This window comes from Microtus pennsylvanicus, chromosome 15 (genome assembly GCF_037038515.1).
Source record: "Microtus pennsylvanicus isolate mMicPen1 chromosome 15, mMicPen1.hap1, whole genome shotgun sequence".
NCBI classification, from domain to species: Eukaryota; Metazoa; Chordata; class Mammalia; order Rodentia; family Cricetidae; genus Microtus; species Microtus pennsylvanicus.
Genome location: NC_134593.1, coordinates 1,019,907 through 1,161,789, shown reverse-complemented (window position 1 = coordinate 1,161,789; position 141,883 = coordinate 1,019,907). Strand labels below are relative to the sequence as shown.

The 141,883-nt window shown below is 46.7% G+C and overlaps 5 protein-coding genes and 1 non-coding gene across 15 annotated transcripts in view; 1 reads left to right on the top strand and 5 right to left on the bottom strand.

Moving 5' to 3' along the window:
- Ttc5 (tetratricopeptide repeat domain 5) overlaps nucleotides 1-12,973 on the bottom strand; it is an 18,666-nt gene extending 5,693 nt beyond the window's left edge. The window contains exons 1-6 of one of the 2 annotated variants that reach the window (XM_075949463.1): nucleotides 12,872-12,973; nucleotides 8,257-8,389; nucleotides 4,528-4,739; nucleotides 4,158-4,308; nucleotides 2,163-2,254; nucleotides 307-363 (exon numbers count right to left, since the gene is read on the bottom strand). In XM_075949463.1, coding sequence (XP_075805578.1) covers nucleotides 307-363; nucleotides 2,163-2,254; nucleotides 4,158-4,308; nucleotides 4,528-4,739; nucleotides 8,257-8,389; nucleotides 12,872-12,937 — 711 coding nt within the window. In that variant the 5' untranslated portion in view covers nucleotides 12,938-12,973. Of the gene's footprint in view, nucleotides 1-306; nucleotides 364-2,162; nucleotides 2,255-4,157; nucleotides 4,309-4,527; nucleotides 4,740-8,256; nucleotides 8,390-12,871 lie in introns of those variants that run through there. The other variant, XM_075949464.1, reaches the window with a different exon arrangement.
- A 3,807-nt stretch (nucleotides 12,974-16,780) lies between these two features.
- On the bottom strand, nucleotides 16,781-37,839 carry Ccnb1ip1 (cyclin B1 interacting protein 1). 3 transcript variants are annotated; one of them, XM_075949679.1, is made up of 8 exons: nucleotides 37,821-37,839; nucleotides 33,579-33,803; nucleotides 31,125-31,222; nucleotides 30,959-31,026; nucleotides 30,186-30,292; nucleotides 23,955-24,276; nucleotides 20,564-20,897; nucleotides 16,781-17,506 (listed from the first exon to the last, which is right to left on the bottom strand). In XM_075949679.1, exons 5-8 carry the CDS (start codon nucleotides 30,224-30,226, stop codon nucleotides 17,307-17,309), a joined length of 897 nt encoding a protein of 298 aa, XP_075805794.1. In that variant the 5' UTR covers nucleotides 30,227-30,292; nucleotides 30,959-31,026; nucleotides 31,125-31,222; nucleotides 33,579-33,803; nucleotides 37,821-37,839; the 3' UTR covers nucleotides 16,781-17,306. The 3 variants fall into 3 exon arrangements, 2 of the variants coding, with proteins under 2 accessions (XP_075805794.1, XP_075805793.1); XM_075949678.1 differs by lacking the exon at nucleotides 37,821-37,839 and adding an exon at nucleotides 37,490-37,751; XR_012907948.1 differs by lacking the exons at nucleotides 16,781-17,506; nucleotides 20,564-20,897; nucleotides 23,955-24,276; nucleotides 37,821-37,839 and adding exons at nucleotides 26,014-29,095; nucleotides 37,490-37,732.
- Nucleotides 30,746-30,822, bottom strand: LOC142836241 (small nucleolar RNA SNORD126). The gene has a single exon (XR_012908032.1). It is a non-coding gene; the product is annotated as a small nucleolar RNA SNORD126 (small nucleolar RNA).
- Nucleotides 37,840-42,412: 4,573 nt separating the features above from the next.
- Nucleotides 42,413-55,258, top strand: Parp2 (poly(ADP-ribose) polymerase 2). Of its 3 annotated transcripts, none has more exons than XM_075949335.1 (16): nucleotides 42,413-42,534; nucleotides 44,468-44,614; nucleotides 44,873-44,943; nucleotides 45,750-45,800; nucleotides 48,424-48,520; nucleotides 48,848-48,923; nucleotides 49,464-49,566; nucleotides 50,396-50,555; nucleotides 50,765-50,903; nucleotides 53,145-53,208; nucleotides 53,283-53,417; nucleotides 53,590-53,717; nucleotides 53,858-53,957; nucleotides 54,478-54,576; nucleotides 54,766-54,890; nucleotides 55,007-55,258. In XM_075949335.1, exons 1-16 carry the CDS (start codon nucleotides 42,495-42,497, stop codon nucleotides 55,164-55,166), a joined length of 1,695 nt encoding a protein of 564 aa, XP_075805450.1. In that variant the 5' UTR covers nucleotides 42,413-42,494; the 3' UTR covers nucleotides 55,167-55,258. The 3 variants fall into 3 exon arrangements, with proteins under 3 accessions (XP_075805450.1, XP_075805448.1, XP_075805449.1); XM_075949333.1 differs by having other exon boundaries at nucleotides 42,478-42,585; XM_075949334.1 differs by having other exon boundaries at nucleotides 42,480-42,585; nucleotides 44,873-44,934.
- A 3,888-nt stretch (nucleotides 55,259-59,146) lies between these two features.
- Tep1 (telomerase associated protein 1) lies at nucleotides 59,147-105,923 on the bottom strand. Of its 3 annotated transcripts, none has more exons than XM_075950284.1 (55): nucleotides 105,688-105,923; nucleotides 103,570-104,160; nucleotides 102,352-102,537; nucleotides 101,683-101,817; nucleotides 97,004-97,165; nucleotides 96,184-96,345; nucleotides 95,807-95,884; nucleotides 94,675-94,799; nucleotides 94,364-94,521; nucleotides 93,526-93,635; nucleotides 92,377-92,467; nucleotides 92,085-92,268; nucleotides 90,036-90,204; nucleotides 89,398-89,556; nucleotides 88,496-88,573; nucleotides 87,337-87,467; nucleotides 86,829-86,888; nucleotides 82,665-82,823; nucleotides 81,896-82,072; nucleotides 81,560-81,680; nucleotides 80,616-80,740; nucleotides 80,254-80,367; nucleotides 80,045-80,162; nucleotides 79,717-79,911; nucleotides 79,444-79,619; nucleotides 79,211-79,367; nucleotides 78,933-79,112; nucleotides 78,428-78,520; nucleotides 77,407-77,539; nucleotides 77,139-77,289; nucleotides 76,799-76,932; nucleotides 76,586-76,674; nucleotides 76,223-76,337; nucleotides 75,075-75,315; nucleotides 74,750-74,864; nucleotides 73,799-73,923; nucleotides 73,610-73,709; nucleotides 73,266-73,421; nucleotides 72,938-73,150; nucleotides 72,591-72,744; nucleotides 72,267-72,479; nucleotides 71,668-71,828; nucleotides 71,328-71,441; nucleotides 69,934-70,041; nucleotides 67,355-67,487; nucleotides 67,099-67,175; nucleotides 66,889-67,018; nucleotides 65,874-66,010; nucleotides 65,601-65,725; nucleotides 62,095-62,238; nucleotides 61,866-61,962; nucleotides 60,023-60,122; nucleotides 59,719-59,918; nucleotides 59,490-59,594; nucleotides 59,147-59,384 (listed from the first exon to the last, which is right to left on the bottom strand). In XM_075950284.1, exons 2-55 carry the CDS (start codon nucleotides 104,134-104,136, stop codon nucleotides 59,217-59,219), a joined length of 7,908 nt encoding a protein of 2,635 aa, XP_075806399.1. In that variant the 5' UTR covers nucleotides 104,137-104,160; nucleotides 105,688-105,923; the 3' UTR covers nucleotides 59,147-59,216. The 3 variants fall into 3 exon arrangements, with proteins under 3 accessions (XP_075806399.1, XP_075806398.1, XP_075806400.1); XM_075950283.1 differs by having other exon boundaries at nucleotides 105,779-105,889; XM_075950285.1 differs by lacking the exon at nucleotides 102,352-102,537 and having other exon boundaries at nucleotides 105,779-105,870.
- A 16,204-nt stretch (nucleotides 105,924-122,127) lies between these two features.
- Nucleotides 122,128-131,590, bottom strand: Klhl33 (kelch like family member 33). 3 transcript variants are annotated; one of them, XM_075949765.1, is made up of 5 exons: nucleotides 131,466-131,590; nucleotides 130,551-131,111; nucleotides 125,648-126,572; nucleotides 125,370-125,537; nucleotides 122,128-125,172 (listed from the first exon to the last, which is right to left on the bottom strand). In XM_075949765.1, the coding sequence occupies exons 1-5, from the start codon at nucleotides 131,473-131,475 to the stop codon at nucleotides 124,620-124,622; spliced, it is 2,217 nt and encodes a 738-aa protein (XP_075805880.1). In that variant the 5' UTR covers nucleotides 131,476-131,590; the 3' UTR covers nucleotides 122,128-124,619. The 3 variants fall into 3 exon arrangements, with proteins under 3 accessions (XP_075805880.1, XP_075805882.1, XP_075805883.1); XM_075949767.1 differs by having other exon boundaries at nucleotides 130,551-131,093; XM_075949768.1 differs by lacking the exon at nucleotides 131,466-131,590 and having other exon boundaries at nucleotides 130,933-131,455.
- Nucleotides 131,591-141,883: the final 10,293 nt, after the last annotated feature.

Here is a 141,883-nt window from a genome sequence, read left to right as displayed (position 1 = left end):
TCAGCTAGCTCTTCCTAAGCAGAATCGGGCTGTCCTCTCATGGCTTGTGCCCAGCTTTGTCTCTGTGTAACTCAGCCAGTTACCTCAGAAGCTAAGGCTCGGCTGTCTTTTTTGAAGACATTTTATTTTATAAGTGTTTTGCCTTTGTGTGTGTGTGTGTGCCATGGGGATGCTCGGGTTCCCTAGAACTGAATTAGAGCCGCACAAGGCTAGGCACCAAACCAGGTCCTCTGTCAGAGCCTCCCGGCCATCTCTGCGGGCCCTGTGTGTCCTTTGTACTTGATGAGCCCCACCCCCAGGTCTTACCGTTGCCCTGTTGAGATGAAGGTCGGGATTGCTAGATGCTTTCCTGTCAACCTTCTCCTGCAACGGGATAAAAAGATCAATGACATCCTGACTCAATTTTCAGGACGCCCGAGCTTAACACGTTGCAGACTTCATCTCAGAAGAGACCTGAGGTTCTTCCGAGCCGAAATGCTATCTGCACCCATGTTGCCGCTCAGCTCATCGGTAGGTAACTAAGCGTATGGAGCACCACTCCCTCTTGAAGCCTCAGAGATACAAAGCTGACTGACTGTGTACAACTTTAAAATATGGTCATACTAACCCACACAATATTACAAAAATAGATAAAAGATAAAAATATGAACGAATTCTGAGTTTTCAGAATTAAGTCGTAACACAGGTACAAACGAGGAAAGGCTAAGGCATGACTTATAAGGCAGTCATGGTGCTGTCCAGCTCCTTCAAGGGACACAGTAAGTCACTTCTGACTCTGAAGGAAGGACTCAGCTCTGACCCGCAGAGAAACGCGGGAGAAACCACAGTGCTGATGTTTCTAACTATGTTCACTACCTAGGCACAGCATAAGCAAGTCAACACGAACTAAGACCACGCAAACAGCTGCTTCAAAGATGTTTTAAATGCAGAAGACGAAGTTAAGAATCAAAAACAACTATGTGCCGGGCAGTGGAGGCACACACCTTTATTCTTAGCTCTCGGGAGGCAACAGCAGGTGGATCTCTGAGAGTCTGAGGCCACCCTGATCTACAGAGAGAGTTCCAGGACAGCCAGGGCTACACAGAGAACCCCTAACTAGAAAAACTAAACAAAAACGATACAGCAGAGGACAAACACAGAATTTTGAAGGCATGTTCTTAAAAATGTAAACATTCACAAAACTTTATAATTAGCGTAGAAGGCCGGACGTCTATAACACCGGCCCCTACAAGGCAGAGACAGGGGATCTTAAGTTTGAGGACAGTCAGGGTTTCACATTGAGACCCAGTTTATAAAATAATAAATGCACAGTTTGGGGTAAACCTCTGGGCAGTCTCTGCATCACGGGTCTGAACTCACAATAGCTGCTTTCTTTCTCTCCAGAAGGGGCAGAGAGCTGAGGAAGGTCAACAGCCGCTGTGTAAAGAACCTGAACGCAAAGGATGGGATGAATAGGAAGGCTACATAAACAGCATTTTGAAAGTAAGAGTGAGCCTTCTAACAGGGAAGAAAGGGCACTCTAAGCCTCAGGGAGCCAACCCCCAAGAGAGTGTCCTCAGCATAAGCACAGTTTAGAACACAGAGCATGTGTGAGCTGCACTGTGTGGCTCCCTGCAAACATGAAGCCTAACCTCGGGAGACCCGGAGCCACTACCTAATCTTGAAGCCTAACCTCGGGAGACCCGGAGCCACTACCTAATCTTCAGAGCTTCCCTTCCCTTTAACATTACGCAAGCAGGGCTGGAGAGATGGCTCAGTGGTTAAGAGCACTGGTTGCTCCTCCAGAGGTCCTGAGTTCAATTCCCAGCAACCACATGGTGGCTCACAACCATCTGTAATGAGATCTGGTGCCCTCCTCTGGCGTGCGGGCATACATGGAGGAAGAATGTTGTATACATAATAAATAAATAAATCTTTAAAAAAAAAACATTACGCAAGCATTATTCTACTAAGCTTTTTGCCCTACTAAGAAGAGATGAGCATGCCAGGACAGGCTCCATGCTTCCACTACGGGTGCCTGTAAGAAACCGAGGAAACTCAAGGCCCCATCCCTAACATCTAAAGTCCCCATGCAGACACGTGAACTGTGAGCCATCTCTGCCAGCACTACTCCTGATTCAGTCGCTGCCTCTGCATCCACCCTGGGGATCCCAAGTACTTACTGCTTGAGCATAGGCACTGAGGGCTTGCTGGGAGATCTTAGGGTTCTGGCCAGTATTGAAATAAAGAGAAAGGTATGCGTTCCCCAGGATATCTGCAAGAGCAACAGCAGTGCACCATCTCAGAGCCCAGTCCAAGATGCGACCAGCAGCTCTCAGGAGTCTGCATGTTTAAAGTGTTTGTTAGCATACATTATTGCATCTAATAATCCATACACACATAGAATATGTTTTAATTGTACGTATGTACTTCATTATCCCTCTCCTGTCCCACGTCCACGTCCACAGATCCCCCTTCTTCCCTATCAACACCTCTCCTTCAATCTGCTTATTTTAACCTGCTGGGGTATGGGAACCTTACCAGTGGTCACAACACAGAAGAAAATGTCTCTCCTTCTGCCAACAACCATTAACTACTATACATCCTCAGGGAGGGGTAGGGTCTTGTAAGGTTTTGTGCTTCCAAACTTTTCTTTAAAAAACATTCACTTACTTTTACTGTCTGTGCATGTGAGTTTTGCCTGTGTGTATGTCAATGCAGCACACCACGCAATACGTGGAGGTCAGAAGAGGACATCAGATCCTGTGCAACCGGACTTACAGATAGTTGTGAGTTGTAAAACAGGTGCTGGGAATTGAACTTGGATCCTTTGAAAGACCAACCAGTGCTCTTAACCACTAAGCCATGTCACCAGCCATTTTCCCCCTAAGTCAGGAAGTCATCAATGTGGCCCTGGCTGGCCTCAAACTAGCAAAGATCCACCTGCCTCTACCTCCTGAGCACGGAGACTCAGAAGTCTGTTTCTGAAAAGCCTTACCTCTCACCCAAACCAGGTATTACACTGTATTGATTAGTTCAAATTCCACTGAGATAAACTGAAACTTGAACTCCCAATGATTTTACAAAAGCCCTGTGTGCTAGTTTTAGTGGGGGAAAGGGTGGTGCTTATGTTGATTTTTGTTTGTTTGGTTTGGAGGGAATCACTTGACACAAGCTAGGGTCATCTGAGAAGAGGGGGATTCTTAATAATTCATCTTCAATAAGATGCCTCCATCCAATTGAACTGCAGGTATGTCCACAGTCCATTTTCTTGATTAATGATTGATGTGGGAAGTGTGCCAGCCGACTGTGGGCAGCACCACACCTGGACAGGTAGGTGCTTAACCGTGACACTGGAAAGCAAACCAGTAAGCAGCCTTCCTACTTCAATTCCTGTCTCCAGGTTCCTGCCTCGAGTTCCTGCCTGGCCTCCCTTTACAGTGGACGGTGATAAGCTGAAATAAATCCTTTTCTCCCCAGGTAGCTTTTGGTCACGTTTACTGCAGCAACAGAAGGTAAACAAGGACACCTGCACTGCTTAAAGGGAAATGTAAGTCTCCAAGAGCTCCAACAGCTGCTCATCAAAACAAGGGGCTGCAGGTCACCTCGGCAGTGAGGAGTGCAAGCAGCACATAGGGCCAGAGGTTAGATCCCAGCCAGGCATCCATCAAACATCGGGGACTCAATGCATATGTTGTATTGCATTGTATTGATATGTTGTATCTAGGGATACAACAGCATCTTCTGGTCTCCACGTGTGCATGGACGTGCACACACACACATGCACACACACAAAGTTTAAAAAAAAAAAAAAAAAAGAAGGGCTGGAGAGATGGCTCAGTGGTTAAGAGCATTGCCTGCTCTTCCAAAGGTCCTGAGTCCAATTCCCAGCAACCACATGGTGGCTCACAACCATCTGTAATGAGGTCTGGTGCCCTCTTCTGGCCTGCAGGCATACACACAGACAGAATATTGTACACATAATAAATAAATAAATATTTAAAATAAATAAATAAATAAATAATAAAAAAAAAAAGAAACAAGCTTAGGGCTTCACAGCTGGCTTCCCAATGATTTTAGTACATAGCCACGGCTGAGAACCACTACTGTATTCTAGTACGCAGCCATGGCTCAGAACCGCTACTGTACAAGCCTGGATGTCTTTTCCTAACACTCACACCAGGAGTGGCCATCAAGAACATCCATCTGCACAGCCAACTTGGCCTGCCGGACGCTGTCCATGACATGACGAGAATGCTCATCTCCGGAGTCGGTCTGCAGCTGCCGAAGCACCATTGACAAGTTCTGCAGGGAGACTTTGTTCTTGCACTGCAAATGGAGAGACACGCACTCAACTGCCCTGATTCTCCCTCCCCTTTCCAGGTCCACACTGACCTCAGTTTTCTCCTCTGATCCCCATCCGTCCTCCCTTCTGGTTCTATTCTCCTAGCTCAGATTCATTTCTAATCTGCTATTCTTCCTGGAGAGAAATTCAAAGAACCAAAGGAATCCCCTACTTCCCAACTGTATGGGGAACTGGCAGCTCACGTGGGTGAGGGCTCCTGAGAAGCAGGTGTGGGCAGCGGCGACATCCCCTTTCTTCCACTGCACCTCACCCAGCTGGTTCCAGGCTTCCACCAGCTCAGGCTCCAGCTTCACAGCCTTTGACAGAAGCACCTCAGCCTGAGGGCTGTACTCAGGAGTCACATTCAAGGCCTTCCCCTTCAGCATTAGAGCCTGGGCCTCACCCTGGACAGGACCTAGGAAGAAGGGGTAAAGATCAGGCGGTGAAAAACCAGGGAGTGTTTTTCCTTCACAGATACATGGCTGGAGACACCACCTAGCCTTAGTGCAGACCAACTTTGCTCCTTCCTGGGAATTCTCTTGCCTTCCAGCTCATTCCCATTCCTCTGTGTCAGCCACCAATACCTAGAAAGACCCCCAGTGGGAGATTTTCACTACCTTCCAGTACCATCTCTGCCCTCCCTGCAGGTGCCCCTCCTCCCACCCGACTCCACCTCTGTGTGCAGGCCCAGGGCTCACCCAGCCACTTCACCCTTCTCTCCAGGGATACTCCTCCTCTTACTCTTCAGGAGCTCCTCCTCTTATCAAACTTCCAACTCCCTGGGGACTCTTGGTGCAGACCCTATCCCTTAGCTTGCTCCCCCTGACCAAATCTACAAATAATAGGAAACCTAGATCAAAGGCACAGAAAATATTTTCAATAAAACCATACAAGAAAATTTCCCCTAACTAAAGGAAGTGTCTACCATAGTACAAGAAACATACAGAAGACTAAATAAACTGCACCAGAGAAGAAATCCTCCACACCACATACGTGCTGGCTTGAATGTAATCGGCCCCTGTAATCTCATAGGGAGTGGCACTATTAGGAGGTGTGGCTTTGTTGGAATAGGTCTAGCCTTGTTCGAGGAAATGTGTCACTGTGGAAGTGGCTTTGAGGTCTCATATATGCTCAAGCCACGCCCAGTGAATCAGACCACTTCCTGTTGTCTAACAAGATATAAGAACACCATGTCTGTCTGTATCTGCCTGTTTCCCACCAAAACAACAATGGACTAAACCTCTGAACTGTGAGTGAGCCACCACAATCAAAATGGTTTCCTTTATACAGTTGCCATGGTCATGCTGTCTCTTCACAGCAACAGAAACCCTAACTAAAACACATAATTATCAAAGCATTAAATATACAGAATAAAAAAAAATATCAAAACCACGAGGAAAAAGGAAAAAGTAATATACAAAGGCAGGCCCACTAGAATAAAGCCTGACTTCTAAATGGAGTCTCCAAAAATCCAGAAGGACCTGGGAGGATATTCTACAAACTCTAAAAGACCAGAGATGCCCATCCAGACTACTATCCTTAACAAAACTATCAATCACAATACAAGAAAGAAAAACATTCCATATTAAAATAAAATCTAAGCCGTATCTACCTACCATTCCAGTTCTACTGAGGCACTAAAAGAAAAAACATTACTCTGTAGAGTGTTCTAACTATACCCCAAAAATTAAAAGGAATAAATAATTTCAGAACAGCAAATCAAAAGAGGAAAACCCACACCATAACAACAAAATACAGGAATCAAAAAGCATTGCTCATTGATGACTCTCATACCAATTCCCTACTAAAAAGACAAAAACTAACAGACTGGACTAGAAAACAGGCTCCACCCTTCTCCTGCATCGCAGAAGCACACCTTACCATCAAAGAAGACATCACTCAGGAAAAAAGGATGGGAAAATGATATTCCAAGTAAATGGATCCCAAAAGCAAGCAAGTATAACCATTTTAGTGTCTGACAAAATAGACTTCAAACCAGACTAATCAGACCAGATGGAGAGGGACACTACACACTCATCAGAGGAAAAGTCCACCAGGAAGACGTTGCAATCCTAAACACATACGCACCAAACATAAGGGCCACAAAAGAACACTATCACAGCTAAAATTACATAGTGACCTGCACACAGTGATAGCGGGTAAATTCAATACCCTACTCTTTTCAAGAGACAGGCCATCTAGACAAAAAAATAAATAAAGAAATTCTGGAGTTAAATAATGTCATAAATCAAATGGACCTAGCAGATAATTACAGAACACTCCACCCAAACATTAAAGAATATACCTTCTTCTCAGCACCTCATGGAACTGTCTCCAAAACTTACCACATACTCGGACACAAAGCAAATCTCAATGTATGTAAGAAAACTGAAATAACACCCTGCACCCTATATCTGACCACCACGGACTAATGCTGGATAAACAACAGAAAGTATGCAAACTCATGGACACTGAACAAATTCACTACTTAGTGAAAGTGGGTCCAGAGAGAATGAAGAGGGAATCAAAGTCTTTAAGAGCTGAACGAACATGAAAACAAGTGTACTCAAGCTTGTGGGACACAATGAAGGCAGTTCTAAGAGGCGTGCTATAGTACTAAATGCCTATAAAAAACAGAAAGATTTCAGGTTAGAAACAACAAACCTGAAAGCTCTAGAACAAAAAGAAGAAATAACACCCAAAATGAGCAGATAGCAAAAAATAATCAAACTCAGGACTGAAATAAACAAAACAGAAACAAAAACATAAATAAATAAATTACAAAGAATCAATGAAAATAATAGTTGGTTCCTTGAAAAAAAAATCAGTAAGACTGATTAACCATTAGCCAAATTAACTAAAAGACAGAAAGAGAAGATCCAAATTAATAAAATTATAGATAAAAAGTGGACAATACAGCTGGGCAGTGGTGGCGCATACCTTTAATCCCAACACCTGGGAGGCAGAGGCAGGTGGATCTCTGTGAGTTCGAGACCAGCTGGCTACAAAAGCTAGTTCCAGAGCAAGCTCCAATGTTACAGAGAAACCCTGTCTTGAAAAAACAAAATATAAAAGAAAAAAAAGAAAAAAGAAAAGTGGACGTCACAACAGACACCAAGGAAATCCAGATAATCATAAGGACATACTTTAAAACTCTATACTCCATCAAACTGGAAAAGCAAAAGGAAATGGATGAATTTCTTAATTTATACGACCTACTAAAGTTAAATGAATATCAGAATAGCAATTTAAACAGAGCAAGGGAATTTCCTAGATAAATAGAAGCAGTAATTAAAAGTCCTCGGCAAGCCGGGTGGTGGGCGCCTATAATCCCAGCAGTTGAGAGGCAGAGGCAAGCAGATCTCTGTGAGTCCAAGGCCAGCCTGGTCTACAGAGTTCCAGGACAGCCAAAGCTGTTACACAGAGAAACCCTGTCTCAGGAGAAAAGGAAAAAAAGTCCTCAGGAAACAAAACTTCAGAGCTGAGTTTAGGAAACAGGCAGCAGGGACTGCGTGCCATGGGAAGGGTGAGACTTCAGCCAATCAAAAGTCAGAATCTTCAAGAACACCTGAGCGTCCAGGTGTGGTGGCACACACCTGTAATCCCAGCCCTGGGAGGCAGAGGCAGTAGACTTAAAAGTGATTTCAAGGCCAGCCTGGTCTAAATTCAAATTCTAAGACAACCAGGGCAACATAGTAAGACCTTGTCTCAAAGAAAAAAGAAAAAAAAAATAGAGGCAGAAGAATCAGGTAAGCATATTAAGATTATTACAAAAGGTATATTCTTATATGCCATTTGCTATAATCAAACCTTTGCAGTGGAAGAGCACTATCCCACACAGGAACATGGCAGCACTCTGGTCTAACCTACAGCCCCACACAGGACACCACACTGTGAAGGGCAGGGGGCTGGATGCTCCCTGGCGCTCATACCCAGTACTTCCTCCATCTGCTGCAGGGTCTTCTCCATCTCATCCTGCACATCCTGCTGCTTCCGTCCCGCATCCTCAACACTGTGTGTCTCAAAGTAGCTGTCTCGAAATGAGTAGAGTCTATCCACCAGTTCCTGGAAAACAGAAAAAAGACAAAACAGAATCGTTAAAAAGAAAGATTTTACATCAACTGCACAGCCTCTGGCCTAGCCTCTTATCTCACACGAGGCACAGCACAACCAGAAGGTCCCCAGTCCTATCGAACGCTACAGATCAGGAGGAAGGGCCAGGACTGCAGGATCTCATGGTCACAAACTGTCCCACACTGGTCCCTCAGCACTACATGTGTACCGATCTCACAACTCACATCCCAGAAGGGAGAGACACCTGGAGACCTGAAATAAACCAAAACCAACGTCATTCTAGCTTATTCTGGTCCCCAAAACTTTGCAATTTAGCATTAAAGCTGGGCTTCTGAGTAGGAGAGAAGGCCTCGTGGGTAAAGGCAAGTGTCTGCTGCCAAGTCTGACGACCTGAGCTCAGCTCCCAGAACCCACATGGTAAAGGGAGACAGCCAGCTTCTGCAAGCTGTCCTCTGACCTCTACACATGTGTCCTGGCATGCATCCCAATACATAATTTTTTTAAATTTATATTATAATTTCTGGATATGAGTGTTTTGATGTTGGATTTCCCTCTATGTGCTGTGATTACCATTAATAAATAAAGAACTGCTTTGGACCTATAGCAGGGCAGAACCTAGCTAGGCAGGGAAAACTAAACTGAAAGCTGGGAAAAGTAAGGCAGAGACAGAGAGAAGCCATGTTAGCCCCGCCAGAGCCAGAAAGAATTTTACCCGTTAAGCCACGGCCAGGTGGCAATACACAGATTACTAGAAATGGATTGAATTAAGATATAAGTGTTAGCCAATAAGAAGCTAGAACTAATGGGCCAAGCAGTGATTTAATTAATATAGTTTATGTGTGATTATTCCGGTTCTGAGCAGCTGGGAACAAACTAAGGGCCTTCTCTCTACCGTGTTTGCCCTGCAGGCATGTATGTGGACCACAGGTGCGTGCAGGCATGCATGTGGACCACAGGTGCGTGCAGGCATGCATGTGGACCACAGGTGCGTGCAGGCATGCATGTGGACCACAGGTGCGTGCAGGCGTGTATGTGGACCACAGGTGCGTGCAGGCGTGTATGTGGACCACAGGTGCGTGCAGGCGTGTATGTGGACCACAGGTGCGTGCAGGCGTGTATGTGGACCACAGGTGCATGCAGGCATGTATATGGATCACAGTTGTGTCTGGTGCCTAAGGAGGTGGGAGCCTCCATGCGGGTGCTAGGAATTGAACCTGGGTCCTTTCCAAAAACAGTAAGTCCTCTTAACCATTGAGCCAATTCTCCAGGCCCCATAAAAAAAAATTTTTATAATTGTTTTAAATCTCAGTCATGGAGGTGCACTCCAATACAGACAGGGCTACAGTTTCAAAAAACAAAGCTGGGAGAGTGTGGTTTCAAAAGGAATGGCCACCACAGGCTCAGACTGGAAAGCCTGGTCACCATGTGAAAGGATTAGGAGGTGTGGCCTTGTTGGGGGAAGTGTGTCTTTGGGGGTGGGCTCTTAGGTTTCAAGATGCAGAAATCTCAGCTACTCCTCCAGCACCATGTCTACCTGAGTGCCCATGCTCCCTGCGAGGATGATAAAGAACTAAACCTCTGAAACTGTAAGCCAGCCCCAATTAAGTGCTCTCCTTTATAAGAGTTGCAGTGGTGATGGTGTCTTCTTCACAGCAATAAAACACTAAGGGGGGGGGAGGTGGTTCCAATAAAATATACTTTTAAGCACTGTTTACTCGTGGCTATAGATAGCACACATAAGGCTCTCTGGGTCTCATCCCCAGAAACACATACACACACACACAAACACACACACACACACGCACGCATGCACGCACGCACTTACACGAAAGAAACGAAAAAAAAACACTCCCCAAATAAAACTGCACTTGTTTAACAATACCGATTATCCATTATTTTTTCACAGGCTGATATATGAAGATGCATGGCCTTGCTTCCCACCACAACCAACTTGAACTTGATGACCTTGGAGAGTTTGTGGAGATTTTGTTTATTTGGGGCGTCCTTCTTGCATTTTCTCGTTGAGTAAACGTAAACGCGTCTAAGTCCTCCTGTCATGCCAGAAAACTGTTTCACTATTCTTTCCTGAAGGCAAATAGCAGAAGGCCCACACAGTCCAACACACAGTCCAATCCCATTTAATTATGTCAGCTATCACCCTGAGGTCACCCTCCTGGCTTTATTATCAGTCTAGACTAAACCAGCTTCCTTAAGGGACCAACTACTGCAAGAACTCCTCAGCTGGTCAGTATGCTTCTACTCCCCCAAAACTCGCGAGGAATTCACCACTGCAGACAATAAAATCTCTCCTCCAGTACCTCGAGACAGCACCAAACTCCACCTCTCACTCTCCTTGCCACCGGCTCCTCAGGCCACGGACTGTCCTCCAGCCCCTGAAGCCTTCGCTACCCTGCATCTGGATCCTTTCCTCAGTCTCCTCAGTGACTCTTTCCTCAGCATCACGGGATAGGAGCTTACCCTCCAAGTTCTCAGAAAGACTTTCCCTAATTATCTGTCCCGTTTGCTTTCCGTTTGTATGATAAAAAGAAAAAAAAAAAGGAAAGACTAAAACCAACTTGGGGAGGAAAGGAAAGCTTGTAAATTATCATGACCCTTCAGGGGAAGCCGCAGCAGCAAATCAAGGCTGAGCCCTGGAGGCAGGAACTGAAGGAGAGACCCTGGAGGCGAGCTGCTTTCCAGACCCAGTGCAGGACCAGTCCCTGAAGCAGGCACTGCCCACAGGGGGCTGGTCCCTCCCACTTCAATCATGAACCCCCACAGCCTTGCCTACAGGCCAAATGAGACGTTTCCTCAACTGAGGCTCCCCCTTCCCAGGTGATCCAGCTCATGTCTGATTGACAAAAAAGAATGAACCAGCACCCTACCTAAACCACAGCAGGGCTCCCTCCTCCCCCACAGTCACTCCTAGTTCCCTTCAAGGTGCCTAGCATTTTAAATTATATGACCTATTCATTCATTCCTACTGGCATCACCACTGTGGGTTCCACAAGGGAAGGGTGTAAGCATTAGAACAGGGCTGGATCACAAGAGGCTCTCATTAAATAGGGCGATTAAACTAATTAACATAGCACCGTGGTACTAACGAATCCATATCTGCTGTGTGTAATTCAAGTGACACCTTCTTTCTACAGTGCTTTTAAACCCAGGAAACACAAGTCCTGCAGAGACTGATCTGAACACATATATAAAGCCAGAATTTTCAACAAGTCCTAGAGTAAAAATGGTCAAATGGTCTCTGGAATACAAGTTTTGGAATTTTTTTTTAACAGAGTTCTAAGCAAAAGTCACAACCAACTGTCACGCAATGAGCATGGCTGCAAATTCAGAATGAGGTCTCACTGTCTATTTTTTAGTTGATTTGGTTTTTCGGGACTGAGTAGCTTTCTGTGATGGCAACAGCAATATAAATAAGTTGTTACACACAAGTAACATGTGAAAAGAGGAAGTGATTCATAGCCACTCCAAACAGCCTCAAGAAACACTATTTGGCATAACACTTTGTTTGTGTTTTGTTTTGTTTTTCTGTACCACCAAATGTACTTAGTGTGTATAAAATCTCTCTGAGGATAGGATCAAGAATCTGGTTTCTAGCCAGGCATTGGTGGTGCATACCTTTAATCCCAGCACTCAGGAAGCAGATGCAGAGGCAGGCAGATCTCAGGCAATTCTAGGCTAGCCTTGTCTATAGTGAATTCCAGGACTGCCCAGGATACCCACAGAAACCTGTCTCGGGGAGAAAAAATCTGATTTCTGCCAATCACACTAAGGAATAAGGTCAATCAAGTCCATGCTGAGTGTTATTTTAACACACCCAAGAAACACAGACACCTGATCAATGCTTTAAAAGTTGTTAGAAATAGCCCAGCATGGTGGCTCACGGAAGCCTGGCCTACAAAGCCAGTTCCAGAAGAAAACAGTTCCAGTTACAAAAACAGAAAGACCCTGTCTCAAAAGGAACAAACAAACTGTTAAAAGTATTTAAGGATAGTTATAGTTTAAATTTCAGGATGTCTTAGAGCACAAACTGAGTTTCTAAGATTTAAGGAAAATGCTGATCATTAAAACAAAAGTAAAGACAGAAACTTGACGAAAAGTCCTTTCAGCTTTTCTATAACAGCCACCTGGGGAGGGGGTGGGGTTAGGAGATTAACAGAGTAAATCCTAAAGCTAACACCAGGGCGTCCGCTCGGCAGTGCATCACCGAGTGCTGCCAAGTCCACAGCAGAAAGATGCTAAAGAAATGGCCGCTGTGGAGACCAAAACAACTCCGTTAACCGTCAGGCGACCCGCCACTCCATTTACACGCAACTTGTGACCGAGGAATCCCGAGTGGGCGGACTTCCTCCGGCTCCCAGCGAGCAGCCCACGGGGAGCCCTGCTCACCGCCGCCTGCTCTGACCGCGGCGCTCCCCCTTCCAGAGCAACCAGGAAAGTTTTAACTCACAGCCTCACCTGCAGTTTCTGCAAGACGTGCTTCTTCTCTTCCTCCTCTTCATCAGCCATCATTCCAGCCACCATCGGCTTCTCCTCCCCCAACTTTATAACCACAGAGACCCAGCCATTCTCGCGATGAAACCAACAGCGACATCTAGGGCTGTGGAGGCCCACCTGTCCCCGGAGACGAGGCTGCTGCCAACTTAACCCAAAATTGTGCTGCTCCAAGACGTCCTAGACGTTTTGTTTTGCTTCATTTTTGTTGTTTGTTGTTGGTAATGGTTGTTATTGTTGTCGTTATTGTTTAGTGGTGGGGTTTTTTTGTCTGTCCGTCCATCCGTCCGTCTTGTCTGTCTGAAGCCGGATCTCACCACACGCATCAGACTGCCCTCATTGTGGTTATGTGGTCCAGGCTGGCTTGGACAGCCCGATTCTTTGGCCTCAGCCTCCCAGCTGGGATAACAAGCACATACTGACTCTGTAATCACTTTGTTTCATAAACTTCCTTGCCAAATTCCGAAATCAAAATGTTCTTAGATTAATTATAATCAAATTTTTGTTTCGTGCATTCTTGCCCTTGCTTCTATCGCTCTTGAAAACCGAGAGCGGTTGTGAAAGCACACGTTTTGGGTGGTATTTTGGAAGGGAAGGTACTACACGGCTAACTTGTCTAAATATTACCCAACTTTGAAGATTTCTGCACGTGTAATTTTTAGCATGTTTAATGCATTATCCTAATAATTCTACTACATTTGGGATGGCAGGCCACCATAATGTTCTCATATTCATTATTTCCTAAAGGGAACATAAGATACAGTCTGACGAGAGAAACGGGTGGGCCAAGAAAACTCTTTTCACTGTATTTTCCATTTTTTATTAAAATTTTATTTAAAATGTTTATTCAAAAATAAACATTTTAAATCATCTGCCTTTTTGAGACAGGGTCTCAGGTATCTCAAACTGGCCTGGAACTTGCTCTGTAGCCAAAAATGACCTTGAATTCCCGATCTTCCAGCCTCTATTTCCCAAGTGTTGGGACTGTAGCCATTCATTACTATACCTGACATTTATTTTAATTTTTAAGACAAGATCTACCTATAAAGGCTCAGCTGGTCTAGTAGTCTATGTAGACCAGGGTGGCCTCAAACTCATGGAAACCCCCCGTCTCTGCCTTCTAAGTACTGGGATTACAGACATGCATCACCACATCCAGCTGCAATGAAAAAAAAATTAATCATTTGCTAAAAGACAATCTCTGCAAAGAGGTATTAGACACTTCCAACAGTAATTGCCTCCAAAGAGGCTAAGCAGCAGAAACAAAGAAGGGATAATCTCCCTCTCCTTTTTTCCAACTTTTTAAAGGAAAAAAAAAAGCCTACTAAGGGATGGTAGAAATGGCTCAGTGGTTAAGAGCACTCACTGGCTGTTCTTCTAGAGGACCCTGGTTCAATTCCCAGCATTCAAATTGCTCCTCACACCTATCTGTAACTCCAGTTCTAAGGTATCTGACACCTCACATAGACATACATGCAGACAGAACACCAATGCACAGAAAATAAGAAATACATCATAAAAATAAAAGCCTACCATGCAAATTAAACTCTTGAACAATTTTAAAGAAACAATATTCCTGAAAGTTTACATTTTTAGTTTTCAATTATACCCTACTTGTATTTCAAAATGCTCAAGATACCCCTTTCCAGCAAAATTGAAAACATCATAGGAAAAAAATTCCTATTTTATACTATAATCTGTAAGATATATTTCATTAGCTATAAAATATGGATTTTTACTCTTGGTCCTGGTATTAAGTGCCCCAAGGAGGTAGGCACTGCCATCCGAGAGGCATCATCTTCATCTTTCCATAGTCCCTGTGCAGAAAGGCTGCTGGGGAACGCGAGTGGCAAGCCCCACGCTGTTCCATGCGAGTGGACAGGCTGCTGGGGAACGCGAGTGGCAAGCCCCACGCTGTTCCATGCGAGTGGACAGGCTGCTGGGGGAACGCGAGTGGCAAGCCCCACGCTGTTCCATACGAGGGGACAGGTTGCTGTGGCTGTGCTGGTGTCTCAGCCCTGTCCCCAGAGGCACTGGCTGACTGACGACTACTACACATCAGCCAGGGGCTGCACAGCCACCCTGGACAACTTTGCCAAGGCCACCTTTGGTGCCATCTCCAAGACCTGACCTCTGGAAAAAGATTGTGTTCACCAAGTCTCCTTATCAGGAATTTACTGAGCATCTTGTGAAAGTCCACACCAGTTTCTGTTCAGAGGACCAAGACTCCAGCTGTGGCTATCATATAGGGCTTTTATACAAGAAAAATAAAAGTGCATTAAATCTGGAAAAATGGATTTTTAAATTTTATTTCTAAATTATGTATATGTGTTCTGTGTCTGCACGTAGGTATGTGCCCATGAGTATAGGTACCTTCAGAGAGCAGGAGAGGGGATCAGACCCCTTGGACCTGGAGTTATAAGCAGTTACAAACTGTCTAATATGGGGACAAGGAATTGAACTACACATCTCTCAAGCTGGATATGCTTAATCTTTTTTCACTATACACCATTTTTACTTTGAGATTTAGTAAAATAAAGTTTTAAGCCAGGTGGTGGTGGAATGGTGACACATGCCTTTGATCCCAGCCCTCCAGAAGTAGAGGCAGGCAGATCTCTGTGAGTTTGATGATAGACTGATGTACAGACTGAGTTCTAGGAAAGTCAAGGCTACACAAAGAAATCTAGCCTCAAACACACACACACACACACACACACACACACACACACTGGTCTATTGTTCTAAGGAAGCATGTAATCTCAGGACTTGGGAAGTAGAAGCAGGACAATCTGTTCACAAAACAGGCTAGCCTACCAAGAGACTGAGAAGAACCAAAGACAGTAAACTCCATTGTGTAAAGCAATAGTATTTTCTACGGTGACTAAACATGAAAACTCCTCAAGCGACTTCAATGTGATTCTTACTACCTCAACAGCAATCTGACTTAGCACTTAGGATAATTCTGTAATTCATCCCAGGAAAAGTGTTGGAAATTATGTTAACTACTATATCATAACTCTTAAGGTCGGTAGCACTGGCATGGGAATGGCTTCTGAGAAATGCTGTTTCAAGTTTGCCTTCACAAATCAAACCTTCACCTAATCTGTGATCAAGTTCACACTTTGAGGTCACTTATAACCATGCACCCACTCTAGCTACACTCTACATCCACCCTGTACAGAATTGACTGACCTAAGAAAACACTGTGATCCATCTTACAGTACTCTGGACTCCAGCATAACTCCAAACACTGTAATCTATGTTACTATCTCTGGACTTGAGCATAACTCCAAACACTGTAATCTATGTTACTATACTCTGGACTCCAGCATAACTCCAAACACTGTAATCTATGTTACTATACTCTGGACTCCAGCATAACTCCAAACACTCTGATCCATCTTACTGTACTCTGGACTTCCAGCATAACTCCAAGCTCAGCAGAACTGGCAATTTTGATGCTGTTCTTACTCAGCAGAACCAGAAAAACCATTTTCTCCCTTAGGAGATTCACATAAAAGATTAAGACAAAAGCTCCTGATTGTAGCCCTGGCTGTCCTGGAACTTGCTCTGTAGACCAGGCTGACCTAGAACTCATAGATCTACCTGCCTCTGCCTCCCGAGAGCTGGGATTAAAGATGTGCGCCACCACAGCCAGCTCCTCATTCCTTTATATTACCACATTTGCTGTGCAGTTCAGCAAAGACAACCTTTGTTCAACATTTTAGATTAGGTGATTAGAACAGTCGAGATCAAGTCTTTGAATTCTTGTGCACATGCCCACACAGAGACACACAAAATTACAAATAAATATAAATCTCACTAAAAAGGAAATGCATTCCCAAATAAACATGTCGACAACTGTTAAAAAGGCTAAGAAGCAGCTTTATTTTTAAAACAAATACTAATTAAATCAGCAAATAACTGTTATCAAGGTAAATTCTTTTTAAATAGAAACTGAACACATATGTATCAAATTGCACGTTCATTCACTGGCATAAACACACTTCCAAAACAAGCTAACACATGACTGTGTATAATACAAGCAAATAGCAAGACACCACTTTCCAAGACCATCATTTTTACATAAATATACTGGTAAGTAGGAAAAATCAATGCACACACTTAACATATGCGTACTAGAATACAAGGCACCCTTAAATACAACACTGGCGCTCACACAAGTGTAAGCAAGCTTGGTCTGATAGGGATTTATGACAGTCAGGGTTACGCCTGTGTGAGCAGAGATGAACTAGAGATGAAGTTCACGGAATAAATGGATGAAACCAAACCAGAAGGCACACACCCACAGCTAGCCAGCTCCCCTAAGGTGAACTCAGGAATGCCAGTCACTTCAGTATGCAAACAGGTGGACGACTGGAACATGACCTGAGCTAGACTAGACTCTCTTGGCTTTAAAGGCCCTGCTGCAGGCCTGCTGCTCTGCTTCCTGGTTCTGAGAAGCAAAACTAAAGAAACTGTTAGTGGGTTCCGGGGCTGCGGGAGAATCCACAAAAAATGGTCTGAACTGAACATCTTCATCTCCACCACCTCGGCTTCCAACTGGTGTGCGGTCCAAAGGAAACTTTGAGCTGTTCACTAGGGGAGAGAATTAGGGAAGATGTAAGAATATTTCCTAATATATCTTTAGGTACAAAATATTAGCCACTGAATAAATATCTAACACAATTTAACTCCTATGAGATGGATAAAATAATTATCTTAAACTCATCTCCTGTGATAAGATAAATAAGACCTAACCTAAGAGCAAAGACTATGTCACTCAGCTCTTCCCTACCACAGAATACATGATAGCTTCTGTGAAAAGCAAACAGATTGAATAAACATCTGGCTAATCCTACCAGACCCTTCCTTGGCTTTAACAGACTTCATTGAAGAGGAAAAAGCTGATTGTATCCACCTAAAAATAAGAGAGATCAAAAGCTAAGTACAGGGCTAGAGAGAAGCTCAGTGGTTAGGAGCAGTGCTGGTCCTGCAGCAGACCCAGGTTTGGTTCCTACCACTCACATCGTGGGTCACAACCATCCAGTTCCATGGGATCCAACACCCTCTTGTGGCTTCCATAATCAGTACACAAGTGGTACACATACTTACACAGGCAACACATATACATAAAAAAGGAATCTTTTTTAAAATATACAAAAAGAATAAAGAAACACATACAAGGACAAGAAAACTATGTACAACAGCCATTTGGAATGACTAAATTATTGTGGAATAATCTTTTTGTACACTGTGAAGATGTGTCTTTGCCAAGGCACCTTCTGATTGGCTAGTCAAGAAGAGGTTAGGCGGGACTTCTGGGCAGAGAGAAAGGAAGAGGAGATGAATCTAGGCTGGGGTGGGGAGTGGAGACCCAGAAGTACAAGATGTACAATATGGAAGGGAGGTAAAAAGCCATGAGGCAAAACATAGATTAATATAACTGGGTTAATTTAAATTATAAGAGTTAGTGGGTTAAACCTAAGCTATAGCCGAGCTTTCATAATTAATCACGAGTCTCCGTGTCATTACTGAGGAGCTGGCATACAGAGAAAGACTCACTACACAAAACTGTCGTTTATAAATAAAGAAGCTAAGCAGAAAAAACTCATTTTCAGACTGATCTCACTCGAGTACTGAAACTAGTTTGTAGACCAGCTGGTCTCAAACTCACAGAAATCTACTTGGCTCAGCCTCCTGAGTCCTGGGTCTAAAGGTGCATAACCGCAGTGCCAGGCAGGAACTCAGTCCCGGGTCTGAAGGTGCACAACCGCAGTGCCAGGCAGGAACTGAGTCCCAGGTCTAACGGTGCACAACCGCAGTGCCAGGCAGGAACTCAGTCCCAGGTCTAACGGTGCACAACCGCAGTGCCAGGCAGGAACTCAGTCCCAGGTCTAACGGTGCACAACCGCAGTGCCAGGCAGGAACTCAGTCCCAGGTCTAACGGTGCACAACCGCAGTGCCAGGCAGGAACTCAGTCCCAGGTCTAACGGTGCACAACCGCAGTGCCAGGCAGGAACTCAGTCCCAGGTCTAACGGTGCACAACCGCAGTGCCAGGCAGGAACTCAGTCCCGGGTCTGAAGGTGCACAACCGCAGTGCCAGGCAGGAACTGAGTCCCAGGTCTAACGGTGCACAACCGCAGTGCCAGGCAGGAACTCAGTCCCGGGTCTGAAGGTGCACAACCACAGTGCCAGGCAGGAACTGAGTCCCAGGTCTAACGGTGCACAACCGCAGTGCCAGGCAGGAACTCAGTCCCAGGTCTAACGGTGCACAACCGCAGTGCCAGGCAGGAACTCAGTCCCAGGTCTAACGGTGCACAACCGCAGTGCCAGGCAGGAACTGAGTCCTGGGTCTGAAGGTGTACAACCGCAGTGCCAGGCAGGAACATTCCTTATTTATTTGCTCTTTGCCAGACAGGGTCCCACTATGTAACTTTGGCTGTCCTGGAACTCAGAGATCCATCTGCCTTTGCCTCCCATGGGCTGGACTAAAGGTTTGCACCACTAGACCTGGCCACGTGACATTTTGTTTGTGTGTTCTTATCACCTCATCCCCATTCTAGAACATCATTTTCTCTCACTGAACATAATTAACGTCAAAATCTGAGTACTCGGAAAAGTCTACCACCAGAGACTTCAATGTTTGTATGCCAATTTATACAATTATATTAATACTGAGGAAAAACTACTGGATTCTATTGCTATCAAGGCAAGAAGTGGGAATGAGTCACCCACCTATCGAAAAAGATCCTGAGTCAGCCTAGATTTTAAATTGCCTACTTGAACAATAGTCGCATCCTCACTACTTAGAATCATGCCCATGAGTCAGGCACAGGAAATATATTCGGTAATTACATGGTGACTGAATAAGCAATTAAATGATCAAAGGGCAGAAACAACAACTGTGCAGTCTGGACCACGAAGACGGTTCAGTGAGTAAGGGCACTTGCTACCTAGCCTGACAACCTGAGTTCAATCCCCAGGACCCACTTGGTGCACAGAGATTCATGCCGTTGTCCTCTGACCTGTCCATGCGCATTGTGGTACGTATACAGTGCCCCACAGACCACACACACACACACACACACACACACGCACAGACACACACACACAAAGTAAATAAATGTAATGAAATAGAAACACATTTTGGCATGTGAGAGAAACTAAAACATGGCCTTATTGGTTAATGACAGAGCTGGTTAAAGGAATCACATGAAAACACGAAACAGCAGTGCTTAGCGCCCCCCAAAGGAAAGTTATAGCTCATATTAATTACTACCACCAAATAGCTAGCAATGCACAACTCGAACATTTGTTTTACAGAGATTAATTAATTCTGCTCAAACTGACAATAATTTAAACTGGACATGGTAGCACACTGCTTTAATCCCAGGATTCGAGAGCCAGAGGCAGGCAGATCTGTGAGTTTGAGGACAGTGATCCACACAGTGAATTCCAGAACATTCAGAGTTGTGTAGAGACCTTGTCTCAAGTTTTAAAAAAAATAGATAATTTAAAAGTATGCAAATACAACTGAGAGCAACAATGTGCAGAGTAAGCAAGGAATCCACAGCTCACCACGGCTCACCACCCTCAAAGTGTGCAAAATCATAGTTTAAAAACTAGGTGTTGGGTATCAAATCCCTTCTTACCTAATGGAAAGCCAAAGACACCGGACTGTGTGATCGTAGCTTGTTCCTGGGAACCCTCTTGGCTAGCAATAGTGATATTTCGTAGCCTAAGGCTATCATAAAGGCCTTGGAGCTTTTGATACTGGCGATTGCGCTCCATAAGTTTTTCAGAGATATCACTAAACTTTTTCTTGTATTCTTCTAGAACTTTCTTCATGGAGGTGACCTCTCCTTTCATAGAGGTCAATTCTACATCCTTGCTCTGTATTTGCTGAGTATATATCTTTTCCATCTGCTTCAGATGGCCCTCAGCCTTGCTGAAATTATACTCCTGATAGAGACGTTCCTGGTGCACCTGCGAATGAAGGAGAAGCAGCACAGCGTCACAGACTTTAACCCATTCGAGCTCAGGTGGAAAAGATGCTTACACTGGGATACGATTTTTACAATATTTAAAGCCAGGTTAGAAACATAATCATGCTGGGCAGTGTGGTACACATTTTAATCCCAGTACTTGGAGGCAGAGGCAGGCGGATCTCTGTGGGTTTGAGGCCAGCCTGGTATACAGAGTGAATCAGTATAGTCAGAACTACACAGAGAAACCCTATCACAAAAAAACAAACAACAAACAAAAAACCCACAATCACAACATACAGCGAGGTGATTTCAGAAAATGGGCTACTCAGAAAACCATATCAAAATAAGTATGCCTTATCTGCGAATAACATATATCCTGAAAGTTCTAAAGAAATGTAACAGAAGTTAGGTGTGAAGGTTTATGCATGTAGTAGTCACAGACGTAGGAACTGTGCAGAAGGATCAGTTCAAGGTAAGCCACCTCAGCTATGGTAAGTTCAAGGCCATCTGGGCAACGGGAGCCAAAGCCAAGAAAAAAATACATGTCTACATGATACATGCACACATATGAAGTCCAATTTCCAAATAATCCAGACATAAAAATAAGACCCCCTATATCCTTGTAGGAAATATTCTTGTTTCCTAGAATGTATACACGTGTAACCCATGTTGGGCAGAACCATTAACTAGAACATAGCAAACAAAACAGTAGGTTACTTCTCTAGTACATAAGACTGCAAAGTCTATCTTCCTTGGAGATACCCTTCCTTGCTGACTGGAAAAAGCAGTCATGATGGGAAAACCTAGAATGGGTACAATTGCAAAATACTGAGGCCCCACAAGATTAAGTCAGAATGAATCAGACCTGAATACAAACTGCAAACCAACATGTAGGCAATAACACAAGGGACAGCGGGCAGGCGGTGGTGATGCACGCCTTTAATCCCAGCACTCGGGAGGCAGAGGCAGGTGGATCTCTGTGAGTTTGAGGCCAGCCTGGGCTACAAGAACTAGTTCCAGGACAGGCTCCAAAGCTACAGAGAAACCTTGTCTTGAAAAAACAAAACAAAACAACAACAACAACAAAAAAAACCACCACAAGGGAGATCCAGACACTTTGAAGCTGGCCATAACATTTACATTATCTATGTTTCTGTTGCCTGAATGTGTGAGTGATGTGGGATTCCCCTCTTTATGCTGTGAATACCACTGGTTAATAAAGAAGCTGCTTTGGGCCCATTGCAGCGCAGAACAGGGCAAGGTGGGAATTCCAAGCAGATAGAAGAGGAGAGAGTAGATGGAGTTAAAGAGACAAGATGCCAGAACTTTACCTGTAAGCCACAGTTATGTGGCGATACACAGTTTAATAGAAATGAATTCATTTAAGATGTAAGAGCAACCTAGGAATATACAGTCATTGGCCAAGCAGTGTTGCGATTAATATAAAATCACACAATTTTATTATATATTTATACATTTATAATTATATATTTATAATATATAAATCACACAATTTCTGTGTGATTAGTTCGGGTCTGGGCGGCTGAGAAAGGAACAAGCAGTCTCTGCCTACATATGTGCACCAGTCAGAAGAGCTAGAGCTACGCATGGCTGGGAGACGCTGTGAGCTACTGTGTGCGCGCCAGGAATCAAACCCAGGTCCTCCACGAAAACCACAAGTCCTCTTCACCAGTCAGCCATTTTTCCAGCCCCACCAATGACTTCTAGACAACACCAAAAAAGAAACTGGTAAGATGTTAATAAAATAAAAATCTGTACTCCATGAAAGGCACTGTTGTAAGAAAAAGACGAATTACAGACTGGGAGAACACATTTGTAAAAGATCTGAAAAACAGCTGCCACCCAAAATAAGAAAAATCGTTTGAATGGCAATAACAACAAAACCACTATATAAATGGGCAAAGTCAGGGTATAGTAGCTTATGCCTTTAATTCCAATGCTCAGAAGCACACTCTGTGTGCTTGAAGCCAGCCTAGCCGACACAGGTAATTCCAGACCAGCTACGGTTACATGAGACCTGTCCCAAAATTAAAACAAAAGCCTAAGAGTCCTCAGTTCAACATCAAGACTGCATATGAAGGTGAGACCCAGTTGCCACAACTTGTTATCTGACCTATGGATCCAAAGCATGCACGCACAATAATAAATGTAAAAATAGGCAGAAAATGAGCATGGGTTCCTGTCACGTTTCAAGAAAATGGAAAGTGATTCCACTCTACCTCATTAAAATGGTCAAAATGATAACCTGTCATTTTGGGCAGGAATGCAAAGTAGTAGTGCAGGCACTTTGGAAAACAGTTGGCAGTTTCCTACAAAAACAGGGTCACCGCTGAAGAAGTGCTTGGCTAGCATATGCAAGACCCTGGTTTGATCGTTAGCATACAAAAATGTTCTCGCCTGGGGGTGGTGGTGCATGCCTTTAATCCCAGCACTCAGGAGGCACAAGCAGGTGGATCTCTGTGAATTCAAGGCCAGCCTGGTCTACAGAGTAAGTTCCAGGACAGGCTCCAAAGCTACACGGAGAAACCCTGTCTTGAAAGACCAAAAAAAAAAAAAAAAAAAAAAAAAAATCTCAAGCTAGAGTTGAACAAATGTGTAGGTAACTGACACACAGTATAGACAATAAAACCAAAGTATGAGTATAGACAGTTTACTCGCAAAATATAAAAACAAAAATATCTACTTAGCACATGATAAATACTTGCAATAAAAATTAGGTGAGACTATTTAAACAAAGTTCTCTGTACATTCATGTGTTTATAAGAAATATAAATATAACAGTGAAGGACATTTTAAGGGAATCCCTCAGAAGGAAGTAGGGATTTAGCACAATGGTAAAGCACTTACCTTTTAAGCACAAAACCTTAGGTTCGGCACCACCCCACACCAAGAGAACAAAGATCATACATAGGCCTCAGATTATACTTCAGTGTACGTGTGTGTGTGCACATGGAGACAGACGTCTGCCATCAGGCGTCTCCCCTCACGTGAGAGCCCCACTCTCCGCCCAGTCTCCCAGCCCCTGAGCTCTAACCTGGTACGTCCAGAAGGCCAGTGCTCGGGAGCTGATGTCCAGCACAACCTCTGGTCGAAGCCCCGCCAGCACCATCGCTTTATACTCCTCTGACGGACTGAGTTCTGTGCGGACAATGTCTAGCTTTCCAGAAAGGGTGCTGTTGCAGGCAGGGCAGAGAGCTGGTGAACGACTGAACTCACCGCTGCCGTGCTCGTCACAGAAGATGTGAGAGCATGCAGTAACCCAAGCATAGCCAGAGAGCTTGAGTCGACATTTTCGATAATTGCAAAGCAACATGTCTTCGTACAAAGACATGGTAATAGTCTCCAGAAGAAGAATCCTAGCAAGGGATAAATGAAAAATGTCAAATTGTAATGAATATGAAATTTTTTATATGTACTTTTATTTTGACCAAAATGGACATTTTTGTATTTATTAAAATGATATTAGCTGGGTGGTTGTGGCACATGCCTTTAATCCCAGCACTTGGGAGGCAGAAGCAGGTGGATCTCTATGAGTTCAAGGCCAGCCTGGTCTACAGAGCAAGTTCCAGGATAGCCAGAGCTACACTGAGAAATCCTGTCTCGAAAAACCAAAAAAAAAAAAAAAAAATTATATTGATCTCAGCCTCAATATTGTGCTTTCCTTATACAAAGGCTGAGAATTCAGTTATACACAGATAATTCCAACTCTTACCAACACCAAGAATACGATGAACATGGCAAATGCTTAGAAACATCACAAATAAATAAAAACGAAATTGCCCGTTGTGTCATTTCCAACACCAGAACAGAAGCACTCTGCTTGTAAGGCAGTACTTGAGGTAGGAGCAGGCCGATCTCACAGCGAGTCCCAGGACAGTCAGAGCTGGTACTTCATGCTTGGCAAATACGAGGCTGCACATGACTGCAATAAAAACTTTAACTGACACTCTTAGGGTTTTTTGTACATCTTGATTTCTCATATTCCTTAACAGAACTGCCTAGATTTTAAAAGACTAGCTGCCTGATAAAATTATATAAAAACTAAGCTAATTCATCTAAGATGAAGCCTGAAAATCTACATTAAAATGTTTGCTTACTAAAATAAAAAACAAAAGTTTGTTAATTTTATTATCAGTTAAATAATATATCTATCAGTATTGCTATAGTTTAACACATTTGCGGGTAATTCTTACTTTTCAGTATAGGGAGTAATTGCATTAGTAAGTCGTGTTTTACATAAAAGCGGTGATGTTTCCTTAGCGGTGATAGCCACACCTGTAATTCCTGCGCTCAGGAGGCTGAAGTAGCGCATACATTGTTCGAGGCCAGCCTGGGCTACAAGCAAGCTCCTGATTCAAAGGCAAAACGTATTCTCCACGCTGGGATGCCTCGCCCAGCCTGGATTCAGGGGTAGGAGCTTGGCCCTACCTCTGCTCGATGTGCCAGGCTTTGTTGCCGCCATGGGAGGCCTGCCCCTCTCTGAACCGAGGAGCGCGATGGGGGGGGGGGGGGGGGGGTGTGGTTGGTATGCAAAATAAATTTTAAAAAATTAATTTAAACAATCTCCCCCAAAACAAAACAAACAATCCTACGTCGCCTTAAAGCCGGGTAACGTCGGTGCCGTCTGTCCCGCCTGTGTGCCTGCCCCGGGCGGCCCAGGGTCGTTCTCGGGTCCTCGGGTGGGGAGCCCGGCTTCGGAGGGACAAACAGACGCCTGAGCTCCCAGACACCTGTCCTTCGTTCAGAGCAGACCCGCACAGCTCTCAGTTCCCACAGAGAAACGACGGACAATACCTGCTGCACGGAGAACTAAAGGGCCGCCTTCCTCGGTGAGACACGCGGGATGTAGAGGCCACGCTGTCAGGGCGCATGCGTGGCGACCGCAGGGCCTGCTGGGTAGCGCGAGAGGGCTGCTGGGAAGCGCGAGGCGGGCACGAGGCAGGCACCAGGCAGGGTGCTGGGAGGCACGAGGCAGGCATGAGGGGGCAGACCGGTCGATGCTGAGGATGGCCGGCTGCTCTAGCCAGCAGTAACTGCTGAGGCGGCCCTCCGGCCCCAGGAGTCATAACCAGATGTCTTTGCTGGTAGTATTCAAATAGTTAAGCGGGTTATTTTGTTTGTTTTCAAGATTTATGTGATTTATATACGCATCTGCATGTACCTCTGCACACCAGAAGAGGACACAGAAGCCGGTGGAATTGGCTGTGAGCCACCACGAGATGCTGGGAACTGAACTCGGGACCTCTGGAAGAGGAGCAGTCAGTGCTTTTAACTGCAGAGACATCTCTCCAGCTCCTAAATACTGCTGTCACTTTGCCCTTCGGAGGTTACCTGGGTGGTTTCTGTGTCTGTCAATACTTTTTTCTAACTGAAAGTTAATAAAGCTGGGAAGAGGGACAGAAGGTAGCTAGGATGAAAACCACACCTTTTTCTCGCAGCCACCTTCTCAGAAGAGAAGACCCTGTTGAACTAATTATATCTACACAATGGACTCCAACCAGTGGATTTTTTAAGTTAGGAAAGCCCGGCCTTAGCTTGGCTTGTTTCTGGCCAGCTTTTCTTATGTTAACACATCTACCTTTTTCTGCTGGGCTCTTACGTTTCTTTATTTCTGTATACCTTTCTTTACTTTTTTCTCCGCAGCTTGCCACACTCTGAGTAGCTGGCTGACTGGCCCCTGACGTCCTCCTCTCCTTGTTCTGTTGTTGCTCTTCTCTTTCCTCCCAAGATTTCTCCTTCTATTTACCCTCTCTGCCTGCCAGCCCTGCTTATCCTTCTCCTGCTTCGTTATTGGCCATTCAGGTATTAGACCATCAGGTATTTTAGACAGGCACAGTAATTAACACAGCTTCAGAGTTAAACAAATGAAGCGTAAACAAAAGCAACATTCCCCAATAGGAGTGTGTGCTGGAGATACAGAACCTGGTTTTTATACATGTTAGGAAAATAACTAGGCTACAGCCATTAAACCTTACCCCATCAATTAAAGAAATAGCTCAACAATTGTTCCCCCTAGCAACTTAACCCTACTGGAACAAATTAGTCAGGGGAAACTGGAGAAGTAAAGAAAAGTAAATGTTAAGTTTGTGGGAAGAAATAAAAGGTGAGAAGGTAGCAGCCTCAAACTACAGTGGGCTTCACTCAATGAAACATGGCATCTCTAGTTCCAGCAGCCAGTCAGCGACCGGGATGCAGATTAAATGCTTCAAGATGCTGAAGGAAAGGACAGAGACTGGACAAGTGGAGCTGTTTCCCTTAAACAAGCTGGTTCTGATATTGAGGTCCTGTAATCTTATTTACTCACTGAGTGTCTGGGGTGGGGGTCAGCTTTACTACTGTACTGGAAGCTTCCTGCTTCCTGGAATTCAGTTTAGGGCCTTAGCTTGGGGACAGGGTTCCTTTAAAGAGGGTCGCGGGTAAACCATACACTACCTACCATGTTTAAGGTAACTGAGCCTTTCGAGTGTCTGCTTTTAACTGCTCCAAGCATAGAGTACAGATAAAGTACAATCTCACTTAAATCTCAGAGTACAAACACCCAGGTTTCGACAATATTTTGTGAACTTACTTCTGAGTCACTCTTATCAAACCTTTCTCGGACATGCTTCCAGTAATACATGTGTTCCCTTTACTTCTCCAACAGGCACGTACTAAAGCACACAGCTTTATCTATTCTTAGTAGACGTTGGTCCTAGGCTTTTATAATTAAAAATACTACTGACCTAAGCTAAGCCTCTGTGTAAGTCTCCTTAACTGGACATGTAAAAAAATTACTATAGAATATGAAGCTGTGTTAACATAAAATTAGTAAACTATATGCTGACCCATAAATCCCCTGACAAAGAAGAGCTCAGCAGCATGTAGCGCTATCAAGGTTTGCTTTGTGCTCTTTTCAAATGATATGCAAGTTGATTCTGTGGCACTGTTCTGCCGAGCCAGCTTTCATCTCTGAGTATGCTCTACCTTGAGTGTGAAGAGTTTACCTGCTTTGAAACTTATTTATCGACTGGGCCAGATGGTGGCAGCACATCCCTTTAATCCCAGCACCTGGGAGGCAGAGGCAAGCAGATCTGAGTTGTAGGCCAGCTTGGTCTACAGAGCAAGGACTACATAGAAAACCCCATCTCTGAAAGAAGGAAAGAGAATTGGACAAAGAAGTTCAGTGTTTAAGAGCACTAGGACCTGGGCTCGATTTCCAGCATTCAGGTGGTCACTCACTACTGCCTGTTAGCTCCTGCACAGTTACCCTGATACCCTCTCTCCTGGCCTCCACCAGGAATGTAACCATACATCCAAGCCACACACACAAATTAAATTTAAAAAAAAAAGGAATTTATTTGGAAAACAAATCATTTAAATCCCAGGATCAATCACTACAGTCCCATGGAATAAGTACTACTGTGGACAGCCAGCCCATCCTCATGAAGCCCCGAGAAGACAAGCCAGTTTTATAGACAGACTCAGGCTCTCAGCAGTGGGGAAAAAAGCTGGCCTGCAACCATATTATGAAGAATTTAGAATACTCTGCTAAGTCAGGGATCAGGCACATGGAACAAATCACCTTACAAAATGATGACAGATAAGTTTACTGACAAACCAAGATTAATCCACTAAGAAAATATTACTTAATTATATAGGGATACACAATGTATCATTCCACACTGTGCCTAATTTTAGAATTTAGTAGTGGCAATCCTGAGTAGGCCATTTGGCAGGAACAGAATTTATTTTAGCTGTGTGTGGGGGTCTTTTGCCTCCTCAGTTGTTTAGGAAAAGCACAGGCCCCCACGTATACAAAGAAACATGGAATATCAAGTTGCAGTAAGACTAAGCATCTCCCCTTGTATTAAGGCAGGACAACGTGACCCAGTATGAGTAGGGTCCTAAAAGCCAGAGACAGGCCCTGCTCCCACCCAACTGTCCCATGTATACAGAGGGCCTAACTCAATCCCATGCAGGTTCTCTGGTTGTCAGTTCAGTCTCTGTGAGCCCCTATGAGCCAGCTTAGTCAATTCTGTGGGTTTTCCTGACATGCTTGACCCCTCTGGCTCCTACAATCCTTTTCTTCAGCAGGATTTCCCACACTCAGTCTAATGTATGTCTGTGGGTCTCTGCATCTGTTTCCATCAGTTGCTGGAGGAAGCCTCTCTGATGACAGCTGGGTCAGACACCAATCTGTAAGTATAGCAGACTATTAGGCATCTCCAGTTGTGTTTGGCTCTATCCTAGGTTTCTGGACCATTCAGCCGGCGGCAGGGTGGGCTCTCATGGCTCTCAGTCACTAGTCACTAGTCACTAGTCAAAGGTTGATGATGTCCCAGTCCCTCCACCAGGAGTCTTGCCTGGTCAGAGCTGGACAGTTCAGGCTACAGCTGGAGTCATTACTTTTAGATTCCTGAGAACCCCTTACACTGGACTTCTACCTGACCCTGACATGACCCCCATTCCTTTCCAGTTGGCTTTCAGTCCTCTCCCTCCTCTCTCTACACCCCCATCTGAACCCCCACATTCCCATCCCACCTCACCGCCAGTCCACCCTCAGTGAGATCTAGGTGTCCCCTTTGAGCCCCCCCCCCCCTTGTTACTTAGCCTCTCTGGGACTGTAGATTCTAGCCTGGTTATCCTTTACTTTATAGCTAATACCTACTTGTCATATACCATTATCATCTAAGATATAACACCAGGAAACGTGCTGTTAAGTGACAGAGCACACGCTTAAACCCAGTCCAGCTAGACGCCTGCTATGCACCACTCTTCCACCTCAGGATCTTTTGACTTTGTTTAAAACTAAAATTCAAGCAGCTGACCACAAATTACAAAGCAGTGTTTTTAGACTTTGTGTATGTCAAAATCTGTCTCAGGCTGGAGAGGTGGTTCAGAGGTTAAAAGTGCTGGCTATGGGGGCTGGAGAGATGGCTCAGTGGTTGAGAGCACTGCCTGCTCATCCAGAGGTCCTGAGTTCAATTCCCAGCAACCACATGGTGGCTCACAACCATCTGTATTAAGATCTAGCACCCTCTCCTGACTGACAGGCATTCATGCAGACAGAACATTGTATACATAATAAATCTTAAAAAAAAAAAAAAGTGTGCTGGCTACTCTTTCAAAGTTCATGAATTCAATTCCCAGAATCCACATCGTGGCTCACAACCATCTATAATGAGATCAGGTGCCCTCTTCTGGCCTGCAGGCAGAATACACGAAGGCAGAACACTGTACATAATAAATAAATCTTTAAGAAAAAAATCTCAGTCTCAATCCTTACCATAAAAGAATGTAGACGCTCATCATCTGTTGTACATCCATGACTTACAGCATGAAGGAGACCAGATTAGAGTTATCTCTGAATTTCTTGAATCCTGCCTTTAGTTTCTGGGGGGATAAAAAAGCAGGGGGCGGGGGAAATAGTGTTCATAAGTTGTGTGTTCTTCTGAATGACGGGGAGACTAGAGAGCTACATGACGTCTCTTGAGGTGCACGGCTGCTCTTCCCAGCAGCACACAGTGGCTCACAGCTGTCTGGGGATCCAATGCCCCTTTCTGGCCTTGGGCACTGTCCATGGTACACAGGCACACAGGAAGGCAAAGCACCAGTATACACAGAATAAATATTTGAAGTGAAACTGTCAAACTCATTAGCTAACAGAATCACACCAGCTCGCAGTGCTTTTTCTGTAGTGATTCAAGTAGGATCAACTACATTTATCTCACATGATTACAAAGATCAAAACACAAAATGTTGATAGTATAAATCCTTTAAATTATGAATTCCCTGGGAGGGAAGGGCTGAAGCCAAGTAAGAAATCTGTAGCTGGATTCATTTACGTGTTTGCTCAGCACATGTGTATAATCAGTGTGATCAGCTGAAACACGGACTTGACATGTACTTCATCACGGCAAACTGAATGACTGAGGGAGGGCAAACTGTTGATGCTGCTCAAGCCAGGGAATCCTCAAAGGCCTTTGCAACTAATCTTCAGCCTCTAATAACATTGCATCCCTTATCTTTCAAGGTAAATATAATTATTATAATATTTACCTGTTATCAAATGAATCTAGCTGTAATCTTGGAATCCACGCTGAAATCAGAACTACTTAGCATCATCCCTGGAAAATAAAGATACACAGAGGTTACACATTACACTCACATAAAGCATACCAACACACTCCATGTGCCAAGTCACGAGGACTGAGTAACTGCTCACCTTTACCTGGCCCGCTGTTCAGTGCAACGGAAGGCCATGTGCAGCACACACCTGCCATCATAGCAAGTGGACAGTTAGCTTAGGCCACAAAGAAGGACCTGCAAAATATAAAATTTTCAACAAAACCATAAGCCAACAATAAATTGGGGGAGGACCTCTACACAAAGTCAGGATTTTAAGAATTAAGATGGGGTTAGAGAGATGCTGTTAGAGCACTTGCTGACCTCCCGAAAGCCCTGAGCTCTGCTCCCAATGCTCACAGAAGTCTCACCAGCTCCAGTGAGACACACTCATAGTATGGCAGAGTAAGGAGGCTTTAACTTCCTCTGCCATAAGTAAGAGCTTTCTTGTAATGGAAATAAAGTTCATTACCACAAATAACCTCCAACCTTCCGATCCTTCACCTAATTATGAACTAAAATTTTCCACATTGCTAGCAATTAACATTAAAATCGTTGTTAGATTAGTGGCAGGCACAAAAAGTGCTAGGGTGCAGAGCAAGAAAAGGGGAAAAACATACTAGGTGTGGGTTGCCCAGCATTCTGAGGCTGAGGGACGTTTCTGGATTCCAGATCAGTCTACCCAAACGAAAAGAATCCTTTATCAAGTAAGGCTTCTGAACAAGATATGTCTTGGGTAGGTATTAAAATTGTGGGAGATGGAGAGATAGCTCAGAGGTTAAGAACACTGACTGCTCTTCCTAGAGGTCCTGAGTTCAATTCCCAGCAACCACATGGTGGCTTACAACCATCTACAATGAGATCTGGTGCTCTCTTCTGGCCTGCAGGCATATACAGAGGCAGAACACTGTGTACATGATAAATATTTTTTAAAAATTGCATGTGCAGGAGCTGGAGAGATGGCTCAGAAGTTAGAGCACTGGGTTCAGTTCCCAGCACCCACGTGGCAGCTCACTGCTTGTAACTCCAGGGATCTGACACCTTCACACCAATGCACATAAAAATAGTTATTTAAAAAAGAAAATTGCATGTGTAACTAAACACACACTGCAAGACCACTTAATTAAAATTAAGTTTCTGCTCAGGGCTGTAATCCCAACACTTTACTTGGGAGGCAGAGGCAGGAGAATGAAGTTCCAGGCCAGCCTATCTCAAAGACCCTATCTCAAACCTGTTCATCCAAGCAGTAACAGTTGATTGTTCAGTAATTCTGTATTGCAATCCTGAACATGCAATATAGAACATTTACATCACTGCAGAAAACTCCACTGGAAATCAGGACCCAAGGGTTCATCTGACTAATAAGCTGATAAATTGACAGAAAAAAAAGGGGTTCTCCCTTTAAAACTCCTACTGTAAGTACAACCAAATGTGGTGGCAAACACCTGTGACCAACACATAGGGGGCGAATCAGGAATCCAACCTGGCTACATAATCTGAAAAAAAATTCCACAATCCCATCTTTACACAGAAGTCTCTGCCTCCGCTAATTCCAGAAGGTATAACAATTCCAACTGAACTCCATGCTGTCCACTTTCACATGGAATAGCTACACGGAGGCTTCAGACTGCGAAAATGGCACACTGGTTCTGTGGGCAAGGAAGGCAGTGGTTTAGACACACATGTGTCCCTCCCATCACATAAAAATGAGATAAGTGAATTCAGGAAGACACAACACTGTTTCTACAGTTTGAACAATGCCTATTGCCTCCAAATGCTTTTAAGTACCTTTAAATGCTTTTCACACTGTTTGAAAGGAACAATCACTATCTCTTAAACACCAATCCAAGGTCTTTCCTGGTGTTAAATATCTGCCTTCCACAGTATATGGTTTCTCTCATGCATGCGTGTGCACACATGTCAAAACACATTATCTCCTAAAAATTTTATAAATATGCCATGACCAATGACTGTTGGGTGTCATGGAGCTTTTCTTAATCCCACCACTCGGGAGGCAGAGGCAGGCAAGTCTGAGTTTTAGGCCAGCCTGGTCTACATGCTAATGAAAGGGTATCATATTATCTTAGTTAGGGTTTCTATTGCTACAAATAGAAACCAAGCTATTGTGACAAAATACCATGACCAAAAACCAAGTTAGAAAGTTTATTTGGTCTGCGCTGGAAGTCAGACCAGAAACTCAAGCAGGGCCAAAACCTGAGGCAGGAGCTGAAGCAGAGGCCATGGAGGGGTACTGCTTACTGGCTTGCTCAGCCTGCTTTGGGAACCCAGAACCACAGTCCAAGGATGGCAACACCCACAATAGGCTGGGCCCTCCTCCACCCTACAGCTGGAACTCGTGGAGGCATTTCTTCAGCTGGGGCTCCTTCCTCCTATGACTCTAGCTTGTGTCAAGTTGACACACAAAACCAGCCAGTATGGGTATGAACCTATAATACCAGCCTGAGGTCAGCAAGTTTAAAACAAGCTTGGATAATCTAGATTCTGTTTCAAACAACTGTTTACAGAGCTAGAAAGAATTGCAGCTCAGTCATACCCAGTGCCATAGGAAGGGGACAGGGGAGCAGCAGACATGCAATGCAGAAAATCCGGGTCAAACGGGCACCTGCCTTTATAATCCCATCAGCCTTGAAACCTTCCTCCGGAGAATGTCCAAATCTAAGGCCACTTTCTAGATAGTCTGGGGCGTCCACAGGACGTCTGAGCCGACACACGGAGTGCTCCAGCCCCAGCTCTTTCCTGGAGGTATTTCATCTTCAACCTGAAACCAGAGGACAGAAGAAAGTAAACACGGAGTTCCAGTTCCTACCCACTGCCAGCCGCTGGGCACAAGAAAACGTGCTTTAGAGTTCGAGACCAGCCTGGTCTACAGAGCTAGTTCCAGGACAGGCTCCAAAGCCACAGAGAAACCCTGTCTCGAAAAGCCAAAAAAAAAAGAAAAAGAAAACGTGCTTTACCAGGGACAGAATACAAAAGAGCACATATGACCAGCTAGGCAGCCCATAGCTGGAACTCCCCCTGCTGCTAACTTGCTATTTTCCCTTCTATCACAGTTTCCCACCTTAGGGTTTACAATCTACTTTCTATAGATTACCTCATTTTCCAAGTACTTTTTAAAAATATGCAAGGTTTAGAGAAAGCAAGGTAAGCTTGATGGTTAAGGAAACAAATTGTTGCTCTTGCCCCAGCTTTATTAAGGTCTAATCGACAAACAAACAGCATAGTTGAATGGCCAAGTGTTTTGATCAGAGGCAACCGTCACCACCACCCTCTGTGGAGGAAGATGTGGTGAGCAACTTAAATCCAGACATGCTGAACTTCCCCCACTGGGTCTAAGTTCGACAGTTTAGGCTCACACACAAGTAAGATCAAGAACTGTCCTTCAGGGCTGGAGAGATGGCTCAGTGGTTAAGAGCACCGCCTGCTCTTCCGAAGGTCCTGAGTTCAATTCCCAGCAACCACACGGTGGATCACAACCATCTGTAACGAGATCTGTGCCCTCTTCTGGCTTGCAAGCAGAGTACTGAGAATACTGTATACATAATAAATAAATAAATCTTAAAAAAAATACAAAATATCTTAAAAAAAAAAGAACTGTCCTTCAGTGTGTGGTTCATTTCCCTTAGAAAACATCTCCCTGGTTTCAAGGCTGAGTAGTATTCCAATGTATGTACCACCTTAATCTGCAAATTAAAACAGTATTTTAGCCATTGCTAATGAGGCTTCAATGAACATGGGAATAGTTTTCTATGTTTGTACATTCCATAATATGTTTTTGTTGTGTGTGTTTTTTTTCTTTAGATAATGGTATCGAGGAGCCCATAGTAGCCTTAAACTCACTTGGGAGCCAATGGTGATCTTAAACTTTTCATAGAATTTTGTTTGTTTTAAGACAAGTCTAGCTTTTCTTAGGCCATGTTGGCCTTAGAGACCAGAAAAGGCTGTGATCAGGAGTGTCACCACTCAAGACAAATCTTATAAGAATCAGACACTGTGCAAATGGAGACAAACCCTAGATAGGCAAGCATTCTAGAAGCTGACCTACGTACCCTGCCCAGACAGTGGGTTCTGAAGGCAGACAGATTACATTTAATCAAGCTATTAAGACAAAGCTGCCTCAACTAAGCATTTCTTTAAAGATCAACGAGGTGACACATACTTTACACTGCAGCTGCGTGGAGATAAATGTTTGATGTGGCTCTGTCACTTGTAAAGATCAACACACTAATAACAGATATTCTCCACGAAAAAAGCCATTGTTCACAGGAACTCTGACGTCAGAAAGAAGACCCTCTAGCTTTAAGATCTTGTCTTTTAGAATTAAGGGACCCAAATTTGCACCTCTATTTCTGCTATCACCTACTTAACACAAACACATCTCTCCGTGCTGGGATGGCAGGCTTTTGTGGATTTAAATTTAGGCTTGGTCCTCTTACCCACTAAACCTGCTTTCTAATCCCCAATGTCCTCCCTTCTTCTGTTTCTGAGATAGGATCTCACCATTTAAGCCCTGGGATATCCTAGAAAAATGCCCAAAGTCGTCTTCCTTATGTGGTTAGTCTACTTTTCCTACCTTAAGTCCTAAAATATGACTAACACCAGAATTATCAATTCTCCAGTAACTACGAAAGCATGCCCCTTCTGCCCCTGCGACCATGCAAGAAGCACATGGTTATTGAGTCCCTTCCCAACATTAATGTGCTCACAAGATAACCTATCACCACCCTACTTAGCCTGAACTCAGGCTAAGTAAGGATTGTCAGCATGGTCTTTACCTATGGCATAAAACTCATTACTGCTAGCCAGGACTGGCTCCAAGGCAGCACCATGCACAAAATAGAAACAGGAAGCACTATAATATCTGTATCTAGATATCATAGAAATCTTTTAATACTTATTTGCATGAATGGTTTGTCTGCATGCACATACGTGCACCATGTGTTCCTGGTCTCCAGATCCCCTGGAACTGGCTCGCTGATAGTTGAGACATGGTATAGAGGCTGGGAACTGAATGCAGGTCCTCTTTCTGCACGTGCTCCTAACTGCTGAGTCGTCTCACCAGACCTCAGACATCTAGAACCCTCTCAAACAGAATACACTAAAGCCCAACTCTAATGCCACACACACCAACTGACTTAGTGACTCATTTGGGGGAAATAGTGAGACCATAAGCTATTTAAATAACTACCAGTAAAAGCAATAAACCATGGCACAGACACATGTGACAAGCATGTGGAGCAAAGCGCGGGGCATAGTTCTGTACAGAAAGGAGAAGTGGGCATGAGCACACACACTATGCACACAACACCCTTAGCTACACAAGCCCTGGGAAGACGTAAAAGCCTTCACTGTGCACTCAACCTATTCAGTCCCCAGCATTCACACAGCTGGTGTCCAAAGCTGTCAGTAACTATAGTTCCAGGGAATTCAGGTCCTCTCCTGGATTCTGCAGGAAGCAGGCACACATACACACATGCATTGTGTGTGTAATTATGGACTTAAATACAAATGAGGCCAAGTATAAGGACATCGGAGCCACCAATGCCGATTAGTACATTAGTTAGGCTAGGATTTTTCGTTCTCATCTTTCCTGCCTATAGCAGCAACCCATGGGCCAGGTGTGATGTCCCAGGCCTTGGATCCCAGCGCTCAAGACAGTTATAGAGGATCGAGAGTTGAAGCCACCCTGGTCCACATAGAAAGTTCCAGGACAGCAGGAGCTACCTACATGAGACTCTGTCTCAAAAACTTAATACAATTCAGCAAGGATGCAGAGATGGATCAGCAGTTAAGACTGCTTACCACTCTTGCTGAGTACCTGAGTTCAGTTGCCAGCACCCATGTTGGGCAGCTCAGTGCTGTAGGGATCTAAAAGCCTCTTCTGGCTCAGAGAATACCTGCATACTGTCTGCATAAACCGTCCCCATATGTACATACATAATTAAAAACAAACCCGTAAAAAAAAAACCAAGTTTACATTCTGACTAGCATTTAAAAAAAAAAAAAAAGCGAACCTAGTGAGATCACACAGGTCATGAGAAAAAGTAGCCACAGTATGTTCTGTAAAGTCGCCTCTTACTTTACAAGGTAGTTACCAGTTACTGTACACCAACAAGGGGCTGGACTTTATACTTTTGTTGGCTCTTCGAAAAGGATGCCCAGAATGGCTCAGATAGTCTCCGACGTAACCGGAGCTGTCTCACCAGAACGGACCGTGGCGCTGCAATTTCAATTTGCACTAAGCTGAGATCCCTGGTCCTTCTCAATGTGTCTTATGTCTTATCCTCACAGGGCTAATTAAACACCTGTCCTCAGAGTTTGCTATCTAGTCTCATACATGCTCTGAGCAAATTCTACAGCAAACACTTCAAAAAGGATTTTCAAATCGGCCAAGGTCGTGGCCCCCAGAGACATTCACCAGAAAAGTAAAACACGGACTCAACTCACCCTCCCGGGGTCGCCCGAACTGACGAACCAACAGCGCTGGGGTAATAACGGTGCCTAGCAAGCAAAACGAAGTCAGGATTTCCCGAGAATGCACGTGGGAGAATCTATTTCTGGGTCACCAGGTCTCCGGACCCAAGACTGACGAGACCCACGTGGAGACAAGCCAGGTAGTTCACCTTGCTGCCGGGCCCTAACCTCCCAAAACAGAAATCAATCTCCTCTGAACTCACAGACTTCAGCGCCGACGTGAAATAAAAGCCTGGACCCTGGGTAAACCGCTCAAAGGAAAGAGAACTTGAAAATCAGAGAACCAAATTGCTTGCACACTCACCAGCCCACCAGACAGGAGAGGTAGAGAAAGAATAAGGCGAGGAAGCGACCTAAGTAATGGACCTCCGAGTTTGATTGGTTGAGTCCAGGGAGCCGCCCCGCCTCCCTGACCTTACCGGGTGCTGCCGGGCTGCAACTCTCTAGAAGAGAGCACAAAACACAAGCTATAAATGCTTTATAACCGTCCACGTTAGAAGCTGCATTCAAGTTAATACGCAAGCTAACAAACAATGATTAACATTTATTAACGGGTGATTTAGTGTTTATTCTTTTTTTTCTTTTTTCGAGACAGGGTTTCTCTGTAGCTTTGGAGCCTATGCTGGAACTCGCTGGCCTTGAACTCACAGAGATCTGCCTGCCTCTGTCTCCGGAGAGCACAGATTAAAGGCGTGCGCCACCACCGCCCGGTTTAGTGCTTATTCTTTAAATTAATATTTGAATACTAAGCCTCCATTCCCTCGGGTTAAATTATTGTGGACGCCAAGAGGGAGGATTAACTGAATCACAGGTTGCCCTGACGTTAGGTTTGCCCTGGGTGAAAGCTTTATTTACTCTGAGTCTAGACACGTCATTCCACAGAATGGGAAAGACCATGCTGGTCTACAGAGCTAGTTCCAGGACAGGGTCCAAAGCTACAGAGAAACCCTATTTCAAACCCCCCCCCCCAAAAAAAAAAGATTAGGAAGGATCTTCACCAGCACATCCAATTGAGGACTGATATCTAAAATACACTGAAAACTAAAAAAAAAGACATCAGAAAAACAAAAAAAAAAAAATCTAAACAAAGAATACTTAAAATGCTAATGGCTAAGAATCACATAAACAATGTTCAACATCCTTAGTTCTCAGGGAAACACAAATCAAAACTTTCTTAAGATTTCTTCTTACCACAGTTGGAGTCAGCCAAGATCAATAAAACAAGAGTTCATACTGGCAAGGATGTGTTGTTGGCAGGAGCACAGCCACTATGGAAATCAGTGTGTGGTTCCTCAGGAAGCTGGGAAGCATATGCCCAAAGCCCGCTTTATCCAACTACAGAGACACTTGGCCATCCATGGTCATAACAGCTAGGAATTAGAAACAGCCTAGATATCCATCAGCAGATGAGTGGGGGGGGTAGTACTATACAATGGATTATTAGTCATCTGTTTAAAAAAGAAAGACATTACAAACCAGCAGGTATGTATGGTGGCACATATCTGTAATCCCAGCACTCAGGACAAAGAGGCAGGTGGAACCTGAGTTCGAAGCCTGGGCTACAGAGTTAGTTCCAGGAAAAAACAGGACTCCACAGAGAAACCCTGGGAAGAAGAAGGAAGAAGAGGAGGAAGAGGAGAAATAATTATGAAATTCACAAGTAAATGATAGAACTAGAAAAAAAAATCATCTGGATTGAGGTAGCCCAGACCTAAAAAGACAAATATGTAATATGTCTTCTCTAATATGTGGATGTTAGCTTTTGTAGCCCAGGCTGGCCTCAAACTCAGAAATCCACCTGACTCTGCCTCCAGAGCGCTGTGGTTAAAGGCATGCACCACCACCCAGCATGGATATTAGCTTTCGAGCTTTCAAGAGTCATACTGCAATGTGTACAACCACAGAGGTTAGCGACTCGGAGTGGGAGGATCCCCAAGGAAAAGGAAATAGAATATATATGGAGAAACAAAGACTGGAACAAGAGGAGTAAAGGGGAGGGGGTGGAAGAGAGAGGTAAACAGGGAATATAGGCAGGGGCAAGCAACTAGGGGCATATGGAGACCTACTACTGTAGACGCTTCTTAAAGTGCATGCATGTATGAAAGAAATCTAAATGGAGTTACCAAATAACAGGGGTGAGACATCTCTCGCAACCAAGAGAAACCTCCAGGGCCAGGAATGGGTTACATGTAACCGAGTCCTTGGCCAAAGGGGCTCCATGGAAACCCCAAACAACCAAGTCTATTGCCAAGTATTGGTTGCTTTCTGCAAACAGATGGTAAGGCCCTATTGCTAAAAGTACTTAGATATGGCACTGAATACGGAGGAGCCGAGCTAGTGCCTAGCTTAAGGCGTGCATCCATGGTACCGGAAGGCACTCTGCACGCCCACCGTTGCAGGTTAGGGGTCCTGAAATGGTGGTCCTGGGGCCTTGATCAGGCGCGCTTTCTCTGCCAGTTAGAGAAAGGCGAGATAACCTGAAGTCTAACAGGTAGCAGCAAAGACATCTCGAGCACCACAGACAGAGTCAGCAACTGAAGAGAAGCAGAGTGGGGACTTGGAAAGTCAAAAATGCAATCTCTTCCCTAGGGCGGGGAGTTTTAAATCTTGTGAAGAGTTTTCTTCCCCTAATTTAGGGTTGGTCAGTTTGAAGAAAGCCAGAATGGTTGACTGGCTCAGAACTGCTGTGTGGCATGTCTTGACGAGGTCTTGAACGTATTAAGGCAGCCCAGCATCATGGAGCCTACTGGTGGGAAACAGAAGCCTACAGAACACTTGTTTTAAGGTACCAGGCTTTTGTCTCAAGCAAGGAGGGTAAGGAAGAAGCTAGCCATTCTAGAAATTTTACCATATTTGTTACCTAGCCACACTCCCTCTCTATCTTCCTGCCTAATAGTGAGTCACTCCTAGTCTCTCACTCCTAGAGGAGAGAGGTGACGAACCCAGCTACAAACCCTTCAGTTACAATAGTGATCTCCATGATGTGCTGGTGCAACAGTGGTACAAGAGATGTTGGCGTAGCCAACCACTCTCCGGTAATACAGGGCCACTGCACCAGGCAGACCCATGCCTAACACTGCTTAGACGGTCAAGAACTAAGACTAGATCTAGGACCTAGGGGAAAACCAAATGCCATTGTTCTCCTAAAGGAATATAACAGCAAACAACTCCTAACAACATTCTAGCATACACATAGATCAGTGTCTTCCTCTGCCAACATCAGAGACGGGGAATAATACAGAAACACACACCTGGACAATGTGCAGAGACTGTAAAACATCCAGTCCTAAATGAGGGTCTTCATCAAACTCCTCCCCTCAGAGTCAGGGAACTATGTGGAAGAGGAAACAGAGAGACTGCAAAAGCCAGTGGAGATGGAAGACACCAAAGAAACAGCCGGACCAATGCACACAGGAACTCACAGAGACCAGGGCAGGATGCACAGGGCCAGGCCAGAGGGGGGCCAGCTCAGGACACAAGCTCCCACCCCTAACCAACAGGGTATCTGTAATGACACCCGTTTACTGGGTATAGTTAACCACATTTGAGGGCAGGCCCTGTGCCCAGCAGTATATGTCCACAACACAAAACAAACTCTGGTATTTTGGGGGTCTTTTCTGGTCTCATATTGCTTTGTTTGCCCCCTTTTCACGTTACTGGTCTTTTTTTTTTTTTTTTTTTTTTTTTTTTTGGTTTTTTGAAACAGGGTTTCTCTGTAGCTTTGGTGCCTGTCCTGGAACTAGCTCTTGTAGACCAGGCTGGCCTTGAACTCCCAGAGATCCACCTGCCTCTGCCTCCCCGAGTGCTGGGATTAAAGGCGTGCACCACCATCACCCGGCCACGTTACTGGTCTTTTGCTTGTGTGTTATTGTTTCCAACCTTGTGTTTAATGAGCTTTTTGTGTGTGACTTTGCGTGTATATGTCTCTTGTGCTTTTTCTTCCTTTTTTATTCTGTTTTATTGTTTTGTTTTGTTTTGTTTTGTTTTGTTTTTGAGAGGGTCTGTCACTGTAGCCCTGGCTGTCCTGGAGGTAGGCATGCCTCTTCCTCCCGGAGTCTGGGTTTGAAGTCATTCACCACTACGCCTGACCTTTCTCTTTTTAAAGAACTTTTTGGGTTTGTGTGTATGTGTTTGGCATGTGTACATGTCAGCTGTGCCTTTTAATTATTTATCTTTTAAATACCTGGTTTCTAAGTCAAGAGCGAGGAGACGTGGAGTTGGATGGATGGGGAGGTGGGGAGAAAATCCTGGCTATCCAAGCATTCCTGAGTCCTTGTTCGCATTCCTGAGTCCTTGTTCCAGCTACAGGCTCATTTCTTTTGCTAAAGAAACAATGCTTAAAAATAAAAATGCGGGCGGGGGAGAGTAGTCTGAATTGGGTTATGAGGCGCGTGCCTCACCTCAGCCATTGAACTCGCGCCGCTGGCCGTGAGTCTATTCCAAGCTCCGGCGAGGGGGGCATCCGCCCACCATGGGGGTGCGGGCCTCTCCTGCCCAGTCTGCCCGCGCACAGAGCCCTGCTCTCTGGGAACTCACCTCCCCACTCGGGGAGGGCCCGGTTAGGGCCGCGGGGGGCCCCAGTCTCAGACCTTCCCAGGGGCCGGGGAGTGACGAGCACTCAGCGCGTGGCCCCGCCGATGAGCTTCCTCCGCCTGTCGGGCAGGTGGGGCGGCGGTGCTAAAAGGCTCCGGAGCGGCCCGGACTTCACAGTTATGGTGGCTTCCCACGAGGCGCAGCGCCATTATTTGCATGACCCCGCCCCAGACAGGAAACCCGCGCCGTCGTTTGCATGGCCCCGCCCCAGATGGGAAGCCCGTGCTGCTCATTTGCGTGGCCCCGCCCCAGACGGGAAGCCCGCGCTGCTCATTTGCGTGGCCCCGCCCCAGATGGGAAGCCCGCGCTGCTCATTTGCGTGGCCCCGCCCCAGACGGGAAGCCCGCACTGCCCGGTCGCGGTGGTGACGTCGGCCTCTCGCGCCATGGCGCCTCGGCGGCGGAGAGCAGGCTGCAGGAGTCGAGGTGAGCTGCACCGTAACGGCAGACGCGACTGTCCAGTCCTGTTGGCAGCTGGTGGGCATGCAACTAAAAGCAGGTCTTCATGACTGAGTCTAGCGCTGCCAAAGGACAAACGCGTACAGCACAGTGGTTAACTGCTTATGTCAGCTTTTTAATATACATCCGATTTCACAGAGGAAAAAAATCGGATTTTGGAATTGTTGGCTGTGGGCTGCATACTGTGTTCTTAATTGTACCCTGTTAAATTACATACTGTTACTGTACACGATTTTACTTTTTGTACAACGAACTCCAAGGTTCTGAAGCTCCAGTGAGCAAAGCTGGTCCAGACTGTAAGACACTTTACTGACCATGATTATATGATCTAAATTGAAGGTATTAAAGACCAGAGGTTACGGAATCCATGCCGCAAGTAATGAACTTTGAACATCTCTGCAAATTTATTTTGTCCTGTTTTATTAATATATGGTCAGGATAGCAATTTAGGAAGGATTGCTCAGTTTATTTCAAGACTGGTGTGACATTTATTTGTAAACGCTCAAAGAACATCTTAAGTTATTTCTTTTAAAAAATTATTTAATTTTTATGTGTATTTTGTGTGTATGTATAATGTACAGCAAATGTGTGCCTGGGAGCCAGAAGGGGCCATTGGATACCCTGGAACTGCGGTTACTGACACCTTGTGAGAAATGGGACTTGAACCCAAATCCCCTCGAAGAGTGGGGGAACCTCTTCATCACTGACCCATCTCTCCAGCCCCTTTAAATTCTTCAAAAGAATTGGTCAGAATTGGTCATATTGGCTCATGCTTTTAACCCCAGCACTTGGGAGGCAAAGAAGCAGGAGGACTCTGTGAGTTGTAGGCCAGCCTGGTCTACATAGTGAGTTCCAGAACAGCCTGGGCTAAGTAGACAGATCCTGTCTCAAAGTAAAGAGAAACTGTCACGGTGCTGGAGCGTTGGCTTACTGCTTAAAACACTTGTTCCTCTCGCAGAGGACCTGGGTTTGGATTCCAATTTACCCACACAGCTGTTCATAGCCACCTTCCCAGATTTTATGCCCTCTTCTGATCTCCTGGTGCACCAGGCATTCGTGTAGTGCACATACATATTTACAGCAAAACACCCATACACGCAAAAATAAAATAAAAAATAAAATAAAAAGCCGGGCAGTGGCGCACGCCTTTAATCCAAGCACTCATTCAAGGCCAGTCTGGTCTACAAGAGCTAGTTCCAGGATAGGCTCCAAAGCTACAGAGAAACCCTGTCTCAAACAACAAACAAACAAACAAAATAAATAAATAAAATGATAACTTTTTAAAGTTCGTCAGCAGATTAGAGGGCAGGAAGACCTCCACTCAGGCAAAGCTGGTGCTGTGGCTTTAAGATAGGAAGGAATTTCAGAGTATGCAGGATGAACCAGAGCTGGGAGTTTATTAAAAGAGGTGTCCACATACGTCTTAAGCACAGGGGTTAAAAGAGAAAGAAATACCTGGGAAGAAAGACCACCGAACATGAGTGTGGGCTTCGTAAAGAATTGCCGTTCACTGTCTTTATAATATACGCAAAATTTGCCATGTTTTACTCTTCAAAGAGTTGTTAAAGAATTTAAATGAGGTCACATTTTCTGAGGTGGATCTACAGAATCAGAGCGTCAAGGTCTAGATTATGAGGGATGCAGAAGTTAGCTTATCTTTATGTAAGCAATGTTCATGGTCTGTGTAAGACTCCATAGAACAGGAGAGAAATGAGCCCAGTCCTTGCACATTTAGGACATAAGCCTGTCATTGTCATTTTAACATAAACGTATTTGAATATCTGTGTCAGCAACCTTCTCGTCCCCCTAGTTTTTCTTCTGTTTTTATTTTGCTTGAGTGTTGTTTAGCTATTAGATCATCTTCGTTGTGTAGTAATTCTTTGCTTGTTCTTGCCTTTAGCTTCTGAAGTGCTAAATGATGCCAAGAGAGCTAAGAACAGCAACAAAGCAGCGGAAGACTCTCCTCCTGCCAAGAAAATCCGCACATGCCAGGGAAAGGGGCCTGTGGCTGGAGGAAAGGATGCAGATGGGACAAACGGCGAGCAAGGTAGCTAGCCAGGGAGGACATGGGCCAGCTTTCGGGTCTCTGAAAGGAGTGGGATGTATTTCTCCCTTCCCCCTTAAAGAGCAGTGAATTTCCCTGTTATTTGGGCATTCTGCAGTACCAGTCTACTGTGCCGAATTTTTGTTTTCATAGGTTTTCTTTCATAGAAGACCCAGAGGGAAGGGCAGAGTTAATTTTGACAGCAAGTCAGCTCTTCTGATTCCCACATAAGTAATGCTCGTGCTTGTGTGTGTCCCTCAGAGTCGGTGAAGGCCTTGCTGTTAAAGGGCAAAGCTCCTGTGGACCCGGAGTGTTCAGCCAAGGTGGGGAAGGTGAGCGCCTCAGGAACAGGAAGTAAACGTCTTTGTTTCTGTGATTCCTAGCTAGAGTGTTGCTGGTGTTCCTTTTAAAGGTGCTTTCTGAATAATACCAGTGACTCATTTTCTCCAGTGTTGAGAAATACGGCGATGATGTCTATGATGTCATGCAAAATTAGCAGAATATTGGGCCTGGAGAGATGGCCCAGGGGTAAGAACATTTGCTGCTCTTCAAGAGGCCCTTCATGTGGGTTTGGTTCCCAGGCCCCGAAGGACACCTCTCAATCATCTGTAACACCATGTTTAGGTGATCTGATGCCCTCTTCAGACCTCCACAAGTACCAGGCATACATGGAGCATGCACATACATGCAGGCGAAACACTCATGCATTAAGGAATGAATAGATTTAATTTTTAAAAATTCGCAGGGTATCAACATGATTGCCCGGGGTTGCCATCAGCTTTCCCCGGCTTGTTTCCTTTTCACCCAGGAGTGTTAGCTTGTTCAGGGAGGACAGCATGGCTTTGATGAGAAGCTGTCGTGGGATAGCAGAAGTTACTGATGAAGGGGAAAGGATCTAGAAGGAAGCCTACTTAGAACAGGTTCTTTTGAGTTAGACTCCTTTAGGCCTCCATAATTAGAAGAATTAGTGTGGTTTCATTCTGATGATGACAGGCTGTGTACAGCATCCATTTCCTTTCTCTTCCGGAAGACAGATGTTGGATGTGTTGGAGAATAAGCCTTAATTATTGAAGAAACAAAGAGGGTCTCACTTTGCTCGTGAGACTGAATACCCTGATGCTGTTTTCTCTCTTCCCAGGCTCACGTGTATTATGAAGGCGATGATGTCTATGATGTCATGCTAAATCAAGTAAGAGGAAGTTATTTTAAGTGTGGGGATTTCTTTTTTATTATTTTTAATTACGTTTATTTAATGAGTATATTACATTTATTAATTGTGTGGAGGTCAGAGGACAGGTTAAAAGAGTCATTTATTTTCTTCTGCCATGAGGGTCCCTGGGGACTTGGCAGGAAGTGCCTCTAGCCATCGAGCCCTCTTGCTAGCCCAGGCTATCTCAGAATTTCTTCATAATATAAACCACTCACATTTTTCCAGAATTGACATTGGCTTTTTGATTATTACAATGTACTTTTTGCCCATGTTTAAGACTTTTTGTTTGTTTTGTAGGCTTTTCAGTATGTATATTTTTTCTTTGTTTTGTTTTTGAGACAGACTCTGATGAAGCCCAGGCTGGACACACAGTCTAGGATGACCTTCAACCCCAATCTTTTACCTCCATCTTCCAAGTGTTAGGATTTCAGACATGCACCACCACATCTGGTTTTTTGTGCCACCTGGGATCAGACTCAGGGTTTTATGCATGCTAGGCGAGCTAGGTGTTCCACCAACATTGGTTGTTTATTCCTTTATTTATTTTGTCATGGGTTCTCACTGTATGGTCCAGACAGGCCTTGAACTTGTAGTCCCCTTGTTTCCGTCTCTGTGGGACTTGGATCTCGGGGACACAGCTGTCTCACCCAGTCTATCCTGACGTTTTAATATGTTTCATTATTACTGGGCATGTGTGATGGGAGGAGGCACATACCACAGCACATGTGTGGAGTCCGTTCTCCATCCTACTGACCCTAACCCACCCCTTGTCTTTGTGCATATGTGTGTGTGTTTCTAAGTTGTCCTTACTAGCCTGGTAGTCACTCTGTAGACCAGGCTAGCCTCATGCTGACAGTAATCCTGCTGCCTCAGCCTCCTGGATGTTAGGATTACAAGTATGCACTAACATTTTCTTTTTTTTTTTCCTTTTTCTCCCAGTTTGAGAGACCAAGTCCAGTGCCTTGTGCGTGTACATGCCAAGCAAGGCTCTCGCTGAGCTGCATCTCTAATCAGTCTGTTTATCTTCTCTCTCTCCCTTCTCTCTCTCTCCATAACTAGTCTTTCTGTTTATCTTCTCTCTCTCTCCCTCTCTCTTCCTAACCAGTCTTTCTGTTTATCTTCTCTCTCTCTGCCGCTCTCTCTTGTAGACCAGGCTGGTCCTTGAGAGCTTGTTTGGAGGTTCTAGCAGGGGAGCGCAGCTACTCGTATACCCTTGACCGAAGACCGGTCCTCCTCTATTCGGGGAAGGTCGTCCTCTTTGACCGAGCACGCAGCTTCGGGAGGGACGCACATGGAGCGGTGAGGGAGGAAGGGGACACCCGCCTAGCCAGCCAGATCAGCCGAATCAACCCTGGCGATCAATGGGGTGACAGATGTCGCAGCCAGATCGCCCTCACATCCTCTGCCGCTCTCTCTTTATCTCTCTCTCTCTCCTCTCTCTCTTTCTTTCCCTCTCTCTCTCTCTCTCTCACGCGCGCACACACACACACACACAGTTTTGAATAGATACTTGCCCTGTTCATTTATTTCCCAGAGATGACTCATACTTGAATTTGTTTACCTTTGTGTCTCTACATGAGTGGGTGTTGCTCTGAGTGCACATGTATGCTTGCATGGAGAAGCCAAAGGGCAAGTTCAGATGTTGTTCTAGGTGCCCTTGACTAGTTTCGCTTTTCTTTCTTTTTTTTCTTGCTAACCTGTGGCTAACTTAATAGGCTAGGCTGGCTGGCCAACGAGCAGGCTCCAGGAATCTGCCTGTCTCTGCCAAGCAGTGCTGGGATTGCAGTGTGTGTCACCATGCTTAGTATTTTACATGGACTTTAGGGACTGAACACAGGGTCTTGTTTGTTTAGCTAGTACTTTACTGATTGAACTTTCTCACCAGCCACATACTTCAATTTATTGATCTAATATATATAATTCTAACAGCTAACGAGTATTCTTTTTTTAGTACTTCTACCTTAAAACTATTTTAATCCGGGTTGGGAAACTGAGTCAGTAATACTTGCAGTATTAGCTCGAGGATCCCCAGCACCTAAGTAGGAGGCTGGGTACTCTGGTGCATACCTGTAATCCTAGCACTGGGGAGGCTAGGAGACAGGAGGACACGTGGGGCGAGAGACCCTGTCTCAAACCATAATGTAGAATGAAAAAAATACCTTTGAAAGGAGCTTTCAGGACACTTCCATTAGTGTAGGGTGGGGGCTTTCAGAAGAATCCCATTAATGTAGGATATGGATTGGGGTAGGGAGTTCCAGGGGATCCTGTTAATGTAGGGTGTTGGGGTTGGGTAGGTGATTTCAGGAAGATCCCATGAATGTAGGGTATGGGGTTGGGTGGGGGGTGGAAGGATTCAGGAGAATCCCATTGATGTTGGGTAGGGGGTTTCAGGAAGTTTCCAGGATCCCACTTTTAATTCCTAAGAACCCATCATAAAGTTCCTGTTTCTATCCTTACTCTTTGGGATCTATTTGTTTTCATCACGCTCTGCTTTTCTTTTTGGCAATTACTGGCCAGTTATAACCAAGGAAGCAGCAATGGTTTGTGAGACTTCCAACTGTAAAACTCTCCTTTTATGGTATTATTCTCCCCCTTACCACAGACCAATCTCCAGTTCAACAACAACAAGTACTATCTTATTCAGCTGTTAGAAGATGATGCCCAGAGGAACTTCAGTGTCTGGATGAGGTGGGGCCGAGGTAAAGGCTTTGTGATGGATTGTGTGAGTAGCCATTCAGAAACATCTGTGAAAGGACTCAGGAACCCACTTGGGTTTTTGAGGTTGGGGAGTGGCCAGCATCCTCATTAGGAAGCTTTGTGAGGCTGAGAAGACTCCGTCCATTGGACAGATGGTCCTGCTTACAGGCTGTGACACTTGGCATCTCGTGTCGATAGGATCTGTTGCCTGGCCTCTGCACCTTTCCTGTCCCTAAGCAAAGAGACCTCGGGGAGATGCCTCGTTCCTGCTAGAGCTGTACTTGGGGTCACGGGCACGGAACCATCTGTCTATGGCATTTCCTTTGCAGTGGGGAAAACGGGACAGCACAGCTTAGTGACTTGTTCTGGTGACCTCAACAAAGCAAAGGAGATATTTCAGAAAAAGTAAGTGCTGAAAAATGAGTTAAAAACATACCCTTCTTGTTGAAGAATTTCATGTAAGGATAATTGGGCCTAAATGTGGATTCCTTTCTACTCCGATGCCTTGTGATTAGAACATTAAATTGTGTCTTTAGTGACTAAATCAACCTAAAACCTCGAAGGTGACCATCAAGCAAAGCTAAGAAGTTAGAAACACTGGAGACTCTCTGCCTGGAGCTTTAAACTGCTCATGGCAATTCTGAGGGCGACTCTCTGGAGTCTAGACACAGGTTTCTCTGTGGGAAAGGCATTGGTTGTCTATCTTTATTTCATATATCAATGGCTTCTGTGTTTTGGGAGCTGGGAAACCTTATTCTCAATTTTGCTTGATTTCTTTGTTCCCGTTTTTCTGTTCATTCAGTGTCCTAATTTACAGTCACACTATAGAACGCTGGTGTGTGCCTGAGCTGTGAGGGGACATGGGTTGTTGGGAAATCGCTGTGTGCCTCCCTCTGGCAGTGGGCCTTGATTTGCGTGGTTTCCCCACTTCCTTGGACTTCACAGATTCCTTGACAAAACGAAAAATAATTGGGAGGATCGTGAGAACTTTGAGAAAGTGCCTGGGAAGTACGACATGCTGCAGATGGACTATGCTGCCAGTGCGCAGGTAACCCGACGCCAAATGAGCGCCGTCTAGCCAGGTGGTGGAGGCTAGTGCAAGAGCAGAACAGGCTGGGGTATTAGGAGTCACTGCTATCCCCACCTCAGATAACTCTCCCTCATCTTCAATCCCAAAGGGCTAGAAATGCCTTTCTGTGTCTGTGGTCCTAAGACTGCATTCTCCCCTGCTGTGTACTAGAGTTTATGAAACCCAAGGCCCTGGTTCCTGAAGTTCGGTGTTATAGACCAAGAGAGGGCATCAGATCGCATTTCAGATGGTTGTGAGCCACCATGTGGTTGCTGGGAATTGAACTCAGGACCTTTGGAAGAGCAGGCAATGCTCTTATCCACTGAGCCATCTCTCCAGCACCCTGGCTTCACTTCTACACCGCTGTGAGGGGAGCAAGGGCTGGAGGTGCAGGTCAGAAGAATATTTGCCAAGCACACGTGAGGCCCCAGGTTCAAAAGTGAGAATCACAAAAAGAAAGAAAAATAATTTTGACAAACTAAGGTTTCCAAGATACTAAGAACTTTGCTAAAACCTCATAGATCTGAAAATGAAGAAACTTTGTATTAATATGATCAGAAGGGTGTGGCCTAAGAGCCTTGTTTGCACACTTAATGACTTTGTTAGAAGGGCCATTTGTTCCTCCTCTGAGTGCTTCCCTGTGCAAGAGCTATAACAAGATGGGGTGGAAATCACCCTGGCTGCTCTAACAAGATTCCTAACAGAACGTACCAGCATGCAAACACACCGAGGATCACTGTAGCCCTGCTCCCTACGGGGGTTCTAACACACCCTTCAGATATTAGAAGTTGTGTTTACTTTGCTACAGGACGAAGATAAAGTAAAGCAAGAGGAGTCTCTTGAGACTTTGAAGCCAGAGTCAAAGCTGGATCTCCGAGTCCAGGAGCTGATAAAGTTGATCTGTGACGTGAAGACAATGGAGGAGGTGATGGTGGAAATGAAGTATGACACCAAGAAAGCCCCACTTGGTAGGACTTGAGACTCTTCCGCAGCCCTGTGTGTCTCCTGGCTGCTTTAGTGAGCAGTCACGGATTGCTCAAAGCCCCGAATGAGGCAGTGGGATCTGAGGGCTTGAGAGGGTAATGCTGTTTTGAAAATCGAGTTTTAACTGGGCAGGGGTGTATAGTTTATAGGCATGGGACCCTGTTTGGGGTCTGATCTCTGACTGGGCCTCCAGGAAAGCTGACGGTGGCACAAATCAAGGCAGGCTACCAGTCTCTCAAGAAGATCGAGGACTGTATTCGGAGCGGCCAGCACGGGCGAGCTCTTCTCGAAGCATGCAATGAATTCTACACCAGGATCCCACATGACTTCGGGTAGGGGTGTGCTGTTTCTTTCTTCTGCTACTCACTCTTATTCCGTAAGCAACTGCAGCAGCTGTGGTCCTCTTAATCTTCTATTCCTGAGGAAATTGTTACCTTAAACAGAACTGCATCCAATAAGATTTGTAGCTAGCTTAGATATGGGAAGTCGGCACTCAGGAAGTAGAGAGACGCCAGCCTAGATAGAGCCTGTCGCAAGAAAATTGTAAAAACGAAAGAAGTATGAGGCGTAATTTCCCAACTTTATTAGAACCATATTCCTGCCGTAGTGAAAATTAGCTAACTCACGAGAATGCATCTAGCCACTAAGTAAAACACTTTGACACTTTGTAAATCATCCCTCCTCCCATTCCTTTAAGATGACTCACCTACACAAATACCACTTTTCTGAAACCAAATGATCGATATCAAATGAATAAAACCCATTACCACCCTGTGTGTGTCTGTGTGTGTGTATATGTGTGTGTCTCTGTGTGTGTGCATGTGTCTGTGTGTCTCTGTGTGTGCATGTGTCTGTGTGTATATCTGTGTGTGTGTGCATGTGTCTGTGTATATCTGTGTGTGTGTCTGTCCGTGTGTGCGTCTGTGCGTGTGTGTCTGTGTGTGTGCAGTCCTCAGTCCTCGGGCCTTGTACATGTTACCCAGGCACTTTCCCTCTGAGCTACATCCTAGCCCAGTTCATTCTTCATCCTGGTCTTCATTGTTTCCATTTTTCTCTATTGCTTTCTGTGAACTCCATGACCTCAAAGTTGCCCCGAATGGTCAAAGGGTTTACCCCTTCTAGGTTGTCTTCAGACTGCCTTATTAACAACAGTGTAGCTTATTTTGAAAAAAGATCCCATAGAAGAATTTCAACTCTAGTCCTGAACATGGAAATTTTGATTATTCATGATATGTCTATTTGTAGAAAAGCTAACGATAAATAACCAAATATCCTTAGTATGTAGGTGTGTGTGTATCGTGTGACATCCATAGTGGACAAGTACTGGATTAATAATTCATGAAAAACTATAATGGCCTCAAGGATGAGAATTGGAATTAAATGAAATCAGTCCCATACTCATACTGTGGGCTTCCATTCAGTTAAGATTCCTGAAGTGATGAAGTCACAGAAATGGAGGTGAAATTAAGGGAAGAAAAGGGGAAGGGGTGGGTTTGGAGACAATTTTCCTGCCCCTTCGTGTAGTTACAAAAATACTCTGAAGGGACAGATTAGGTTGTACAGAATTAAATACAAACGTTAAGTTAAACCTTGAGCACTGAAACAGTTTGTAGCTAAGATACAGTTATAGACTTTGTAGCTGAGGTACAGCCATACACTTTGTCGCTGAGGTACAGCCATACGCTTTGTAGCTGAGGTACAGCCATACACTTTGTAGCTGAGGTACAAGCACTTTGTAGCTGAGGTACACTTTGTAGCTAAGATCCAGTCATACACTTTGTGCTGTCATTCCTTAGGGAGGACTCCATGAGTCTTCTGAGACAATACAGAAATACCTAGGAATCTCAAACCCAAACATGAATCTAAAAAAATATATTCTTGAGAGAAGACTATAACAAAATAATATTTTATATTATAAATGATTTGAACCAGAATGTAATAATTCCAAAGTATACAAACAAGGGTTGTGTATATATGTACAGATATGTGTACCTGTAAGGAGAGGCGGTGAAAGGCAGATTATAAGCTTTTGTCAAGTTTCCTATGTGATTGCAAGAATCATTCTTTACTGTTGAAATTTGTTTAAAAAAATCCAATTTGAAGAATTTCCTTCCTGCACTCCTGTAAACGGAATGTTGGTGTGATGTATTAGTGGTAGATTTTACTGTTTGTGTCACACCAACACAGTACAAACAGTATGTATTCACTAGTGGATATTAGATGTAAAACTAAATATGTGTTTTATCCTTCTTAGAATGTGCATTTAATATCCCTTTATATATTTAGTCTTTGAAGTCTTTTCACAGGACTTTCTCTTTCAAATAGGAAATCTTGATTTTATGTAGTCCTGGCTGCCCTGGAACTCATTCTGTAGACCAGGCTGGCTTCAAAGTCACAGAAATCCTCCTCCCTCTGCCTCCTGAGCACTGAGATTAAAGGTGTGCGCCACCAAGTCCAACTTTTTTCCTTTTCTTCAGTAAGAAGACATACCCGTTTCCCACAGTACCTGTTTTTGTCCTGTACCGTCTAGCCACACACCAGACACCTCACACTGGTTGTCTCTCTGTTCGTAGCCTCTCTACCCCTCCAATAATCCGGACGGAGAAAGAGCTGTCGGACAAAGTGCAACTGCTGGAGGTGAGCCGTGAGTGCCCGGGAGGTTCTCAGATTCAGCCTGCGCTCCTTGACATCACTTCTGTGTCTCCTCTTAGGCGCTGGGAGACATTGAAATCGCCCTTAAGCTGGTGAAGTCAGAGCGCCAAGGCGCCGAACACCTGCTGGACCAACACTACAGAAACCTACATTGTGCGTTGCGCCCTCTGGACCATGAAAGTAACGAATTCAAAGTAATGAAAATAGTTATTTTCAGTCTTACTCCAGTGAAGCCCTTCCTTCCCATCCCTGTATTTCCCGGGAACTTGGGAGTGTAGAACTCTTTCTTACTGTGTTGTGAGCCCTGCATCCTTCAGCCCGGCCTCGTACAGGGGCTGCACCTGCTGCTCTTCACTCTTTCCACAGGTGATTTCTCAGTACCTGCAGTCCACCCATGCGCCTACTCACAGGGACTACACTATGACCTTGCTGGATGTGTTTGAAGTAGAGAAGGAAGGGGAGAAAGAGGCCTTCAGAAAGGATCTTCCTAACAGGTCTGAGTCCAGCTCAGGGTCGAGCAGACATTTCCTCGCCTGAAGTGTGATGAAGGAGGTTGGATGGTGGCGGAGGCAGCTGGTTGGTTTGTGTGTTGTATTCAGGAGAACAATGGAGTAGAATAACGGGTCTTTCTTAGGATGCTACTCTGGCACGGTTCCAGACTGAGTAACTGGGTCGGAATCCTGAGCCACGGGCTTCGAGTTGCCCCACCTGAGGCTCCCATTACAGGCTACATGGTAAGTAGAGACTGACCTCTAGAGGAACCCAAAGGAAAAAGATAAGAGTTATGATCTTGGTTCCCCAGCCCATATTAGGATTAGGTGGTGCTTCTCTGAAAGAGTTCAGGCAGCTCACTGATAACCACATCACCTCTTACCATGTCCTCTCTCTAAGTTCTGAAAGGAATTGTCTCTTAGGGTCTGAAGGCAGAGCTGTGTGGCCGTCCTGGTGTCTCTGGACTGTGTAGGAAAGGGCAGTGGGGGAGGAACCATGTTGTGTTTATGAGAATGGACCCTCCGGTCAGCGCTAAGTTTTCTTCTCTATAAATTTCTTATCATTTTCTGCTGCTGGTTTGAGGCAGAGTCTCACTGTGACCTTGGGTGGTTTGGAACTTGCTGTGTAGACCAGGCTGGCCTCAAACTCAAAGACCTGCCTGCTTCTGCCTCCTGAATCCAGGGGTAAAAGGTGTGGACAACCATGCCAGGACCTTCTCATAATGGATTAGACAGCTGATCTCCACTTTTGTTGGTGTTTCAGTTTGGGAAAGGCATCTACTTTGCTGACATGTCTTCCAAGAGTGCCAACTACTGCTTTGCCTCTCGCCCAAAGAACACAGGACTCCTTCTCCTGTCAGAGGTAGGCAGGGAACACAGCTATGACCGCTAGTTCACTAAGAAAATTTGACTTTGGATTCAAGAGTTACACCCAGAATGGGATTAAAGTAGGGAATAAAATAGAAATGGGGATGTTCTGGGTATTTCTGGTCGGCTTTGGAATGGCCCACCCTGAACCGAATATAGACATTCTGGATCTTTTCCCTTGCAGGTAGCTCTAGGCCAGTGTAATGAGCTTCTAGAGGCCAATCCTAAGGCAGAAGGATTGCTTCAGGGCAAGCATAGCACCAAGGGGCTGGGAAAGATGGCTCCCGACCCCGCCCACTTCGTCACCCTGTGAGTACCCAGAGCTAAGGCTGCTGGCAGACTTCTTTCAGTTTGTTAAGAATTACTTGTCTGTTTCAACTTCTGGACCAAATGCTGATGTTGACACATTTTCTTCAATTTGGCAGGAATGGGAGTACAGTGCCCTTAGGACCAGCAAGTGACACAGGAATTCTCAATCCAGAGGGGTATACCCTCAACTACAATGAGTTTATTGTCTACAGCCCCAACCAGGTCCATATGCGATACCTTCTAAAGATTCAGTTTAATTTTCTGCAGCTGTGGTAAATGCTGATCTGATAAGCAAGATACAATCTTCAAACAAAAACCACATGTTGTTAACTTTTTGATAATTTGTTTAATAAAATAGCGTAGCTTTATCTCTGACTTTGTGTGTGTGTGCATGCTGGTGTGCACACGTGGAAGCCAGAGGACGGTTGCTGGATGTCTTGTCTGTTTGCTTGGTTCCCAGAACTCACTCTGTAGACCAGGCTGGCCTCCGGCGCAGATCCACCTGCTTCTGCCTCTGCAGTGCTGGGATTAAAGGTGTGCACCACCGTAGCCTGGCCACACTGTCCTCCTGAGACAAAGGCTCTCACTGAATCTGCAGGATTAAAGGTGTGCACCACCGTAGCCTGGCCACACTGTCCTCCTGAGACAAAGGCTCTCACTGAATCTGCAGGATTAAAGGTGTGCACCACCGTAGCCTGGCCACATAGTCCTCCTGAGACAAAGGCTCTCACTGAATCTGCAGGCTGCTGGCCAGCAAGCCCCAGCAATTCAATCCTTTGCACCTCAAAATGCTGGGATTACAGATACGTGCAGCCATACTCAGCTTGTCCTTTAGATTTATTTTTAAGTATGTGTATGTTTCTAAACTGTGTGGTTATATGCACATGAGTGCAGATGCCAGCAGAGAGAGCTGGATCCCCTGGAGCTGGCCTTACAGGGCCCTGGGATGACTGATCTTGGTAAATCAGCTTAACTACACCTGGAATCAACTAAACCAAGCAGCTGGGCATACCTATGAGGGATTTTCTTGATTGGATGAATCACCTGAGATAGAAAAAGTCACCCTACAACTGGGCCACAGTTTCAGGTAGCAGTCCTGTTGTGGAATATCAGCTTATGTAAAAATGTGTTCCATTTGTTTATGTCATGGAATATTAGTGATATAAACATGTGTTGCATTTGTTTACCTATATGCCTAAGGAACCTGATTAGTCTAATAAAAAACTAAATAGCAAGAAGTATAGGTGGGACTTTGAGGCTAGAGAGTAAGGAGGAGGACGAGTCAGGTTTGAGAGAGAGAGGGGGAGACACCAAAGGCCAGCCAACCAGACACAGGAAGCAGGGAAACAGGGAAGCAAAAAAGCAGGACATGCAGAGTGAAATAAAGATAAGCAGCCCCAAACAAAACATAGATGAATAGAAACGGGTTCAAGTAAGTTGCCAGAGCTAGTGGGACAGGCGTAAGCTAAAGGCTGAGCTTTCATAATTAATACGAAGTCTCCATGTTGTTATTTGGGAACTGGTTGGCAGCCCAAAGAAAATTCCAGCTACATAGCCCATGAAAGGGCATGGGGGAAGGGAGCCTTTACTTTTGGCTGCTCTTACACTTTCTGGCGAGCTCATCTCCTGTTACTGAGGCATTCTTTGACTGGTCTTTGGAGCTCCAATGTAGACTGAAGACCAGGAGCATTCTAGGTGTTTCCTAGGATTCCAGCGCCTGACTGAAACTCTAAAACATGCAGCCTCGCGAACTGAACAACCATTGCATTCTTGGCCAGTGAGAGATAGCTATAGCCTGTAAGCCATTGTAAGTCTCTTTAAAATAATAAAATAAAAATACATAATTATATGTATATATTCATATATATTCACTCATTCTCTCAGTTCTGTTGTTCCTTTAGAGAACTCTAATATAAGTCCTCTGCAAGAGACATCTCCTCAGAACCCAAACACTTATTTCTTCTGATATCACTTTATATCATTTCCAGAAAGACCCCGTTCTCTCTGTATCCCACCGCTGTGGCAGGTTACTCTGGATTCTGTCCTCACTGTATGCAGTCCCCTCACTGAGGGACATTAAAATGCTTTATCCTGCTAGATCCATTTTTTTCTGCCAACCTTTGTCTGTTAAAGGTTACTGTAGACAGAGTACAGGTTCTAAAGACTCACTTTTCCCTTCAAAATCGTAATTATCCCAATTCTATCTGATATCCTAGTCGTCATCAAATGTCTTATCTATTATTCGTGCTTTTGTTTCTGATTCTCCTTTCAGAAACAATAAATAAATTTCCTAGCCAGGCATGGTGGTTCATGCCTTTAATCCCAGCACTTGGGAGGCAGGGGCGAGCATAACTCTGAGTTGGAGCCAGCCTGGTCTTCATAGTGTCTCAAAAATAAATAATTTCCCTCCCTCCTCAACATTAACATAACCATATGACTTCTCTGCTAACGCCTGCGAAGCAATGTGTGGGAATTGTGCCGTATTTGTTATAATTATGAAATAATCAGAACTGTGAGTTATTGCCCACGGTTGATACACAAAACACAGATCGGTGACGTAGGTAGAGTTCCTTTTCTCTCACTCATAAGAACAGCATTTTAGGAAACCAAGGAGGTTCAGAGAAGGTATGTCTTCATTATTTCCCACTCTGTGTATTTACTTTTGGGGACAGGGACACACACATGTACATTCTATGGTGTGCACGCAGAGGTCACAGGACAGTTTGCAGGAGTTGCTTCTCCTCCTGTTATGGGCTCTGAAGATCAAACTCAGGTTGGTAGCAGGTGCTCTTACCCGCTGGGCCATTTCACTGGCCCCTTCATTTTGTGATTTTGGGGCAGGATCTCACTCTATGTACCCGGCTGTCTGAGAACTCACTATGTAGGAAAGGAAGGCCTTCCTTCCTCAGCCTAAGCACAGAAGGCAGTCATAGACCACTATGCTTCACAGTGACTTTTACAGAGCTGGGAATGGTAGCTCACACCATTAATCCCAGCACTCAGGAGGTGAAGGAGACTTCGGCAGATCTCCAAGAGTTCAAGGCCAGAGTCTTGAAAAGCCATGGGCATGGTCATTCCACTTGTTAACACGTTGTAAGCTTTATGGAATCCATGCCTCCCAAATGCTGGCATTAAAGGTGTGCACTACCACCAGCTTTCTTTTTTTAGAACTGTTTAAGATCCGCTTCTATTTTATGTGTATGAGTGTTTTGACTGCATGTATGTCTGCACCACATGCATTGTCTATGGAGGTCAGAAGAGGGCAATGGAATTCCCAGAACTGAAGTTACAGCCATTTGTGAGCCACCATGTAAGCACTGAGAATTGAATCCCAGGTCTCTCTATGAGTGGCCAGTGTCCTTGACCATGGAGTTATCTCTCCAGCACTGTGAACTTCAATTTGAGGGAGAAATGGTCATGATTTCTTCCAAGAGTGTCAATTTGTCTATCAATGAGTGCTTGCAAGTCAACTACTAAGTCATAAGACTCATTTTGCCTTCAGGGCCTTGGTTTCTCTCTCCGGCCATTTTAGCTCTGAGAAGGAGCCCAGCACTGCCCTGGGTCTATCCATTTTCTAAATGCTCACAAATCTATTGACTTTAACTCATTATTTCTTGCTTCTTTTTGATGTGGGAGAGTCTTCTGTTTTGTGTTGATTTCATTGGTTAATAAAGAAACTGCCTTGGCCCTTTAATAGGACAGAAAATTAGGTAGGCGGAGTAGACAGACAGAATGCTGGGAGAAAAAAGCCAAGTCAGGCAGTCACCATGATTCTCCCACCTGACACAGACACAGGTTAAGATCTTTCCTGGTAAGACACACCTTGTGGTGCTATACTCATTAGAAATTGGTTAATCTAGATGTGATAATTAGCCAATAAGAGGCTAGAGTTAATGGACCAAGCAGTATTTAAAAGAATACAGTTTCTGTGTAATTATTTTGGGGCATAAGCTAGCCATGTGGGCGGCCAGGTGCCGGGGACGTAGCCCTGCTGCTCATATTACTACATCCTTTCATGACCATACAAGGTTCCTCCATTCTATTCAAACTAAGTACTGTTCAACAATGCTCTCGTTCTACCTCCTGGCGGGAGTGGGACTTAAGATCTCCATGAGAAGAGGGCACAGGACTCCAACCTGCCCATAGAGATGTGGTTTGTGTTCTTGCAGTTCTAAGAAGAACGAACGCTAAGTTAGAGAACATCCGTACCCCTCCCTGCTGACACAAATCCAAAACAGGACGCAATCAAGGTGTACTTAAGATCTTCCAACACTTTATTCTTATAGTCTCATCAAGAATGCAGACACTGGTGTCTTCTGGTTTGCATCATCCAGTACAAGTGATGTCACCTTCGTCCTGAGAACTGCATTCTCGTTCCCAAGATAGGAAATACAAGTTTCCTTGTGTGTCACCCACGGCAAGCTGCAGGGTAGAGTTGGGCCCCAGGCAAGGTTCTAGGCAGCTCACTGGCCCATCACATCGGAATAAACCCAACTAAAACAGGAGCAGAAATGGGAGAGGTGAAGCTAAGGCCTGGGATCTCCCTTAGAAACAGGCCAGTGCAGGAGCACACACACACACACACACACACACACTTACCAGCTGCATACTGGGTCTCGCCCACAACTTAACATCTTTGTCCTTCGAAGCAGTCAGCAGCAATCCAGGAAGTACGTGGAGGGCTGTGACTGGGCCCAAGTGAATCTTAGAAAGGAGAGGAACAACATGACTTCTCCTTTCAATTAAGGAGGCAGCGAAGGCTGCCGCATCAACCGGTAGGACCCCCCCCACACCCCACACACACCCAATGACTCATCCCACAGCTTACCTTTTTACCCTGGCGTGCCTTTAAATGTCTGGGTTCTGGCCAGCTCTCCATACAGGAATCTGACTCAGAGTTTGTCCCTGGAGTTTTAGGTGTTCCTGTTTTTGTCTGCCAAATGTTATCTGCAATCCATTCTCCTTCCGGGGTGCACTCCCCTAAGCTCCAGAGCATTCCATCAGAGGTGGCACACAGAAATGATGACTCTGCCATTTTGAGAGCAAAGTTAGAACACCAGGTCTCAAGTCTTTAGTACCCTCAGCCCCCCAAGCCACCCCAGAGCTCCTCTGGTCTTCCCATTCCTACTAACCAGACTCAGGTTTGGCCTGAGTGATTGATATTGGGGATCCATTAGGATTCTTTAAGTTCAGACTGAAGAGTCTTTCAAACTCCCCTGACTCCTTCGGCTCCTGTGAAAGGTAGGTGATTGGGTAACTTTGTTCAGTCTGTCCATAAGACACAACTCCACTAACAAAGCCACGATGTTCTGCTCTACAGTGCTCAGGACATTAAAAAATCCCCAAGTCCAGCCCAAGCGTCGAATGGATGGGTGTAAGAATCTGTCCCCCAAGAGAAGATGCGGAACATGCCTACCACCTTGCTGTTGCCACCACACCCGTCCCCAGCTGGTGGAGCCCCCAGGGCTGGCAGCAGATTTTAGCGGCAGGATGTACTCCACCTGTTCGAGTGAGATCGCCGAACTGTGGACATGTTTGTGTCTCATGTCTGTATTTCCCATTTGTCAACACTTCTGCCACACAGTTCTACATTGAAGCTACCTGTCTTCTTTCTGGTCCGGGCACTTACATTGTCTTGGCTATGTTGAATTAGGCTGACCCAGAAGTGCCTTGTCTGGCATTTGGGGACCAGATACACTTCTTTCACTGAGATATATGTTTGGGGACAGAATCACTGCCTCCTAGACAGCCTTTGTAGGTTACCTTAGAAGGTATCAGGTTAGAACTTCATAAACTTTACAGAAAAAAAAGAGACCTCAGGAATCTTGGGAATGAAATCTCACTTTGACATTCCAAATCGCTAAGTGTAAAAACCTACGAGGTAACTGCATCATGACTGAAGCACAATGCAGCCCTTGCCCTCAAATGCTAATGCTGACAGAGTCACTACAAAAAAAATAAAATCACAGTTCAAAAAAAAACTAGGGGACAGGCTGGGCGTGGTGGCGCACACCTTTAATCTCAGCACTTGGAGCCAGAGGCAAGTGGATCTCTGAGTTCCAGGCCAGCCTGCTCTATGGAGTGAGTCCCAAGACACCCTAGGGCTGCACAGTGAAAGCCTGTCTCAAAAAAAAAAAAACAGAAAGAAAGGAAGGAAGGAAGGAAAAAGGAAGGAAGGAAGGAAGGAAGGAAGGAAGAAGGAAGGAGAGAGAAGAAGAAGAAGAAGAAGAAGAAGAAGAAGAAGAAGAAGAAGAAGAAGAAGAAGAAGAAGAAGAAGAAGAGGAAAACTAGGAAGTCGGAAGACAAAGAGATGGCTCGGCAGAGGTAGGAGCAATTGCCACCAAGTCTGACAACCTGAGTTTGATCTCTAGACCCCACATGGTAGAAAGAGAATCAACCCACCTGGTTGTTTTCTGAGTTCTACATGCATACTATGGCATACAAGTGCCCATACAGACAGACGGACGGACGGATGGATGAACACACACACACACCAATGTAAAACAAAAATTTTAAAAAGACGAAAAAGAACCAGCACAGCGGCACACACCTCCCAGCACTCAGGAGGCAGAAGCAAGCAGATGCCTGTTGCTCCAGACCACGTGGTGGGACCCTATTTCAAAAGGGAAGGGGAGGGGAGGGGAGTGGAAGGGAGGGGAGAAGAGGGAAGGGAGGGAAAAGGAAAAAGGGAGGAAAAGGAAGGGAAAGGGAAAATAACAACAAGGACAAACCCTCCTAGATACCTGATTTTAAAAATTCTACAACCTTTTTTTTTTTTCATGAAATCTTACATGGAAACTCAGCATCCAGTGATTTAAATTAGAGTTGCTCCAGAGAAAGGAAGACAGAGGACTGTAGCCCCTTGCCTTTCCCTCCCCTCTGTCCTCCATGATGGGCTCCAGTGTTTAAATGTACTGATTCTAGAGACTAGAATTTGGACAAATGTCTACTGTAACACATCCAAACAGGACTCACCAAGAAGGAAAGAAATCCAGGGTCCCCCTGCTGCAGGTAGAACACGCCGTGCTCCCGGCTGGTGCACAGAATTGAAGAATGTACTCCATACTTCTTGCTGTTTATAAGAAAGTGAAAGACGCCTCTCTTTAAGATGCTGGTGCTGTACCCTGAGTCTGACTGAGTCTGGGGTAGCCACTAAACGGCCTTTCTTATTTTCAGCTCAAGAGGTTTTCATTTTGTATCTTACCAGATCAAAGATGGAGGACACCCAGGCTTCATCTGTAGTAATTCCACATTTTCTTTCATTAAGATGAGAGACTGGCCGTCAGGGGCCAGCGCCAGGCCTGTCAAGACCCCCAAGCCCTCCTGCAGAACTCGCTTCATGTGAAGACTGTAGCTCAAAAGACAAACACAGACAGGAAAGAAAACTTCTTTAGCTCCTCCCCACACACTTCTCATGAACAAAGTATAAAACACAATGCCTGACCATTCCCAGCCATCTGTGTGCCTACTCGTTTGCTTTTGCTGTAACGGGGATGAGGCCGGGGCCTCTGGCAGGATGCAGACACTGAGCTATATCCCAACATCACCATCACCTCCCGTACCTGCTCAAAGAGGATTCTCAGCCACTGCTGCCTTTTGCTTCCTCAGTTAGCTCTGTGGTTATCTCCTTCTGTAACAGGGCCCCAGACCTTAGTAGGCCTCCAAGCCTCAGCACAACCAACTCCATGATGAAAGTACACTCAGTTTTGTAAAACTCAGCCAAAAACTAAAACAAAGACTTGATCCATCAAAGTTCATAGCCCTGGGCAGGTCTCTAAATGTACTAACCTTGCTTTTTGGCCTGAAACTCTCTATGTAGACCACAAGTTGGCTTTGAACTCACAGAGATCTACCTGCCTCTGCTCTTGAGTGCTGGAATTAAAGGAGTGTGCCACCATCACCTAACTTCTTGGCCACCATCTTCCCCATCCCCTCTAGTAACCCGTGATCTTGGCTACACTCGGAATTCTGGCCCTTCACTCCAAGAAGAGCCAGAAAGATGGCTCAGCAGGTAGTCATAGCATGTAGAAAAGAATTGATGCTAAGAATTGTCCTCTGACCTCCACATGAGTGCCTTGACCAAGCACATCCCATCACACACACACACACACAATCGTCATCATCATCACACATACATACATACACACACACCATCACACACACACATCATCATCATCACACATACATACACACACACACCATCACACACACACACATCATCATCATCACACATACATACACACACACACATCATCATCATCATCACACATACATACACACACACCATCACACACACACACCATCACACACACACATACAATCATCATCATCATCACACATACATACACACACACCATCACACACACATCATCATCACACATACATACACACACACAACATCACACACATATCATCATCATACATACATACATACACACACACCATCACACACACACACATCATCATCATCATCACACATACATACATACACACACACACACCATCACACACACACATCATCATCATCATCATCACACATACACACACACACCATCACACACACACATCATCATCACACATACATACATACACACACACACCATCACACACACATCATCATCATCACACATACATACACACACACACCATCACACACACACATCATCATCATCACACATACATACACACACACCATCACACACACACATCATCATCACACATACATACATACACACCATCACACACATCATCATCATCATCACACATACATACATACACACACCATCACACACACATCATCATCATCACACATACATACATACACACACACACCATCACACACACACCATCATCATCATCACACATACATACATACACACACACACCATCACACACACATCATCATCATCACACATACATACATACACACACACCATCACACACACACATCATCATCACACATACATACATACACACACCATCACACACACACACATCATCATCACACATACATACACACACACACCATCACACACATCATCATCACACATACATACACACACACACCATCACACACACATCATCATCACACATACACACACACACCATCACACACACACACATCATCATCACACATACATACACACACCATCACACACATCATCATCACACATACATACACACACACACCATCACACACATCATCATCACACATACACACACACACCATCACACACATATCATCATCATACATACATACATACACACACACCATAACACACATCATCATCACACATACATACACACACACACCATCACACACATCATCATCACACATACACACACACACCATCACACACATATCATCATCACACATACATACACACACCATCACACACATCATCATCACACATACATACACACACACACCATCACACACATCATCATCACACATACACACACACACCATCACACACATATCATCATCATACATACATACATACACACACACCATAACACACACACACACACATCATCATCATCATCACACATACATACATACACACACACACACACACCATCACACACACACACTAATAAAAAAAACGCAGAATACTCTGAGAACTCCCACATGTAAATTTTGTTAACAGAATTTACTCTTCTGGGTCATGTTAACACCTTTGGCTTTTCTGGAACATCATTCCCTTCCTTTACTAACCCAGAAAATTCTTCATCTTTTTATGTATAATCTTAAAAGACAATCTTTTTGCTAACATTTCTCAAATTTTGCAGACCTATCAGCTACTGGAGACTTTTTAAAAATTCAGCTGGGTTTGGTGCCACCTCTAATTCTAGCCTTTCAGAAGCTCAGCAGGAGGACTCCAAACCGCTAGCCTGAGCAATATAACAACACTCTGCCTCAAAAAAAAAAAAAAAGTGATAAATGCCAGGCAGTGGTAGCTCATGACTTAAATCCCAGCACTCAGGAGGCAGAGGGACGGGGATCTCTGTGAATTCAAGGCCAGCCTGGTCTACAGAGCCAGGACGGGTTCCAAAGCAACACAGAGAAACCCTATCTCAAAAAGCAAAACAAAAACCAAAATAATAAATAAAAACAATTCATGTGTACCACACTCTCTGGTTCAGAACTTGATACCAGGTAGGCATTTCGGAATTACTCATTTAGCTGGGCAGTGGCGGCACACACTTTATTTAATCCCAGCACTTGAGAGGAAGAGGCAGGTGGATCTTTGTGAGTCTGAGGCCAGCCTGGCTTACAGAGTGAATTCAGGACCTCCAGGGTTATTACATAGAGAACCCCTGTCAGTGGTGAAGACACTTGCCAACAAGCCTGACGACCTCAGCTTGATTCCCAGAACCCACATGTGGCTGGAGGGAGAGCCAACCCCCTCAGGGGAAGACTACAAAGACATAAACACACAAGGAGGCACGACTTTAGCTAGCCTACCTCAGACTCCTCCATTTCACAGGGTATTACTCACAAAGTAGCAGGAAGCAAAACGACTTGGCTGTCCCACATACCCAATCCTTGCCACACAGACACACCCAGACCAGTAAATGTAATCTGAAAACGACTGATAAAGCCAGGGACAGCTGACATCCTAGCAGTCTCTCCCAACGCACGGACAGATCATAACAAAACCCTCAGCTATGGAGAGCAGCATTCCCAGCAGCGGCTGTTTGTTTCACCTGCGATTCCTCAGCGCTGAGCCTCCCATCGGGTCCACCTGCCACTCGCTGACTTTTTCATTAGCACTGAGAACAAAGAACGAATGTGCCGCGTACCAGATCACATGACTGATACGGCCTGGAGCCTGTGTAGGAAGCAAGTTCAGTTCAGTACCTTTGAGGAACAAACATAAACCTTTCCCCTCCAAGGCGTGCAAGCAAATTTCTAAGCCACAGAAGTTCCATTAAACACACAGAATTTAAAATGTACAGAATCCACCCAGACTCAGGCACCTGTGCGGTAGCCACAGCTTTGCCTTCCCGCCACAGTGTCAGCTCCCCTGCTTCATCTCCAGACACTGCCAGAGAACCGTCTGGTGCCCACGCCACAGCCGCGATGGCCACAGAACTCGTAGGTTTGTAAGTATCATCTGGTGAAGAAAGGAAGGGATACTTCAGCTAAGACCTTAAGCAATAGAGGAGGGGGTGCCTGATCTGGTCTTGCCCTGTAGTCAGAATGATGACTATCTTAAAAATCACCATAGAACCTTCATTCAGCAACTGATGGAAACAGAGGCAGGACCTGCATCAGAGCACGGGATTGAGCTCCCAAAGTCCAGTTGAAGAGTGGGAGGAGTGAGAATATGAGCAAGGAGGTCAAGACCATGATGGGGACACCCACTGAAACAGTTGACCTGAGCTACTGGGAGCCCACCAACTACAGCTGGACAGGGAAGGAAAGCATAGGACCAAACTAGTCCTTCTGAATGTGGGTGACAGTTGTATGGCTGGGGCAGACTGTGGGGCCACTGGCAGTGGCACCAGGATTTAGCACTACTCTTGTACTGGCTTTTCGGAAACCCATTCTCTTTGGATGGATACCTTGCTCAGCCTAGATATAGGAGGGAGGGCCTTGGACCTTCCCCAAAGCAGTGTGCCTTACCCTCTCTGAGGAGTAGCTGGGGGGGGGGGGCGGGGAGTGGGAACTAGGATCGGTATGTAAAATGAAAAATACTGTTTTGTTTTGTTTTTTTCAAAAAAATAATAATAAAGAGCTCTGCTACTGACCTAGGAATAATGGCCACACCTTTAATCCTGTTACTGAGGATACAGAGGCAGGCAGATCTCTGAGAGTCTAAGGCCAGCCTGGTCTAAAGTTCCAGGCTAGCCAAGACTACAAAGTGAGAGCTGGTCTCAGAAGGAAGGGAAGAAATTTCTGGGCTGCTGGAAGGGATAAAGAGGTATCAGGCTGCCCTTGGCATCTTTGTCCCAGGCTTCTATCACGCTAACTTCTTGGCCCCTCACTTACCTGCTTCCTTAGGAATCTGCCAGAGCTGGACAGAGCTATTATCTGACGTCAGCAGGAGGCCCGAGGCCTCAGAAGCAGCAGCTGCCGTGACTGGACCACTGTGTCCCTGGAGGGTGCGGATTTGGCACATCTAGGAGAAAGGGGGTTGCAGAGGTTGCCCTGCATGCCTCCTCCATCTCTTCCCTGCCGCAGTTCTTACAAAGAACTCACCAAGAGAGGATGCCATAACTTTGTGGCCCCATCCAGTCCAACTGTCACCACCAGAAGCTCCGATCCAGGCTGTCCAGCTGAAAAGACAGAGAAACCAACTCAGGAGGAAAAGACCAGGCCCAGAGGGAGAGGTTTGAATGAGTGCCAGGGTAGCGAGCGCCAGGCATGGGTTTAATCGCTAGTACTGAAAAAGAAGATAAGGAAACAAAACAAAAATGGTAGCAGCAGGGAAGGGGAAGGGCTGAGGGATCAATACCTGGGCAGGGCTCCAGGGCAGCTGCACATTGGCTAATGGGTCCCGAGTGAGCAGGGATGCTGGTCAGCTCCACACCCCGACGGTCCCACACCTTCAAGGTCCCATCCCGGCTCACAGACACTATGTGTTCCTCCTGTCCAGGATCACGGTGTTGGAGGACAGTCACAGTGTGCGGGAGGTGGGAAACAGGAAGGCAAGCAGAGGGAAGAGTTTAGCAGTCTTGGACTGCACTTGTCTGGAGTATGAACACCACCGTCTCACGCTAATTTATCTGGCAGCCTGGAACCCTGGCCTGCATGTGCCATGCATACCTCCTCTACAAACAACACACCTAACCACCCGCCAGCAACCTATACCCCCTCTACAAACAATACACCTAACCACCTGCCAGCAACCTATACCCCCTCTACAAACAACCTACCCAACAACCTGTCAGCAACCTAAGTCCAAACAACCCACACAACAAGCCATCAGCAACCTATACCCCCTCTACAAACAACACACCTAACAACCTGCCAACAACCTATACCCCCTCTACAAACAACACACCTAACCACCCGCCAACAACCTACACCCTCTCTATAAACAACACACCCAACCACCCGCCAGCAACCCACACCCCCTCTACAAACAACACACCCAAGAACCCGCCAGGAACACACACCCCCTCTACAAACAACACACCTAACCACCCGCCAGCAACCCACACCCCCTCTACAAACAACACACCTAACCACCCGCCAGGAACCCACACCCCCTCTACAAACAACACACCTAACCACCCGCCAGGAACCCACACCCCCTCTACAAACAACACACCTAACAACCCGCCAGCAACCCACACCCCCTCTACAAACAACACACCCAAGAACCCGCCAGCAACCCACACCCCCTCTACAAACAACACACCTAACAACCCACCAGCAACCTACACCCCCTCTACAAACAATACACCTAACCACCCGCCAGCAACCCACACCCCCTCTACAAACAACACACCTAACCACCCGCCAGGAACCCACACCCCCTCTACAAACAACACACCTAACCACCCGCCAGCAACCTACACCCCCTCTACAAACAACACACCTAACCACCCGCCAGCAACCTACACCCCCTCTACAAACAACACACCTAACCACCCGCCAGCAACCTACACCCCCTCTACAAACAACACACCCAAGAACCCGCCAGCAACCCACACCCCCTCTACAAACAACACACCTAACAACCCGCCAGGAACCCACACCCCCTCTACAAACAACACACCTAACAACCCGCCAGGAACCCACACCCCCTCTACAAACAACACACCTAACCACCCGCCAGCAACCCACACCCCCTCTACAAACAACACACCTAACCACCCGCCAGCAACCTACACCCCCTCTACAAACAACACACCTAACCACCCGCCAGCAACCCACACCCCCTCTACAAACAACACACCTAACCACCCGCCAGCAACCCAAGTCCCCACGTGCACAGCTCTGCACACACTCCTACTTTGAACAATAGAATAAATTTCTCCTCCCCCTAACATGCATCAAACTAGACAGACTTCCATTCGATCATATCCTCTCTTCCCTCTGGGTATGAGGGTAGGGGCTATGATCTGGTCTGAACTAGTTTTGGATACATGTGCAATAAAGCCAATTGTGTCCCTATTTGATATACATATAATTAAAAGTAGATTCACTATGGTAGACCTATACAGGGAGCAAACAGCTTTTTAATACAAGTCTATGCACAGAAATAGAGAACCCTGCAAATGATACCCTATGCCCTAGTAATCCCTAGTAACCAAACTCCTTCCTTCAGACCTCAACCCGGGCCTTTGGGTATTCTTTCACCCATGTGGCCTGCTGTCCTTGTTGATGGGCTATTGTTTTGATTTGAATAACATTACCTCTCTGCCCTCACAATCTGTGTTGCTTTAAAATTAAATAAATAAATGTGTGTATGTGTGCGTACGCATGCAGGTGTGTGCATGTGTGTGCGCGCGTGTGTTCGTGTGCATGTGTTCATGTGTGCATGTGTTCATGTGTATGTGTGCATGTGTGTGTGTGTTCATGTGTGCGTGTGTGTGTGTGTACAGGCATGTGCAAAAGAATAGAGGTGCCCAGGGAGAGGAGAGGCTTCAGATCTCCATGGAGCTGGAGATACAGGCAGCTGTGAACTGCCTGACATGGGTGTTGAGAATTGAACTCGGGTCTTTAGGAAGTGCTCTTAGCTACTGAGCCATATCTCCAGCCCATTTTAATTCCTGATTCAGACACCAAGAACCTGGAAAACACCTGGCCAAGATGCTACCTCCCTCCAGAGAGGGGAAGGCAAACATCAGGGACTTGGGAGACGTAGAAGGATCAGGGACTCGGTTGGCACCGAGGGGCCTAACATTGCAGTCCTGCCAGAAATTCACAATATTCTGTGGCACCCATCACATCTGACTCAGCACTGTAACACAGTCCTAGGTATCACAGTTTTACCATTCGCCTTTGGGAGTAGACACCTAATGTGTCCAGTCTCCCGGATTTTCCTACCCTTCCCAGAGCATGCTGGTGAAGTCCATTGCTTACCACAGCAACCACAGAGCTCACAGCACTTTGGTGACCCAGGAACTGACCAAGCTGCTGCCCTGACTCTGGATTCCAGAGTCCCACAGAGCCATCACTAGAGCAGGAGACCTGCAGTCAAAAGTGAAGGAAGCAAGATCATGAGCCTTCCCCTTGCATTCTGCTGTGTGCCTTCCAGACGGGGCCTCACTAGGCAGCTCCGGCTGGCCTGGAACTCACCACACCAGGATTAAGGGAGTGCAGCACCACACGTGGGTCCTTTCTTATCTCTCTCTCTCTTCATTTTAAAGAAATAACGTAAGAGGGGCTAGAGAGATGGCTCAGGGGTTAATAGCATGGTCTGCTCTTCCAGACAGCCCGGTTCAAGTCCTAGCACCCACATGGCAGCTCACGCCTGTCTACAAGTCCAGTTCCAGGGCTTCTGACACCCTCATGCAGTCATACAAGCAGGCAAAACAACAAAAGATATAAAACAAATTATATATTTAAAAAATAAAACAACATAAGCATTCTACATAGGGAAAATGTATTTTACAAATCCTAAGAAGATACACTGGGATCTCTAAATCAATCTTTCACCCTCAGGCATTCCAGAGCTAGAGAGACATTACTGTGTTCTTGTTGGGAACATGGGCTTTGGGGCTGGAGACGGCAATTGCAAAATTGCTCTGTTCTAGAAGGCAGAAATTTGTTCCTCAGCACCCACATCAGGTAGCTCACGATGACCTGGGACTCTGGATTCCGGGGATCCATCGTCCTCTTCTGGCCTCCACAGGCATGGCACTCACATGCACAAACCCACACACATACATATTGAAAACAAAAGGATTTGAATCTTAAAATAAAAAAGGCGTTGGCTAGAGGGATGTGGCTAGATGGTAGAGCACCTGCCTGGTGGGCAAAAGGCCAATACCAAAGGCAAAGGGGCGTTTTTATCAGGATGTTTACTGGCTCAGGGATGGTGGAACGGCTCAGCAGGTAACTTGCTTGCTACCAAGTCTGAGAAACCGCAGCTCAGGTCTAGAACCCATGTGTGAAGAGAGCACTGACCTCCAGGTACACCCTGTGGCACCATGGCACACCCACGCACATATAAACACACATGCATACAACAGCGTAAAGAATTAAAACAAAAAAGAATGCTTATTGGCTCAGCTTTATCACTGATATGACCTTAGAAATGCTTTTCTGGGGTCTATTTTCTTATCTGCGAAGAAGACAAAGTAGTGACCACTTTACAGGGCACTGTGAAGAGCCATCACGGTAATCAGTAAGATTGATCTCGTGTCAAACCAGCAAATACTGTGTGCCCAGAAGACGCTACCGAGAGCGTGAACCGGAGATGGCTTTCCTCCAGGTTGTTTGCTGGGCTCTGCCTCACCCCTTTCCTCACTCACCAGCACTTTGTCTTTGGTCCACGCACAGCCAGTGATCCAGTCACGGTGACAGGAAGAGAAGGAGCGAATCAGAAGAGGGGCTTGGGCTTTCTTCACGTCCCAGCAGAGAAGATTCTGGGAAGGCAAGCACAGGGATAAGGACCCAGACCACAGCAATGCCGAAGCCACTTCAGATACGGTGGTCGGTTGGCTTTTGACGGAGTCTCATTGTCCTAAGCGGGTCCTGGCTAGTGATCGGTGAATTTCTGATCCTCCTGCCTTCATCTTCTAAGTACTGAGATTATGGTCGGGGCCACCACATCTGGTTTCAACCCCAGGGCACCATCCTTCCGCAGCTCACCCGATCCCTGCCCGCAGTAGCCAAAAGGCCTCCATCAGGGCTGAAGCTACAGCAACACACTGGGCCCTCATGTCCCCGGAGCTCAGCACCGCAGGGAAAGTCTTCTCCCTCATGTGGCCGTGTCAGCAGCCTCCTGGGCCACAGTCGCACTGTGAAGTCCTCTGCATTGGAAACAGAAAGGCAAGTGAGTCCTGAACACCAGGACGTGCACAGGTCCTGCACCCCAGCTCCTGCGTGGCAGACTCAGGCAGGAATGTGGCTTCTTATATCAGTTTGCTACCACACCACAGAAGCTGCGTTTCTCAAGGCCTCAATGTTGCCTTCACCTCACCATCTCTGAGGTTCAAATCTCTCACTTCCAGAGGACCAAGGCTATCCAGCACTTCCTCTCCTCTCCTCTTTCTAGAAACAATCTAGAATAATTGTGTAGGAAGAACACACTCAAAAGCATTGTGAAAGTTGTGAATGAGAACCACCTGTGCACGGATTTTGAATTGATCACACCGCCTGTGCACGGAATTTGATGAGCATGTGTAATTGATCACACACTGAAGGGTGACACCAGCAAAGAAATGATTCAGAACACTGCTCAGTCGTACCCGAGGCGGAAGCCAAGAGCTCCCGGGAGGTGGCCAGTCCACGCACAGGTTTCTGGTGTCGGGATACCAGCCACAGGGAATGAAGGGAACGCCCCTTGACCACCCAGCCACACAGGGAGCCGTCTTCTGAACCGGTCACCAACACGCTAGGACTCAGCCAGACCAGTGCCGACACTGCTACATTTAGCGCTTGACACGGAGTCCCCTGGGGACCTAGAAAAGGGAAGAGCACATGAAAAACAGACATTTGAGAAAAGAAATGAGGTAGCAGGTACCTTCTCTCCAAGGGTGCAAACCCATCCACACCCACATCCCCTCTGATACCTGAAGAAATGTTGTAGATTTTAATACCGTCTTCTCGGTACCCAACAGCCACCTGGTCACTGTCTGGGTTGAGAGCCACGGAGAGTGCAGCAGACAAAGGAAGAGAGCCCAGGCAACCCCTGGGGCGGCCAAGAAATCCTGACCATAACTGAGCCTAGGATGCCAGAAAAGAGTTTAAAGATGCTCCCCTCTGCTGCCTGGTCCTCGTCCTTACGTCACCTTCCTTCAAAGTCTCTGTCACCACCCAGACTCCCCCAGGATCCTCAGCAGAGGCTGCCAGCATCACCTGAATACACCCCTACTTTTGCTGCTCCCCTAAACCTACCACAGGCCCTCTGTAAGATCACCTTGCCATCTTCTCCAGCCGTCAGGAACTGGACTCCAGCATGCAGGAAAAGAACAGCAGCAACACAGCCACCGTGAGCAGCGAAGGCTGCCAGCCGTGTCCCCTCTTGCCAGGCCCACAGCTCCACTGCCCCATCTATCCGGCCTACAGCCACAGACTTCCCGGGAGCATTGAATGCCAGAGTGCGGACAGAGGCTCCTGGGGCTCCTAGCTCCTAGGCGTGGATGCAGAAACAGAAACACCAGGGTCTGTGCTCAGCCCGGGCTCAACATGACACAAACGCTCCTGTCCTGCACGCTCTCCCGAGGAGCTACACAGGACCTTCTTACCTGGATGACTTTGAGTCCATCTGCCTGGAAGAAGGTAATTCTGCCAGCCCAGTTGCCCGTGGCTACCGTCTGCCCCTCTGGGTGGAAGGCAATGCAGTTCAGGGACTTGGGACCGGTGTGCTGGAAAGCCAGCTGCCCACGGACTGTGTCCCACAGCTGGAGGAGAGAAGAGGAATTGGGACGTTGGGCACCAATGGCAGAGTTTCTCAGGCCCAGAGCTCCTGCGAGTTACCTTATCCAGTCCCCTGCCTCAGCAGAGCTTCCCCAGGACAGGCAGTCAGCAGTTCTGCCATGCTGAGCAACGAATCAGGTTTGACTCATGGTTTAGGGTCACTTTTTGTTACCTTTAGGTATCCTCCCAAACACACGGTGGCCAGCAGGCGTCGGTCTGGGCTTAGGCAGCAGCCAGTGATTTGGTGTTGGTGGGCCTTGGACTGGAACACCCTGTTCCAGGAAGACAAAGCCAGGGTCCTGGCGTCATTTGGAAATTAGGCTCCTTCCTCACTGCTATCTAACACGAGGGGAGCGCTTACCAGCAGCCATGCTGCAGGTCCCAAAGCTCCAGGAGCCCATCAAAGGTAGTAAGGAAAAGGGCACTGTCCGAGAGGAATGCAAAAGAGGAGATCCCATCACAGCCGCTCACCAGCGCCTTCTCCTCCTGCAACGGCCAGTTGGGAAGTGTGGCTCAGGTGATCCCCTCAGTCCAGGACCAACCCATTCCCGGCCCCCACCATGCAAAGGAGGCCAAGGCAAAAGGGCACGGCTGTCTACACTCCCAGCCCAATCACAGGTACAAGGCACTTCATAATCAAAGCCGGGTCACCATTCCTCACTCCGTGTGTGTGTGTGTGTGTGTGTGTGTGTGTGTGTGTGTGTGCGCGCGCGCGCGCGCGTGTGTGTGACATACATGCATGCGCAAAGGTGAGGGTGACGTGGCTGCGTCTCCACTCCCTAGTCTGGTATTGCCAGCTGCTGCAGTCATTCACAGCGGTTTATAGAAACATTCTCTCCTGTGTCTTTGCGAGGTTCATGTGCAAGTCATAAGGACTGCCCTTTTCCATCCAAGGCCCTCCTCTATCTACACAACTCACACGGATCTTATCATGAGCCCTATGTTCCTCAAAATGCTAAACAGCGCGCCCGAGTGGACACTGGACAGTGGTGGCCCACAGTCATGTCTGCTGTCAAGTTTCATTTTGTTCTATGCCTTGAACTTAATGGACAGCCCAGGTTGGCCTTGAACTTAATGGACAGCTCAGGTTGGCCTTGAACTTAATGGACAGCCCAGGTTGGCACTGAGCTTGCAGTCCTCCTGGCTCAGTTTCCCTGACGCTGGGGTTACAGATGTGAGCCGCCACACCCTTTGACCAGGATGTCTAATTTGATAGGAGGTGAATGGTGCTGCTGAATGAAGCAGGGTTTTAAGCATAGGCTTGGCTTGCCTAGACCTTCAGGGCAGTATGTGAGGGTTTTCTGCATCATACCTGCCAGGTTCTCAGGTCCAGCAGATAAATTGTCCCACTGGCAGTGCCCACCGCTGCTCTTTGCCCATTAAGGGACAGCGCCACCGCGGTGGGGGAGGAAATTGCCAGAGACAAGCTAGAGAGGGAGGAAAAAAACCAAGAAGGGTAAGTGGGGAAAGTCAGTGGGAAGAGGAGGTGGGGAAAGTCAATGGGAAGAGGAAGTGGGGGAAGTCGATGGGAAGAGGAAGTGGGGGAAGTCTGTGGGATTCAAGGTCTGCAGTTCTATGCCTGAGCTGGCTCCATGGCAGCTTTAGTCTGTCCTCTTTCTCGGGAAGGAGGGTCTTACCTTTGCTGGCTGTCCGAGGTCTGGGGTTTATTAACCCATCGTAGTGTGCCCTGGAGGTGCCATCGCTGGGCGAGTAGGGGGGCCTGGCGGCAAACAGGTGACTCTACAGGCTGGCTGGCTGCCTGCTGACGCAGGAGCAGAGGATACTGGGCAAGCAGCGAGGCCTGCTGTCTCAGGAAGGTATGGAACACAGCGACATCCGCCTCCAGGGGCTTTGGGTTCACTTCAGACGTTGAAGAAGCTGTTTTAAAAGAGGAGAGACAGAGAGTAGCTGAGGAGACGACTCAGAGGGTTGGAGAGCTTGCTGTGCAAACTGGCAGACCTGAGTTCAGATCCCAGCACCTAGATAAAAAGTCAGGAATGCCACATGCACTTGTAGCCCTAGTGCCAGTGCTGGGGGTCGGGGTAAAAAACAGAAGAACCCCTGATCTCGTTGGCCATCAGTCTACCAAAAAAAGTGAGTTCCAGATTCAGTGAGAGACCCCCACCTTAAAGGAGCAAGGTGGAAGCACAGACTACAACCAACAGCAAGCAACTCTAGCCTCTAGATGAGACTGTGTGCTGTATTCACACACTCATACACACACTCAATACACTCACAAACACACAATCATACACATATTCACATACAAACACACACATACACACAAACACATACAAACACTCACAAACACACGTACACATACTCACACACATGCTCACTCACATACACACACAAACACACACTCATCTGCAAACACACACACACATACACTGAGGGAGTGGAGGTCAGAAAGAAGTACAGTATCATTAGGAAACCAGCCTAGACTCCATTAACCTCAGCACCAAGTAAAATTATATTGTGTATTTAAAATTCACAATTTAAAAGTCTCAAGATGTGACCTCTGTACATCACATCAGAAACACCTATTTGAAGCATAAAGCTTTGGGCCTCACTGCAGAACTAGAGAGGTGGAATCTTGTGACCTCAGAATCTGCAATTTTAACCAACTTCCTAGATAATTCACTGTTCAGTCTACCTAAGAGGTCAAAACAACAGGGTCCACTAGGAGTCTGTGCTTACACCTGTGGCATTTTCAGAGCTTGTTCTGCCTACCCTGGAGCAGGGTATCCCACATCACAAAAGAAACATCCATGGCTTATCTCACCATAGAGCACGTGTGCCTCCAAGAGGTCAGAGACCAGACCCGTTTCCAGATATGCAGCTACCACGTGGAGATTGCTGAGAAACTTTGCAAGGACAGCATGGTTCTCGCTCTGGAGCTGGGGAGAACATATTGGTTGGGCCCATGAGATGAAAGAGCTGGCAAGGAGGACTAGGCCAGTCTCCGAGCGTGCCTATGCAAGCAGGACAGAGAGAGACACGGGGGGAAGCGGGAAAACTCGAAGAAGTCAGAGGAGTCTGTAAGGAGACTAGGGACACTGGCGGGACTGGTCAGAATGGGAAGAGGAATGAAGGACGGCCCAAGAAGATGTGTGGACTAAGGACTCTATGAGGTGTGGGGACTAACCAGATGGTAAGGTAAATCTTTCAGAGCCTCGGGAGGACAATTTCGGAAGGTGCTGGAGGCATCCGGATCACACATCTTCCAGAGGTGAGCTGCAAGAACAGACGTTGAGAAAGGCTTATCCCTGGCATCTCCTAGGTCTCGGGCTACGGCACAGGGGAAAGCATGTGGTCCTGACCTCCAGGTCCCGCCCATGCTGATATGGGCTGCAATCACCTGCAATGAGGACATGCACAGTCTTCTCTAGCGCCAGCCTTTTCCCATAGCGACGTTTAACTGCTGTCCTCAGAGGCCCATCAGAGAGGCAGAGCCGGGCACCAGGGCGCTCCACAGGGCCCTCCCCTAGTAAACTGTCCTCGAGAGAAAAGGGGAGAGAAGTAAGGGAGGAGAAACAGTCACTCAGTGAGCTCACTGGCATTCCCACGGCAGAGTGGGAACTGCATGGGCGGCATTCAGGAACCTGGGAGGCAAGCGCTGGGGTGATACTAAAGAATCATGAGATGTCCTAACCAGAGAGGCGATGAGGCTGGTGGGAGCTCAGCTGGGGCAGCATTACCTTCGTAGGCTCTGGACAAGGTAGGCAAACGGACCCAAAGGGTAAGGGCTTCCATTCTGACCAGCAGCCACTGCTTCTTCCCAGCTCTTCGTCTCTTTGGGCAAAACCAGCCACGTGCTCAGCACTGCATGCAGCTGGTCCACAGTCAGACCTGAAACCATAAACTCTCTGACGACCCGAACCACACAGGGAATCCACCTGCATCGTGCACAACCCCTCCCGATACCTCTGGCTAAGATCCCATCCTCCCCCACCCCGCCCCACTGACCGCTCCGCGTGGCATCAAGGGCAGCCAGAGCTCGAGGAAGGACATCCGGGCCATGCTCTTGCTCCAAGGTACTCAGGATGTGCTGCAGCAGCAGTGGCAGAGTGGCGGGCAGCGTTCGCAGCCTGTCAGACACCTGGGGGTGGGGACGGTAAAGGATGCCAGGTGAGGCCTTGAGGTGAGATGGACCTGGGCACTCCTGTGGGGAACCGCCTTGAGGTGGGAAGACCTGCTCGCTGTGGGCGGCACCAAGCCCTGGACGGAAGCTGAGGGGAGGGCGTAGAGGACCGGCTCAGCAGTTAAGAGTACTTGTTGCTCTGGCAGAGGATCGGATGCCCTCCTCTGACCTCTGCGGGCACCAAGCCTGCACACGGTACGTGTACAGGTCAGGCACTCACACAAAAAATGAAATTAATAAATCTAACACTTTTTAAAAGTACGGAAGCTAAGCAGCAGCATGCATTCATCCTCCCGTTTCCTGATTCCAGCTCCTTGTGGCTTCCCCGCCATGGTGCGCTACACCGGGGAACTGTGAGGCAGAAGAAGTCCTTCCACCCTTAATTAAGGGTGTAAACGCCTTTGCCAGCATTTTCTCACAGCAAAAGGAAGCAAAAGTATGAAAAAGAGTGATTCCAGAGTTTCAAAGGACAACAGGACTTTATCAGGAGCCTGGATAAGGCCTATTTGCACGATTATTTTAGCCAAGAATCGGGTTTCATTCTGATCATGTCCTGAGAACTTGAGGTAGGAAGACCTACCTACTGTGGGTAGCACCATTCCCTCGGCTGATATCCTGCACTGTATTAAAAACCGAAACTGTGTTGAGAACAAGCATTTATAGCTCTTTGCTTCTGGACTGCACGTGCAATGAGACCAGCTGCCCCAAGCTCCCGCCACTACGGCAACCCTGTGACAAGGGACTATACACCTGAAATGTGAGCCAAATAAACTCTTCCCTCCTAAGGGGTTTGTGTCAGGGAACGCAGCCCGAGGAGGCTACGGGCAGTGGACAGGAACGACCAACCTGCTCGTAGAGGGTGAAGAGCCTCAGGTGGTCAGTGACGAGGTGCAGGTACAGTGGCAGGCCCGACCCCCGCTTTACCAACAGCAGCCGCATCTGGAGAGAACCGGAGGATTCAGTGCAGGGACGAGGGAGGTCCACCATAGTTTGCCTCTGCTAAGGCGGTGCCTCCCCTGAGAGTCCAATTAAGGGATGAGCACATAGCATCACCACCAAACGCAGCCCCGCTCCTACTTCCCAGCCAGATCCTGTCAGAAAGACTTCCACGGCTCAGCCCCGCCCACCTTACCCATGATTCCACTCACCCTCCCCAGGGAGACTGTTCACCGTGGAAAAGTCTGGGCGGTCTTAGGAGAAATCAGAATTATCTTACGAACAATTTCCCCTGGCAGAGAGGTCTGGAGAAGTCTACAGAGCAGCCCTAGTGAGCAGCTACTGGCTTCAGCATCTGTATCCTTGTGGCGCCCCAATTCATGCTACATCCCCTCCATTCCGGTCTGGGTCCAACCTGGTTGTTAAAAGGTGACTCCTCCAGCCGTTTCCCATACAGTGCCAGCTCTTCTCTCACAAACTGAGCCCTCGAAGATGGCACCAAAGGCCCCAAGGCCACCACTGAGGCCTCCTGACTTTGCTGAAGGGTCTCTCCCAGGCCCGAGTCACTAGACACACTCAGCACCAGGTGTACTCGCTGTGAGAGAAAGGAGCAGCATTAGCGAGGTCCCTCTCCCTGCACCTCCACTGCACCCTCCTTTCCAACTTCCTTCCTCAGCCCGGCCTCACACTCACCCGGGGAAGGGACTTGGGGACCCAGTCTGAAGTCAGCTGTCCGTTCTGACCCACCAACTTATCCGCCCCGTCGATAATAAGGACCAAGGTCTGACCAGGTTTCAGTGACTGAGCAGATTTGAAGAGTAGCCTTTGCTGCAGTTCCCACACAAGGCCTCTGTAGGTGAGGAGGTCAAGGTCAGAGATGGGGAAGCAGGGAAGGCAGCAGAGCCTACTAATCTCAGGGTACGTACCTGTAAGAACTGGGGAGGGCACTTGGCTCTCGCAATTTTCGATGCAGGTAGGTACAGAGGCGTCTGAGAAGGTTGTGAGCAAGACACTGGTCGGGGCGGGCTGCTGAAAAGTGGAAGAAAACCACGGGGGGCACGTTGGGCTCCTCGGGAGCCTGCAGCGCTGACACCAGGGACGCCTGCATGGGGCAGGACAAACACGTTTACATTTTAGGATGCACACAGTCTCCCCGCCCCCTCAGCTCTGCAGCCCCTCCTCCTGTCTGAGATGCCTACCAGGAAGGCAGTCTTTCCCTGTCCTGCCTGCCCAGTCACCAAACTCAGCCTCCCACGGGGCAGCATCAGCTGCTGCACCACGTCCTGCAGAAGGTGTGGCCGTAGAGGACTGGGTGGCTCCTTCAGCTGCTGAAAGCTGGTCTGGATCAAGTCATCATCCAAGATGGATTCCGGCTGCTCCAGCTGGGCCCCAGGCTGAGGGTCACAGGTCACAGTTATGTTCTCTCATGCTGCTGAGGGCCTCCTAGCCTTTAGCCCACCCTCCACCCGCTTGCTTCCCACCCAGGACGACCACGCTGACTCCCCTGTCATGGGCATGCCTGCTGACCTGCAGGTAAAGCTTCTGGATCACGGTCCATACGTCCTGGAGAACCAGCTGTCCAAACTCCTCCAGGCCCCCAGTATAGGGCCGGCCAGCGGCTACACCTCCCCATTCACAGGAATACCTGTAGGCAGGTAGACATAAGCAGTCAGAGGAGGCCTGGCTCACCTCATCACACCTCACCTGGATAGGTGCCTCCACCCCCCTCAGCTCACCTGCGACAGGTAACTTCTTTCTGTTCGTGTAGGTATCTCCTCAGTTCTGAGACCCGATGTGCAGTCTCTTCCGACTCAGAAATAAAGTCAGGTTTCCAGGCATCTGGCACAGAGCTGACCACCAAAGACACCCAGGGGTGGGGCCAGATTCAGAGCCTAGCCTCCGGAACCAGCCAGGAGATAAGGCTCTGGCTCCCCGAAACTCTGCCCTCAGTTTGAGATCTGACTTGAAGTGGCAAAGACAGACTCTCAGAGGCCTCCTTCAGCCCTGGGTGTTGGGGCCCGAGGACTAAGCCTGCCAAGGACTGGGTCTGCCCGGCTCTCTGGGAAGGGAAATTTGGCTGGGTAGCAAGAGCAGGTACCTGAGGAATCCAGGGTCTCGGAAGTAGACAAGAGCTTGAGCGGAGGGCTGCAAGCGTCGGCTACGATTCAGGAACTGCATCACCTCCATCTCTGTCACGGAACGCCCTGAGGGGTACTGCCGGGCCTATGTGAAGAAGGAAGACATAGGCAGGGTCAGCCTCAAGGGTCAATCCATCTCTGGAAAGCTTCAAATGCCCGAGATCACCCTTATCTCAGGAAACTTGTGTCCTTCCCGCAGACACAGGCAGTAAAATGTAGTTACTAGCTAACAGTTACCAAAGTGATTGACATGTACTGGGTATTTTAAAATACATTTCCCCTTCCTGTTGGAGACTGAATTCAGAATCTTACATATGGTAGGCGAATAAGCTATATTCCCAGATGGTGTGTGTGTATGAGACAGGGTCTCACTACTCTACAGACCAGGCTGGCCTTGAACTCGCAGAAATTCTTCCTCTGACTCCCTGATGCTGGAATTGAAGGCGCGTACCACCACGTTCCACTTCCCTGACATTTTTCATTATATTCTGAGATAAGGGATAAGGACACTTGGTTGTCCAGGATGGCCTGGAACTCCTGACCTGTCTACCCAATCTCAGGCATACATAACTACACCCAGCTAAATAAAATTCTAATAGTAACATTGAAATGTAGATATTGTTTCTATTTAATGTGTTGAAACTGAGACTAATTTAGATCACTCTGTTTTTAAAAAGTTACAGAACCTACAAATGTCCAAAGGGAAGGCAGAACCAGACCTGTCTGACGGCAGAAGCTAAGCAGACCCTCTGAGAACCCAGGCCAAAGCTCCTTCCCAAAGAAACTGCTTCATCTAGACTACGGCCTTGTAGCGTCTTCTGCCTGTGTTTCACTCCAATGTCCCTGTCAAGCTGGCTTTCCCCCACTGTTTCTTCCCCAGCCACTCCAACCTTGCCTGTCTTACCCAGTGGAAGTGAGGATGGTCAGGTAGGTCATAGCTGGGGGGGATGTAGCCATAGCGGGAGCCCAGAATCCCCACAAACAGCTGTGAGTTCTCCACCTCCCCAAGGCACACTTCCAGTTGTCTGTGGGGACAGGAGGAAGTCACTGGGTGCAGTTCCAAGCAATCCAGGCAAAAATACAGAGGAGGAAGGGCCCTGATTCATTCGGGCAAAGTGGAGACCAACTCTTGTTGGTGTGTAAAGGGCAAAGCTTGTTCTTGCAGTCCCACCATGATTACTTGAGTTCACGACCGGCCCTCTCATCCCTGACCAAGCCTCTCTTCCCTGTGGCCCTGTACCTGTTCCTCCTGGTCTCTTCCTCAGTGACACCCCAACGCAGGTCAATGGCATGAAGACTGATGTGGTGTGGGAAGGCTCGGGCCTGCAGGGCTGGCAGCACAGACCTCATCAGCAGGTCTCGCTCCCCATGCATGTCTCGGAAAGTGGATGAAATGAAAAGCCGGATGTTGCGCCACCTGGGGGAACGGGGAGGATTGGGCTCGACCTAGGAACCAGTCCTCACCTCAAGTCCACAGCCATAAAGCGCAATCACCCTTCTGCGCTTGACACAAACCCCACAACAGACAGCAGAAGGGTGCCTGCCTTACAGGGCTCTGGAGAATAACCTCGCTGTGGGATCAACTCAGATACCTGAGATTTGAGTCCCACATGCCTCTTCTCTGATGTTCCTCTCTCTTCAGAAAATCATTACTCCAGTCACTACTTGACCAGTGCAATACTTGAAGGCAAACTTTAACCTTATCCTTAACTATATCTTTAAGGAATTAAACAACCAATCTAAGCTATCGTTTGGCAAAGCCCTTGTGAACCTGTGCTCTAACGCCCTGGAGTCCGCTGCCTTCCCTGCATTCAAACATTGATGTTTTCTAGTAAAGCAAGGAATAGTTCCCAATCTGACGGTTTCTAGGAAGTCCTTGCATGGGGAGGAGAACAATTACCTTCCTTAGTAAACACAACAAATGCCACCTTAGCAAAGAGAGTGGCAGTCACAGTATTTCTCCAGGTGCTGATGTCCACCCTCCCAGTGGACACAAAACCTTGACTGACCCATGCTGGGAAACAGGGCCCAAGGGGCCTGGGGTGTCCTCCTCCAGGGGCCGGAGAGACAAGGCCTGTGTCTTTCCTGGGAGCGGGGGAATCTTGAATACTTTATCTAGTTGGCCCACGTGATCCAGAAGATGAGAGGCTCCATGCTCTGCAATGAACCTAACAAAAGCATAATGAGAATAGAACATGAGAGTACAGAACCAGGAAGGTGTCCCAAGAGAAACAGGACCGAAGACATGCCTGCCCAGTTCTGTGGTGCCCCTTAGGAAGACAGACACAAAGCTCATGTCCACCATTTTCAACCTCATTTAGGAGGACCACAGGTTGAGGTCAGCCTGGGGCCACATAATGAGACCCCCGTCTCAAAAGACTAGCCAACAAAACAGATAACCACAAGTTGGGAAAGCACATTTGAAAATAAATGAGATACAGAACACCATGACGAAGGGAGACCCAGCCCAGCCCACCCACTGTGCACAGCGACCTTAGGATCCCCGTTAGAACACTGGGTCCCACCCACTGTGCACATCCCTGTTAGAACACTGGGTCCCGCCCACTGTGCACATCCCTGTTAGAACACTGGGTCCCACCCACTGTGCACATCCCTGCTAGAACACTGGGTCCCGCCCACTGTGCACATCCCTATTAGAACACTGGGTCCCGCCCACTGTGCACATCCCTGTTAGAACACTGGGTCCCGCCCACTGTGCACATCCCTGTTAGAACACTGGGTCCCGCCCACTGTGCACATCCCTGTTAGAACACTGGGTCCCGCCCACTGTGCACATCCCTGTTAGAACACTGGCTCCCACTCACTGTGCACATCCCTGTTAGAACACTGGGTCCCGCCCACTGTGCACATCCCTGTTAGAACACTGGGTCCCGCCCACTGTGCACATCCCTGCTAGAACACTGGGTCCCACCCACTGTGCACGTCCCTGCTAGAACACTGGGTCCCACCCACTGTGCACGTCCCTGCTAGAACACTGGGTCCCGCCCACTGTGCACATCCCTGTTAGAACACTGGGTCCCGCCCACTGTGCACATCCCTGTTAGAACACTGGGTCCCGCCCACTGTGCACATCCCTGTTAGAACACTGGGTCCCGCCCACTGTGCACATCCCTGTTAGAACACTGGGTCCCGCCCACTGTGCACATCCCCGTTAGAACACTGGGTCCCACCCACTGTGCACATCCCTGTTAGAACACTGGGTCCCGCCCACTGTGCACATCCCCGTTAGAACACTGGGTCCCACCCACTGTGCACATCCCCGTTAGAACACTGGGTCCCGCCCACTGTGCACATCCCCGTTAGAACACTGGGTCCCACCCACTGTGCACATCCCCGTTAGAACACTGGGTCCCGCCCACTGTGCACATCCCTGTTAGAACACTGGGTCCCGCCCACTGTGCACATCCCCGTTAGAACACTGGGTCCCACCCACTGTGCACATCCCCGTTAGAACACTGGGTCCCGCCCACTGTGCACATCCCCGTTAGAACACTGGGTCCCACCCACTGTGCACATCCCTGTTAGAACACTGGGTCCCGCCCACTGTGCGCATCCCTGTTAGAACACTGGGTCCCGCCCACTGTGCGCATCCCTGTTAGAACACTGGGTCCCGCCCACTGTGCGCATCCCTGTTAGAACACTGGGTCCCGCCCACTGTGCGCATCCCTGTTAGAACACTGGGTCCCGCCCACTGTGCACATCCCTGTTAGAACACTGGGTCCCGCCCACTGTGCGCATCCCTGTTAGAACACTGGGTCCCGCCCACTGTGCGCATCCCTGTTAGAACACTGGGTCCCGCCCACTGTGCACATCCCTGCTAGAACACTGGGTCCCACCCACTGTACACATCCCTGTTAGAACACTGGGTCCCGCCCACTGTGCGCATCCCTGTTAGAACACTGGGTCCCGCCCACTGTGCACATCCCTGTTAGAACACTGGGTCCCGCCCACTGTGCACATCCCTGTTAGAACACTGGGTCCCGCCCACTGTGCACATCCCTATTAGAACACTGGGTCCCGCCCACTGTGCACATCCCTGTTAGAACACTGGGTCCCGCCCACTGTGCGCATCCCTGTTAGAACACTGGGTCCCACCCACTGTGGACATCCCTGTTAGAACACTGGGTCCCGCCCACTGTGCACATCCCTGTTAGAACACTGGGTCCCACCCACTGTGCACATCCCTGTTAGAACACTGGGTCCCGCCCACTGTGCACATCCCTGTTAGAACACTGGGTCCCGCCCACTGTGCGCATCCCTGTTAGAACACTGGGTCCCGCCCACTGTGCACATCCCTGTTAGAACACTGGGTCCCGCCCACTGTGCATGGTGATCTTAAGGTCCCTGTTAGAAAGCTGGGTTAAGTTACAGAGTAAAACCTTCTCCGTCTTGGGTGATCAGCTCTGAACCGACTACAAAAGCTGCCCACTGCTCGAGGCTTCCCAATATGAGCTGAAGAGATGGTGGCAGCCAGAGAAAGCATAAAGCCAGGGAACAAACACAAAGGTTAGACTCCTTGCAGCTCTTCCACCACCCATAAGTCCACATGGATGCACCCATTTGTTGACATCTTCTTCTAGCCTTGGCCACAGGCACACACATAGTACATAGACACTTATGTACATATACACATATACACAAAGCACATATACACATAGCACATAGACACATATGTACATATACACAAAGCACATATGCACATATATACATAGTACATATATACACACATAGTACATATACACATATACACATATACTCATATACTCAAAGCACATGTGCACATATATATACACACATAATACATATATACACACACGTACATAGACACATATGCACATATACACAATGCACATGTGCACATATACACAGCACATATACACACATAGTATATATATACACACACATAGCACATATACACATATGCCACAAAACACTCAATCATGAAATAAAAATAAGTAATGCCATTTCCTATATCTCTTTTCCTTTTCCCTTGTTTGTTTGTCCTGGTTTTTTGGTTTTTGAGACAGAGTCACATGATGCAGCCTTGGCCGTCCTGGAACTCACTATGTGGACCACGCTGACCTCAAACTCACGAGATCCAAATGGTGGGATAAAAGTTGCACCACCGCACTCGGCTGTCCTTTCCTTTTTAAAAATAGTTTTTAAAGTTTCGATTATGTGTTTGTGTATCTGTCTCCACATGGCTGCCTAAACAAGAGCTGAGGAAGTGCAACACCAACAGACACACTAACATGGAAGAGGTTGTCTCACTGGCCCATCCTAAACAGAAAGGAACTGAGCGTAGGAGAGAGTCTTCCCCGGGGACAGTGGTCAGACCTGCATGCAACAATACACACAAGTAACACCAACCGAGCAAACTGTATTCATATATTTATGCGTGTGTGTGTGAATGTGTGTGTATGTGTGTGTGCATGTGTGTATGTGTGTGTGCGTGTGTGTATGTGTGTGTGCGTGTGTGTATGTGTGTGTGCGTGTATGTGTGTGCGTGTATGTGTATGTATGTGCGTGTGCATGTATATATATATATATGGGGGGGATGTGGGTGTATGAATAACAAAGAAAAAGAGACTATGAATTTTAGAGGAAGCAAGAAGAGCAGGACATGGGAGGAGTTGGAGAAATAAAAGAGAAGGGGAAAGTGATACAATTATAATTTAATTTCAAAAGCTAAAAAAACCAAGGAAATAAATAAGGCTATGAGTGACAAAAATTCAAACATAAAATAAAATAGGAAACTGGAAAGATCTCACTTTTTAAGAAAAATATTGTGTGTGTGTGTGTGTGTGTGTGTGTATGGGTGTGTAAGCATAAATGTAGTGTCCATAGAGACCAGAGGCTTCAAACCTCCTCGAGCTGCAGGCAGCTACTGGATCCCTCTGGAGCTGGAGTTTCGGATGTTACTGGAATGGGGACTGGGAACCAAACCTATGCCCTCTGCAAGAGCAGTGCTCTTAACCAGCTCCAGTCCTCGGGGGCCACTCTTCCTCCCTCTCACTGAGTGTCGCGCAGAGCACTCCCTAGCCAGGAGACAGAGGCTGTGAGGGTGTGCAGGCATAAGTCAGCGAAGGCTGGAGTCCCTGTCACAGGGTTGCTGACGAGCCCTGGCATCTGCCCCCCCATTCTGTACTCACTTCAGTATTCCATCAGTGCAGCCTGAGAGGGTCACATCATTGGGATTCAAGTTTGGTGAGCTGGCAAAAGAAGACACAGTCACTAAACACCAAGATTGATGCCTGGAACCAGGTGTGGTGGCTTACACCTGCAATCCCAGTACCTGCCCTACGAAGACAGGAAGATAGCAAGCTCAAGACCAGCCTAGGCTACACACCTAGACTATTTCCTAATACCTTAAGATATACACTTCATCTCTGTATAATAGATTTGTGACCTATTGCCATATCATTAAGGGCACCCAATCTTGTCTCCAATAGAATTATGTGTCAAAGCTCTGGGTCCAGCTTCCAATAGCACAAAGGGGTAAAACGACTTCAAAGAAAGTCCTAGAAACTCAAGTTCTATAGAATAATAAAGCAAGAAGACAAGAGACGGGAAGTATCAAGTAAGTAAGACTTTGGAGGAGCGACAGGAACTACGGATCACTGCCTGCAGACACTGGACAAGAACGAGCGGCATCCTTACATGTACTGTGTCTTCTGTAGGAGGACACCAACGAAGAGGCACTTGGGATTCACATGCTGCCAGATCATCTCTTTGGCTGCATTCAGCACATCGGTATCCATTGTTCCACCAAACAGGATGACCCTGTCAACCTGTAAGATGAGAAGAGGATGCTGAGACCCGGGAACGAGACTAGAAGAGGCCTGCGTGAGCTCAGAGCAGCAAGATATCTAAAGAGCAAAGGGGAAAGGAAACAGCTTAGGAGGGACACCGCTGCACCCCAGCTTAGGGTAGCGACAGGGTAAGGACAGCAGGGATGGTAAGAAAATAAAGAGGGGGTGGGCAGCGTTCTGTAGCTCATTCGAGCTCAGGAGAGACTACTGCTCATTTTGTGAGCCAGTTTTGTCTGCTTGGTTTGGGGTTTTTGTTTTGTTTTTCTGAGACAGGGTCTTTCTATGTAGCCTTGGCTGTCTTGGAGCTCACTGTGTAGAGCATCCTTGAACTCACAGAGATCCTCCTGCCTCTGCTGGGATTAAAGGTGTATGCCATCATACACGCTGAGAGTCTGTTCTTAAGCTTGGCTATTTTATATTTATTGGTGTGGGCCTTGAGCATACTAAGCTAAGTATGTCCTCTACATGTCCAGTCAACATGGCCGTTTTAAGCATTCAGTTTGATAAATAAAGGGCTGTGAGTACAGTTCAAGGTTAAGCACTTGCCCAGACTCCGATCCTCAGCATACAGTATGTCTATTATTTACATTCTCAAAATGCATTGCCTAATGACCTCACTACATTTCCCTATTATCTCGGTTCTGTGGATTCACTGCAATGACAACCAGCTGAGCATTTCTGTGCAGCTCTGTATGTAATGACACAGTGCAGGGCCGCTGAACAATTTACACTACGGGAACCACTGTTAAACAACCCTCTATCATTAAAGCTTTATCAGCACAACCCTGTCTAAGGGACTCCACTGAGCAGCGAGCCCATGAGAACACTTCAGAGTATGAAATGTCGTGTTGAAGGGTCAAGAACTGAGAAGCAACCAGACAGCTATCTGTAACCGCACTGGGGAGGTGGAGGCAGGAGGATGAGGTGCAGAAGACAACAAACATGAAGAACAGGTTGTGGAGGAACTGCTAAAAGGGAGAGTTTCATGGGAACTGAGCAGGACTCACGGGGGTCCTCTGGACAGCCAGAGACAGCAAGTACTTCTCAAAAGTGTACACGGACCAATCATTGTTTTCCTCCAACTCCTGACAGAAAGAAACCTGGGTTAGAAGGCCATGCCCAAGGTGTCAGTGCTCATGTGCTGGAATCTGATCCCACGGAATTGGGATCTGGGCCACGGTATTGGCAGGTGAGGCCCAGAGAGATGGCCTCAGCTGTCAGGGAAGTGCTCTTGGTATCTGAGGTATCTCTGAGCTCCTGCAAAGATGGTTGTGAAAACCTGAACCTGAACCATAGCTTCCACTCTAGTGTGTTTCAGGATGCAGCCCTTTCCTTCCACATGTATTTTCCACACCCCGAGTGCCATGAGATCCTCACCGGAGTCAGCCAAGGCCAGTGCCGGCCTCAAGCCTGTGAGTGGGAGAAGATAAACATCTTCCCACTATAAAGTGAGCTTGCCTCCAGCATTTCATTGTGGCAATGACAGACTAATATAATTAGTGTTTTTTTTTTAAAAAAAAAAAGTAGTGTTGATTTGTTTGAGAAGTCTTCAAAGTTATGTATAGCTATGATTCTTTTTTTCTTTCCCGAGACAGGGTCTCTCTACGTAGTCCTGACTAGTCTGGAACTCACTATATAGATCAGGCTGGCATTGAACTCACAGAGATCAGCCTGTCTCTGCTTCTCAAGTGCTGGATTAAAGGCGTGTGCCACCATGCCCAGCATATATGCCCAGAAACAGCTACGCATCCCAGGCTGGCCTCACGCTTGCCGTTATCCTGCCGCTGCTCCTGCTCTCCGAGCGCTGGGTCGAAGGCACTCACTCTGGCACCCGGCTCCCTGACTATCTGAAACGCTCTCGGGCTTGGGTCGTTGGCTCGTTTCTGGGTAGCGGAGGTGCGTTTCTGACCTGGACTTGAGCCTGGAGTTTGATGGCGGTTTTCAGGATACCTTCGTCTGTCTCAAGGACCGGTATCTTCATGGCTCCTCTTCCACACAACAAGACAGTCGCCTGCTCTGCCCGAGCCACCATCATCCCAATCAACAGCAGCACGTAGTTCAGGGGAGGCTAGCGGGGCAAAGCATCGTCAAGAAATCGAACTTTAGAACCCATGCTTGCATAGCCAGCTTTTGAAGCCAAACTCCTGGTTTGGAGAAATGGGGAAAGGAGTGTGAGTCTCTCAGGAGACACCAGCTTCAATAGCCCTCTGGGAGAACTGACATGCGGGGAGCAGGAGGCCGTCAGAATCCCTGCCCAGATCAATACGGGGAAACAGCAAAGTGAATTCGATACACGTGTGACAGAATTTAGAGCCCGTTCTTAGCCAGCAGAACTTCAATGCTAGCATTATGAGGCCTAAGCAAGACTGACTAAAATTGTCCCAGGGAACCAAGAACTGGCACTTGGAAGCAAATCCACGCCAATTCTTTCAGCCTGTGTGGCTCTCGGAGAACCAGAGGGAAACCAGATCCTCTCAAGTCCCTGCGTCCTGCCAGCCCCGTGGAAGATGTTGTTTGTTTGTTTGGTTGGTTGGTTTTTTTATTTACCCCTTGTGAGTGACTCTTGGGACAGAGCCTGTTAGCGTTTGCATCTGTGAGATAGACCAAGAGGGTCCGGCCTGGTAGTGGGGCTAGGTTGTGCTTCACAGAGAGGTTGACAGCCGTTTCCAGGGCCTGGCGATACCGCTCCAGCAACTGAACATCACAATTCCACCTCCTACAGCAAGAAAAGACAGACACGGGGCTCAGCAGCTCATCTGTCTGCCTGGGGCTCTGAAACAGATGGAAAGACGACAATGTGCAGCGCTCTCTCCCTCTCCTCCACGGCTGCCACAGAAGTTCCTCTTCTCCCCAGGACTGGGAGCCATTGCTGAAATCACCTGTCACGCTCAGCTTTACTTGCTTCAAGAGACACGGCTTAACTGCTACAACTTTATTAGGGGGCATTAATTTTTCAAAATCATTTTACTATTTTGTGTGGATGAGTGCTTTGCATACATGTATGTCTGTTCACTACCTATGTGCAAAGTCTGCAGAGGCCAGGAAATGGTCCGGATCCCCTGAGGATGGAGCTAAAGACAGCTGTGAGCTACCACATAGTGGGTGAGGTTCAAACCCAGATTTTCTTTTTCTTTTTTCTTCTTTCTTTCCTTTCCTTTCTTTTCTTTCCTATGTTGTCCTGGAGCTCACTCTGTAGTCCAGGCTGGCCTCAAACTCACAGAGATCCACCTACCTCTGCCTCCTGAGTGCTGGGATTAAAGGCGTGCGCCACCACCACCCAACTTCAAACCCAGATTTTCTGAAAAGCATCCACTGTTCTTTTCTTTAAAATTTTTATTTGTAGTTTGATTTCGCTGTTTTTTGTTGTTTCCTTTTATTAAAAATGAATTATTTTTTCACATAATATAACTATGGTTTCCCCTGCCTCCACTCTTTCCAGGTCCTCTCCACCTCCCTTCCCTCCAGATCCATTCCCTTTCTGTCTATTAAAGAACAGGCTTCTAAGAGACAATAAGAAAATAAAATATAAGATGAAACAAGAACTAACTCACCAAAGTTGCACAAGACAGACAGAAGGGAAACAGCCTAAGAAAAGGTGCAAGAACCAGAGACCCACCTGTTCACACACTCAGGAATCCCACAAAAACACTAAGCTAGAACCAAAATGTAATCACAGAGGACCTGGTACAGACCCGTGCAGGCCCTGTGCGTGCTGCCTCAGTCTCTGGGAGTTCAGAGAGCTGTGCTCACGTTGATTCAGGCCTTGTTTTCTTGGTGTGCTCCATGTTCTCTGACCCTTCCACTCTTTCTGCTTCCTTTCCTGCGGGGTTCCCTGCTCTGTGGGGTGTGTTCCTACCCACTGAGCCATCCGTCACTCTAGCCATAGAGGTTTTATTTCTAGATAAGCTCTCATCTAGACCAGACGGCCCTCATATTGCTGATCCTTGGGCCTCCACCTCCCAGGGCAGATGAGGAAATCACTTTTTAGATTTCCAGGTAATAAATACAACAGAATGACAGAAAACTCATTCTCTAACTGCCAATAGCACCGTCTGGCTAAGGTAAAATCGTCAATGAAAAAGTCATCAACTACACCAAGGAGTTTGGCTGAACCTGCTGGCACACAACTGTGATCTCAGTAATAAGGAGTCTGAGGCAGGAGGCTGCACACCTGAGACCAGTTGACACAAGGTCAAGGCCAGCCTAGTCCACATCAAGAGACTCTGTCTCCAGCTAGAGAGATGGCTCAGTGACTAAGAGTGTGTACTGACTGCTCTTGCTAAAGACCCAAAGTCAAACCCCCAACTCCCCACAACCCGCATCAGGTGGTTCTCACCGACTTCTAACTCAGCATTCAGCAAGAGATGATACACAGTCAGACTCCATCTGAACCAAGGAGATTGTCTCAAGCAACAAAGAGGAAGCTGGAAAAGTTTGGGTTTCATAATTTTCATAGAACGAAGTTCAATGTAAGTTCTAGCGACTGGGTTGTGGTGTAAAAGTGACAGGAACCCAGTGGGCCTGCAGCACGGAACGCCGGTCCCCAGACAGCTCCTCAGCCTGTCCCCGAGTTCCCCCCAGCTGGCAAGCACAGACCTGGCCTTGTGCAGCCTCAGCTTCTCCCGCTTGAGCTTCTCGTACATCACAGGTATGGTCATGGCCGCCCGAAGCTGCCGACGCGTCAGGGCGCATAGGTAACTCCGAACAGACCGCCTACTGATAGTTTTTGGGTTTCTGATCACCTGCCTCATCAGCGTTGTGTTGGAAGGGAAGGGCAATGCTGCGTGTGACAGGAAAACACCACATCAGGCAACTTCTGTTAGCTCAGTATTCTAAGCCCTAGCCTTAGGGCTGGAGAGGGAAATGGCAATCAGGAGAGAAAGAATACCTTTATTTCTGAGTTGGGCCTCAAGTTTATCGATAGAATCGTGAGCATTAAGGAATCTGAATGGAAACTGCCGACTGTGGACCACAGATTTCTGAAAAACAAGGAAGAACCGTGAGCAGAGGACCAGGGAAGACGAGGGCCGCGGGGCCTGCAGGACCCGGGGAGACAAGGGCCGCGGGGCCTGCAGGATCCGGGAAGATGAGGGCTGTGGGGCCTGCAGGACCAGGACTGTGAAGCAGTAACTCTACTAGGCTTGTAGGAAGATAAAGAGAGAAAAATAGGTCTCAAGAAGGAACAGGGAAAAGGAAAGAAAGGTATAAAAAGAGGTTAGAAAGAGGATGTAACAGGAGCCCCACTTCTTTCTTTTATTTTTATCATTTATTTATTCATTCACTCATTCATTTATTTTGGTTTCTCTGTGTTTCCTTGGGTGTCCTAGAACTCACTCTGTAGACCAGGCTGGCCTTGAACTCACAGACATCCATCTGTCTCTGTCTCTGCCTCTGGAATGCTGGGATTAAAGGCATGCACCACCACTGCCTGGCTTCTTTTTATTTTTTTTAATTAAAAAATATTTTATGTGTATGGTATATACATGCATAGCACATGTGTGCAGTACCTACAGAGGCCAGAAGAGGGCGCCAGATCCCCTCAAAATGGAGTCACAGATGCTTGTGAGTAGCCATGTTGGTGCAGGGACTCCAATCCAGGTCCTCTGGAAGAGCAGCGGTGTTCTTACCCCCTTTAAGTCATTGTTCCAGCCCCAGAGCTGCCCCCGAAGTGAGCTAATTCATAGGTGGGAACCTTTCTGCATGTTGCATGTTTTTGAGTTTACAGAGTAATCACAACAGTTATTTTTTTTCTTTTTCTTTTCTTTTTTTTTTTTTTATTTTTCGAGACAGGGTTTCTCCGTAGCTTTTGGTTCCTGTCCTGGAACTAGCTCTTGTAGACCAGGCTGGTCTCGATCCGCCTGCCTCTGCCTCCCGAGTGCGTGCGCCACCACCGCCCGGCTTCACAACAGTTATTACTCTCCATTGTAATCCCCAGCATATCTGTGCTTCCGCACCTATTACACCGCACATAGAAAGCGGCCTGCGGCCATGACCGCTCTCAGCCTGAGGAGACGCAGCAGCCCCTGCCCACACTCACCTCATGCTGGAGTCTCTGCAGAACGAGCTCATGGTGGCGGGCACTGATCCCGGTGCGCAGCAGGTTACACAGGTTCCGGAGCATGGCCATGAAGGGGAGTTTCCCGTTGTCTTCAGACATGGGGGACAGGATAAACAAACTTGCAACCACAGGAGGAAACATAGAGCCACACAGAAGCTCAAACTGGAGAGTGCAATATGTTCTGCTCAACCCACTGAGTAGCCAGAAGTGGACGATAAAATTTACGGAACTCTGCTTACGGAGTAGCTGTTTCAGGAACAACTTGGGTCGCTACCCATCGGCCCCAGCTGTGGCCCAGCTAGTAAAGTGCACCCCCGTTTTCTTCACCCACCTGACGGAATGCGACAACTGACTACTGCAAGTTGTACTTTGACCGTCCACGCAGCTCCTCTGTGTAGCCCTGACAGTCCTGGAACTCGCTCTGTGGACCAGACTGGCCTCAGACTCAGAGATCCACCTGCCCTTGCCTCCTGAGTTCTGGGATTAAAGGTGTGCACCACCACCACCTGGCTTTTTTCTTTTTAAAATTATTTTGATTCGTGTACATGTGTTTGTCTGTGTGGAAGCATACTCCATTACAGATGGTTGTGAGCCACCCTGTGGTTGCTGGGAATTGAACTCAGGACCTTAGGAAGAGCAAGCAGTGCTCTTAACTGTTAAGCAGCAGTATAGTAAATGGCAAAGCTCAAAATTCCAATTATTTTTGGTTATGTAAGTTAGATGCACCCTTTTGTGGAACTTTTTGACACGGGATCTACGATACCAGAAGCACGATTGGGGAAGAGCGGAAAGGAAGACGGTGGCCAAGGCCGCCTACCTATGAGCTCCTCCCAGACACCAGCTTTGTTCCCCCGCAAGCTCAGCTCCCTCTCCCAGGTCTCTGGCCTTCGGAGCTTCATCCGCTGCCCAGCTCTGCTAGAATCCCACGGCCCAGGGAGGTGACTCCGAGAAAAGAGCTCTAGGGTGGACGGGTACCTGAGGGAAGAAAGATGGTCCCATCATTTCAAACGAGCCAAAGTTTGGCTCACAGGACTGTCTGCCTAAACCCAGACTGCTGGAACTGCCACAATCAGGGTCATGAAAGACAGGGATGATCACGTCCATGCCTGTGTCTGAAACGCGTCTCACCTGTAGCCCAGCAGGGCCTGGACATGCTGCGCGGGCTCATGGATATGCAGTCTCTCTACCAACTTCTTCAGGGTGAACCTCGGCAGACTTTTCCCCCCTGGCACTGCATTGTAAGCTGCTTCAAACTGTGGACACAGCCCAAGCACCATGGCGTTAGCTTCATCCACGATTATGGGGATCAGAAATAAAAGCCGTACCATATCAGGAAGTAAAGCATAAAATGATTATATTCCGAGGTGATTTGACAGAGAGCAGAAGCAGCAAGGAAAGACCTGCGGGGAGGAAGGAGCTCCCAAGGGCAGAGCTTCAACCAAACACTGCAGCAAGGGCAGCTCCTACAGCCCCAGCCATGTGGGAGGCCACGGCAAGCATGCAAGGCAGCGTGGCAACACAGAAGGTGATCTCAAAATAGAAAAAGAAATAAACGTTAGTAGTTCTTTGGGTTCCAAAAGATAAGAAAGGGGGAAAAAAGACAAAAAATTTCTGGGGGTCCCTGTGTTTTATTCACATAAGATTGAACTATCAGGGTTACTAGGGGGTGATGGTTTATAAAACAAGCAAGGCAGGGAATGAGAACAGAGAACATCCTTATTCTCTCAGAGAAGGAATAAAAGGCATCTCTTATCTATATCATAAGCCTATAATAGTGGTAGCATCTGTTTGTTTTGAAAACTTTCTGTGAGGGGCTAGAACACTGATTGCTCTTCCAGAGGACCTGGTTCAGTTCCCAGCACCCACAGGGTGACTCACAATGTCTGTAACTCTAATCCCAGGGAGTCTGAGGCCCTCTTCTCGCCTCCAAGAGCACCAGGCACACAGGGTACACAGACATGCATGCGGACAAAACACCAGCACCATAAAACAAATAAATAAAAATAAAAAGCCTTCATTTGTCTAACTGGATATGTCAGCTGTCAACAAAATATAACAACAATGACAAAGATGAAAAAAAAAAACCCTTCCCTTTATCCTCTGAACCAAACCTCATAAGCACAACTGAGCCTCCCCGGGTAGGGATAAGTAAGTGTCTACCACTCTGGCTACGGGGATTTCTAAATTAATGGGATTCTATTTCTAAATGCAATTTCAGAGGCGATTGTGCGTATGTACAAACAACTCCCAAGTGACTCACCACGATCTGTTCATCTCTAAGGGGCCAAAGGCTCTTTGGAAAACATTTCCCTCGCTCTGAAAGGGGTCGTTCTGTTTTCTGTGGGGACAGGAGAAACAGTTTCAAACAGGGAAACAGAAGTCGCCCCTGCAGATTCCCATTCCAGCAGTCCTGAAAGAGTCTCTACTAAACCGGAAATGAGTTCACAGAGGTGACCCTGTTCTTTCTTGTCCTGAGCCCCACACAGGTCATCTGGGCCTCTCTGGTTCCTTTGCTTTCTGATATGTGAACACGTCAGATACTTCCGTGTGGGGGACCCAAAGCCCACCATGTTCTTTTATCCTTCCCTTCCCAGAGAAAAGGGGCTGTGACTGCCCAGGGATGAGGCAAATACTGACTTGGGGACGGGGTGGCTGGCGGGAGCGTTTCTTGGATCGGTGTTTCCGTGGATTGTACTTAGCTAGCTGGTACTCGTCAAACTGGGCAAATTTGTCAGTCATGGCAGCACGGAGACAGGCAGGCAGGGGCACCAACTTCTTCTCATCCCCTTCTGCCAGGCTCTGTTGAGGAAAGAGGAGATCAGCAGAAGAGAGAGCCAACCTCCCACTGCTAACACACACACACACCCCACTACAGAGGAGATCAGGAGATACTCAACCTCCCACCCCTAATACACACACACACACACACACACACACACACACACACACCACAACAGAGGAGATCAGGAGATACCCAACCTCCCACCCCTAATACACACACACATACACACACACACACATACACACACACACACACACACACACACACCCCACAACAGAGGAGATCAACAGGAGACCCAATCTCCCACCGCTAACTACCACACACACACAAAACAGAACCCTAGAATCATACAGAAACAAGAATAGGGAACAGTTTCCTAGCCACACATCCAAAATTATATTTCTGTGTACGAGGCAAGACAGTGGTCTTCTCTGAGATCACTGTCATTGTTAAAAAGGATGTTCAGATTAAGGTCAATTTTTTATCTCAAACCTTGGTCCCACCCTCGTCAGTAATTCTGTTAGCCCACTCGGCTCTTACAGAGAAAACCTAGCTCCTCTGGGCACATGGATGTAGGAACCTGAGGGAAGGCTACGCTGTCTGAAAATCTCCTCAGTAAACAAAGGAAAGGAGGAAAACCATGATGATCAAAGTGCAGGGTACTAAACACCGTACCTGGTAGAACTCGGCTACCTGGATCCAGTCTGAAGGCAAGTGAACAATGGCAGAGTAATACCTTCGCACATGGGGGCGGCAGACTGGCAAGAAGGCAGCGATAGCCAAAACTATGTTGGCTACCTCCCGGATATTAAGTTGCTGCCTGGCGTACAGAGATGCCTGGGATGGAGGGTGGAAAAGATGGACATGTCGGTCACTTATCTCATAGCTTTATGCCCTAAACTATCCTGCTCATTGAGTCTGCCAGTATAACAGCTTTCCTGAGCACGCCACAATGCCTACAAAACAGTCGATAAGCCCTGTCCTTGTTTGGAAAACCCTCCATACCAACATCTATCAAAGACTTACCAATTGCAACATGGATGTTCTGTAGATGTTAAGAGAGAAATAACGAGACAGTAACTAGCTATGATCTTCCTGAAGGCAGTTTCTGAAATCTTTTCAGTGACTTTCAGTCTCAGAATTATGCTAAATTACATTGATTAAGATATTCATTAGATTATTTCTAAGTAAAATAAAGTCCTGCAACTTAAAAAAAAAAGCTTATCCAGGGTTCAAATGGCTGGCTAAACCTGTCATCTTCCAAACCCCATAGAATACATTTCCCTCTAGATCAGACTGGCCCATGGGCATGTCTCAGGGAGATTGTCTTAATTAGTAATGTGAAGGAGGGCCCACCCACTGTGGGCAGCACTATCCTTAGGAAGGTCATCCTGGACTGTATAACAAACCTACCAAAGAGCTGGGATTGGTACAAATACTTTTAAATTATGGTTGATCAATATTTGTTGATCTGAAATTTTTATTTATTTATTCATTTATTTATCGAGATAGGGTTTCTCTGTGTAGCCTTAGCTGTTCTTGACTGTCTTGGAACTCACTCTGTAGACCAGGCTGGCCTCAAACTCAAATAGATCCGCCTGCCTCTGCCTCCCAAGTGCTGAGATTAAAGGTGTGCACCACCACCACCTGGCTCCAATATCTGAAATTTTAAATCTTGGTGCAAAAATATAAAATAAAAGTGCCTGTATGTATACACCGAAATGGCATGTGTGTTCATGTCAACATTGTTTGTGATGGCCTAGAAGTACAGATAATTCACTATTAAATTGTAGCTGTGAATAGATAAGCTGTGGTGTATAGATTTATAGCAATGGGAAGCTTTAGCTGCATGCAATGTTGTGAATGAATGTGATAATGTTGGCAAAATACTGTCTCCCTCCCCATAAGAGCCCAAAGTATAATTCTCTCTATATGTGGAACTGAGGATTGGTGTTTGAAGTGAGCATCCCAATTGTCCCCACCCTTCCCCTCAAGCAAGGAGGATCTAACTGAGGACGCTTTCTCCTCACTGGGCACCTGGGCTAAGTGTGTTTTTACTGCAGGAGGGAGTGACAGGGGCTGGGTCTGAAGTAGGTTCTGGGAGAGGCTGCAGCTGTTCTGTTACTGGAGCCAGTTAGCCAGGTGAGCTGTGTACGCTAGGCAGGAGCCTGTGTACGCTAGGAATGAGCCTGTGTACGCTAGGAATAAGCCTGTGTACGCTAGGCAGGAGCCTGTGTACGCTAGGCAGGAGCCTGTGTACGCTAGGCAGGAGCCTGTGTACGCTAGGCAGGAGCCTGTGTAAGCCACACATAGACCTCTGTACGCTAGGCATGGGCCTGTGTAAGCTCAGCATGAGCCTGTGTACGCTAGACAGGAGCCTGTATACGCTAGGCAGGAGCCTCTGTACGCTAGGCATGGGCCTGTGTACGCTAGGCAGGAGCCTGTGTACGCTGGGAATAAGCCTGTGTGCGCTAGGAATGAGCCTGTGTATGCTAGGGATGAGCCTGTGTACGCTAGGCAGGAGCCTGTGTATGCTTGGCATGAGCCTGTGTATGCTAGGCATGGGTCTGTGTATGCTAGGCATGGGCCTGTGTACACTAGGCAGGAGCCTGTGTACGCTAGGCAGGAGCCTGTGTACGCTAGGCAGGAGCCTGTGTACGCTAGGAATAAGCCTGTGTACGCTAGGCAGGAGCCTGTGTACGCTAGGCAGGAGCCTGTGTATGCTAGGCAGGAGCCTGTGTACGCTAGGCTGGAGCGTGTGTACGCTAGGCAGGAGCCTGTGTACGCTAGGCATGAGCCTGTGTATGCTAGGAATGAGCCTGTGTACGCTAGACAGGAGCCTGTGTACGCTAAGCAGGAGCCTGTGTACGCTAGGCATGGGCCTGTGTACGCTAGGCAGGAGCCTGTGTACGCTAGACAGGAGCCTGTGTATGCTAGGCAGGAGCCTGTGTACGCTAGGCATGGGCCTGTGTATGCTAGGAATGAGCCTGTGTACGCTAGGAATGAGCCTGTGTATGCTAGGAATGAGCCTGTGTGCGCTAGGCAGGAGCCTGTGTACGCTAGACAGGAGCCTGTGTAAGCCACACATAGACCTCTGTACGCTAGGCATGGGCCTGTGTAAGCTCAGCATGAGCCTGTGTACGCTAGACAGGAGCCTGTATACGCTAGGCAGGAGCCTGTGTACGCTAGGCATGGGCCTGTGTACGCTAGGCAGGAGCCTGTGTACGCTGGGAATAAGCCTGTGTGCGCTAGGAATGAGCCTGTGTATGCTAGGGATGAGCCTGTGTACGCTAGGCAGGAGCCTGTGTATGCTTGGCATGAGCCTGTGTATGCTAGGCATGGGTCTGTGTATGCTAGGCATGGGCCTGTGTACACTAGGCAGGAGCCTGTGTACGCTAGGCAGGAGCCTGTGTACGCTAGGCAGGAGCCTGTGTACGCTAGGAATAAGCCTGTGTACGCTAGGCAGGAGCCTGTGTACGCTAGGCAGGAGCCTGTGTATGCTAGGCAGGAGCCTGTGTACGCTAGGCTGGAGCGTGTGTACGCTAGGCAGGAGCCTGTGTACGCTAGGCATGGGCCTGTGTAAGCTCAGCATGAGCCTGTGTACGCTAGACAGGAGCCTGTGTACGCTAAGCAGGAGCCTGTGTACGCTAGGCATGGGCCTGTGTACGCTAGGCAGGAGCCTGTGTACGCTAGACAGGAGCCTGTGTATGCTAGGCAGGAGCCTGTGTACGCTAGGCATGGGCCTGTGTATGCTAGGAATGAGCCTGTGTACGCTAGGAATGAGCCTGTGTATGCTAGGAATGAGCCTGTGTGCGCTAGGCAGGAGCCTGTGTACGCTAGACAGGAGCCTGTGTAAGCCACACATAGACCTGTGTACGCTAGGCATGGGCCTGTGTAAGCTCAGCATGAGCCTGTGTACGCTAGACAGGAGCCTGTGTATGCTAGGCAGGAGCCTGTGAACGCTAGGCATGGGCCTGTGTACGCTAGGAATGAGCCTGTGTACACTAGGAATGAGCCTGTGTACGCTAGGAATGAGCCTGTGTGCGCTAGGCAGGAGCCTGTGTACGCTAGGAATGAGCCTGTGTACGCTAGGAATGAGCCTGTGTATGCTAGGAATGAGCCTGTGTACCCTAGGCAGGAGCCTGTGTATGCTAGGAATGAGCCTGTGTAAGCTACGCTTGGCCTGTGTACGCTAGGAATCAGCCTGTGTATGCTAGGAATGAGCCTGTGTACGCTAGGAATGAGCCTGTGTATGCTAGGAATGAGTCTGTGTACACTAGGAATGAGTCTGTGTACGCTAGGAATGAGTCTGTGTACGCTAGGAATGAGCCTGTGTACGCTAAGAATGAGCCTGTGTATGCTAGGAATGAGCCTGTGTATGCTAGGAATGAGCCTGTGTATGCTAGGAATGAGCCTGAGTACGCTAGGAATGAGCCTGTGTAAGCTATGCTTGGCCTGTGTATGCTAGCAAGCAGAGTTCTTCCATGGTTCCTCATGTTCCTGTCCTAGCTTCCCCCAATGACGGGCTGTGACTTGGAAGTGTGAGCCAAAAAGTCTCCTTTCCTTCCCTAAGTCGCTTTTGGTTAGAGTGACTTATCACAGCAACAGAATGAAACTAGAACATGCCTCTTCTCTGGTTCAGACACAGCCATGATCTACTCCACACGTGGTATTATCTACTCCACATGTGATACTATCCAGTCCACACGTGATATTATCCCCCTCACACGTGATATTATCTACTCCACATGTGATATTATCTACTCCACACATGACATTATCCAGTCCACATGTGATATTTTCCACTCCACACGTGATATTATCTACTCCACACATGATATTATCCACTCCACACGTGATATTATCTACTCCACACGTGATATTATCTACTCCACACGTGATATTATCTACTCCACATGTGATATTTTCCACTCCACGTGATAGTATCCAGTCCACACGTGATATTATCTACTCCACATGTGGTACTATCCAGTCCACATGTGATACTATCCACTTCACACGTGATATTATCTACTCCACATGTGATATTTTCCACTTCACACGTGATATTTGGAGAAGTTCTTTACTTTCTGGGAGCTTGATCCAAGTCCCATCATGCTAATAGACTCCCAGACCTAACACTGTGCATTTAGCATGTACAAACCCAGTCCTGGTAAACCTTTTCCCATCTCTCCTTTCTCCACTCCACAGAGCCCTAGGAATCAGGTCCCAGACTCACCCAGAGTAAACACTCTCTCTGCCTCTACCAGGAGCCAGTCACCAGCTCTTCATATGATAACCACATTAATGCCGCCCAGTTCACCTCTTCTTCCCACGCCTTCATTCCACAATACCTTAAGGATGAACTCAGGTTCCAAGGGGGCCAGTTCACGGCAGACTTCAAGGATGGACGTCCGGGTAGGGTCCGATGCACTTTTCACATTTATATGTGCGGCCAGAGCAGAACACAGTAAGGTCAACAGAGCCATCTAAGAAGGGGCAGCACAGAAGGAAGGAGAACTAAGGTTCTACCCAGACCAGCTTGTACACCAAGGACAGGGGCTGGAGAGATGCCTCACTTGCTGTTCTTGCAGAGGACCCAGGTTTAGTTCCTAGCACCCACAGGGTGGCTCATGACCACCCTTTAACTCCAGCTCCAAAGGCTGCAACGTTTTTAGGAAGAGGAGGCTGAGTCTCAGTGTTAGTCCTAGCCTGAACTCACTATTATAGAGCAGGCTGGCTTCAAACTCCCAGAGATCCACCCGCCTCTGCCTCCCATGCACTCGGACTGAACATCATGTGCCACCACCAGGAGGGGTCTGACCTCCACAAGCACAAGATACACGGTGCACATATTCTCAATGGATTCCAGGTCAGAACGGTGTCTGCCCAACTGGCAGGGTCAAAAGCGGATTGAGAAGTAGGGAATGAGAACAGGATCTTCTGCCATCTCCTTAGGGAGAAGCCCTGGTTCTGTTCTCTTCCCTCACCATTCCCTGCACCACCAACCACCCAAGTTTTACTTTCTTTTCCTGGAGGATCCGATCAGTGGTTTCCAAATGAGATTCTGAGTCTCCAGATGTGAGTTTCGGGACCGGAACATCCAGCTCCTTTTCCTCTCCCAAGCTTAGACAGTACAGCGGCATTTGGACTTGTGTGATCTCTTTCTGTCCCTGCACTTCCTTTCCTTCGGAGAAGCACCTCTGACCCTAGAGACAGTGGCAGTTACAAACCACACCGAGTACTGTAGCCTTCAAAGAGGGATCAAAAGTGTCTCCCAAAGACAATGAAGGCCCATATTTCTAAGCCCCACTAACCACCGTTAGTCCATCCTATCTCAGCTTGGGCTCTTACGCTACCTTTCTCTACTCAGGCTCCTCAACATTCTGCCCAGGGGCTCTGCAATCTTCCTGGCTGCCATCTCACGACTGCCATTCCAGCAGCCCAAGGCCTGTCATACACCTTCTAAATGCAGGATGGTGCTTTCTGAGTAGAAGAATGTCAAGTCCTATGTCAATCCCCCAGAAGCAAAGAGCTTCTCCATTCGCTACCACCTCCCTGATAGGGCCATTGGAAATTCAGTGGAATAATGTATGTTTGACTCTGCGAATTGCAAAACCCCAAATCACAGCAGGGTAGCAGCAGTTGTGCTTTGAGCCAGAACTGTATGAAGCACATTTTTACTGGATGTCAGCTTTGCCTGAGGCTAACCTGTTCAGGTAAACTTTCCCCCAAGAGTCCACAGAGGAAGTATGTTCCTGTCTGCCAATTCTGATCTATATACTAAGTGTGTTCACATGGATCTGTTGAGCGGACACAGGACGTGAGTTCTGATGTAGCAGCTACTGCACATCTAACCTGACTGCTGTGAAAATTGTGCTGGCCTGCTTCCCAATGCAAGGCTTTCTGGAGACATGGACTGTTCTTGAGATCTATCACCCAGAATCTCTGCACTAGACATTTGGTAAGAATGAAGATGAAGATACCAGTGAAGACAGCCCTAAAGTACAGAGTAACTTGGGAAAGGCCATGACTCTCAGAGACATAGCTCAGTAGTAAAGCCTACCTATATGCATGCCTGCAGTTCAATTCCTAGAACTCTCCCAAAGAAACAAAAGGCTGAAACCAAAATGGAGAAAAGGTCCCCAGACACAGAAATCAGAGAAGGAAACTAAGGCCCTGAAATCTAGTGATAATAACAGATAAGGCTAGAATCAAGATCAGCATCCAGAAACAATTACCAAAGCTAGTTCCTGAACTCCAGTAGTAGCAGGGATGGGTCTCGGGGTCCTGGAACAAGCTGGAAGGTCCAGATTCGCAGAGAAACATGGAACCTTCTTGGTAGGAGACTCAGGGAACAGGCAATTGCTAGTGTTCGGGCTATGCAAATCAGCCTGCATTGTGTGAGCTCCATGAAGACCCTGGAGCAAGGGGCTGGTAGATGCGGTGCTCTTGACAGTGGATAGGGTGGCTAGACATCGGTTCTCCAGGGAGAGGACATCAGGGTGGAGAGATGTTTGTCCACATAGCTTCTCCAGGGGCTGGAGGTCAGGGAGCATGGTCAGGCACCGGTTCTCCAGAGAGAGGATGTCAGGGTGGACAGATGTCTGTCCACATAGTTTCTCCAGGGGCTGGAGGTCAGGGAGCATGGTCAGGCCCCGGTTTTCCAAGGAGAGGATGTCTGGGTGGACAGACGTTTCTCCACATAGCTTCTCCAGGGGCTGGAGGTCAGGGAGCAAGGTCAGGCCCCGGTTCTCCAAGGAGAGGACGTCAGGGTGGGCAGGCACATGCCTACAGAGTTTCTCCATCGCTGCTGTACCGCCAACATATACCTGGAGGGAAGAGCAGGTGATGAGCTGTGTTAGAAACATACCAACTCCAGATTCACCCACTTGTGCCAATGATATGCAAAGAACAAACCATATTTTTATTTCTTTTTAAAATTATGTATATATGTATTAGTAGTAGTAGTGTTTAGTGTGTGCATGTGTGTGTATGTGCTGGGGAAGAGGTATGTGTATAAGTTCAGCCACGTGTGTCACAGCACACATAAAGTTAGAGGACAACCCTTGGGGGTTGGCTTTCTCCTTCAAACACTGGGATCAGGGATTGAGCTCAAGTGGTCAGGACTGCACAGCAAATACTTTTAGCCTCTGAGCCATCTTGTTGGCCTTTTTTTTTTTTTTTTGATTCATCCAGAGAGAATTCCAGGGGAACAAAGTGGGGAAAGGTAAAGCTTAGCGTGAAAAGAAAGCCTGGCATGGTGGAGACCTGCCTAGCGGAAGAGAGAGGAGGACATCAAAAAGACCAGCCTGGGCTGCATTGCAAATTCTAGGCCTCTGGGAGAACGTGTCCAGCTTATTCCCCTGTCTCTGTACTAGAATGGGCGGCGGCGGGGGGAGGGGGAGAGGGGTTGACAGTAAGGGCAGGCGTGACACACACCAACCCTCTCAGCAGTGAGGCAGAGGCAGGAGGATCAGGAGATCAAGGTCATCCTTGGCTGCCTAGCAAGTTTGTCCAAAAGGGGTGAGGAGCTAGGAAGATGGGTCAGCTGATGAAGCACCCACAGGTGGATTCTTCCAGCGAGCTGGCCAGCCAACCTACCAAAAGTAAGCTGGGAAGCAACCGAGTAAGGCACCTGACGTGGCCGCTAGCCTGGAGATAGTGTGTATACATCTGCACACACGAACATGTACACATACACCCCACACACAATGAGTAATAATGAATCCCAGAATTAATCCAAGATTGTTTTTATTTTTTTGCTTGTTTATTTATTTATTGTTGAAAAAGGTTTCACTACATAGGTCTGGCTGTCCTGGAACTACTATATAGACCAGGCTGGCCTTGAACTCACAGAGAACCACCTGCCTCTGTCCCCCCCCCCCAATCCAGTGCTAGGATTAAAGGCATATACGACCACACTGTCCAACCACATACTTCAAAATTGAAAACCAAGTTCTCAAAATAAAAATTAAGTTAACAGGAAAAAAAGACATAATTTTTTTTCTTCCCTGGAGGTTATGGAGATTCTGATGAACCAAATCGAAAACTTTATCCCCATGTCCCAGAGATACTGCTATTGATTCAAACACTTTCTGTGCATATATACAAGTATGTACATCTGCCCCCACTTCTACCTCCCGCCCCTTTTCTTTGGCTTCACAACTGGGGCCATACTTCAGACGTTATTCTGGTCTGGGGAAGTCGTGAAGGCCTGCTATGTTCGCGCCTTAGCGTCCACCTCTCTGTGTTAAGCGCGGTGGTCAGTCTAGCGGGTTTAGCACCCCTCATTTGTGACAGTCACTCTTTCTAGGGCACCTAAGGCAAAAGGAATCTGTTCTCCACCCCACACCCACCGGGCCGCCGGGAAGGATGAGGCGGCTGCACTGCGCTTGCCTGGAGGCCCTGCCCGGAGTTCAGCCACTCAGGTCTCAACCAGGGTTCTACCTGCGCTCGGGACTGGAAAAGCTGTGCACAGTGAGGGGCGCGTTGGTTCGCAGCAACAGGGAGCAGAGAGCGGCCTGGGTCGGCCGGTGGAAAGGTTGGAAACGGAACTGAAAGGGCACAGGAGCAAGGGCGAGGCTGGGCTGAGGGCGGGGCGAGGCTGAGGGCGGGGCGGAGCTGAGGGCGGGACTGCAGCGGGGAATATTATCACAAATGCTGGGAAGGCAGGCTTGTGCTAACCACACCCGGTTTGGGTCATAGGGTTCCCTGATTCATACTCAAATCCAGGCCAACTTTACCAACTTCTGCATCCCTACCCAATACAGTCATGTTCTGATGGTATTATGTATCTTCAAAATCCCCCAAAGGCTTACGTGCTAAAAACATGATTGCCAGCTTGGGCCAGCTATTGCAAGGTGGCAAAACCTTTAGAAAGGAAGTCAAAGCTCGGAGAGTGTGCCCTTGAAGGGACTATGAAGGTCAGATCTCTTCTCTCCCTCTTCCTTCCTTCCATCCACCAGGGAAGTGAACAGTTTCCTCTGCCAGTGTTTGCCACCCCACCCCACACCACCCCACCCCACCCCACCCCACTCCACCCCACCCCACTCCACTCCACTCCACCCCACCCCACCCCACCCCACCCCACGCCCTCCATGAACTGCTTTGCCCCAAGTCAAAAGTAAGAGAGTCAAGAGATTGTCAGCAGAAACCGCTGAAACTAAGATCCAGAATGGTGGCACACACATTTAATCCCAGTTTGTTTGTTTGGGTTTTGTTGTTGTTGTTGTGTTTTGTTTGTTTTGAGACAAGGTCTCTCTAGCCGTGGCTGTCCTGGAACTCACTCTATAGACTAGGCTGGCCTCGAACTCACAGAGATCCACCTGCCACGGCCTTCCAGTGCTGGGACTAAAGCTATGCACCACCACGCCCAGCAATAAACTTTTTAAAGTTTTGATTTGGGGGGTTTTGGCTTTTGTTTTTAGACAGGGTCTACCTATTAAGCCCTGGGTGTCCTGGTATTAGATGAAGCTGACTTTGAATTAACAGAGATCCACCTGCTTGGAAAATAAGAGAACTTGTTTTCTGCAGAAGACCCAGGTTCAGTTCCCAGTACCCACACTGTGCCATGTACCACACAACCACTGGAAACTCCGGTTACCAATGCTGCCTCTCCAAACCTCCAAAAGCACCTGGTATGCACGTCCCTGGAGGCAAAACACTCATAAACACAAAATGAAAAGATTTAAACTACTCATAGCCAGCACACCCTATAATTCCAGTGATTTTAGAGGCTACCACAGAGAAATCCCAAGTCCCAGCCTGGTTACTTAGGGAGCATTTGTCTCTAAATTAGAAGCAAACCAATAAGCAAAAACCCTAAAGATAAATCGTAATCTCAGTGAATTTTTAATAAACGTGAAAGACAGGCAGAATCATTCAAAGTTGTAAGTACAAGAATACCCCTCACTGTAGACATGCTGTGCACATTTCTAAATGTCCAGCAGTCTTGGGTCCCTCCTATTAAATAGTGGATGCCAAAATAAGCCTGATTGTGTGTGTGTGTGTGTGTGTGTGTGTGTGTGCGTGCGTGCGTGTGTGTGTGTGCACAGAGAACACATCTAAATCATCCCAAGTGTGCAGTACCACCCATGTTAATAGCTGTCAATCTCAGTGGAAATCTCTTTATAGGGAAAGAAGTTGAGTTTGCTGATACTGCAACCAGACCTTAAACACCTAAAAGAAGCAGCTTTGCAAGGTTATAGAATGGGAGGTTCTGTTTTGCTTTCTGATGTTGTGATTTAAAACAAACAAACAGAAGCCTGTTCTATTCCCCCCTCGCAGGGAGAGCCCATGCCCTACTTGGGTGCTCCTTGTTACTTAGCCTCTCTAGATTTATGGATTGTAGCCTGGTTGTCCTTTACTTTGCAGCTAATGTCCAGTTATGAGTGAGTATATACAATGTTTGTCTTTCTGGATCAGGATTACCTCACTCAGAATGATTTTTTCCTAGTTTCATCCATTTGCCTTCAAATTTCAAGACATCAGTTTTTAAACAGCTGAGTTTGGTTAGGGCACCTCTAGGTTGTTTCCAGGTTCTGCTATTACAAATAAAGCTGCTATGAACATAGTTAAGCAAGTGTCCATGTGGTAGGATTGAGCATCCTTTGGAAATATGCCCGAGTGGTTCTGGTGGACTGGGGGAGGGGGTTGGGGTTGGGAACTGAGGGATTAGGTTGGGGATGGATGGAGCGGGAGAGATGGCTGGAAGGTGGGGCATTCGGGGTCAGGTTGAAACCTGATGCAATGGAAACTCCCACGAGTCTTCAGGAGGACCCCAGCTAAGACTCCTAGCAACAGTGACTCTGCAGCCTGAACTGGCCATCTCCTGTGATCAGATTAGTGACTATGCCAGTTGTCAGCAGAGAGCCTCCATCCAGTAAGCAATGAAAACAGATGCAGATACCCACAGGCAAACATTAGGCTGGGCTCAGACAGGGAAGAAGGACTGAAGGAGCCAGAGGGGTCAAGGTCACAAGAAATGCCACAGAAACAATTAACCTGACTCCTAGAAACTCAGAGTCTGAATCACCAATCAGAGAGCCTGCATGGGACTGACCTAGGACCTCCACATGTATGTGACAGTTTTGGAGCCTGGTCTACTTTTAGGACTCCTAACAGTAGGAGCAGGGGCTGTCTCTAACACTTTGGCTGGCTCTTGGGAACCTATTCCTCATACCGGATTGCCTTACCTATCCTTAATCCAAGGGAGGAGCCTAGTCTTACTGCAACTTGATGTGCCATGCTTTCTTGATACCCATGGGGGGTCTGCCCCTTTCTGAACAGAAACAGAGGAGTGGATGGGGGTTAGAGATGGAGGGAAAGAGAATAAGAGGAGAGGAGGGAGAGGAGACTGCTGTTGGGATGAGAAAGAAAGAGAGAGGGGGGAGGGAGCAAGGGAGGGAAAAACCTGACCACAACAACTTGGGAGAAAAGATCTATCCTCCTGGGAAACCAAGGTAGAAACTATAGAGAAACTGGCTTGCTTCCTGCCTCTGCTCAGCCAGCTTTCTTACACATCCCAGGCCCATCTGACCAAGGGTAGCACCACCTTAGCTCTCCTCATCAATTAGTAAAAACAACAATAAAGTGCCCCACAGACATGTCCATAGGCCAGTTTGACCAGGTCAGTTCCTCATCTGAGAGCCCCTCTTCCTGAGTGTGTCAAGTTGACAACAAGAAGGCGCATCCCATGGCTGAGCAGTTAGAAGCACTGAGCCCTACTCTTGCTGAGGACCAAGACCCAACTCAGTTCCCGCATACTGCTAGCCATGGCAGCTCCCATTCCAGAGGATCTGAATCCTTCTTCTGGCTTCCTCAGGCAATACACTCAAAACACTCACACACAGAAAATTAGTAAATATGTATATTTTTTTTAAAAAAAAGATAGCCATCACAAGAGACATAGTGAGAAAATGGAACTAAGAGGAGAGACCCCATCAATGACCTTCTTTCTCTTTTAGGTGGTGCTGTGGGTGCTAAGCAGGCACTCTGTGACAAAGTTACAGCCTCAGTCATTAAAGATTGTCATTAGATATGATCCAAATCGAGTGGCCCTTCGGAAGCACACACTCCTGTAGGCTCAGCAGGAAACATTGCAGACAGAAAGGTGGAAGGAAGCAGAGACAAAAGAACGAGAGGCAGATTGGGTATTTCAGATACTTCCCTGACTACTATGGACAGCAAGACTTAACAGTAGAAAAACCATTGGTTAACTAAGGGTTAAAGCAAAGACATTGTCCCTGTCCCTGCAGCTGAAACTAGGTTGTGACCTTTGAATCCCAGTTCTCAGCTCAGGTGAAGACTCAAGTTTCCTGGTGCTTTAACCTCAGTAAGGGGTATTTTGATTTTTGTTTGTTTGTTCGTTTGTTAATTTGTTTGATCGGTTGGTTTGGCTCTTTGAGAGAGAGTCTTTCTTACTACAAAGTCCTGCTTGTCCTGGAACTCTTCATGGAGACCAGGCTGGCCTTGAACTTGAAGTGATCCTCCTGCCTCTATATCCCTGTGCTGTGGGCTCACAGGCATGGTCTACCACACCAATTTCCACTTTTAGTGTAGAAATGTAATCCGAAACAATGGTTTCCTGTAATTTTTATTGAACAAGCTTAATAAGAATATACCTTCCAGCCTGAATTGTAAGTATATACATTAAAAACTTGACAGGCATAATTACTTGTCTGTAATCCAAGCACAGAAGCAGAAGCAAGAGACTTGTTGTATGTTTGAGATCAAACTCCAAGCCAGCCAGGGCTACATGAGATCCTAGTTTAAGAAACAAAACAAGGGTTGGAGAGATGGCTCAGTGGTTAAGAGCATTGCCTGCTCTTCCTAAGATCTTGAGTTTAATTCCCAGCAACCACATGGTGGTTCACAACCATCTGTAATGGGGTCTGGTGCCTTCTTCTGGCCTGCAGGTATACACACAGACAGAATATTGTATATATAATAAATAGATAAATAGTTTTTTTAAAGAAAAACAACAAAGGAAACAAACTACAAATTGAATTGGACTTAGTTTCCAGACACAGTCCCCAACGCTGACCAAATGATGAAGGACATGTGAGCTGGGGAAAAGATAACTTTTGTCTTTGCCTGGGACAAAGAAAACTTTTAACTAACTTTTTCACCAAGTCCAGTCTCTGCTTGTCTTTGGATTGGATGATGCTAGATGTCCATTGCCCACATTTGCTTCCTTACACCCCACTCCTGGGTCGGAGCGTCTGTGGGTCGGAGCACGAGTGGCAGCGTCTCCGAGTTAGAGGACGAGCCGCAGTTTCTGTGGGTTGGAGCACGAGCCCCAGAGTCTGTGGGTTGGGAGTGTCTGTGAGCTGGAGCACGAGCCGCAGCGGCTGTGGGTTGGAGCGTGCTTTCCTTCCATCGCTATCACTGGTGAACTAGGGGTCCTGACAGTTAAGTCACTCTTCGGAGCCTATGAGACACTCGGCCATTTTCCACCACGGAGAATTCATTTAATCCTCCAATGTCATATTTTCTTTATTTTCAAGTGCTTAAATAACCGCTCAACTTTAAATTTTATTCTCTTAGATTGACTTTTAACGTCATGTGCAGTGTGTCTGCACGTTGCCCTCAGTGGGGGGGGGGGGGTGCAGAAGAACTGGAGTTGCGGTCACCCGGCATGAACCCTGGGGATTGATCTCAGGCCCTCTGGAAGAGCAGAGTATACTCTTAACCACCGAGCCATCTCTCTAGCCTCTATAATTTGTTTTTTAAGTTAGCTTACAAAGTAATGGATTTAACTATGACATTTTTGTAAATAGTTTTTAATCCTTACAGATTTCATTCAATGCATTTTGATTACATTCACCCCCTGTTCTTCCCCTTATCATTATGGATGCCATCTTATTCTGTTTCTCTCTTCCCCGGCACCTGACCCCAGCTCCCTGGCTCCCTCTGGCTCCACTCCTCCCCAGTAGCTGCCCCTTATGTTGTCATGTCACGTGTCCCCCATCATCTTTCCTTTTCCCCTTCTTCACCCTTCCCTTAAGATCTCTTCCTCCCCATCGCGTTTTCCTCTCTCTGTTAACATACAGCCCTGACTGTTGCTGAGTGACACTGAGCGTCAGCGGCTATTGGTAAGAATAATACATACACCAACTTTCCTCTGAGTTGCCAATATTCCTTCCCTTCAATCTTCGGAAGCCTTAATGTTCTTATCACAATTTTATCTGGTTAGTTTGTGTGTATGCACACATGCAAGCATGCTCGTACCACATGTATGAAGGTCAGATAGCCAGCAGGAAATGCCTTTCCCCTACAGAAGGCAGGTTCTGGGATCAAACTTTGTGGTCAGACTTAGCAGCCTGTCTCTACCGACAGAGCCACCAGGCAGGCCCGGGAAGCCCTTTTGAAAAGTCTCTTACATCTATTAAAATTGCTTGCAGTAGTAGTCAGTTTTATTTGCCACCCATTGTCCTCCTCCACTTTGATTCAACAAACCTCTGTCAAGTGCAAAGGGCCATGCTACAAGCCATAAACTACAGGGATATATAGTGTGTTGGGTTTAGAGAACTTCCGCAACTTCCCAGAGAAGATAGACTTTGAACTGGGAAGGACAAACCTCTGATAAGAAGCTTAAAAGGGAGTAACAAAATCTGGAATGAAAACACCATTTACTTTCTCTGAATATTTTCCCCTTCATCTCCAACAACTTTTTTAGATTCAGAGTGCGTGTTTCTTCTGTAAAACCACCAACGACTTTACTATTTTTCTAAAAAAGCCAACTGCACTTGGTTCTGTTACTTTTATTTACAAAAAATATTAGGCTCACATATAAAGTCTTTATATGGAAGAAACAGTAATTAAATTACAAGCTCTCAGGAAGCAACCTTGTTCTTCAAATAACGGACTATGCGAAAGCTATGCTTTGTCCGATTTTAGTAGAGAAGCTATTCAGAAAACATGGGTTTATAATAAGCTTCCATCTGTGAGTTGTCTGCACTTTTCCCTGATATTTATAAGGCTCTCTCTGTTTCTATCACATGAACTATTGATGTCCCGTAGATTTTTGGAAACACAGGTTTTGCTACGTTCCATTAATTTGCACAAGTACTCCCTAGTAACAAGTTCTTTGCATATATTGGAATCTGAGTTGGCCCAGAGGGCAAAGCCACTCGCTGCCAAGACTGACAACCTGAGGTTGATCCCCGGAACCCACGTTATTATGGGGGAGAAGTGGGGTAAGAGGCTCCTGGTTCTGTGGGGTGACAAAGCGTTGGACCCCTGGGAAAGACAGTAGACAGAGCTGGAAAGGAACAACGGCAGCAGATCCCAGGGAAATGCAAGGGACAGCCGGAGGATGGAGAGCAGAGAAATGACACAGTTTTCAGAACAGACAGACGGATCCCCGTCCTTGTTAGGGTTGCGGGTGCTGTGATGAGACGCCGTGACCAAAAGCAAGGTGAGGAGTACAGGGTCTGTTTGGCTCACATTCGAGCCAAACATCACATTTCTTTTGGTTTTATTTTTCCAGTTTTTGCTTATTGATTTTTATTGAGCTCTACATTTTTCTCTGCTCCCCTCTCTTCCTCTCCCCTCCCCTCTTCAACCCTCTCCCAAGGTCCCCATGCTCCCAATTTACTCGGGAGATCTTGTCTTTTTCTACTTCCCATGTAGATTAGATCCATGTAAGTCTCTCTTAGTGTCTTCATTGTTGTCTAGGTTCTCTGGGATTGTGATTTATGGGCTGGTTTTCTTTGATTTATGTTTAAAAACCACTTATGAGTGAGTACATGTAATTGTCTTTCTGGGTCTGGGTTTCCTCACTCAAAATAATGTTTTCCAGCTCCACCCATTTGCTTGCAAATTTCAAAATGTCACTATTGTTTTCTGCTGTGTAGTACTCCATTATGTAAATGTACCACATTTTCCTTATCCATTCTTCAGTCGAGGGGCATTTAGGTTGTTTCCAGGTTCTGGCTATGACAAACAAAGCTCCTATGAAAATAGTTGAGCACATGTCCTTGTGGCACAATTGAGCATCCTTTAGATATATACACAAAAGTGGTACTGCTGGGTCTTGAGAAAGGTTGTATCCTAATTTTATGAGAAATCACCATACTGATATCTAAAGGGGCTCTACCAGCTTGCACTCCCACCAGCAATGCAGAAGTGTTCCCTTTACCCCACAACCTCTCCAGCATAAGTTGTCGTCAGTGTTTTTGATCTTGGCCATTCTTACAGGTGTAAGAGGGAATCTCAGAGTTGTTTTGATTTGCATTTCTCTGATGACTAAGGATGTTGAACATTTCCTTAAGTGTCTTTCAGTCATTTGTTGAGAGTTCTCTGTTTAGGTCTGGACTCCATTTTTTTTATTGCATTATTTGTGCTTTTGAGGACCAATTTCTTGAGTTCTTTGTATATTTTGGAGATCAGATCTCTGTCTGATGTGGGGTTGGTGAAGATCTTTTTCCATTCTGTAGGCTGTCATTTTGTCTTGTTGACCGTGTCTTTGCTTTACAGAAGCTTCTCAGTTTATGAGGTCTCGTTTATTAATTGTTTCTCTCAGTGTCTGTGCTGCTGGGGTTATGTTTAGGAAATGGTCTCCTGTGCCAATGCGTTCAAGTGTGCTTCCCACTTTGTCTTCGATAAGGTTCAGTGTGGCTGGCTTTATGTTGAGGCCTTTGATCTATTTGGACTTAAGTTTTGTGCATGGTGATAGATATGGGTCTATTTTCATTCTTCTACATGTTAATATCCAGTTATGCCAGCAGCATTTGTTAAATATGCTTTCTTTTTTCCATTTGATAATTTTTGCTTCTTTGTCAAAAATCAGGTGTTCGAAAGTATATGGATTAATACCTGGGTCTTCAATTCAATTCAATTGGTCCTCCTGTCTGTTTTTATGCCAATACCAGAGTATTTTCAGTACTGTAGCTTTGTAGTAGAGTTTGAAATCAGAGATTGTGATAGCTCAAGAAGTTGAAGTTCTTTTATTGTACAGGATTGTTTTGGCTAGCCTGGGTTTTTTTGTTTGTTTGTTTGGTTGTTTTTTTTTTTTTGTTTTTTGCTTTTCCATATGAAGTTGAGTATTGTTCTTTCGAGGTCTGTGAAGAATTTTGCTGGGATTTTGATGGGCATCGCATTGAATCTGTAGATTGCTTTTGGTAACATTGCCATTTTTGCTATGTTAATTCTACCTACCCAAGAGCATGGGAGATTGTTCCACTTTCTGGTGTCTTCTTTAATTTCTTTCTTCAAAGATTTAAAGTTCTTGTCATACAAGTCTTCCAATTTTGGTTAGAGTTACTCAGAGATATTTTATGCTATTTGTAGTTATTGTGAGCAGTGATGTTTCTCTGATTTCTTTCTCAGCCCATTTATCATCTGTGTAAAGGAGGGCTACTGATTTTTTTCCCCTACTCTTGTATCCTGCTACATTACTGAAAGTGTCCCTGGTCCTGCTTGGGGTTGGCCCTGCAAATGTCTCTGGCTCTGATCTACTCCCTTGGAGGTCCCAGACCAAGGCCCACACCCGCAGAGGTCTCTGGCTCGGGCCCACTTGCAAATGTCCCTGGTCTGGATCAGCTTTGGAGCCTGTGGAGCTCTCTGCCTCTTTTTAAGACTTGCATGTATGCCTGAAGGCCAGAAGAGGGCACCAGATCTCATTTTGGATGGCTGTGAGCCACCATGTGGTTGCTGGGAATTGAACTCAGGACCTCTGGAGGAGCAGTCAGTGCTCTTAGCTGCTGAGCCATCTCTCCTGATTCACACACACACACACACACACACACACACACACACACACACACCACATCACATTTCAGTGTGAAAGAAGTCAATACAGGAATTCAAGAAGGGCAAGATCCTTGAGGCAGGAGCGATGCAGAAGCCCAGGAGGGGGCTGCTTGTTTACTGGTTTTCTCCTCTTGGCTTGCTCAGCCTTGTTTCTTATAGAACCCAGGACCACCAGCCCAGGGATGACACCATACACAATGGACTGGGCCCTCCCCATTAGCCACTAATTAAGAAAACACCCTACAGGCTCACCTACAGCCTACATTATGGAGGAATTTTCTTAATTGAGGTTTCCTCCTCTCAGATGACTCTAGCTTGTGCCAAGGTGACATAAAACTAGCCAGCACACTCCCTAACTACCTTCTAAATATTTGCATTTACACCCATAGATAAGTGAGGTCCTCGCCCCTCATCGAGGCAGCTTCTCTTGGCAGCAGACAAAGACCATTACAGAAAACTGCACCAAACCATCATGCAGTTGTGGAGCCCAGCCCCAGTGGGCACAGCTACAAGGCAACTCCTATAGCCAAGGCTCGGGGATCACTGTGGAAGAGAGGGTGGAAAGACTGAAAGAACCAGGGGACCGAGGCATTTACTATGAGATTGTGTCTCCTAGGTATGTCAGATGCTACCCCAGAAGTCACACCAAAATGGCTGCCCACGCATGTCCTGAACTGTGAACAGACACTTAAAAGAAGTCCCACACTCGCTCAGAAATGAGAAATATATATTTATTTAGGGGTAAAATCACAAATCAGAATTCTCTGCTTGAATGGTGGACATAGATCGAACCCAGCAATCCAACAATCCAAACGAGCAGCCTGCAAAAAGGAGGGAAAAAAGGGGCTGGATGCAGGCTCTGCATCGCATACATAGTATAAGAGGCCACGCCCCAGCAGGCGGGTAACCACACGCTGCAAGCCTTCCTGCAGCACCTCCCCCTTTTGTTTAAATAAGAGAGTTCTAAGCCTAATACAAAATTATATACAATAAAAACAAATATCCTATCCTAACTAGCTTAAGCCTTGTATAATAAATAACTTGGCCAAGTCATGAGAGGAAAGTAACTACATTTATCTAGTCTTCAACCCCATCGAAGATCTGAGAAGGGAAATAATATTACTTGAGTAAACAGGAAGTGCACTCAAGCAATTTGCAAAATGTGCAACAATGACAGAAACAAGCCAAGCGATGGTGGCACACGCCTTTAATCCCAGCACTCGGGAGGGAGGCAGAGGCAGGCGGATCTCTGTGAGTTCGAGACCAGCCTGGTCTACAAGAGTTAGTTCCAGGACAGGCTCCAAAGCCACAGAGAAACCCTGTCTCGAAAAAAACAATGACAGAAACAACTGGCTACCTGGGCAATCACCCAAAGTCTCATTTGTAACGTTGAAGCAACCAACTCTGGCTAAGGCCTAGAGTAACTGACAGACCATTTTCATAGGGAGGAAAATTTTCAAAACTGTCTTACCCTGTCTTGGCGAGATTTGACAGGCCTGTTTTATCCATTTCCGGATACTATATATCTTGTCAGTGGTTGAGGCATAGACATTTCTTTGTCCAAAGGCCAATTTTGCCAAGAAGAAAACAAGCTCCACGTGGAGTGTCTTCGGTGCTCAACATTCTGTCGGGAATAGACGGGTGCTGCCAGGAGCAATTGTGTCTCACGTCAACAGAACACTAAGTTATTTAAATGCCATTTTTACAGCTCTTTGAAGTGTTTGGATATTATCTATCTATGCAGAATATAATCTCTATGTATCTAAAGAACCTGATTAGTCTATCTATAAGTATGACAAACATAGATGACTATTGAGCTATAATTCTTAATACCTATAAAATTTAAAGACTAAGACAATAAACAACTGTGCAATAAATGAGGACAATGACCTCCAAATGTAAACAATGTATAAGTATCTTGATCAGAGGTAGAAATGTACATTGCAATATAATAAATTTATATCGATATATAAAAAATATTTTAAGCAGAGATTGAAGCATGCATGCATACAATATTCAGTATAATTTAACTTTGTATCAATATACAAGAATCTATACCAATGTAATTGCCTATAAACAATAACTCACAAGTATTCACTCTATGACTCACTATTATTATTAGTGTGAGTAAACTCATACCAATCTATTATCTCATTCAATTTTTTTTCAAAGAGATCCCTAAGCCTATAAAATTTCTCCCTCAACCCCCAACCCTATACCAATTATAATCAACTCCTAAATGATATCCCTAACCCTGAGGACAACTTTGTTGGGAGAGGGGACATCATCTTCCAGAATTACTTGCAGCTGTTATGGGGGGCAACACGCTTTCTATGGGATCCTGTGAAAGTAAAATAATGGTTAAGTTCCGAGGTTAATATCTAGTATAATTGTAAATAGTCTCTGAGTATTTGGTGGAGGTCTTGCCAGAACATTGTAAAAATGTGCACCATTTCAGCTAACCAAGTTGGAACCATCTTGATCAGCTGATACCCAAAACAGGTCTTACAGTCGTGCTATCAGCATCGTTACATCATAGCCAGGTGGAGTGGTTGTTATCGGGCCCCATCTTCTTCCTGGAAACTTCAAAGATCACTGTAGGAAAATTTATTGTTCATTGTGGAAAACTTAAGCATTATTTACATAGACATATATGGACATATATTCAATGAAAGGTACAATAAAGATAAAAATAGATATGAAGCAAAGTAAAATTTTTTATAAATACTTTTTTTTTTGTCCCATATCATGGCTACTGACAAGAGATAGAAATTCTGGGTTTTTCTTTTAACAACTTGCTTGGATTTAAAGGACAGAGCCATTGTCCAACTCCAAAACCAGCTCTATATATCTATAAATATAAATACATACATTTTTTAAGATTTGTGCTTACGAATCATATTTGATTTTCCTGATGATCCTAGTTGTTTTTACATCTGTCAGTATTCAAACATCCAGGGTCCCTTGAATTTTTTGAAGATGAGTGTTTTCCTGCAAAGACAAGAACAGGACCCTGCCCCCAGCCTATATGCTTTCCTTACCACCTGTATGGTTATCACTATTGTGGACGAGCTGCCATTTCTCCTTTCCAAGAGGTTTCTCCTCTTCAAACCGAATCTTTATTAATTTTGATGGTATCCACAATTTTTCTTTTCCTGTGGAAACAAGAGCAAAATCCCTTTCCCAACGCAGCACATCTCCTGGCTTCCATTGCGAGATCAGCACATCCTTGGAATAAACTGTTTGATTTAATTCAGAAGACCTTCTATTATCCAATGTCTCTCTGTCGTTGTTGTCCCTTTCTCATTAGCATTAAGAAAATTCAAGGTTAATACAGCATTATGCAATCTATTTTGGGGGCATCTCCACCCCTTTCTGTTTGTTTAACATATCCTTTATGATCTGATTTTATCTGCCTGACCTGTAGGATTATTTGGTATACCTGTAACATGCTTAATATTATAATAAGCAAAAAAACCGTTTCATTTTCCTAGAGACATACGCTGGACCATTATCTGTTTTTATTTGTGCAGGTATACCCATGATGGCCATAACTTCAATAAATATGTGATTACTGAATCAGCCTTTTCTGAGCTTAAAGCAGTTGCCCACTAAAATCCTGAATAAGTGTCAACGGTGTGGTGTACATATTTTAATTTTCCAAATTTTGCAGAGTGAAACACATCCACCTGCCAGATTTCATTCCTTTGAGTTCCCTTTGGGTTAGTCCCTGCAGGTAGCAGTGTTTGGTTATATAAAGAGCAAGTAGGGCATCTCTTTATAATCTCTTTAGCTTGCTGCCATGTAATGGAAAACTCTTTCTTTAAACCTTTGCTATTGAAATGATGTTTTTTATGAAATTCTGAGGCCTGTAACATGCTTCCAATCAATAATTGATCAATTTCTACATTACATTGTGCTAGAGGACCTGGCAAACCCATATGGGATTGGATATGTGTTAAGTATATAGGACAAAACCTAATTTTGATTATGTCTTGCACCTGGATAAATAATGAAGTCAATTCTGTATCATCTGGCATAAATTCAGTGGTTTCAATATGTAAGATAACTCTTTCTGCATATTGTGAATCAGTAACTATATTAAGGGGTTCTTTAAAATCCCTTAGCACCACGAGAATAGCATTAATTCTGCCTTCTGGACAGAATTATAAGGGCTTTGTTCCACCTTGCTTAATTCTTCTGATTTGTAACCTGCCTTCCCTGATTTATTTGAATTAGTATAAAATGTACGGGCTCCAGTTATTGGTGCATCACATACAATTCAGGAAAGAATACAAGAAGTTCTCTTTATAAGGTTAAGTCTATCGCTTTTTTGGGATAATTGCTACTAATTCCTCCCCCAAAATAAGTACAAGCCCTTTGCCATGGTTCATTGTCTTCCCATAACTTTTTATTTCTCCAGTAGTAAAAGGCACTATAATCTCTGCTGGGTCTATACCTGCTAATTGACAAAGTCTCAATTTACCTTTTATAATTAATTCAGAGACTTTTTCACATAAGTTTTTAATTTTTTTACTTGGCTTATGTGGTAAAAAAAAATTCATTCTAAAATAATATGATCCCTTTGCATTAAAATTCCCATAGGAGAAATTCTGGAAGCAATATGACTAGAATAAAATTAAGATTTGGATTCACCCTATCCACATGTGCCTCCTACAATTTTTCCTCAACAATTCCTTTTCTGCTTCAGCTGTTAATTCTCTGGAACTATCCAAATCTTTATCACCATTTAAGGTTTTGTTTAAATGAATTATTAGATCAGGTGTTACCCCAACAGCCGGTCATAGACTGGAAATGTCTCCTAACAATCTTTGAAAGTCATTAAGAATCCGTAGCTGGTCTCTCCTAATTTGTGACTTTTGTGTCCTAATTTTCTGCAAACCTATTTTATAACCTAGGGAACTATAGTGTGAGCCAATATTATGGATTAGGATGTTAGCACAGAACCTGAGTGGATGACCAGTTCATGGCTACCAAGGCAGCAATGGAATTGGGACTTGTGCCTGTGTTTGTAATTCCAGCTCAGTAGACTTTCAATACTTTATCTGTTTCATTATTCTGGGAGGAAACACAAGTCACCATATTCTGAGTCAACTATGGTAACAATACATGAACATCTTTTAGAAATGAACCCATGTGTGTGTATGTGTAAACAAACACATAAGTTCCCAGTAGTTACCAGAAACTGTATAAATTCATAATTATTGTGTACAATCCCAAAGGTTAGCTAGGATTTAGAACACAGTCTATACCATGAGAGAGTGGTTAGGACGGCCCTGTCTTCCAGCCTCCCCTGTGACTGGGATGGTCCTGCCAGCCAGGCTTCCAGATCTCATGCAGTTACAGCACTCAGAGGCTCGAATAATCCATCCTTTGCTCTCTTTTCCCCTCCCATTCCTCTTCACTTTCTAAACTCCGCAGGTGCAGCACCTCCCTTTATTTTCCTCCCTTTATAAGAAATAGATTGCAGACGTGCAAGACAGCTCAGTGTGTAAAAACACTTCTGTGGAAGCTTGATGACCTACGTTCTTTCTCTGGAACCGCCCCCCCCCCATAAAAAAAGAGAACTAATTCCCCAGAGTTCTCATCTGACTTCTGCATACACACGGGGCTGGCTAGATTGTCAACTTGTCAAAAGCTAGAGCTGCCTGGGAAGAGGAAATCTTAATTGAGGATGTGCATCAGTTCCTGCCTCAAGCTCCTGCCCTCCACAAATGGCCTATAACGTGTAAGAAGAAATAAACCCTTTCCTTTCCAAGTTGTTTCTGGTCAGTGCTTTATCACAGTAGCAGAAGCACAGCAGAATATGCACCGTGGTTCATGAGTGCTCATAATCATACACAAAACACACATACACATGCCTCTCAATAATACATAAAATTTAATTTTAAGAGAAGGTGGCTTGGCAAGATGGCTCAGGGGATAAGGGAACTTGTCACCAAGCCTGACAAGCTAAGAGTGATCTCTGGGACCCACAGAGTAGAAGAAAAGAACTTCTTTCCTCTGACCTTCACACATGTGCTGAGGTAACTGAACATGTATGCACACACACACGCGTGTGCGCGCGCACACACACTCAAACATAAATAAATAAAATGTAGTAAAACTGTTTCATCCTCCAGTTCCCAGCAGCCATCAATTGCCAATAGCTACCCAGCTAGGGGTATTATTACTTTGTGAGACCCTCCATGATCTATGCCAGAGTTCCTGTCTGGCTTGACTCTCTACAGTCACAGTTCACGTGAGCTTCTATGTACAGCAGCCCTGTCTTCTCTGGAAAACCCATGCCCATACTGGCAGGGTTGGCTGCAGAAAGGTCCTTGCGCTTTCAGGCCATGAGGGAAACCTGGAAGGTTTGCAGGCTTGTCTTTTTAAAGAAAAGGATATATAATTTGGTTTTCCACCCATAAGACTGGGAATGGAAGGGATTAATAGCCTGGTGATGTGTTATCTGAACCTAGCCATACCAACCTCCTACAACCAGGATCTGCAATACCTAATAGTCTTTGCATTATCTGTGTGACCAGAAGCTCCCCGAAACTCCAACAACCAGGACCAGAGGTGGCTGATATCCCGATGACGTCTATGCTATGGGCCTGTCAGCGAATACAGGTTCTATCTCTAGTACGTCTATCTTGGAAGGCATGACATGTACTCTGAGTTGAGTTTCAATGGAATTATGCCCCCTTGTGCACAGGGGATTGTATTACACCAGGAGAGTGTTTCCCAAGTTGCCCTGTGCTCATCTAAATATGCGTACAATAGACTGCTCGGGTCAGACTCTATAAGTGTGAGCATGGGCTGTCTTGCTGAACCTGGCTTCCTTCTTGCCTCTCTCAGATCATTGCTGGCCCTGGTAGTCCCAGAGACCCCCGTACTGGCAGCACTAAGTGGAATCATTGGATTATAAAAAGAAGACAAGAGATTGGGATGGTAAAGTTGAGGAATGTGGGAGGGGCTGGAGGGGAATGGGAGGATGGCTCTGAGGAAAACACAGTCTATACGTGTTTCAAATTTTCAAACAGTAAATCTTTAATAAATAAATTAAGATTTAATAAATCTTAAAATATTTGAATTATGTTATCTTTAAAATCTCTCCATTCCACAATTCTATTAAATAATCTTTCTGTACAGTTATAACTTTTAAAAATTATTTATTATTGTACACACGAATGTATGATACATGTTGCTGGGGCGCATGTGCTAGGGCACACGTGTGGAAGTCATGAGGTTATGCTACCTCTGGAGCCAAAAGAAGAGACAGTTTCTGGATGAGATTCAGATCCTGGAGAAAGACGAGGGGAATGAGGACGGCCATGGATTGTGCCATTGGCAGCAACAAATGGACGGGAGTTTCATAGACTAATAATAATAGTTCATAGAATAATACCCAAGTCAAATTATGGGGACTTTCACTTTGAATGTTGTTTATAGCAGAGACTTCCAGACAAGAAGGATTTCATCATTATGAAACCTTTATTTATAGCCATCTTTATGAACATATCACAAGCAAAATGTCCCCCGATTTCCTTTTCTTCTTCAGTCTCTCTCTTGTATATATTCTACTCAACCTTTTTTTATTATCAACTCTATTCCTTGTCTATTTAAACAGAAACATATAGTTTAACATGGTGGCCCACACCCGTAATCCCAGCACTCTGGTGTTGGAGGCAGGAGGATCAGAAGTTCAAGGTCATCTCAGCTATACAATGAGTTCAAGGCTAGAATCGGCTACGCGCAAACTTGCCTAAAACAAACGAAAACCTGAAGAGGAAAACAGGTTCAGAATAATACTTGGGAAGGGACTGACAAGAAGAAACTGCTTTCCCAAGTCCTTGGCCTTCACTTTCCTCAGCCGTGGTCTCCCGCCCTCTTGACCCCACCGGACTCACACAATTGCCCTTTTTCTATCCTGATTCTTGAGTTCATCAAAGGGAAGGAAAGGCATTGGGGTGGACTCTTCCCGTCTTCCCAGCCTCAGACTTTCCCTTCGCCACCATGGACACCTTGGCCTCTCTGTCTTGCTCCTCCTCCCCGCCCCCATGAATACCCTCATCTCACCCTGGTAGACCTGCATGGCTTCAGGTCTCTCTGCAGTCCAAGTCTTGTAGGAGGGTTTCCTTCTTGATACTTTTATTAATTTTGTTGGGTTTGATTTGGTTCTCTTAAAACAGTCTCGAGTCCTGGTCCTCCTATTTCTGCCTCTCGAATGCCAGGATTCCCAGTGTGCACCACCATGTCTAGACCTAATGGGGAGACTCTACAGGCAGCCTATGGAGCTAGCTATGGGCCTAGCTACCCTAGGAAGAATTTCGTTGGGAAGATGCAGGTATCCTGCAGATGGGAGAATAAACGCTACCTGCCGAGAAAAGTGGGGGGGGGGAGGTATCCAATCCCTTCCACATTCCTACATCAATTTTCCAACTATCCCAATGTCCTTTTCTGGTCCCTATACTTTGACTGAAGTTTGATTTTTGTCGTTCCAGAATCTTCAGCATGCTAAGTAGGCACTCTATTAATGAGCTCCGGCTTTAGCTCCCAGCGAGCTGTACTTCCTTCATTGAAATTTCTAACTGATCCTTGTGGGATCTTCCTGGTTGACTCTCTTAATGGAGTATTTATTTGGCAGTCCCTCTCCCATTTCCCACGAGTTCCAGCATCACCTGTTCCGTGGTACAGTTCATGTACACAGAGGGAGTTTATGAGCTTCCATGTCCAGGGTGGGGGAAAATACCAACAAGAATAAAGCATTCTCATCTGCATTACATAACGAGACTGCTTCAAAACACTGCATACAGAGCTGGAGGATGCTCGCTGGTTAGGAGCTCTGGCTGCTCTTCCAGAGGACCAGGGTTTAGTTCTGAGCACTCCACGGCTGCTCACAACCATCTGTAACTCCAGTTCCAGAGGATCTGCTGCCTCTTCTGCCCTCTGCAGGTACCAGATAAACGTGTGGTTCATGGTATACACGCAAGCAAAACACCCATACATATGAAATAAATAAATATTAAACAATGTATAAACAAAATAAGCAAACAAAAAAGAATAAAGCCTTCTTTCAGGGATAGGGACGTAGCTCAGTTGGCAGAGTACCTGCTTAGCATGCAGGAAGTCTTGAGTTTGATCTCGGCCACCAATCAGGTGTATATGCCTGTGAACCCAGTGCTTTCAAGACAGAGGCAGGAGGATTAACAGCTCAAGGTCATCCTTGACTATATAGGGAGTTATAAACCAGCCTAGGATACAAGAGACCCTGTCCTCAATCAAGGTGGGGTAATACATGCAACCCTAGCACCCAGGAGACGGAGGCAGGACTTTGAGTTTGAGGCCAGCCCAGACTACACATCCAGTTCAAAGCCAACCAGAGCTGCAGTAATAAGAATCTTTCTACTGATAACGACTTTTAAAAGCAAGCAACCAATACAACTTTTCAACCCTCTCATAATTTCTTCCCTTTGTCACTGTCATTGTATTCTTATCCCTTCCTCCCTCAAACACGGCTGATCCTCAGTCACCCAGCAGGTTTGTTTTGGTGCTGAGTAGGGACCAAAGCTATGTGCTGCACACTGGGCAATGTCAGGATGCAGGCAGGCATCTCGGCGCGAGGCTTGGGCAGAGTTCCCAGGCAGAGCCAGCGGTCCAGACCAGGGCAGTAGGCATGGACAAGGTGGGAGATGGCATAGGTACGGTGACTGTAGCCCCCCAGTACCAGGAGCTCCCCCTGTAAAACAGCACCTGCAGCCCCGACATGCGAGGAGGGCAGGGGTGCCAGGTGAGTCCAGCTATCCGTCTTCGGTTCATAGACCTCAAAGCTCAGCAGGTCCCCAGTGTCACCGAGTCCACCCGCCACATACAACCTCCCACCCAGAGCAGCCATCACATGACTAGCCCGTGCTACTCGCATTGGGCTCAAAATAGTCTCAGGCTTCTCAAGTTTGGGGTCATAGATCATCAAGGAGTCCAAGAACTGGCCGGTCCCACTATAGCCGCCGCTTACATACAATCGACCCTCGAGGATTGCAGCTGCGTGGGCGAAACATGGTACTGGAAGAGCAGGTGCCGGCCTGAGGGAGAGCAGAACAGAAGATCAGGCAACCGGCACGTTCAACTTTATTTCCTTTTATTGTGAGGTAGATCTTGCTATAGCCTAGGCTCCCGCCTTCACCTCTGAAGCACTGGGATTGCAGGTGTATGCCACCGTGCCCAGCTTCACTCTCCTGTTCCAAATCTAGTTTCTCCCCACGGCGCTTTGCCTGCTTACCTCCAGACGTTGAGTTCAGGGTTATAGGTCTCAACGGAGTTAAGGGCAACACCATTGCCCCGTCCACCCAGGGCATAAAGCTCTCCATCAAACACCACCAGAGGGAAGAAGCTCCGAGCCTGGCACAAGGGTGCCATTTCCTCCCAGTCTTCTTGACTGGAGCTCCACCTGGACACAATGGGAAAAATACGGAAAGGGTGACCCTGGGAGCCTATGGCTCGCCAGATTGACACTTTCTCTTGCTTGCCCACATGGGGCCTACTACTCATTGATGGTACCTGAGAGTTGAAGCCAGAGTGTTGCTATTGCTGTAGAAATCCTGTCCCCCACAGACATAGAGTTCACTTCCTGTTAGGCTTGCAGCTCCATGGCGAAAGCGCCCTGGGGCAGGCAGGTCAGGCAGCCGACACCATTCCACAGTTCGTACCAGACCCATGCCACAGCGGAAAGCCCGAGCCCACCACACTTTGCAAGACGGCTGTCTTCGGTCCATGTTAGGTCTAAGCCCATCCCCACCAATCACCACCAGCGCTTGGTCAGGCTTCCTCCACCTCTCTTGACCTGGTATTTCGGCTTCCACTATCAGCTGGTTCAGCAGATGGGGGGACAGAGGTGGAGGGAGCCCAGCTGCCCGCACCTTTCTCAGCTCTCGGGTAGACATGCGACCAAAGCGGACACATCGCAGCAGGTCCTTAACCTCTGACTCTTCGGTCTCAGGGTTGGCAGCCAGCCAGCGCCGTGCAGCCATAAAAACCTCAAACTCTTCTTGTACGTGGAGCTCATCACTATCCAAGAGCTCAGCCAGGCAGATAGCCGGTAACGACGGGAAAGTAGGGCACAAAGACACAGCAGGCAGATGAGAGAGGAGGTAACGATGGGCTTTTCCCCAGACTTTCTCCAAACCAGGAGCTTCGGCCATAGGAAACAAAGCCAGGCAAAGAGCAGGGCAGAGGCTTTGAGCCAAGGCTCTCTGACACAAATCCAGGCAGGAGGAGCTTTGGTACTGCAGCGCAGCCTGGGCGACTCTTAGCAATCCTGGCCATCTTTCTCGGACAACTCCAGAGTAGGCAAACGAAACGAGGAGTCTCAGGTCTTGCGAAGAGATGGTACGCAGAGACACTTTTGTGCCCTGGGACTCCCTCATCCCACTCAGAAGCATGGCCCCAAAGAACTCGCTGCCACAGGCCAGGGCTACTCGGTGCACTGCAATAGAGAGGAAGCAAAGGAAAGCCACATTGTTGCGAGGCCGCTACCTCCGATCCTGACATAAGCCTGACTTGTAGCATTGCTATTCCAATGATTACGTGGGAACTTTCGTTCTGGGAGTGTAGTTCAGTGCTGCGGCACCTGCCTAGCACACGCAAAGCCTGGGTTTCAGCCCCTCGCTGCCCATCCCTGGGTTATGATTCCATAGGTCTCAATAGTAACTTGGAGAATCTTTGCTTTCATATCTTTTTCTTGCTTTCTGGAAACAGGGCCTCGTTATGTAGTCTTGACTGGTCCGGAACTTACTGTGCAGACCTGACATGCGCTACTGTTCCCAGATTTACCATGGAGACCTGACATGCGCTACTGTCCCCAGACTATTGTAAAATTCTCAAGTGCCATATATGATGCTCATGTTAGTGTCTGGAGGACATTTTAGCGTTTTAGGTCCATGTCGTTAGAAAAAGTCTTTCCTTTTTTGGATTTTCTGTGCAGCCCTGACTGTCCTGGATCTCTGTAGACCAGGCTCGCTTCAAACTCAGAGATCCACCTGCCTCTGCCTCCCAAGTGCTGAAATTAAAGGTGTGCGCCACCACCACCCAGCTAGAAAAACAGTCTTAATGCATGCAGATGAGTATTCACTGTTTTCTAATAGGAAACACAAAACAAACTGAATAGAGCAATGGATAACTTTAAAGGCTTCTGTGCACTGTGAACAAAACCAAGAGGTGCTTTTTATTTATAGCTGCAAGAGTCACAGTCATCCGCCACCCCACCAGAACAGCTATAAGTCCAGTTCTAGGGGACTGGGCACCTTCTTCTGGCCTCTGTAGGTATCAGGCACACACGTGGTACAAGACATACATGCAGGAGGTCACATACACATAAAATAAAACAAATATACCTTTTAAAAAAGAAAGAAACAACAGAGGGCAGGCAAGATGTTTCAGTAAAGGGACTTGTCATCAAGACCGATCAAGGCCTTTTGAGCTACGTGGAAGGAGAGAGCCACTTCCTGCGAGCTGCCCTCTGACTCTGGAAGGTCCTGCTACTCACACACACACTCTCACACACGTGAACTGCTACTCACACTCACACACACACACTCTCACACACGTGAACTGCTACTCACACACACACACACTCTCACACACGTGAACTGCTACTCACACACACACACACACTCTCACACACGTGAACTGCTACTCACACACACACACACTCTCACACACGTGAACTGCTACTCACACACACACTCTCTCACACAAGTGAACTGCTACTCACACACACACTCTCACACATGTGAACTGCTACTCACACACAGACTCACACTCTCACACACGTGAACTGCTACTCACACACACACACTCTCTCACACACGTGAACTGCTACTCACACACAGACACACTCTCACACACGTGAACTGCTACTCACACACACACACTCTCACACATGTGAACTGCTACTCACACACACACACACACTCTCACACACGTGAACTGCTACTCACACACACACTCTCACGCACGTGAACTGCTACTCACACACACACACACTCTCACACACATGAACTACTACTCACACAAACACTCTCACACACACGTGAACTGCTACTCACACACACACTCTCACACACGTGAACTGCTACTCACACACACACACACACACACACTCTCACACACGTGAACTGCTACTCACACACACACACACACACTCTCACACACGTGAACTGCTACTCACACACACACGTGAACTGCTACTCACACACACACACTCTCTCTCACACGCATAATTATATGCAATACTTTTTTTAAGTAGAGAAGAGTTTTTGTTTTAATAGAATTGGGCTTTGTGTTGAAGGCTTTGTAGCCCTAGTTACATGAAGGCAAGATGATCATGAGTTCAAAGCCTGCCTGGGCTGAAGAATGCATTCAAGACCACCCTGGGAAACTAGGTGAGACTCTATCCAAAGGAAAAATAAAACAAGAAGTAAAAGCTCAAATATCCCTTTCAAAGATTTGTTTTAATTGTTTTCAGTTATGTCCATGTGTGTGTCTCTGTATGTGGGTGGGTGCACTGGAGAATGGGTTCTTATGGAGGCCAGACAGCTGTGGTCTGCCCAGTGACAATGCTGGGAGCTGCACTTGGGTCCTCTTATTTGTTTGCTTTAAAACACATATCCCTCAGTAAAATGCCAAGCAGAAATGATGAGATGAACTAGACATAGTAGCATCCAGTGGGATGAACATTTGATGAACATTTGAGTGTTAATTTTTGCTTTGTGTTTGACGAGTTTCGTGATAGAAAGAGTTTCTGCTAGAAACTGTCTCAGGAGGTCTTAGTCAGGTCTCTGTGTTCCCCATGAGTGAATCTTTTGAATGCCACACTGTTTTAGACCAGTTGTGGAAAGTGTACCTCTCAGAGGGCAACTGAGGATAATGATGTTTCTATTGTCTTTTTAAGCAGTAGGTAGTGGCCTGGTGTGTCCCAGATAACAAGCACTAGTTAGAGCTTCCTAGTCCATGTTGTCTGAGAAAGTCTACATTCTGGGAAATCAGCTTTCATATCAGCAGCATCTGTATCTGAGACTCAGTTGTGAAAAGCTCACAGCCACTTGGAATCTCCCTCTTACTCATTGCTGTACCCTAAGATTTAAAGTGATGGGTTCCCATGTAGCGTTATGACTATGTGGGAACCCCAAACCTTCATGAAAATGTTATAATTATGAAACTGTAAAGCACCCTCTATCTGATGCCGTGAGGCAGAAAGCCACAGATAGCTCTCCTTCCGGAGAACCTCCACTAAGCACTCATGAGTGTGACTGAGCACTTCTGGAACCAGCATAGTCTGGCCCTGAACTCCTGAGAACCCTCCCTTTGTAGCGGCCTAAGTGCTACAGGTGTGTGTCACAAGGCCCTAGATTTGTTTTTTCTTTCCTTTTTTTTTTTAACATTTTTTTATTGATAAAAGAAGAATAAAGAAAAAAAAAACAAATTTCCACCTCCTCCCAGCCTCCCCTTTCCCTCCCCCTCCTCCCACTCTTTTCCCTCTCCTCCCACTCTTCTCCCCCTCCTCCCACCCCTCTCCCCTTCCCCCCACTCCTCTCCCCCTCTCTCTCCAGTCCAAAGAGCAGTCAGGGTTCCCTGCCCTGTGGTAAGTCCTAGGTCCTCTTTCCTTTTTTTTATTTTGGTTTGTGAGATAGGTACTCATAATTTAGTTTTTTTAATTAATGAATTTTGAGACAGGATTTCTCTGTGTATCCCTGGCTGTAATAGAGCTCACTCTGTAAACCAGGCTGACCTCAATCTCAGCCATCCACTTGCCTCTTCCTCCCGAGTGTTGGGATCAAAAGTGTGGGCCACCACCACCCAGCAACAGTAGAAAAGTTACAGTTATAAAGTAACAACGAAAATAATTTCATGGTTGGGGGTCACCACAATACAAGAAACTGTATTAAAGGGTCGCGGCAGTAAGAAGGTTGAGATCCACTGGTTAGAGGAAGCCGACTGGAGTCTGCTGCCAGAGTCAAGCACACCGAGGAGAAAGGACACTTTGGGAGACTTCTACCGACTGTCTCTTGTTTGTTGTGTGCTTAGACGATGTCAAGAGCCTCTGGCTAACCTGAGCCAGTCAGTCACTTTCTGCTTGTTTTACTGCCATGGACTGTACTGTAAGCCCCAGCCAGCTGGCTGGAAATCTAGTTACTGGGCAAGGGGGAAAGCGCCTGAACTATCAATTCAAATTTGTCGGGGCATCTAGGCAAACAATTCAACCGCGCATGCGCATCTCTTGATGGCGCTGGAAAAGCACCAAAAAGGACATTCTTGCTGGAGCGATGATCCAAAACTCTGACACCGGGCGGGGGTGTGTGGCCCAGTGTAGAATGGAAGTGAGGACTTAGGCTCCATCCCTAGCACCGCAAAACAAACAAAACCCTGAGACATGCATTCTTAGCAGTTGCTCCCAGGCCCTCACCCCGCAGGCGGTAGCCCTCTGCTTCCAACTCCAAGTCGCACCCGACGCCCTCTCGATAGAGACGCTCAATGCTGTGCAGGTTCTCCCTCAGCTCCTCTGCCTGGCTGAGCTTCTCTTCATCGTCGCTGGCTTTGCCATGCCCTTCTGACCTCACCCGGGCCGCGTTCTTCACCCGGGGCGCTCCCAGCGCCTCTGCAGCAGCCAGCACTTCGCCCTGCGAGGCTGGGCCCAGCACCCCCTCATACGCAAAGGTCATTGCAGCCTCCCAGCCCCTCCGGGTCACGTCGAGGCTGAAGCGTGGCTGCTGACCTCCACCGCCCCGCAGCCTGCCTTGGAAGAGGCTGCTGACTGCAGCCAAGATCACCCGATGCACCCCGTATACCTGTCCCCCTACTGACACCTCCTCATCCAGCAGCAACTTCTGCTCCCGCAGCCTCTGTGCTTCAGCAAAGAACTGACCGGGGTGCTCCATGCTGCACAGCATCTCAGGTTCTGCAGAGTCGTCGCAGTCATCCTGTTCCTTCCCGTTCTCCAGGGATGAAGCTGGAAAGGGAAGGTTTCCTGAAACCAAGGGGCTGGGGTCAGGCTCTGCCGGAGAAAAGGAAAGCAAGCCAGGGTCCTTGTCGGGAGAGGGAGACCAGGAGGAGGTTCTTCGGGCAGGTAAAGGGAGTTCAAGACCGTCCTTCCGAAAAGAAAAGGAGATATGCTCCAAGTCTGAGGAAAAAAAGCTTACGGCTCAGGCTTGTGAGATTGCTGCTGGCGAAGGCACGAGAGAAGGATGCCTGAGCTGCGCCCAGAAAAGCAGAGCTGTCTGCAGTTCACAGAGCGATCAGCCCCTCGCTCCACCCCAAGAGGACACGCTAACTTTGGAATAGTAACTATAGGGTTCTCCGAGTGCAACAAAACTGCAAACACCTGTAGCCATCAGGCCAGGGTCAAGCCCGCCTTTCCGCTTGCTTTAGTCCCAGGCAGGAGACGCCAGGCTTCCGCTTGCCCTCACTTGAGTCCCCACTCTGCTTAGGACCGCTGTGTACCGATCCCAGCAGCGGCCCCACTTGGCTAATTATAGCTAGCCCGAGGACTAGGGCTGGAAGCTGACACCCAGTGCACTGAGCCAAGTCCTGGGATGACTTCCCCCTTCCTTCCCTTCCACCTGTAGGTCATATGAGGGTGCTGAATGGAGAAATTGCAAGGCAGAGAGAATGCAGACTTGGGTGAAGTGAGACAGGCCAGCACTGTTTTCACGACTGGTGGCAGGGAGCTAGTGAAGGGATCTGAAGTCTATACTGTACAACACTTGAGGTTTGGCTTACCTTCCTTCTCAATAGCTGTGGGATTTGGAAAAAAATTTCTAACATCTGCCGGACTTAGTCCTGGTTGGTGATTACAATTGCTGTACGTCCATAACTCCAGATGGTTAAGCAAAAACCTCCACAGCAGCCTAACACTTTACACATCAGTAAAACCAAACTGAAGGTGCAAATCAAAGTTGTATATTTTTAAAAACTGGTTTTAGGGCTGGGCAGTGGTGGCGCAACCTTTAATCCCAGCACTCAGGAGACAAAAGTAGGCGAATCTCTGAGTTCGAGGCCACCCTGGTCTACAAGAGCTAGTTCCAGGACAGCTAGGGCTGTTACACAGAGAAACCCTGTCTCAAAAAAACAAAACAAAACAAAAACCTGGTTTTAGTAGATAATGTCTTCCCTTTAGCCTATGCTTGCCTGCAGTCCCAGTCCTCCCATGGAAGGGCCATGAGTGGGGGAATTACAGGCATGTACCACCAGCAGTCAGAAAACTGAATTCTAATGGCTCTTGTCCTCCCTACCCCCTGAGCCATGGCCTCTAAACCAGAGGGGAGCAGAGAAGCAAGGCTGTAGGTCCAGCTGGACCAGGGATTCTCAAGGATGCATCAGCAGGCTGTCCACCGATGAGAGCTCTCCAGCTGGGCTTCCCCGGCCCCCCCATGTCATACATCCCAGCAATCAGAGCTACCTCCTGGGTACCAAGTGATGTTTTCCACATACCCCACCTTGTGGCTGAAGTCTACCTCAGAAAGGACAGAGTCAGTAACCACGTAGGACCTACAGCCTACAGGGTTACAGGAGCCCGTTGCCTGTCAACTTTCCCATGACTGTCCTCAAATGCTGGTGACCACAACCCAACTAGATCTCTGATCTGAACTCTGAGCTTTCTCCAGGGTCTGCTTAAATACACTCAGGTAGGGTTAGAAAAGTAATCAAGAAACCCAAATTTCCTACATGACTTTCCAAATAGCTTTCCCTAAACCCAACTGGTTCCTGAAAATTTAAGACTTTAAAACAAACAATTTTATATAGTCATTTCAAAGGATTTTAAAGTTATTTCATTGATTATGAATGTAGTATTTTAACAATTTAACACTAATAACCAAGAATTTCCACTACTACTTCAAACTTACAGGAAATATAGGCAGGAAATATAAGCTCAAGGAACTTGCCAAGTGTTCTGTATGGTCTAAAGAGTGTTCTGTAACAGCCATGCCTTCACAAATGAGATTATCAAATACACAGCAGTTAATAGGAAAAGAATAAATAGCAAATAGTTGTAGTGGCTTTTTCATTGGGCCGCCAGCTCACAAAAAATGACAGATTTTTTTATTAATTATGAAAGCTCAGCCTACAGCTTAGGTGTGCCCCACTACCTCTGATAGCCTACATTAATTTAACCCATTTCTACTCGTCTTTGTGTTACCACATGGCTTTTTCCTCTCCTGCATGTCCTTGCTCCCTCTGCATCTGACTGGCAACTTCCCCTTTCTTTTTCCCATTGCTCTCTCTCTGTCCAGAATTCCCACCTATACCTCCTGCCTAGCTATGGGCCATTTAGCTTTTTATTAAACCAATCACAGTGATGCATCTTTACACAGTGTAATCAAATATCTCAAAACAAGTAGATAGACCATTAGACAATAAGACACTATCAAATTGGGCACCTATAATCACCCAGCAGAAATTGGCTAGAGATGTCTCATTGCGGGAGCCAGCGGGGTTCAAGCAGAGAGTCATGGATGCAGCAGAGTGTCCTCTTGGATAGGCTGCCAAGAAAACACACAACAGCAACAACAGACAGGGAACATCATTAATAAGTCCTACCAGAGAAACTGAGGCAATTGGCCAGAGTTCTTGATTGAGAGCGCTCTTTTCACAGATGAGCTAGCTTCCTATGTCTGAGGCACTGGCTTCCCATTTCCACGGCAGAAGGGATAAACAATCATCACCCTTGTTGGAGATGGTTTACCTTAGCTGTTCTCAAGATCACAATGCTCCTTACTATTCTGAGATACCTGTTGTTCCTTCTTCCTGTCAGAGACAAGAGAGGTCAGCTCTTGTCTAGGTATGAGCTGGGGGTCTCAGAGGACACTTGGAGACAAACAGAATTAAGTTTGAAAAGGGGGTGGGGTCCAACCCAGCTTCTCAGTGAGCTCAAACAGTGTGGTGGTCTGAATGAGAATGGGCCCCATAGGCTCATGTGTTTGAATGCCTGGTCCCCAGTTAGTGGAACTGATTAAGAAGGATTAGAAGGTGTGGCCTTGTTGGAGAAGGTTTGTCACTGGGGGTGGGCTTTGAGGTTTCAAAAGCTCTTGTCATTTCAAGTTAGCTCTTTCCCTGCCTTATGGCTGTTGTCTCAACATATGAGTTCTCAGCTACTGCCCCAGGGCCATGCCTGCCTGCTCTCATTCTCCCTGCATTATGGCCATAGCTTCTATTGACACTGAAATTATAACCAAGCTCCCAATGATAATGCTTTCTAGGTTGACTTGGTCATGGCATCTCTTCACAGCAATAGAAAAGCAAGACAAACAGTCTGTGAGTTTTCCAATACAGTGTGCATTACCCAAGGGTCCCACAAGAGGCATGATGGCAGATCAAACCCAGGCCAGCAGACAATTATCCCGTTAGTGTCCGGATGCATTGTTTCTCTGGTCCTTCAGTGTATGAATGTGATTTCCAGGTGTGACAGGACTTACCAAGAAAATACATCCCATCCCTGCACCACATGCACACTAGACAGTGAGCTGAATGTGACCCACCATGCCTTTGGGTCTTTCAATTCCTCCTTTATAAGCTCTTGCCTTCGAGAAGGACCCAGGCCTTATAGAAGGGATGAAAAGATTTTCCCAAACCATCACAGTGATTAGACTCACAGATTGCGTGCTAAACACTGCCAAGAGTCCAGTGTGAGAAGTCTCTGGGATGTACTTGATATTAAAATTACAGCACAAGCGTTTTATTTTGAACTGGCTGGTACACAGTAAACGAGGCAAGCAGAATCCAGCTGACTTCCAGAGAAACAGAAAACTTGAAAATTTGTCCCTTTCCCTTCACGGCATTCTCTTCTGAAGTCTGAGTATTCGGCACTGGCATGCCGTTCTAGTACCCCATCCTTAGAGGACACACTCCAGAAAGCAGAGTCAGGATGTGCCCCAGACATTCACCACAGGGGCCATGGTCCACCACACGGGCTTTGCTGTTGTTACAAGGGTGCATATCCCAGTTCAGAACAGTAGGGAAGAACACCAGGACAACATCACGATTGGTATCACCTGACTTTAATATGCTGTAACAGCGTTAATTGTTAACCTGATGGAGTCCACAGTCACCTAGGAGCTCAACCTTTGGGCACCCCCCTGAGGGATATTTAGGTTGAGGTAAACCTCTGACAATGGCTGTGAAGGATTATCTTGGTTATGTGAATTGGTGTGGGAAATCCCATCTCTTTTTGGGTTGGTTGGTTTCTCAAGAAAGGTCTTCTCTGTAGCTTTGGAGCCTGTCCGGGAACTAGCTCTTGTAGACCAGGCTGGGGATGGGGGGGGAAACCCACCTTAACGGTAGGACCATTCCCTCGATGGGGATGCTCGACTGTATATAGAGGAGATAGAACACGCTGGAACTAGAAGTCATCCTTGTCTGCTTCCTGACTGTGAATGTCATGTGACCAGCCACAGCAAGCTCCTGTTGCCTTGACTCCCTTGCCATGGTGGACTGTACCCCTTGAACAGTGAGACGAAGTAAACCCTTTCTCGTGGATTGCTTTCTGTTGGGGTGTTTTCTCACAGCCCAGGGGAATGACCTGAGACACATGACTCAACACCACTTTACCTCAGCTTGCTACTCTTTCCGGGTGTTTGGTGTCATAATAAGCGTTGGTGTGAGCAATCACTACGTGCTAGCGATCACGCTAAATGTTGTATAGCTTTTAGCATTTCTACTCACAGCAGCCCTCTGGGAGAAGTTCTGCTCTGGTGTGCATTCTCCAGGTGGGGAGCTCCCACGAAGTTCCTTCGTTCACGCAACTACAGAGCCAAAGAGAGAGGGTCCAATTTTATAGTCTTATCAAATAAGTCACAACTAAGAAATGGATGGATTTTCTCTTTTTTAACTTGGTCTCTAGATACAATTATAAATTGATACTAAGTTTTCACATCATCCTGAAAACAAAGGCATCCCTTAATAACAGAGCAGGAACCACTGCCACCTTCTTCATATACGCTTGATAGAAGAGGGTTCCTGTGATGGTTGGAGTGAAAATGGAACTGTTTGGGGGGACTAGTGGGTGTGGCCTTGAGGGAAGTGTGTCAATGGGAGTTGGAATTGTTTTTTACTTATTTATTGATTACGTATACAGTGTTCTGCCTGCATGCACAGTTGCATGCCAGAAGAGGGCAACAGATCTCATTAGAGATGGTTCGGAGCCACCATGTGGTTGCTGGGAATTGAACTCAGGTCTTCTTGAAGAGCAGCCAGTGCTCTTAACCTCTGAGCCATCTCTCCAGCTCCCATGGGCTTGGGGTTTCAAAAGCCTGTGCCAGGCCCAGGCTCTCTGTCTCTGCCTGCCTGCTGCCACCATGCTTCCTGCCATGAAACCCCTGCCTCCTGAAGTTAAATGCTTCCTTCTAGAAGAGCTGCTTTGGTCATGGTATGTCTTCACAGCAAGGGGAAAGCACAGACTTCCACTCTCTGTTGGTGATATGGGAGTCTTCTGTTTTGTGTTGATTTCATTGGTTAAATAAAGAAACTGCCTTGGCCCTTTAATAGGACAGAAAATTAGGTAGGTGGAGTAGACAGAACAGAATGCTGGGAGAAAGAAGCAGAGTCAGTCAGTTGCCCTGATTCTCCCACCCAACGCAGACGCAGGTTAAGATCTTTCCTGGTAAGCCACACCTCGTGGGGCAACACAGATTATTAGAAATGGGTTAAAGCAAGATGTGAGAGTTAGCCAGTAAGAGGCTAGAACTAACGGGCCAGGCAGTGTTTAAAAGAATACAGTTTCCGTGTAATTATTTCGGGTAAAGCTAGCAGTGCAGGAGCCGGGAGGCAGGAATGCAGCCCGTCGCTCCCTACTACATGTTGGCCGCCAGTATACCATGCACACAGGCTTCACACATGCAGGTATACCATGCACACAGGCTGCACACATGCAGGTATACCATACACACAGGCTGCACACATGCAGGTATACCATACACACAGGCTGCACAGATGCTGAACACAGGCTTGTCATGCTGCCTCATCTGGGACCAGATGCTCTGGGTTTCAGAGCCTCTTCTCTGAAGAGGAAGTCTTTGAGAGCCACTGAGATGGCTCAGAAGGTACAGTTTCTGATACCAAGCCAATGATCTGAATTTGATCTCTGGAAACTAGGTGGTAGAAGATTAGAACTGACTCCTGCTAGTCGTCCTCTGACCACACACACACACACACACACACACACACACACACACACACTATTCTTAACAGTAAGTCGTTACAGAGTGACTTAAGTTTCTGTCTGCCCCATTACCCTGCAGCAGCAATTACAATGTTAACTTCACAGTCTCTGTGTGTACTGTAGACTACAATATAAGTTCTTCCTTTCAAACCAGTATGTTTTGGTTTCCGTGGGTGTGGGTGTGTGTGTGCGTGCGCACACACAAATTTGGAGGTCAAAGAATAACTTGCAAGACTTGGTTCTCTCCTCCCACACGTGTGTCTCAGGGATGGAAGCGCGCTTTGGTGGCTGGTGTTTTTACTCACTGAGCCTTCCAGACAGCCTAAAATCTTTCTTTTCATTTATATAAAAAGGGGCTTAAAATAAGTCTTTATAATAATAAAAGATAGGGGCTGGAGAGATGGCTCAGTACCCAAGACTACTTTCTGTTCTTCCTGGGACCCACGTTCAGTTCCCAGCACCCATATCAGGGGGTTTTAATTTAAAGAATTCTGCTCCAAAGGATGTGTTACCTTGGCTTCTGTGGGTACCTGTACTCGTGTGAACATACCACATGCAGATACACATCTGTACACAGGTAAAAACAATACAAGTCAATCTTGAAAAAAATACAAGTTTCAAGCTTTTGTGGGGGGGGGGGGCACATTGAGACAGGGTTTCACCATGTAGCTTTGGCTGTGGATGAGCCTGGAGCTTATTCTGTAGACTCAACTGGCCTAGAACCCATAGAGATTTGCCTGCCTCTGTCTCCCAAGTGCTGAGATTAAATGTACGAGGCTCATCTTTTTAAAAGGAAAGAAATTTGAACCCATGTCTCAACATGGCTAACACCAAGGACACTATGATAAATGAAATAAGTCAATTACAGGAAAGGGTAATTGTGATTTCGTCCAGGGGTCGGCAGTAATCTACTCACAGGGAGTGGAGCAACAGCTGCTGGAACTGGGGCTGGGGAGGCGTGGGGAACGGAGAGTCCAGAGCTGCAGCCTGGCAAGGAGCAAAAGCTCTGGAGGTGGGGTGCAGGACACGAGCCGGCTTCGCACGGCTGAACTATACCCTTGGCGTGGATAGGACGGTAAGTGCAGGAAGTCCTCTAAAGCACTGAGCAATCTCACACGCCCCACTATCCGAGTTTTAAAATAAAATTACTGTTCTTTGAAAGGCATTTTATCACATTTATTGCATGGGGGAAGGGGTGTGCACATGCCACAGCCCACACAGGAGAGAACGACTTGCAGGAATCTGTTCTCTCTTCTACTTGGGGGTCCCAGGGATCAAATCCAGGTTGTTGAGTTTGTTGCAAAAGGGCCTTTGCTGCTGAGTCAGGTCACCCAGGTATCAATCCAACTGCATAAGGCAGCAGCTCAGGGTGGGCTTTCCCTCTCTCTAAGGTAGGCTCTTTAGGGGTTGGATTAGGATGCAGAGAACTCAGGAGAGCAGTTCCAGGAGCTGTTTCCCGGTTGCTTTAGGCCAGGGATTTGATAGGTCTGCTGTGTGACAGGCAGACTGGGCAGAGAAGAACTCAGCCTGGCTGGTGGCTCACAGCACGTGAGGTCCCTGCAAGGCCCGGGCTTGAGGTTTGGGCTCAGGTCTGAAAGAAGAATAAGACAGAAGAAAGGGGGCTGAAAGAAGATGGCCTGGTACCCCAACCTGCACCTCGGGTGGGGGGGGGTTGGGGCTTCTAGGTCGGAAGCATGTGTTAGCACTGTCTACCGCGGATGTCACCCTTCTGATTGCAGAAACTGCACCTTTGATTTTAGCGGAACTCGAGGTATGTCGTGCCTCACTGAGATGCTGAGTCCACAAGGTACTGAAAGAACCAGGGCTGTTTGTTCTGTTAAGCAAACCCTTCCCCCAGGCCCTGTGCTGGGGATGAGCTTGTGAATTAGATATGGCCCGAGACTTGGAATACTTTCTGTTAGTAGAGGAAAAGAGTCGTGTAAGCAGTCATTACCCCACTCCCACTTGAGAAACCTTCGGGCTTTACACTTTCTCAGCCCCCACCCCCAGGTAGCCAGGAAGACCGCTTGTCATCTCTCTGATTATCGTCACAGGACTATGCTAATCTCAGATCTACTGACATTCAAGAAAAAATAGAGGTAATGCCCCTTATGATTTTTTATAAGTAGCCCTGCTCTGAGAAACTGCAGAGTGAGCTGGACACAAACACAAAGGTTATGATGGCCAGAGGCCTAAATGCAGACAGCAAGAGAAGGAACTGAGACATTTTGAAGAAAAGCCACCACCTTGGTTCTGCTTAGAAGGAAGGAGAAATGGGGTTTTAGTTCAATTAACTGGAAGTGAAAGACACACACACCTATCAAAGAGAATGCCAGGCCTGTGTTCTGACACGAACCAGAGGGGTAGCTATCACTGAACTAAAAGTAACTGAAGGAGTAAGTTGGGGAAAATACTAATTCAGTTTGGATACCTTAAATTTGAGGTGTGTGCTGGCCAGTTTTATGTCAACTTGACAGAAGCTCAAGTATAGGAAAAGGCAACTTCAACTGAAAAATGCCCCCACATACTGGCCTATGGTACATTTTCTTCATTGATGATTGACGTGGGACTGTGAGCAACGCCACCACTGGGCTAATGTTTCTGGGTGTGATAAGGAAATAGGCTGAGCAAGCCAGGAGCCGGCCTGTAACCAGAACTCCTCCATGGCCTCTGTTCCAGGGCCGTAGGCTCCTGCCCCGACTCCCTCAGGTGATGCACCACAAACTGTGAGATGAAATACATCCTTTCTTTCTCCAGCTGATTTGGGTCCTGGTGTTTATCAGAGCAGTAGAAAGCCTAACTAAGATGAGCTGTCCAGTGGGTGCCCAAGCAGAGATGCCAAAGAGCAGCTTGGTACTTGTGAGAGGAGTCTAGGTGTAAGACCAGACAAAATCACCCCACATGCTTGTGCCAATGTCTGAGTTAGACTTGGACAGACGTGGTGGCATGGGCCAGCACTTGAGACTGAAGGCAGAAGAGAGCTCAGTGCAATGAGGAACAGTACGGAGACAAAGGAATGACCAGCTGGAAGGCAGACAGCCTAAGGCCATCAAAGAGCAAGCCTCAAGTCAGACTTGCACACAAACCAGAATCTACCCTTAGATCTGTGGCCAAGTCACCAATGACCCTAGGAAAACAAATCTGTTATGATCATTTTATTTTTGGGTTTTTGCTTTATTTTTTGAGACAAGGTTTCTCTATATAGTCCTGGCTATCCTGAAACTTGCTCTGGAGACCAAGCCGGCCTGAAACTCAGAGATCTACCTGCCTCTGTCTCCTGAGTGCATTATTTTTGGTGGTTTTTTTTTTTTGTTTGTTTGCTTGTTTTGGAGATAGGGTCTTCGTAGCCCAGGCTAACCTTGAACTCACTAGAGATACTGATCTTCCTGCGTCTACCTGCAGAGTACTTGGGTCAGATGTGCACCACCACTGCAGGGCCTTGAACTAAGCAAGCATTTCACACCTTAAGTTCCATCCTCAGTCACAGAACTCAGAAACTGGAGCCAACTCTTTGAAGTTGCGCTGTGAAGTATAGTCGTCCGGTCAACTCACTCACACCTGCTGGTGGCTGTTTAGCCATAAGGACATAGCTCAGAACTGCCTTAGTCAAGCAACTGTATATGGGTACTCCATAGAGGTCTAAAAAAAAAACAAAAAACAAAACAGTTTTTCTGCTAGATGGCAAGACCTACTTTGCTTTACATTCATGGGTAGAAATATGGGCTGTGTTTGGAGTTTTTCAACCTTGGCACCAATGATGTCTCTGCAGGCTTTATCTGTGGGCTTTGTTACACACTGTAGGGTATTTTCTAACATCCTTGGCTTCCCTTTTTAGGATTTCTTCTTATTTCATGTGTATGGTTGTTTTGCCCTGTGTCTGTGCACTACATGTGCCTGGTACCTGAGGCCAGAAAGCGTCAGATGCCCTGTATCTAAAGCTACATACAACTGTGAGCTGCCACCTGGGTGCTGGGAATCGAACCTGAGTCCTCTGCCTGTGCTCAAACTGCTGAGCCGCTCTCGGGGCCCTTCTGGCTTCTCTTTAGCAGCATCTTCACTTTGTCTTCCTAGGACAAAATCAGACCTGGTTGAGAACCTCTGGCTTGCGGCATCGGGACAGAAATCAGAGTTCATGAGTACAAACGCTAGAAGCTATTCGGGATGAGGCTGGGGACTTGCTTCTACTTTACAGAACCACGGTGTGGTTCAAATGAGAATGCTTGGCCCCCAGCTGGAACCATTTGGGGAGGACCGGGAGGTGTGTCACTGGGAGTAGGCTTTGAGGGTACAGAAGTCCACACTATTCCCAGTTAGCGCGCTCCCTCTTCCTCTGATTTGAAGATCAGGATGTAAGCTCACTGCTGTGACAGCCATGGACTTTAGTACCCTTAGGAACAAAGAACACTAATTAAATGCTTTTTTTTCTTGGTCATGGTGTATTGTCTCTTCACAACAATAGAAAATAATAACTTATTAAAATACTTAAAAATTGTTGAAATATATACAATATATAAGAAATAGTTGAACAGTAACTGAGACACAAAGGCAATAATGAGCACAGGAAAAGAAATGTTGGGGATTTTAGC

Coding starts and splice junctions, on each gene's coding strand:
- Parp2 (XM_075949333.1), top strand. CDS start 42,495: ATGGCGCCTCGGCGGCGGAGAGCAGGCTGCAGGAGTCGAGGTGAGCTG. Junction 44,615..44,872: donor TGGGACAAACGGCGAGCAAG/GTAGCTAGCCAG, acceptor TGTGTCCCTCAG/AGTCGGTGAAGGCCTTGCTG. Junction 53,718..53,857: donor AGAAAGGATCTTCCTAACAG/GTCTGAGTCCAG, acceptor GGTCTTTCTTAG/GATGCTACTCTGGCACGGTT.
- Ccnb1ip1 (XM_075949679.1), bottom strand. CDS start 30,226: ATGGATGTACAACAGATGATGAGCGTCTACATTCTTTTATG. Junction 20,898..23,954: donor TGGCCTTCTGGACGTACCAG/GTTAGAGCTCAG, acceptor CTTCATTCGCAG/GTGCACCAGGAACGTCTCTA. Junction 17,507..20,563: donor TGTCTTTGGCTTTCCATTAG/GTAAGAAGGGAT, acceptor TCTCTCCCCTAG/TGAACAGCTCAAAGTTTCCT.
- Tep1 (XM_075950284.1), bottom strand. CDS start 104,136: ATGGAGAAACTCTGTAGGCATGTGCCTGCCCACCCTGACGTCCTCTCC. Junction 82,824..86,828: donor TGCACTGATGGAATACTGAA/GTGAGTACAGAA, acceptor TGCTTTTGTTAG/GTTCATTGCAGAGCATGGAG. Junction 70,042..71,327: donor GGACCAAAGACAAAGTGCTG/GTGAGTGAGGAA, acceptor TTTTGACTGCAG/GTCTCCTGCTCTAGTGATGG.
- Klhl33 (XM_075949765.1), bottom strand. Junction 125,538..125,647: donor ACTCTGGCTTCAACTCTCAG/GTACCATCAATG, acceptor CATTGTGTCCAG/GTGGAGCTCCAGTCAAGAAG. Junction 125,173..125,369: donor CCTGAACTCAACGTCTGGAG/GTAAGCAGGCAA, acceptor GCTCTCCCTCAG/GCCGGCACCTGCTCTTCCAG.